The sequence below is a fragment of the Zosterops lateralis genome (assembly GCF_965231275.1).
Source record: "Zosterops lateralis genome assembly, chromosome: 5".
Lineage (NCBI taxonomy): Eukaryota > Metazoa > Chordata > Aves > Passeriformes > Zosteropidae > Zosterops > Zosterops lateralis.
Window position 1 is genome coordinate 47022626 of NC_139766.1, and position 122954 is coordinate 47145579.

General features: G+C 42.3%; 1 protein-coding gene across 2 annotated transcripts; it reads left to right on the top strand.

Moving 5' to 3' along the window:
- Positions 1-10889: 10889 nt before the first annotated feature.
- Positions 10890-86331, top strand: ELOVL6 (ELOVL fatty acid elongase 6). 2 transcript variants are annotated; one of them, XM_083860990.1, is made up of 4 exons: positions 10890-11164; positions 60683-60838; positions 81822-81973; positions 83921-86331. In XM_083860990.1, the coding sequence occupies exons 1-4, from the start codon at positions 11076-11078 to the stop codon at positions 84343-84345; spliced, it is 822 nt and encodes a 273-aa protein (XP_083717116.1). In that variant the 5' UTR covers positions 10890-11075; the 3' UTR covers positions 84346-86331. The 2 variants fall into 2 exon arrangements, with proteins under 2 accessions (XP_083717116.1, XP_083717117.1); XM_083860991.1 differs by having other exon boundaries at positions 60707-60838.
- Positions 86332-122954: the final 36623 nt, after the last annotated feature.

Consider the following 122954-nt stretch of genomic DNA (forward strand, 5'->3'; position numbering starts at 1 on the left):
TTTACTGTTTATTCATTTTGATCTCTCAGAGGTCTTTGCAAAACTATTTAATGAAAAGGTGATTTGGGATGTTTGCACTGGATGTGGAGGTGATATGGAGTCCTTCTCTACATTGCTGTTGGCTGAGGAAAAAGCTGTGATGGAATTCATAGTAGACTTGAACCAGCTTACGTCAACTGCCCCACCTCCACAGACTTCCACACAGCTAAAGTGATTGACCCTTGGTAAAAATCTGGCCCAAATTCTGGTCCTTCTCCAAATCTGTCTCTTATTAGCAAATGAGTTTCATGAAGTATCTTCATCCATCTTGTGCCCCTCTTCCTATCTAATATTCTCCTGAGTAAGACATTCTTCATTAGAATACATTTTACTAGATTAATTCCCCTAAGGTTTATAAATAATAAGTCGCATAAGCACAGCATTTTATTTGCTGTATCTGCTTCATTTATTTCAATACAATTCAGTTGTATTTCCCTGCATGGAAACAGCAGGAAATCACCTGCAAGTACCTAACAATACTCAGGACAGTACAAAAGATGGTACTGAGTAATGAACTCAGCACAGCTGAAACATCCAGTGAAGCTGTGACAAAAGCCTCTCACAAACCACAACTTACAGAGCCAGCCTCCAAATTACCTCTTGGTGCAAGAATCTTGATTCTCCCTACCAAAGAGAGGAGGAAGCAACATTAAAAGCTAGTTCAGCAGCTGGACCCACTTGTCAGGGTTTCTCAGTCCTAAGGCTGGTGCTTGCCATCCCTCTATTCAGTGGAGAGAAATGGAGTTGGCACTGGGGAAGAAAGCCTGCTAACAGGCTGGAAATTGCTGTATAGACTGCAGGAATTAAACTTCCACTGTAGCAGAGATGAACCAATAGTGAACCACCTAAAATTTACCTGGCAGCAGAGCACCAGAGCTCAGATGCCTGGCTCTAGGGTTTATTCAGTATCTATCTCAAACCCAACAGTGACACCATTGCAATCAACAGGACCTTAAACCAGAGGAGGAGAACTGCTACTGGCCCCATCCCTTGGATCAGCAGCCTGGGGAAGCCCTCAGGGGCACACGCTGCTGGGAGAGAGGTTGCAGAGAGCTTACTTGAATTTTAGCACTGTCTGGCCCTTTTACCCAAGCCTGGTTTTGGGTCTGGTTGCTACCCAGCAGTGTCCAAAACATAGGCTCCAGCAGAGGGCACAGGCACCCAGCAGAAGCAGAGAGCTGGGCCAGCAGCAGAGGCAGCAACAGCAGCAGGATGTTCCTGGGAGCAGAGATCACAGAATCTGCTGAGTTGGAAGGTACTCACAAGGATCATCGAGACCTACTCCCAGCCCTGCACAGGGCCATCCCCAAGAATCACACCATGTGCCTAAGAGCATTGTCCAAACATTTCTTGAGCTCTGTCAGCCTTGGTGCTGTGACCACTTCTCTGGGGAGTCTCTTTCAGTGCCCAAACACCCTCTGGGTGAAGAACATTTTCCTTGTATCCAACATATACCTCTCTTGGCACAAGTTCAGGCCATTCCCTCAGGTCCTGTCGCTAGTCACCACAGAGAAGAGATCAGTGCCTGGCCCTGCTCTTCCCCTCATGAGGAAGCTGGAAACTCAATGACTCACATTCAGCTTGCCATGGGCCAGCACCTCCAGCTCCCTTTCTGCAGCGCTGCTCTCCAGCCTCTCATTCCCCAGTCTGTATGTACATCACAGGTGCCACATCTGGCACTTTCCCTTGTTGAACTTCATATGGTTGATGAAGTCTCAACACTCAGCAGAACTAGCTCCTGCTGACCCCAGATGCATCCAAAGAGGAGCTGGGGTCTTTTTTAAAAAACACCCTGGTCCCTGCCACTTCCAAGAGAGGCACAGCATCTGCTTTTAGCACCAGAGCACATGACCACCTGGTCCAGGAACATGAAAGGAAGGTAGCACAGCCAGAACGTTGCCTTTTTTTTTTTTTTTTTTTTTTTTTATGTTATGTTTGATATTATTTTGGATGTGTGCATCAGGCAGGCTTCCTGACCTGCCAGCTGATGTTTACCATTTCTTCCCACTAAACTCAGGCACTAGATACAGGGGTATTTGAGTTACTTAGTTAGCAATGTGCTTGCCTTGCAAGAAACAGAAAACCCACCAGCTCTAACCTGTAACTAGTTTTTCTGCCTAGTTCAACAAGGAGCCATGCCTGAGGTGGTGTATGGAGGCCCTTCCTCTCCAAGGAAGCTCTGATTCCTTTCCCCTCTATTCAGCATTTCAAAGCATTTGCAGCATTTCAAAGGGACCAAAGGAGAGGGAGGGCATTCCTCCTTTTCAGCCAACATGTAAGGAGAAAGTGATAAAGGTCCTTCAGGGAGTTACAAATCAGGAGATGTGTCTTTCTTGTGCAAGGGAGAGCTCAGGGACTCCTTCTTCCTGTGATGCCTCCCAGTGCTCATTTTAGCTCTGTGTTCTCTCCAGTCAGGGCTCTCCCTCTGCGGCATGATTAAAAGCACACTTGAGCTTTCTTTTTGTCTCAGGAAAGCATCATGGCAAGTGCAGTTGTCATATCATACAACATGACAGCAATTAACACCTAGCTATAGCACTATGGCATCTAGGTCTTTCTTCACTGATGGCCACAAATCACAGACAAGCATTGACACTACAAACAGTATGAAGAGAGTACATTTTAATTATATGGACAATGTATGTAACAGATAAGCAACATAACAATTATACTTTGTATGTAAAATAATACTTTCCTTCTAAGGCTCTCCCTACATTTAAAACTCAGTAATGAATTTAGCCTTCTGTATCAGCTGTGATGGGAGAAATTTGCTCCTTAGAGAAAAAATTAAGCAGAGAGTTTTGCTCTTTAGAGAGAAAATGAAGCAGAGAAGTGACTTGTCAGAAGTATCTTGGAAACTCTGCCATTGACTCATTTAGTCTTAATGAATAAAACCCATAAAGTTCACAGGTTTAGGGTGTAACCATAAATTGTGTTCACACATGTCTTCTTCTGGGGCCTGACTGAAGCCCAACAAATATTCTGTTGATTCCTGTAATCAGCACTTTGACCTTCAGAGACCATGCCATGACACAAGTTATAAGAAGCAAGTGATGAAATTTCCTGTCTTCTGGGTTGATTTGAACAGATGAGGGACTCAGATAGGAAATACATTGAATTGCTGTCCTTCCTAAGGAAGCTAGTGAAGAGCTCCATATGGAAATGCAAAGAATCTTCCTCTGGTCAGGTCTTTGGGCTGATCAGTGCTCATATCTGACCTATGCATATTCAAACCTTCATCCAAGCATGCTGGAAAATTCATCTCTCTTCTTTGGACTGCCCTGGACAAAAGAGAGAGAAATGATGGGAAAAGGGATCTTCATATTAAAGACAGTGGTATATTTCTGTATCTTCCTATGGGAAGGGAAATCTTATCCCTGGAAGGATCTTTCCCAATATGTATACTTTTAAAAATGCTGAAGAAAAACCCCATAGTTTTATCATCCCAGATTTTATCACCCTTTTCTCATATTCAATATTACTTAAACTGATATAATAATGTCCTACTTTATGTCCATGTGTGAACTTATGAATGACCTTTGTAACTCTGTACCAGAACTCCCTCATTTCCAATTGAGAGCCAAACTTTTAACAGAGCCTTCTCCCACACTGAACACAAGTTAACTAAGCTGAGCAAACCTGAACCTGCTCCTTTCTGATCAGAACAGTTGTCCCAGGCCTAATCTATTTCAAACACTCTCCTTCTCTGAGTGAGAAGTTGTTTCTGCTGTAAACTTGCAATGCTGCAGGCTCATCCTTGGACAGCACCTGGCTGTAGCAATACACATTTCCAAGTTTACAGATTGGTAGATAGATGACCACTGAAGCAGTAAATAAAAGATAAAAACAAGCAGATAGCTGCAACTGAGGAACAGCTTGTCTGCTCAGTAATACATAAAACCCAAAGAGAACTGACCCTTCACACTCTAGCACCTTTGCCATAATTAGCAGGTACTCTTTCTTCCCTGCCCATCCCACAGTCCCTGGAGATGTTTCAAGAGTTGACCACTACAACTTTTTGGCTCACTTGACCCCTTTGAAAGAGTGCAAGGGAGCATCTCAATCCCAGCTGCACCACCAAGCACACTCCTCACCCTTTGTATGGGCCAGACCTGACCTTTCAAGGAGCCAACACAATTCATTGCATAAGCTATTTACCTTTCTTTTTTAGATAAATTACCCACCCACTGTAGTGAGATGCCTCAGCTGATGTAGGGGCCAAGGGAGTGCCAGGGTTGCAGTGGCAGGGGGAATGCAGGACCAACGGGAGAGCAAGAAGCAGAAACTCCCCTTCTGTGGCAAGCAGGTTGGCTCAGCCCTTCCACCCAGGCACTCTCATCCTGCCAGTGTGGCAATCGGTTGGAGTGCAAAGAGCAAGATGACTTGTTATTTTGGAACACTCCCCAAATAGCATTCATCTTCCAAACAACTGTCATTCCTGTGGCTCTGCTGTTGGAATGCAAACAGCTTGAGGCACACAGGCATGGGTATGTGCCCAACTGCAGGTGACTGCATTCATGGGTAAGTAGGCTAGGGCATCCAGCACATTTCTGAGGCTGGTACAGAGGACATGAGATTTAGGGGAACAGCTGCTGGAGGCCAAGAAGAAAACTGGAGGATATCTCACACAGCATTACCAGACACCCATCTCTCTGAAAATGAGTCGAGGCTGAAGCAACTTATGTTAAGGGTCCTTGGCCATGATGTAACATAGCTCCAGCTACACTGACGAAACTGCTGGGATATAGGATACTCCAAGGTTTGAGTAACAGGGCCAGAACCTGCCCACAGACTTCCCCAAACCTCTGAAATAGTGACAGCAGATTTAACTTTTGTACAGGTGGGTACAAAAGCTTACCCTTTACCTCACCGACTTCCTACAAAAATCCTTGTAGTTTTATTATCATAATTTGTTCTTCTTTCTTCATGTATAAGAAAGCATTTCTTCTAATGCTATCACAGACCACTTTTTTATGCCAACAAAAAGCACTTATGAAGCCAAAAAATACATGTGCAGAAGATGTTCAAAGATGTGTTTAAAAATTAAAAGCAGCCCTTTAAAAACAGCTTATCTGTGCAACTGTGCAACTGTTTCTATAAAGCATTTCTTTCTTGTACTTTAAAGTGCATGCATCTCTAAAATGCAAAGTATAGTTCTTTTCTATACTATTTTTGCACAGATTCCAGATGGCACAGAGCAAGTGACTTCGCTATTGAGAACTAAAGGTTTTAAAGGAGGTGACTATAAAGATTTTTTCATCTTTTGCACTCCCTTCCTCATTGACTGCAGGGTTTAGTCTGATTGATGAAGTGAAAGAACAAGAGAAAAGTTCAGCAATCATTTCCCATTTTCAGTCTTGAAGAATCAGCCTAAGCATTATTTGAGGCACCGTTACTTTTTTGGTAACTCCCTAAAAGTGAATACAATCAAATATTTGTATGGTTAAATGTCTCATTATTACATGGAAGAGCAAGACCTTCTTTTTCCTCTTTGTAATCAGGGAGCCTTTGTGCATACCTGTATGATCTCAGAAAGATTATGCTGCAGCAGGAAGATTATGCTGCATACCTATGACTTAGTCCTGTCCTATCCATTTTAATAATCTCTACGTGGCACTTGTGTAGCACATTCACATTTGATCTAATAACAGTAGTAAGTAATCATAACCTTAACAGTTAAGTAATAATTAACAGGAATTAATCCTCTTCCTGCTTTGAAGGAGCCCAAGTGATAATTTTCATCTTCAAGTAGGCAGCAAGTGGGCACCATTTCCAAATCCATTGCTGACTCCACTATCTCAGACAGCAAGTGTGCCACCACATCTAGTCCCTGCTGAGACCAGCAGTTCTTTCCAGAGCCACTGCAAGATACAGCACAAAACTCTGCAGCAGAATTGCAATCTGTTTGTACTGCAAGCTGAAACAGCTGGGATAGAGCCTGTAAGCCATTTGGCAATGCCACTGTTGCATTATCAGGGTTTTTTTGTGGAAGAGAGGGAACTGATTTGTTCAGGAGTGATAGCAGTATCAGTTGTGTTGGCTCTGGAAGCAGTTGAACCTGCACAGAGCAGAAGCAGGTGAAAAGTCCAGGCCTGTTTGATGATACTTTCCTAACCACAGCTGGCAGGCAATCTCACTGCTGGAGGGTGAAATCATGAAGAAAAAAACCCAGCCACAAGATTTTCAGGGTGCCCAGTATTTTGCTCTGTGGCCACTTTATCAAACCACCTGTCAGCTCACTTTCCAACATCATTAAATATGCAGAAACAGGCTTTCAAGAAACCCAAACTATAAAAATACTTTATCTAAAGTAAACGCTGAAGTACACACTTGTTGCTTTGTTTACATCTTTCCACTTTTCATCCAAAATACATGCATACCTATCCAGACACTGGCAATAACAACACTAGGCATCTGAAGACATGTTTTCTGTTTCTGTCTCTTTTGTACTGTAATGTAAAATTAAAATATTCTTTAGAATGTGATTGCACAGACCCCATTACTTCAACCATATTTTCCATTTTTAACTTAATTCAATTCAAAAGTAATACATAGGAATGTCAAGAAACTATATGGATTAACATCAAATACCATAAGTCAGTTCCTATTCCAATCTCTGCCATAGAACTTTATCATGATCTCAGCATGCAAAAATGTAGTTCAGCACAGGCATCTAGCTCCAAAATTATGTGCCCATATTTGAACTTTTTCACCTTTTGCTTCTGCATCTTTCCTCCTCCCCTTACAAAACAGATTCTTTTTGCTGAGCTCTGAACAAGGAAAGTCAATTTATTTTCTCTCCCATTTACTGCTATCATCCTACCCAAGGTTGTAGAGAAGGAAGGATGCTGTTGGTGTTGTGCTTTTCCCAGCTTGTACAGATGAAGCACTCCACAGGTCTGCAGATGTACTGGCAGATAATGCAGAAAAAGACTCGTGTTTTTTGCCTATGAATGAATACCATCTGGGATATGCTGAGAACTGCTACTAGTGTGTGCAAAGATAGCGAATACAAATTTGGTGATTTACATGGAAATGCCTGTAAGGAGGGAGATCTTGCTGTTGGATTGTGCTTTATATACAAGATGTCATGTGATCCAAACCCATAGATATTTTCCACTTCTTGCCACCAACCATGGCCTAGAGCTTCAGCTCAAACCAAAGAATGCTTCTGGTTCTCATGGCTGTGAAGGAAATACTGAGAGGGGCTGAGGAGGTGAACCATGCGAAGACAAAACATAAAATTACCCCACTTACAACAGTTAAGCTTTTATCGAGCCCTGACAATGAGGAGGGGCAGATTTCCATCCCAGCTACCCACAAGGGCTGCACCCTGGAGCTGCTGCTGGGGCCCAGCATGCACTCTGCAGCTTGCTCCTGCCCATCATCTTTTCTGTGGCAACTGGCATAAGCTGCACTAAAAATACTTGAGAAGAGCTCAAATATAGGTGGTTTCAGAACACACAGGTAGCTTCCAAGCATGTGATCAAGCTGAAGTCCCTGGGTACTGTAGTAGGACAAAAGGGAGTACATAGAGACATAGGCGATTTTTCAGACTTTAAAGATGACACAATAGCTCTGCTTTCAATTTCCTTGTAACATTGTAATTCAGATTAGTGTTTACTATTAATTTATTATGCGCTAACACTTCCTTGTACCACAGTTGGTTAACAGGGTTTGCTTATACTTAGCATGGAATCAACTCAGGCAGCTTCCCAGCTGCCCAATGGTTGAGACCAGGACCAATGCAGTGGCACAAACAATTTGCAGGCCTGAGTTGCCAGGTAGACTTGGGCTGGCCACAAACACCCTTCGGCCATTTTTTGTTCATTGCCTGGCATTTGATGAAATCTTTCTCTTTCATCTTCAAGAATCTTCATTCTTGATACTAACTCCCATTACCTTATCCAAGAGCATCACCAAGTTGTTTCTAAATTATGACATATACTGAATAATCCACGGCTTTCCATGGCTTCCATTATTGCATGTTGCTTTTGTTTCAACTATGGCAAAATCACAGACAGAGAGATTAAACCCTTTGATGCATTAATTGATACAGCTGTAAATAAGCTCTTGAGCACACAGGCCTCCTTTAAGTCTTTGCGTGTTTTAGTAATCGATGTTACATTTAAATCACAATGTCAACTGTCATTGCCACTTACTATATCTTATGTTGACTTGTCAGCAGCATAGCATCTCATTTCCCAGCAGCTGCAAAGAGTTTAGATGAGACCTAGCTATACATCAGCAAGACAAACTATTCAAAATTACTACTTACAGCAATAGAAGCCTAATGGTTTTTGCAATAAGTTAACTCTATGACACGGAGAGAAAAGTATTTGCTTAGTAGCAGAAATGAAAATGGTAAGGTGCTCAAACTGATTAGAAAGTTATCTGTAAATCCTGAATGAAGCTGCTTGCATTATTCAACCAAAGGGTCTTGGGTAAACAGAAACTGCATAAACATATATCTGGTGGAAAATGTATAATTTACCTCCTACACCTTCTACACAGCCTTAGGAGACATGCTAAATAAAGGAAATAAAAAGTAATGCTCAATAGCTATCCACTTACTGAATGAGATGAACACCCCATAAAAAACCACAACAATATAGAGGTATGCTCATGAACAAGAACAGAGGGACTAACGTTGTACTCCCATTCTCTCAAGACCACATCCTTCTCCCCACATCCTTTCTCCTGAGAGACACTTCCTACTTTCACTTCAAGTTCGTGCTTTTATGTAAGAACTAATTAAATTACTGAAAAAATGGCTACATAAAAGTTATTTTCCTTTAAAACAGACTATATGTTTTTGTTTACTGTTCTTGACTGCGATCAGTGTAATCAACTAGAAGCAGGCCTTACAAGCTCCTCAAGGCCATGTAGGTTTTATATGCTCTTCCATTGCTCATGCAGATTTTGCAAGTGACCCCAAGCTTCAGGATTAACTTGTAGATAGCAACCTGCAAGGGGAAATTTTCAGGTAGAGCCGGACAGGAAAGGAAGTAAGATTCACTGCAGACTCTTTAACCTATGCAGAAGTCCTGAGAGCTATAGAAAACTTGGAAAAGTCCCCAGTGAGTTTTTGAGACTCACACAAATCCCAGTAGGGTTTAGTATTTCCAGGCTGTTAGTTAATGTATTTCCTGAAACTGTTGGAGTAAATTTCCAAGTGTTGCTGTGACTTAACCTCTACCTGATGTCTTGTACTCTGCAATGAAGGCTGAATGCCACACGGGTGCTTTGAGAGTCTAGGTGGCAGCTGAGCTCCCAGGTAGACAGAAACCCTGCAGGGGCAATAGTCAACCTCATCTGAAGCCCCATGGCCATCCTAACCCTAAAAGAGCCCTCATTGTGAAATTTCATAACCTTCAGCTTCATCCTGTGCACTCCACCAGCTCCGACACCAACTTTGGGCAGCTGCCACTGTAAGGGAGCAGGTCTTTGGGCCTTGGGGCTGATGTGCTGAAAAACATGACTCTGGAGAGCACGGTAGTCCAAATGCAAGCAGGATCATCAGACTGGTTAGCTGTTGATGTCTCCATGCTTGAGAGCTCTCTTTTCTCACTTTCTCAGTGCTTGGGTTTAATGATACTAAAGACTTCCATGTCAATGAGAACTGAGGTCCAGGAGAGCCAAGAGTGTGCTGACCTTGCTGGACCTGCTCGCTTAGACTGCCTTCCTTGGCACTGTTTTGCTCCTGCCTTAAGACTTCAAGTTCAGTGGGGGCTGGGACCACTCTTTTAGCTCCAGGTTGGTACTGCAGCACACATCTAGGATGCTGCTGGAGTCGGAAGAGCTCAGCTGGAAACATCAGCAAGTGGCAGATGAGACGGGAAGGAAAATTAAGGCTACATAAACACAGTGTGACTCAACTGCAAGAGCAGCTCAGCAGGTGATGGTTAGTTACACTTAGAGTCTCTGCTCCCTGCTCCACCAGCCCCATGCGTACTATAACATCCAAAAGGGCGTCTGGGCACAGCAGGGAGCTGGGGGCAGCCTGGCTGCAGGACAGTGCCCCCCGCATGGGGACACACAGCTGCAACCCCTGTCCTCACAGCTGCAGCCCCTGTCCCCGCAGCTGCAGCCCCTGTCCCTGCAGCTGCAGCCCTGTCCCCTCAGCTGCAGCCCTGTCCCCGCAGCTGCAGCCCTGTCCCCTCAGCTGCAGCCCTGTCCCCGCAGCTGCAACCCCTGTCCCCGCAGCTGCAGCCCCTGTCCCTGCAGCTGCAGCCCTGTCCCCTCAGCTGCAGCCCTGTCCCCGCAGCTGCAACCCCTGTCCCCACAGCTGCAGCCCCTGTCCCTGCAGCTGCAGCCCTGTCCCCTCAGCTGCAGCCCTGTCCCCTCAGCTGCAGCCCTGTCCCCGCAGCAGGCTGGACCCGGCCGGGCAGGGGGCAGAGAGCCTGCTCCCGGGGCACAGAGGTGCATAGGTGCGCTGGGATCTAAATGCAGAAAAGGACGCGTCGGCGGGTGTGCAGGCTTCTTCTGGGGGAGTGTATGCGTCTGCCCTTCTGGCTAAATCTGAGCTAGTGCTTCTTTAGCTCCCGGCGAGCCGGCGAGGGCACGCGGGGCGCTGCGGCACGGATTCAACACAGGGGTGGGGGCTTCCTATTTTTGTAGCTATTTTTGACCACCTGGCGGGGGGAGGGTTGTTGGGTTTTGGGGGGCGGGAGGAGTATTCCTGCCTGCCAGGAGCTCAGCCCGACACGCTCCCCGAGGGGCGCAGGGGCCGTGCGGGGGGCGGCGGGGGGCGGGTGTCCCGGGTGGCGGCATTGGCGGCAGTGGCGGCGGGCGGGCACTAAGAGCGCGCCGCCCCCGGGCGCTGCGCGGCGGCCGCAGAAGAGGAGGAGACCGGCGGGCCCGGGAGGAGAGAGGCGCGGAGGGGAGCGGAGCTATGCTAAACCCGGGGTACCGCTGAGGCGGGGCGGGCCAGGCCAGAGGCGGGGGCTCTCCGGCGGCGGGCGGCAGGGGCCCGGCTCCCGAGGCGGCGGCGGCAGCATCTCGGCGCGGGGAGCGGCTCCGCGGCCACCGGGCCAATGAACATGTCAGTGTTGACTTTGCAGGAATACGAATTCGAGAAGCAGTTCAACGAGCATGCGGCCATCCAGTGGATGCAGGAAAACTGGTGAGTGCCGGGCCCCGCCGCCCGCCCGGATCGGGGAGGCGCTGAGCCCATCCGGGTGCGCGGGGAGGGTTCGGCTGGGCCCGGCTCGGCTCGGCTCGGCTCGGCTCGGCTGGGCTCGGCCCGGTTCTGCTCTGCGCCGCCGTGCGCGGGCACACGGGCGCTGCCTCCGGCGCTACCTGCGCGCCCCCGCCCCGCCGGGTTACACAAGGCCGGGGCATCCCTCTGCGGGGCCCGGGTCCCGCCGCCGCCCTTCTCCCGCCTCCCCCGGCCCTGCCCGGTGTGCTGAGCCGCACACGTGCCCCGGCTCTGCCCTCGGCCTCCCCTGCCTCCATCCCTGCCCGACCCCGCCGCTCCCCGCCTCGTTCAAACAAGTTGCGCCTTTGCCCGCGCTCCCCGCCAAGCCCCTTTCCTTCCCCCTCCCCTCCCCCAGCTCGCATTAAACTTCATTTACAGCCGTGCGATCATTAACTTTCCCGGCGTGTGCGTGCGGCCGGGGAGCCGGGGCGAGCCGTCGGGACTGCCCGGGGAGCGGCGAGCCGGGGCCGGCCCGCCCCGCCAAGGGACACACCGCGCTCACAGCCTGGCCCAACGGGAGTGGCTGTGCCGGGAGGCTGCTCTTTGCCAGGCACTGCTCCCGGGCATCCCTGGGCCTTGGCCGGCAGCGGGGAGACGGTGATGGAGAGAACGCCCCAGCTGCCCTTGCCCCCTGAGCTGTCCTCGGGGCTGAGATCCTCTCTCGATGACACCTGGCCACCTTGCCCCACTCCTTTTCCTGGCTTTGTCCACCTGCACGGGCCTTGTGTTTACAGTCTGCCCCCGCTCACCTGTGCCCTGCTGATGCAGTGTCCCTGACCACCCTCTCCTATGCCCAGCCTTGCCCTTCCTGCTGCTCCTGTGGTCTCTGTCCCCAGCCAGCCCCAGCTTCCACAGTGCCTGCGTGCTCTCCCGTGGCAGGGCTCTCTGCCCTTTGGAGCTCCTGACTGAGAACCTTCCCCATGCCACCCTCCTGTGACAGTGGTAGGATAGGACTGCCTTTGGGCCCAGGCTTTGGTGTCTCCATTTGAAGGGCAGAATCCTAGGTAAATCTCAGCTGAGGATTTACTAGAATCCTTTAGTGACTTGGTCATTTTAATTATACTGCCCTTAAAATTCCCCAGATGACCATTCGAGTGCATGTATGTCTCCCTCTGTTCTGCAGGTGAGTTCATCACCTCTTGAAGGGTGCCTGGTGTCACTCATTTCAGGAGAAGGGAGACCACGTAGATATTCTTGGGCTGGGAGTATTGGATGCTTCCCATTCTGTCCATGTTCCAGAAGAAAATTGGCATCAGAATAGGACATGCTGGTGAAAGAGGATGGAGGGGGTGATACATGAGTGTATATAGTAGTCAAATAACCCAGGAGAGATACAGTTTATTTTAAAGAACTAGCAACTAGCGCTCCTGCATCTTCTCCTTGACTCTCCTGTGCTTCATGATGTGACCTTGGGAACATTACATAACTTCTCCTAGGCCTCAGTTTCCCCAGCAAAGAAAGACCAAAGGGAATAATAATGCTGAAATGCCCCTATGAGGTGCTTTAATGACTTAGGTAATGTTTGCCAAGTGCCTTGAAGATGTCAGGTACTCCATAAATACTAAGCAGTGTTATTAAAATCTCCCTGGCAGTTTCATGTGCTACAGAGGTCTCCAGCTGGGATTCTGTAACACTGGGCTCCCACTTTCCAGATTCAGAGGAGGAGACCATCAGCGTTACCCTGCTGCTGTACAGCTAAAGAGACACGATTGTGCATGTCCACATGCTTTTCAGTCTAGTTTCACCTTCTCTAAGGGAACTGATGAATTAATATCTTTTGATTCTCGTGAAAGTGAAGGAGAATGATCTTCCTGTGTCTGTTTCATTTGGAAATGAAATAGAGCTGTGGCCTCTGAGGTCTCTGTTGTGGCAGGCTTTTCCTGAAAATGCTGCTGAAGACTCTTCCGAGTTTCAGATTAAGTTGTGCATTTTTATCTTGGAGAAATGCTCTTGCTTAACAAAACAGGTCCTGTTCAAGCGTTTGAGTTTTGCAGGGAGCTGAACTGGTAAAATAAAGCAGCTTTTTTTACTTCCTATCAGGATGACTCAATAGGTTTGTGTATGCAGACATCAATGGCAGTACACGGCTCCTGCACTTAATAGGTGTAGCCTTAATGTACACATCCTTAACATAAGAGCCATCCAAGGTGAGGTGGTCAAGTAGTAGTATGTAGGGATAAACACATTCCTTTGCTCTTTGACCAGGGAGATAGACTAGGGGGACTTGCTTAAGGAAAGACTGGCAGGATTTTTTACTGTAATTGTTATTTAAATTAGGGTGCAATACTATTACAATGTCTAACATGAAGGTAAACAAATTCTATAGGTGTGGCATTTGCTTTTTTACCTCATCTCAGAACTATGTCTTGTTACCTTACAACCTACACACAGGAAAAAAAAAAAAAAGGAGGGCTGTAGGGTGTTAGGGGGTATGAAGTGGCTCTCAGGAGTTGACTCTGACTTTTGGATTTTGAGATGTCTGACTAGGTTGAAGATGTAGCCTAGTTTGAGGATGGATGTGAATCCTTTTACATATCCTCTTGAGTTCTGAGCTGGTTAAAGCACCATCAAGCCCTTTTAATTAAAACTGTGTAAGGCTAAAGCTGGAAAAGCTTGAACACAAAGCCTAGGGGTAGTAGCATACACCCCTAGGTACTGGTATGGTTGGTCAGGAAGGATCTTGGTGCAAGGTCTGGTTCTGTTGAGCCAAGGCTTGCCCCTCTTTGCCTTGGTCCCTTGAGCCTGCTTCACACTCCATCACTCCCTGGGGCAAGTGCATGTCCTCTGTCCTCACCAGCAGCTGGCACACAGTCTTCCCCAACCTAGGGCTTGTTTCCTTACTGCCATTTACCCCTGAAAATCCTGTCTGAAGCCTTATTGGTCTACTGGCAGTGAATGAGGTCCTCCTTGCTTCATTCCAGATGTTCCTGCTTCACTAGGTGGAAGACCTAATGTTGCAACATGCATGGCACTGAGACCTCTTTAAAGCTTGGGCCTGGATTAGCAGTGCTGTTTCTGAGGAGAAATGAATAGTCTGTTGCCTGATACTTACGAGCTGGTGGGTTTCATGCCTCCCTGAATGCCTGCCTTTATATCTATGCACACCTTTATGGTATAGCCCCCAGACTGCCTGGTTCTCATGCAGGGAGGCAGGAGTGGTAGAGGGAGGTTGGAGGCTGCAAAGATGGATCTACAGCCTCCTGGTCTCTGATGGTAAGAGCTGCCAATTAGTTGCCTTCCCTAAACTAAGAATGGCAGGATTTTAGGAGGCTAAAGAAAGAACAGTAGGTCTATTTGCTGTTGTGAAACTCCTTACACTTTATTTTGTTGGGAAGCTGTTGTTGATGCGTGTTTAAGTATAGTGCCATCAAGTACCTTTGAATATAAAATACAGTATCACTTTAAGATACTGTCATGTTGTGCTCAAACCGTGAGAGATGTGATTTCAGTACCTTCAGGATTTAGTCAAATGTTTATTAAAATAATTGCTTAAGATGATTTCTCTAATCAAACTCTCTCAGCACCTCCTCCCAAACTTCTTCAAAGAGGGAAGTAGTATGAAGTAAATAGTCTGCAGAGGATTTTTTTCTTTGAACTGCTGCATGAGAATTAATGCAGCTCTAGTCCTTTATTTCTTATGGGTAAGTATATTAGTATTTTTGGAGGAAATTCACGGTTCTGTCAGACATGCAGCAAAAAGTGTTGTAGCACTGAGATCCCGATTCCCAGCTGCAGCCAGTGAGGCAGCAAAAACTGGCTGGTGCTCAGGAAAGGCAAAATGACAGAAAAGCCTGGATGGAGTGGTGACTGCTGGAGTCCTTCTCCATCGTGCTGCAGAGCACCAGGTTCAGGCATCAGCACGAAGTGACAGTCGTTCCTGTTATAATTGTCTGGCCAATAATAATTATCTTCAGATGTCTGCTGACGAGGGGCTCACCAATGGGGAGGCAGGAGGCCTGTGCTGACTGCGCTGAGATTATCTGGGAGAGCTGACGTCACACCCGGGCTTGCCTAAAATCACAGAAACTTTTCCTCTGCTGCTCCGCCGGCTGCTGCAGCGCTCTGGACATCCCTGCCCCAGCCTCATGTCCTCCTGCCAGCTGCTGCCCTGGGTAGCATCTCTTCAGTCCTCTCTCTGTCATTCCCCTCCTGTTTCGCTTCCCGAAAAGCCGAGCTTTAACCCTTGGCAGCTCACAGGTAGTACTGGGAGGAGGACAAGCAGGATGAAAGTGAAACTGGTTATTCCCTAACGATGCTGTTGGGCTCTGCTGCAGAAACTGTCTGGTTTTGTTGTCATTAACTGAAGTAATGATTCAGTAAAGAGAGAAGGACTGCATAAGGACTGCTGGGAATTTTTTGGTTTTAAGGGGATTTGACAACTCAAACTTGATTCTGAAATCAACTTAGTGGACCTTAGATGAAGATAAATGTTTATGTATTTGGAAGAAAACATCTGTGCAGGAAGTTATTTTTAGGTTTATTTTTAACCTTTGTTACCAAAACTTTCATGTGGCGGAGGCAGAAAATGGAGCCAGTGCCTAGAAAAATTTATCCTTTGGTGTGATTTTCCTTCAAGTCAAAACTAGAGATAAATGTGGAAGGGCAGAGGGTCAGCTAATTTGGATTTGTAAGTGCACTTGCCTTTTAATAATTCACATAAGCACCATCATCCTAGACAGGTTTGTTTCCTAAATGCAGAACAAGCTCTCCTCATCCACTTAAGCTGCTCTTACCTCATGCAGAAATCAAGAGTGAGAGGCTGTGAGCGTATCTCTCCAGGCATATGTGCGTAGCAGCCAAAAACTGATGTAAATTACTTCCCCCCCACCCCGAGCTCTTGCTAGATGCCAAGTGAAGGATGTACAGAGGGACGCTGCAGTCATCCTGTACTTTCCTCTGTGCTGCAGCAAGGACTCCAAGGGAAAAAGATGTGCATTGTTTTTTTTCAACAGAGAGACTGTTTTACTTGAGAAGAATGCAGTTGGGCCAAAAATTTAGCCTCCCTCCTCCGCATGTCATTCTCCAGAGGGGATTTTTCCTGCTCTCTTGTGCGAACTGGCCATAAAGCTGACAGGGCCACCAGTGCATGGCAGAGATTAGAAGATGTCACTTCTTTGCCTTTCTTTCATCCTGCAGGCCTTTCAGAGCCAAAGTTTTGGAGTATCACAGGGCTTTGGCTCTTTGAAAATAGAAGGATGGAGTCTGTGAGGAATAACAGCAGATGTCCTTTTAGAGTTCAGGTGTTTTCTGTCTGTGTGGGCTTAGGAAAAAAATATTCAAAAAATATGGTGGACATCAAAATGTCATCCTGAAGATAAATACATCAGTGTCTTCTTGATTCAACCTACCACTGAAACATAGGCATTGGCCTTTTGTTTACTCTGTCCCTAGAATATGAACACATTTGTCATCATGTTCCTTCCATAATTTTAAACCTCTTGAGAGTGAAAACTCCTCTTCTACTTTGTGAAACACCATGTACTTCAGGAGTGGAGCAAGGAGTAATTTAGGAACTTGCCATAATTTATATGGCAAGAAATTAATATGACATTCAGGAAGGTGAACATTCCAAAACACTCTTTGGAAAGCATCGTTAAGAAGTTAGGTGCTTTTTCTTTTAATGAAAAAGAGCAGTGGTTAAAACATTATTTTTAACTGTAAATTAGCATTTTCTGAAATATAAAATCAATTTTTCACTAGCTTAGGCTATATCAACATGTGAGATGTCTGTGTAACCACATTACCTGTGTAGTGCTACACAGTAAATTTTTTCTTGCCAACGGTTTTGTCAGCCCACTTGAATCTTGCCCTGGGTTGGAGTGGTTGGGTTTTGTCTTCTACTGTGCTGCCCCATCACTGATCAAAGTGTCCCAGACTGCTGCTGCTACAAGCCATGCTGTTCCCGTGTGCATCACAGCATCACATCTCCAGAGGCATCACATCTTCCTGGGTTGGCTGGGGAAGGCTGGTGCAGCCCTGTGGGGAGCTCTGCATGAACACCCAGGTTGATGCTGCACATGTTGCTGACAGAACAGGAGAACAGCGGGGCTGTGGCTGCACCCAGACTAAGAGAATGATAAACCTCTATCAGTTTGTGTGCAAGATTTGCAAATATTATGATTGCTTTCCGAGCCAAAGTAGCAATGGTACCTGATACTGCCCTTCACGGTGTGCCCTGTACTCTGTGCTCTGTTGCAAACTGTCAATTGCAAGTCTTGTTGACTTTTGTGAGGACACAAACTATTTTTGCTGTGAATTTTATTTACATACTAGGAGCAAGGCGGAAGGACTCCAAAAGCAACATGACCTCAGTTTGCCTAGAGAAGGGGCCCAGGTCCCACAGAGCAGGTGTGGCATGAAATAATGGGCAGAGCTTGCATCTGCTGAGCAGTCCTTGACCTCCTGTGAGAAGAGCTGGTATTCAGAGTGGGCAAGAAGAGGGGGAGATGCAGGGGAGTGGTTTACCTCGTGTCAGGGAAGTTGGGACCTTGCAGAGCACAGGCAATGGTTTATGCAGTGCATGGCGTGCAGGGGAATGAGATTTTTGAGGATGTAGGGAGCCTGACTTCAAACTGAAGGCAGCCATAACCACTTTTTAGAAGTTTGGCATCAGTCAGGTGACTGAGTCCCTTCACTTTAGTTGAAATCAAGGACCTGTGTCATCTCTGAAAATTTCTCTTTGTGCCTCAGTTCCTCTTCTGCAAAATGGGGAACAATTCCTTTCTGGGGATATTCAGAGTTGTTTTTCGGCCATGTCACAAAGGTGATCCTGAGGTGGTAAGACATATATAACTACAGTAATACAGTACAGAAAACATAATGGTCTTGCACTATTACTATGCAGCTTTACACTTGTACTAGCAGTGGAGAACACTTTATTCTTGCCAAGGATGTGGGGCAAAATTTGTCTCCTTGATTGTGGTAACTGAAGACTGAGAAGAGCTGCTGTAATATTAGAGACAAGACAGTTCAGTGTTAGTATCATGGGATTAAACTGCAAAAGTCCAGACTATTTTTAATTGCAAATTTATGAAAGGAACTGTCCTTCAAATAGTCCAATAAAACTTCAAACTATTCAACATCTGACGATAACTTTTAAATAGAGTTTTTAAAGTTTGTTGGTAATTAGTTTCAGTATGTGAAGTCTGCAAACTGAGCAAAAATGAATTGGGCATCATCCAGGTTGTGTGCTCGTCAGATTGAATGTGTTGATTTTGATATCTGATGGCCTCAGTTACCCCTGGACATAAAACTTAAAGGTCAGTCAAGAGTGTTATTATGGCCAAATGTCTGCTCTATGTGTCTTGAGCCATCAGTAGTATAAATACCCCTGGAAAGAGCAATCCAAGGGAGTACAAATTAATTTTTTAAGGGGAAGAAACAATGGGCCAAGTTAATTTTTGAAAAAAGAGGAGTCTTATCTTTTGACTAATAAAATTTCCTGGGTTTCTTTTTTCTTTACTCTTTACTCTTTTTTTCATTTATTTAGAGCCTTTAAGAGCTACTTAAGATAGCAGTAAAATCCCCTAAGTATAAACAAAAGTGGGATGCCAAGGTTGCTGCACTGTGCCATTCAGATAGTGGGTTTATTAACAAATGTTTACAAAGTCTGTCTTTTTACTTATGTAATTTTCCTTTTAGCTTTAATTGGGCATTTACCCTCTAGGTCCCCTGATGTGATTCTTCTGAGTGCAGGTCCTCTGTAAATATTAATGGAAATTTTGTTGTTGCCAACATACATCATCTCCAGGTAGCTGAAAGCCATGGCTTTTCTTCCTTTTTGTTCTCCCTGGAAGGAGCTGGCTGTCCAACTCCTTTTCCATCTTTTTGTGGGTCACAAGCAAAAGAAAGTTAGTTATTAGCAGGAAATTATATATACACCTTACATTTCAATTCCTTATCGTCTCCTCGCTTGCTTTGGCTTGACAGCCAAGCAGAAAACTCCAAGCTCTTTTGTCCACCACATGGATGTCTAAATGCTCTTGTCTACCTCGACTTCCAGAAAGACTTTTCCTCTGCTGGCACAGTAGCCCTGGGGCTGCTGGCTGCCCTGGACTCTGTGGCACCTCAGCCCCGGTCCTGGCTGTGGATGAGGATCCATCCTGTTCCATGTGTGCGTGGCATCTTCCATGGACATGGGCATCCAGCCCAAACCCAGCCAAACCTGTGGGTGATCTCACTGCCTTTCCTAGGTAAAAACAGAAGCTGTGAGGATATGCTAAGTGGAACTGCTGATGAGAGTGTGCAGCATTCATTTCAAACTCATGATGGAACAAGTTGTTTAGCAGGTAGAAGTATTTCAGGATGCATAAGGTTGCCTTTACATTATTTTGTGAGGGCATTTCCCCATTATAGTTTTTTCATAAAATATTGCTGTTGAAACTGTCTGAAACAAGATGCTGCCTAATTCAACCTTTGATCCGACCTGACTGCTCCTGTGTGCTTAAATACCCTTTTTTGATCACATACCTGATAAAGAAAATACTATTTTTGGTCACACAACAACTGTCTGGAAGTGACACTGCCTGTTGCAATGGCAGTGTACACAGATGATCAGATTATTTTGTTACGCCATTATTTGTTATTTTAGAACTCTGTAAATACTTTGGAGTTAAATACATTATTTTTAAATCTTGCTTGGGAGTCTCATGCTAGGCATGGTTCCATCTGGGCAAGGCACTGCCCATGGATGCAATGAAAAAACTCTTGTCTTACCCCTGACTTGGGGTACTAGTTTAAGACTAGTACCCCAGGCAGACAAAACTCACTACTTTTTAAAACTTTAGGTAAATTATTGCTTGGTCTATGAGAGCCAGATCTGTGCAGCTACATTGCCATCATCTTTGTGACCCAGTGGGGAGCTTTGCTTCTATTCCATTGGAGAGGGAATGGCTCCAAACAGCCGAAGACCATGAAGAAAAGTAATGCTATAGCACTGAAAGGAATCCTTAGTGTTCTTGTTCACTAACTTATAATACCATGACTAAAATGCATTTTTAATTTTTGAGAAATTCAGATAAGCTTTCCAGTTTTTTCCAAGAGCTCCTCTTCTATATCAGTGCTTAGATCATGGAAAATTTTCAAAATTTTGTTTGAAAGATAAGATCAACACCAGTTATTCCTATGGGAACACTTGGAGCCTGGCTGTGTCAAGGCTGTTTTACCCAGGATGCTCACACTTGTTAGGAAATAAAGGAAAGTGTTTTGCTGAAAGAAAGATTCTGAAAACCAGTCCCCTGATGTTTGTGAGAGGTGGTCCTTGTGTAATGGTGTCCCTGCATAAAGATGGTAGTTACAGTGGATGCACTTCCCAGATCCTTCCACATATGTCTTTTTGTCCTGCTCAGGATGTTTGCTCAGGATGATTTGTTTAACGTCTGAGAGTCTGTTATTTGGTGATCACAGACAGCTTATATTACTGTTCACTCAGTCAGGTCCTAGGAGCACCTTGCAGGCTCTGGTGATGGCATTTGTCTGACCACAGATGCCTGCTATGTAAGGTGTCTGAGTCATCAGGAAGTGGGCAGCTGAGAGAAGTTTTATTGTAAAACTGCTCCCTCTCTTACCAAATGTAGAGGAACAAACTCAGGGAGTAAACTAGACTACAGTTATTTCTCCTGATCCTTCTTCTCCCCCATAATGTATTTTCTTCTTTTTTCAGATGCTTGCTTGGTTTTTACTTTCTATCACCCTTTTACCATTCCTCTTTCATTTTGTGTATATCTTTTCCCCCTTTAGGAGCGGTCAAATCAGGAGCACAGTTGGCTGGGGAAGCCCTGGATGTTTTTGTAGAATATCCTGCATGGTGGGAAACAGCTGGTATACATATTTTGGTGTTGGGCTGGTGGAGCTGGGCATCAAAGACCTGGCCTTGAGCTGTCTCTGGGTGAACAGAAGAAGCAATGCATCAGGGTAGTCCCATCTTCTGATAAAAGTAGTAGATAAAAGCAGTCCCATCTTCTGATGGTAGTGCCATCTTCTGATAAAATCACTTGGTGCTGGGTTTCTGGAATACAGCAGTAATAATCGAAGAAGGTCCTTGCTTGTACCTTTTCACAGCCCCATCATATACTGGTATAAAAGGGCCCTCTCTTTAAAAAGCCACTTCCCAGTCACTGAATGGAAAAATACTAAATAAAATCCACAGTAAAACTGTGGTCGGCTTCAGTGTAGAATATTTAGTTCCTAAATTTATGTGTGTTGGCTGAATGTAATGCAGCATCTGGTATGTAAAACAATTATGACAATTCACATATTTTGAAATGGTCATTACTGTAAATGGAATAATTGGAAAAGATATTAGGAGAAAATGAAGAGAAAAGAAGTGGTGCCTACATTTAGAAAAAAATGCACCAGGCTGGTAATGCAGACAGTCCAGAGCTTAGAGAGGAATCATAACTGGAAGAGCTACCACAGCTTTTTATTGTGGAGTGAACAAGCAGAGCTCCTTCCTCTGCTTTCTATAGTGGCATGCCCTGGAGAAGAAAATTGAGCAAGGGTAACAAAAAAGCATCTGTCATGTATCGGCAATAAAGTTGGGAATACATATTTTGACCTCTTTCCAAATGTTCTTGGTTTAGCAGTCCTTGGGACTTCAGCTGTTGGGGTGCCATGGAGCATCTTCCCTGATGAATGCTAGTCACTCCAGGGTAGGCATGATAAGTACTGTATAAGATACTGAGGGTGGTCCTTTGCTGTATCTCAATGGACTGTTGCAAGTACTGTGAGCAGTCTTCATTGCTCACATACAGGATTGAGGGATATTTTTGACAGACCACAAGTATCTTGCCTATGCTTTTATGATTGTGGTCCAGCGTTTTGTCTTCATAGGCTGTGTTCTGCTGACCTTAGTTACATTTATTGCTGGTAGAGAGTTAAGACTCCTTTCCATTAAACTAGATAGTGTTATATCTGTTTACAGGGAATATGAATTTGACTTCAGACATCTTTAACCCACTTACCTTGTTTATATTTTCAAGAATGGGTCTTGACTTGATGGAGTTTCAGGCAGTTCTTGTGTTGTGAAATAGCTGTACATCTTGAAAGAGGGACACCTGTGTTCACTGTATTACCATGAAGAGTTATGGTATTTTAAGAATCCTTTTTCCCTTTGCTAAGATCAAGACAGAATCTCACAGTCACATTCTTGGTGAGTTATTGCTTTAATGGCAGAAAGCTCTATAATGTAGCATTTCTAAGAACAGGAAGGATACCTTGAAAGTAGTGGATCCGCACAGCCACAAGGGCTGCTCTGAGAGCTGACCAAAGCCATTGCAGCTGGAAATCTTCCCAGACAAAAATGACCATTTCCACTGACTTTCAGCTGAGGTATCTCTTCCTAGCTCCCAAGTCCCGTGTGGCATTAAAAGAAAACAAGACTTTGGTTCCCAAAACTTTGGAGTCCCCCCATTGCATGTACAGACATAAACTTGGTACCATCATGCGTTTTTCCTGGCTGCTGGATCAAATACTCCCTCCTGAATGTCAGCCAGTCTATGAGGCAACAGGGACGGCCTCCCTGTCAGCCAGGTTGCACAAGGGGATGATATCAGGGTGGGTTGCCTGGGGTTTCCTGGCACTGGAGTAGCTTCCCAGGGCTGAACTTTGGCCCCATGCTGTACACGTGGAAGCACTGCCACAGCTGGGTAAACTGAGCTGCCTTTCATGACTCCTCCTGAGACTGGTCTCCTGTGGCAGAGTGGAAGGGACCAGCAGAGGCAGTAAACTATCACACTGCTCCAGCTGCCTTGCCTGGAGGCTGCCTGTGTAGCTGTCCTGAAAGCAGTCCTGGAGAAAGCACAGCATGGAGGTGATGTGTCCTAAACAGTACCCACGATAGCATCTATACTCAGGTGCTCGTATGCCCAAAATGTTGCAGTCTGAGCTGTTTTGTTATGGCTGCAGGAGTGGGGGTAAACACTCTGTAAGTTATGAATTGGACAAACTTCCCTCTCTAACTGGATCCCACGGTCTGCTGTGGTAATGTCATGTGGTGTGGTCCCTAGACTATCCTGCTCGACCTGCTTCATTCAAAGAGTGGGTAAGGCACCCGTCTGGAGAACTAGAGACTGTCAAGGACCTTAATTATTAAAATTGGGGCCTGGGATTCATCCAAATCAGTTGGAGACATATCTGTGATGGGAATCGGAAGAGCATGTAAATTTTTGTGGATGAGTAATGAGATGGCTCTACTATTACCTGTAGTTTTGGTGCAGACAGAAATCTGAGTGCTGCTGAAGTTGGACTAAGCCAGCCAGGCTTCCTGCAGAAATACTGAGGAAGAGTTTTAAATGCAGGATCTAGCTGTGGAGTAAATGGCTACATATGAGAGATCACTAGGAAGCATGAAGACTAAACTAAAAAGGTCCTGTTTTCCAGAGATGGGCTTAGATGCAATCCTCTCTGTGCAAGTGCTCCTCTTCCAGAATAAAACTACCCAGCATCGAATGAGTTAATATGAGCAATGGCTTAGGCTGCCTTCTGCTGTGCTTTGGGATAGTGGCTGTACACTGCAGAAAGCCTTACAGAACAAAAAGGGGAAAGATGTCATTTCAAGTCAGGCTGTGTTGACTCATAGGAGACATTCTGAAGGTTATGGATATATGTTAAGCAGGTATTAAATAGCTCTTGCTTTATAAATATCATTTACAAAAGCAAGTATCCTTCAGGCGCCAGAGTATATAAGCATGTGAGTTAATTAGAGCCTGCATTTTCAAAGTGGCGGAACAACAGGATTTAGATCAGAAGAACTGCAAGTAAGTTTGCTGGTGACGTGAAATCCAGTGATTTCTGTAAAACTTCCTGGCTTTCTGCCTTGCTTCCCCCCCACCCCCTCTGCTTTCTGCAGCAGTGTCCCTTCGACTCGGTGACTCAGTGCAGTGGGTTGCGTGCTGTGTGTGGCCCCAGAGAGGAGAGGTGCAGCCTTGCTCCCCATGGCTGTTGCACAGGTTCAGTGCTCATGGGCCATGTCACAGCAGTCCTCTGAGGCACTCAGCCATTTCTTTTGCAGGAAAAGCAGACTGGCAGGAGACAGAGCCAAACCACAGGCTAAACAGGCTCAGTGAAGCATTTTGTGGCTTGCAAAGTGACCAGGCTAAGCTTGGAAACCTGCAGCCTTTATCGTGACACCTGACACAGCAGCACAGCCAGCCTCCTCTGCTTTACCAGATTTCCATGCTCATGTCTCTCTCTTTCTAAACATGGCACAGATTTTTTCCTTTCTCAGGCTTAAGGACAGTGGGAGGGTGGGGGCAATAGAAAAAATCTACATTAAAGCCTTTCCCTATGAAAATTTAGGGGTCCCCCTGCAAAAGGGTGGGGGCTCTCTCCCCAGGATGGTCTTCCAGGTTTTTGGGGCTGTGACTTTGTCTGCAGCGTGAGCAGCCTCATGGTGCATTCAGAAACACTTGCCTGACTAACATATTGCTTACATTTGCTGACTCACTCTTGCACTGCCTTTTCTTTCTTGTTCCCTGGATATGTTGATTTTTATCTCTGTTACTAGGGCTGTGCCCCAGACACTGTATAATCAGCGTGTTTGTGTTTGGCTCCTGTGTCAGTGGGAGGTATTTACATTTGGATACAAACGTTAATATCATCCACCTGCAGGTGAATAACAGCAACAAAATACAGGGGTCTGAAGACCCCTGGCATGGGAAGGAGGGCAGGGACACTGCTCTCCCTTCTGCAGGGCCATCCCCAGCATCACTGCCTGGCATTTCACACCACCACCTGCATTTGGTTTTGTTGTCTCTTCAAGCCCTGCTTCTCCAAACTGTTTTGGACAATGAATTAAAATTCAGAATCACAGAACATTCTGAACTGAAAGAGTCATCGGGTCCAACTCTTCAGTGAATGGCCTGTAGGCATCTTCATGTTTTCACTTGCAGAAGACTAACACATGCAGCGTATGTCTGAAAGCACTTTCTAGGTGGGAGCTGTACACAGGTATGGCTAAGAACCTTGCCAGAGCTTCTGGGTCCCCGCTCTCCTGCTTTTATAGGAGAAGTATGAGTGATCAGAGGCCCTGCTTACCACCCACCCTGGTTGTAGGTTGCTCCTGGAAGGGCTTCATCTGTCTGCTCTTCATCAGCTGTGCTGCAGCAGCCCTGCATCCTCACAGCCAGGCATGCTTTCCCACTTTTCTCTCTCACCAGGAGCCATTAAGCGTCCATGTCTCTTGCCACTTCAAAGAATGCCTGTTCTAGATATGCAATGTTTGTATACTTCTGGAGGTACAGCTCATTTCTGACATGTCTTTTCAAATACCAGTGATCCTAAGTGATGATGCTGAAATGTTTGAGAGTCTGGGTTAGTATGCAAGGACATTATGTCTTCAAGTTCTTTCCCTTTAAATCCCAGGCTCCTAAACTTTTTGTATGAGTAGCACAGATGATTGCAGCTATCTTGTCTTCTCAAGGGCTTCTAAATAAGCCACCATTTGTTTTTCTTGTCCAGCTTGTTTAGGTCTAGTTTGAAGCTCCTCTCATTATGTATATTAGTTACATGATGCTCCCTTCTCTTGTTTTAATCAGATGATGTCCAGTGTATTCACAGTAGTCCTCCTGCAAGGACACTGCATGGCCAATCACCGGGGAACTAATTAGCAGCTTCTTCCTCATGGTTCAAAGAGCATTATATATGCATTCCTATGAGATCATACCACACAGCATCACCTTGCAGCAGCATTGCTGTAAACAAAACATGCTGTTTGCCTCTCTGCCTTCTCCTTCCTGCTCACCACTTTTGTGTCAGTCTAGGTGCAGATAGACAGTGCTTCCCAACATCACCAAGAGGAATCCAGCTTCCATGGTGCCCTGTGTTGAAACTGCAGCCTCTCTGTGCTGTTTCTGCATGTCAGCAGCTGAACAGAGCCAGCCTTCTGAGTGCCTGAACACTTTGAGGAACTTTAGCCTGGAAAGGGCTGCCTTTTTGATTCTTCTTAGGCATGATTGTTTTTCTCAAGGTAAACAGTATTTATAGGATTTCTTATTGCAGGTTTCAGTATTCCAGATTCAGTGAGATAAGTGATATTTAGCATTTGCAAACAGAAACTTCAGAAAAATCTTGGCATTTTTGATTGTGACTTTCGTAAGTGCTAGAGAGAGTTAAACATGCAGCTTCTCTGGTGTCTTCTGTTAGCTGTTTCTTCATAGTGGAAATGACTGTCAGCTTCTTGAATCAAACTCTGAAAGCCCTCCAGGCATTTCAGTGGCAATGCTAGGGACTTGTGCCCAGCTTTACTCATTTTAGGATTTACATTTTTGTCATTGATTCTGAATACATAATGGACAAAGTATCTATTCAAACAATATCAGGACAATGTGTGCTTGTATACACATACTTTTGTGCACTTGTTAATGCATTTTTCTCAATCCCTTTGACAGCAGAATGCAGGCTATAGTCTGCTTTCACTTGGAGGGGCATGCAGTACACCTGAAATCCACTGCCCCAGTGATAGAAATGCAGTTCTACCATCTGCCATGGACTTACCCAGACTACACCGAAGTGGAAATAAGCTTTGGAACACCTGCAGTACATTGATGATATCATTGTGTGGGGCAATAAAGGAAGAGGCAGTAGAGGAAGTTTTTGAAAAAGAGAATAAAATTGTCCAAATCTTTCTGAAAGCCACTTGTTTTTACTGAGTCTCAAAAGCAGTGTTTGGCACCTTGAACCCATACAGTGAGAACTAAATTAGGAGCAGAGCTTTTATTTTACATTAAATTAGCCCATCTTCTCTATCCCAGCTTCTTCTGAATTTGTGTTATGCTTACTGACAACGAGCATTTGGCATTACCTATTTGTAAGTCATACATTTAGATTTATTTTGCCCAAGTGAACAGAAGCCAGTTCCAGAACAGACAAAAATACAAGAGCTTTAAGAAAGATGCCTTACCTTTATCCGTTAGTGGTAGTGTGTATTCTGGCAAGGTCTGCTCTGCTGAAATATTTCTTCTCTATTGCCTAAGGTGAGAAGTAAGCTTTTTTTTCAGCATGACACACTCACGGGACATGGTGAGCAGTGGCGCTGGAACAGATGAACTCTTCTCCATCTCCAAACTGCAGCACCTGCTCCCAGTAATGTTTTATGTTCCTTTGTGCAGCTGGATGATGAATTTCTGGGATGAAAAGCTGCTTCAGTGCAGTGTTTAAAATGGAAGCCAGGACTTGCCACCCAGCTTTCAAATCCCCTCTGTTAGAGAGTTGAGGAGAAGGCTTTGTTGCCTTACTAGAATTACCAGTAGGCTGTAAACTCTAAGCCTGCTTCCATCCTGGTTGGCCTTCAAACTGCTGACCCTTCAGCTTTGTGCCATATGCCTTCCCTAGCCCAAAACTGGCTGCTTGGCTTTTTCTGTAAGATAAAGAAAGAGGTTTGTACCTCTGGAAGGTACTTCAGGCTGCAGACAAAGTCAAGGAAATATCCATGTATTAGTTATATGGATAGTTAGATCAGATTTTCCAGCTGTTTATTTTACAAGCATGTTTAGACATCTTAATGCAGAGGTTATTAAGTCCAAGTTGTTAATTTTGATGATTTTAATAGACCTGTAGCATTCCTGTTTAATCCAGTACTACTTATTGGCCTAGGTTGTATGTTGATACTTTTTAAAGCTTCAGATTTGGCAGCTCTCTGAAAGAGTACCTGTATTTCCCAGATACTTGGCTGAATTTCTTTCTGCTGCTGTTAACCAACATAGACTTCGTATCTGCATTTGAACTAGAATTTAAAGCCATCTGCAGAAAGGAGCCTGATGCTGTCATTGTAAGCAGCAGCACTGGCTGATTTTGAAAATGGTGCCTGTATGTGTCTGCCAGGCAGAGCATTGGGTGGAAGGCAGATTGAGAGAGAAAGAAAAGGATTTGGTTTAGTTCAAATGAGGCATAAAATATTTTACCAGCCAAGGAGGTCTGAGAAGCTGCCCAACGGACCATGCGACCTTGTTCACTGAAGTGAAGCCTAGCAAAAGATGCTTTCAGCCCTCTTCAGCTTCCCTGGGAGAAACATCCTGCTGGCTACAGCACAACAGAATAAGTATCAACCACCACTTTTTTCTGTGTTAGTTGAGCATCTTTTCTTTAGGCTTAAAAGTGCTTCTCCACTAAATCAGTTTTGAGTTTCAAAGTTTCTAGACTACATTAGCATTTAATCTACCTTCTGTTACCTGGCAATTTCTATCTTGATTTGCAGTGATTAAAAAGTAATCTAGGTAGGATTTGGTGGTACTCCAGGATTCAGGTATTTTGACCTTTTAAGTCAGATTTTAAACTAAATGCACATTACATGTTCACTTTATTTTTAAAAAATAGAATAAGAGTTTCATAAGGACTGTTGATGTTTTTCTGATTTACTCAGGATTGTATAACTGTAGCCACACAATGAGAGTACTTTTCATTTCGCAGGGGACATCTTTTGTGGCTGATACCAGAAAAGTACAAAAGCAGTTTGTAAGTCTTTACCTTTGGCTGCTACGTTTTTGTTGTTGTGTTTCAGGAAGCAAACCCAGATAAAGCTTCCACTAATGCCATAGGACAAGTTTTTTTCTATACCATGAAGAACCATAAAAGAATGCTGACTCAAAAAGCGAAGAGCCTCGAGGCCATATAAATACTTGTTTCTCATACAGAGATTATTCCTATGTGACTTCCCTAAATATTTTGTCAAGCTTTTCTGTTTCCTGTTTTCTTTATTGTATGTTGGCACTACATGTCTGCTGACTTACTTTGGATCAACCTTCATTGTTTAATAACTTGAGGTAATGTGTGCACATCCTGGAATTTATTTGACTGGTTTATGAGTATCCATCTCAATGTTTATTTACATTGGATTGAGTCTTAAGCAGTGAGGATGTTGATACCCTACAGATGTATTGCAGGTGTATTGCAGGTTCTTGCACATGACAAATTCAGTTTAATTATGACAAATTACCAAGTGGGAGTGCTGATTGGGGTACATGATGTGGACCTGTTGAAGTGAATCCAGATGAGGCCATGAAGATTATCAGAGGACTGGAACACTTCTCCTGTGAAAGGAGGTTGAGAGAGTTTGGTCTGTTCATCCTGGAGAAGAGGAGGTTCTGAGGAGACCTTAGAGCAGCCTTCCAGTACCCAAAGGGGGCTGTTGGAGAGCTGGAGAGGGACAGTTTTACAGAGTCATATAGTGATTGGACAAGGTGTAATGGCTTTAAACTGAGTGTAGATTTAGATGGGATATAAAGAAGAAATTCTTTGCTGTGGGGGTGATGAGGCACTGGAACATGTTGGCCAGGGAAGCTGTGGATACTCCATCCCTTGAAGTGTTCAAGGCCGGGTTGGAGGGGGCCTTGAGTAATGCAGTCTCATGGAACATGTCCCTGCCTACAGCAAGGAGGTCGGAAATAGATGATCTTTAAGGTCTCTTCCAACATAAACCATGCTGTGATTCTACGCTTTTATGCTTTTCCATAAATGCATCATAATTAGTATTCATCTAAATTCTTCCTGGCTGCTTATTAGTTCATAAAGGGCTACACAGTACTTTCAGTGGTTAAATTCAGTGATTAAGCATGTATGAAGAAACCCATTTAACCAAAGCTGTAGTCTTTGGTTCCAAGTGTCAGTGCTTTGTCCATAAGACTTTCATGGCTTGCGTCTTGGTTTTTTATGTTATTATCTGTTTAAGATATCTTTTGATCTTTAGCTTGTAAGCAGAAGCAATAAACACTTCTGTAATGTGTCAAGAGCTTTGTAGAGAGAGGAGTCTTGTTGTGCCATTAGGTAACTGTTTAGTGAAATGGCTTATCCCAGTAGACACTGAAATGCATTTAAATGGTTATCCTGCTTCTAACCCAGGTTAGACAAATAACTATATTTGGACTCCTCACCAAAGGTTAGTGTGTTATCCAGTAGGCTGCAGTCACGCTAATGACAGACATTGTTTTATCACTCTTGAGTAGAAAATAGTGGCATCCTTGAGTAGCATCATTCAGTCTCAATTTTATGGCACTGCTCAAAAGCAAATGTAATGAGCATTGTTTTGTAAAGACTTATTGCACCTGCAGTCACTGACACATGGAGATAATCCCTGTTTCCATTTCACTGTGCATGGTGTGTACTCTTGTGTTTTACATCATTGCATTTTACTTGGTACCCACCTGAACTGTGGTCCTGCATGAGATGGTACCCTTTCTCTTACTCTGGGAGCTGCTTCCAGTTCACCTCATGGTGAAGATGCAGCAAATCTGCATGCAAGAAGTGAAAGATTCAAGTCCAGGTTTCCGGTATATTAGAGTTTTTGAATATTGAAAATCTTTTATTTAGATTCTTATTGATTTCCTATAGTGAATGTGAACTAGGTCTAAGATTCCAACATGCTGTACATTTTTAAGTTCATATAAGTTAGTTTCATTGAATTCTGGGTTAGGGTTTTTTTAGGGTTACTTTTTCCAAGTGAAATATAGAACAATGCTGTTACTGTTCTTTTGTATAGAGTTCTGTTCTGTGACTTCTTCAGTTATGTATAGTACATTTCTGGTATTACTTGGGTATCCTAAATTTGATAAGAGGTTAATTTAGAAGACCTAATTCTCAAACTTTTTCATTTTAGCAACGTGGTCTGAAATATATTAGTAGAGTTTTCAGCATTATAAATTTGTCATCTTCTGCAAATAGATTCATAAGTCAGAACCAAGTTCTAAGTCAAGTAGGAAATAAAGTATCAAGTACAGACTTCCAGAATCAAAAAGCACAAAGGTTTAAGTAAAAAAAAAAGCACATGTTTTACTGAGATATAATGTTCTTACCTTGCAGAAAAAGCTCTCCAGAGAAAGTCACTGTTTTCTTTAGGTTATTCTCTAGAGTCATATTTTTTTTCTACTAATAGTTAATCTCTAATGCAATTGCTGTTTAGTTACAAAACAATTTTGCTTGAGACACAAAGGCTCTCTTCTCTTATTTAGTGTTTCTTCTTTTTGCTCTCCATAGGTGGGACCTTAATAACTGTCCTACTATACAACAGATATAGCAGGCCAAATACAGGCACAGTAGTGTTTTGCCAATTTTCTGATAGACCAAATAAAGCAAAATCAGGTAGCCAAATTCCTGAGAGCACTGAAGCTTCAATGTGTGATGTGTGGGAATCTGGATGCTCTGCACGGGACTTCACATTGGAGTTAACTATGGAGACAGACAGACTCTATTTAAATGGTGAGCTTTCAGAGATTGATAAAATAGTATCTTAACATCTACATAAGCTATTCCTCAGTAACAAAAGGTGATGCAGGAACCTGCACAGGTTGATGTGACTAGGCTAGAGTGTCCGATACGGAATGACAATAATGCTGTTCCTTACTACCTATTAGAGGTATTATACTGTTCCTTACTACAGTAGAAAAATGATGGACAGCCCAAACTGCAAACTCATGTAGACACTGCATGCTCTTTCCTTATTCCCATGCTTGCAGAGCTGTGCAGAGATCCATCTGTTCTCTGCACTTCAGTGTCTATGTGGGGAGAGAAAAATCACAGGTTTGCAAAGTTTTTAGGCTCAGTCACAGTCTTCACAGAAGGCAGATTTTGAAGTCATTTTAGAAGATCGTAATGAATGAATCAGCTAGCCCTGTACTTTTCAGTTGTTAGAATGATTACATAATTCTATATTAGATTTAGTTCAATTCAGTGTAGTTTAGGCAGTTAAAATAGCAGGGAAATAAGCAGGAAGACTGGAGAATGAGTCCAGGGGAAAAAAAATATCCCCAAAGCCTGGTCAGCATCTCAGAGGCTTAAAAAATTAGCTTATTTGCAAAGAACATCAAGCTGTCTTTTCCTGTAAGGCCAAAAGGAATTTTCTGTATTCTGTCTAATCTTTTTGGATCATTCCTTATGGCTCCAAAGTGTAAAGGTGGCTAAACATAAATTTGCTTAATGCTTTTAGAAAAGGGCTATGTATTTTTAACCTCTTCCTTTCAGTCCAGGATGGAGTCAATTAGAAAGAGAAGAGGAGAACAGCCTATGAAGCATGATCTGGACCTTTCTTTGCAGTCCTGATTAACCTGGGGAGCCCAAATGCAGAGAAAGGTCATTCTCAGCAATTATGGGGTTTATCTTTATAGGGTCTATTCAGTGCTGGGCTGTGTAAACAGGAAACAATTGGAGAAGAAATACAGTGCTCTATTTTTCATTGCATTTCCTGTGCAATGCTGTGGGCTGAGCCATTTGGGAATTTCCCCTTAATTGCACCCTTGGTTTTGAGAGATGTGTTGATTGAGCCCAAGTTCTGGGTCCGAGGTTTCATCCACAACAACCCTGGGCAGTGCTACAGGCTGAGGGGAAGAGAGGTTGGAAAGTGGCTGTGTGGAAAATGACCTGGAGATCCTGGTCGACAGCAGCTGAGCACGAGGCCAGCATGTGCCCAGTGGCCAAGAAGGCCAAGGGCATCCTGGCCTGTATCAGCAATAATGTGGCCAGCAGGAGCAGGGCGGTGATGAGCTCCTCAAGTGCTGTGTACAGTTCTGGACCCCTCATTACAAGAAAGGTATTAGGGTGCTAGAGTGAGTCCAAAGAAAGACGATGGAGCTGGTGAAGGGGTCTGGAGAGTTAAATCCTATGAGGAGCAGCTGAGGGAGCTGGAGAAAAGGAGGCTCAGAGGGACCTTCTCACTCTCTCGTACAGTTACCTGAATGGAGGGTACAGCCTCATGGGGGTTGGCCTTTTCCCCCAGCCAACAAGTGACAGGACAAGAGTTCTTTCATGCCATCGTCTAATTGACATAGTGGTGTTCAAAGGTTGGACTTCATGATCCCAGAGGTTTTTTCCAACCTAACCGATTCTGTGGTTATAGCTGATTTTACCTAACACACCTGCCTACACACACACACCTGCTTGGAAGTGATATGGACAGATTGCCTTGTGTAATCAATGGTATTTCAGCTCAGTTTGCTGTCTGCAAAACTGAGGACTGAATTCAGTCCTCAGTTACGCAAGATGGGTTGCAGAGGGATTGTGATCCTCTTGCCAGCTGTGGGAGGAAAACAGCATGGTATGAGCTTGGCACCATCTTCCCTTCAGGCATTCCCGGTAAAGTATCATCATGATTATGGCTTCCACTGGTTGCAGGTAGCCACACTGTGTAGTTGGGGAACGTGCTGCTGCACTTTGGTCACACGTGAAGTTGTGTGTGTTGCACAAATAAACATTACCGTATATAATCCTCTGCACTCTATGGGTTGCCTGCACTGCTTGCCTTGGGGCTTCCTGTTTGTTGCCGTGTTGCTGTAGTAGTAGTCATGACATAACTTCAAATCAGAAGAGGAAGAGACCATCTGAGGCCGACAAATCCTTTGTAGGTTTAGTGAGTGCTAGCAAAATGAAACTGGGATCTCAGGGTATGCATAACCCCTTGAAAGTTCAAGGAATTTGTGCATAATTAATAGCAGTAAGCAAAGCAGAGCAGCAGTTGAACATTGGTCTTGGCTTTGTTTTGGCAACTGCTTGGTATGTCCATTTTCTTGACTGAGAAGGAGCAAGACCAGAGGCAGGTTTCATTGCTGTCAAACTCGACTCAAGGCCACTGGTAAGCTTTATCACTGTTGGAGATCTCAGAATCGTGTCATTCTTTCATTTGCCTTCAGAGATGCGTTAGTTCCGAGGTATCCAAAGGATGAATTTGGCTGCATATGCACTAAAAGTTTCTAGAATTGACTAAGATCTTTCCAGATTTCTGTAGTGCTGATTCAGAGGAAGGTGCAGGCAGTTGTTCTTAAAGTCCCCCTGTAAGTCTGCAATTAAAAACTATAGGGTTTTTTGATACTTGCTGGATTATTCATCTGGATTATCCAGAATACGTAGCTGTGCTGTAGGGATGGATGCACGCATAAATGTAAACTTTTGAAAGGCAATTTTAATGGAGAAACAATGAAATGACACAGGATAGGGATTACTGCCAAAAAATACCTTAAGCCACAGAAAGGTAAGTAAAAAATAAATGCATGTTCAAACTTAAAATCAATTCTTGTATGTTGGTTTGTTTGTTTGGCTGGCTGGTGATACATGCACTCTTTGGTAGGATGATTTTTCTTGGTGCGATTGAGATGTGTATGTAAAGATCAGTGGTTGGATTAGAAGTTTCTGTGTGAAATGCCATTTGGCTTCTGCCCCCTAAATTTTCATTAAAAAGCATTTTATGATCATCCAACATGAAATATGAGATGGGATTGATAAAATATCCATAGCTATAGAGAAGAATACCTTTTGAATCTATGTGCATGATGCAGAATTACTGTTTTTACACAGTTGTATTTGGAGGGATGGTATTTAAATTACAGCCTAAAATAATTACAGGGAAACAAACAATTACATTCATGTATCTGATGTTTTAGAAGTTCAGTTTCTTGAATTTATTTGCTGAATAAATATCACCTTTCTGGAACTTGCACAACCAGGTGATTTGTTCACTTGCACAATCCAGGGTGATTCAAACAAGGCAAGAGGACAAAGATAAACTTGATTTTGTAATGATAATGCCAAAGGCATTTATTTTTGTGCAATTAAAATTTCACCTCAGAATTGCGTAGTGAGTTGTTTGCATAGCATTTCCTTTGATTCTTCAGCCATCTTATGCCAAGAAAGATGTAAAAAGTGTTAAATGGGTGCTGAGCTGTACTTTGTTTGGAGCTCCTCTGGGCCATGGTACTTACTTCTGATGAGGCAGTAGTTAAGGTCTCAGGTGGTGCTCTTAGTTGTAGCAATCCTAAGTTTGTCTGCTTTCGTATTTCTTCCCAAGGGCTGAGAATGACCTCCAGTGAAACACTTGTAGGTAGCTTAACCATTTTGTGCTTCTCGGCCTCTGAGTGCTTTGGTATATTTTTTTTATAGCTAAAGAAGGAGGAAATCTCAGCTTTTCTTGATTGTTTTTGGTGAAGTGCCTTGTAGAGAAATCAAGCGCACACAGCCCATGTTTAATGGTACATCCAGTATGCTTGGAGTCCTCTGATTTTAAACATCTCCTTTGGAGGATGTGCCAGTGCATCTGCTGTTGTTGTTATAGACAGGTCAGATTTTTCCTTCTACAGAAGATGCTTAAGTCAATGACCAAAGAGACAAACATGCAATAAAGTAAAAAAAAATGTTTTGGGTATTGAAAAAAATATCATGTATTGGCAGTATTATTGCAACGATGGAAAAGTTGTGAAGCAGCGTTCAGATGATTCAAGGGCCATAGAAGATGCCCTCTGAGGTAAAATTTAAGTGTTTATCTGTTCATTTTATCCAAAATTGTCATGTTAGCACCAGAAAAGAAAGAAAATACTGAGCACTGAAGAGTCCTCCATCTTGTAAAGGGAGGATGAACAAGGGTCTGTGCCTGAGAGGTGAAGTCCTATGCACAGCATTTATGGCTGGTAATAAGCCTCACTGTGCATTGGAGCAGATTAGTAACCTACATAAGGAGACTAGTGTAAAATGGTTTGGCACCTAGGAAAATTTTGTCCTTTCCTTAAGTGTTTCCTGTCAGTTCTTGTTATGATAAGCACATCTTCAGAAAAAGCATATATTCTTATAAGTCCCTAGGAAGAAGCCTTTCATGTAGAATTTCTGGAATTTCAGTACTGAAACAAGGTTCAGAAATTGTACTACTTTAACTGCCATACACGGTTCTTCATTTGTACCACTTCATGTGTTACCAGTGTTGATGATGGGATTCTGGGACATATAGCTCATTGTCACATAAACAGCTGCTGGAGATGAGATGCATCCTTTTCTTTACTCTTGCTCACTGTTGTTTACAGGATGAACCTGAATGTATGTTCAGTCTGTTACCTGTATAGTTTTATTACATTAATTTTATTTATTTATTGCTGTGGATGTAACAAGATTTAGAGATACCATTGCCTTTCATTTTCCGCTGGATTATCACATCTGTTTGATGACCAAATTATTCAGCCAGAAGGTGAAGCTAAAATGAGGAAAATGAGAAAACTAAAAATACTGATGCCACTGAGCTTTGGTAGGTGTAGCAAACCTTTTTTTTTTTCTGAAAGGTAAGTGTTTGTGGTGAGTAAAGCCAGGGGATGGCAGAATTTTTGATCAAATACTGCTGCTCAGAGCTGTCACTTGGGTTTCAGAAACCAAATTTTCAGATAAAATAGAATGAACTACTTGGAAAAAATTATTAACCCCTTGTGAATTAAGTTTGTATCAACGTGTAATTTTCTGCCCATTGCTTGAACTGAATTGAATACTGCCTATTATTTTTTTTTTAATATATATAAGGCACTACTGAGAGTTTAATGATAACAATTTAAAAGCATTGTTTGCTGATTCCTTTGTGGGCAAACACAAAAGAAGTAGATTGGGGATATCACATCTGCATGCTGTCTGCCATCACAGGTGTGATGGGCTTGGTCTGAGAAAGCAGTTTTGGGGTTTGTTACAATTAAATTCCGTCCCCTCCCCGTACATCCCAATATCAGTATGCACACGGTGTGTATATAGGGTGTGTGTAGGTATTGCTTTTGTGCAGTGCAAGAGACATAGATGTTCCAGACAGCAAATTTTGCAAGTTCGTCTTTCCTAAATGCTTGTGTTAATAAAAAAGCCCATTATTGGTTGCTTCTAGGGCAGAGGCTGGTGGGCAGCAGAGAGGAGCCTGTCTCTTATGTAAAAGACATTTCCCCAGTCCAGCCGAGCTCTGGGCAGTCCCTGCGAGTGCTCTGCTCTAGCAGCAAGTGACCTCATGCTCTCTGCAGGGACACAGTGACTCAGGAGCAGACAGATCCCATACAGACACCAGAGCACTGATTGCAGAGTGTTCAAACACAGCAGCCAGCAGGGATTTGAACAGGGTCTGCGCTGGAGAAAATGAATCAGAGGCAATGAAAAAAAACACCCTAAAATGGCTGGAAATAAAAAAAAACCAACCAGCAACCAAAAACAAACTCCACACCACAACCGTAGTGCACTGATCTGCTTGTTGAGATATGTATGTGCCTCTGTCCTTCTCTCTCTTTCTAGTAATCTTCTCCACTGTTACTTGGTATGTCTGATTTTTGAAAGACTAGGATTGTTTTTTATTAAGAAGCTAACAAAGGCACTATGTCAATTAGTCAATTGTTGTGAAAGCAGGCTGCTTATTTTAGTTTATTGTAGGAGTAAAATATGCAGTTAGGTCAGCAGAGACTAGCTAAGCCTGGTAAAGCTGCTTATGTTGTATTAGAGAACCTGTAAAGTAAGGGGAGGCTCATTATTTCTTCTTCAAAGTTATTTCAGGAATGTCACTGTGAAATGCAGAAGATCCCACTTCAGAAGAATCCCAAATACTTGGGAAAAAAAAAGAAATTATCATTGCAAACAGTAAAAAGATCTGTCAGTAGTACAACAGTGTCATACCTTGCTGTTTGAGGAAAAATATAAATACAGAATAAAGTGCCCCATTTCTAGAGAATCAAAGGTTTGTGTTCAAGCAGTGCTGTTGAAAGTGCACATTCTTCCTGTCAAGTCTCTGAATTCAGACAGAATTGGTTTTGCTACATGGAGGTAATTCTTTTGTTGCCCTTGCCTTTTAATACCAGTATGTTTTGGCAGCTGCCATCCAATCTGTTTAGAATAACTACTAAAGTTAAAAAACAAATAATTTGAATGTGTCTGTAGTTAAGGTGACAGCACTGACTGATGGTATGGCTTCCTAGAGTAATGCACTAGCCACTCATCAAGACACCGTAGTGTGTCAAAGGATTTTTTGGGTTGGAGCCTTTTTTAGTGCTGAGGGTTTTACCTCAGAAGGTTGTCTGTGTACAAGCAGGTGTTTGTGCAAGGACCACAGGGGTGACTCCATATCCCAACTGAAGACAAGCAAGTGAAAGCACAGAGCAGCTGGGTTATTACTGAAGGGTGCATGTGTAATTTAGGTGAAAGCCATGTTTGTTTATGTGGTGTGAGATTTGGTGGGTTCTTAACTAATTAAAGAACTATTTGTTTGAATCTTAACACATGACATTCATTACTCTGCTGCAATATTTGTGTGAAATCTGGGAATGGTGGGAAAAGAGTGCCTGTGAATGGGCCAGTAGCTATGGAGTTAAGGCTGCACCATGTAATTGGAAGTTTCCCTTTCAAATGTGTATAAAGTGAGAAGCTTAGTCTTGGATATCTATTGTGTCTCAAGGTTTTCAAAGTGACTAATGGTTATAATATCTCCCCAGGAGTTTCCTTGTCAGAAACACCTTATGAGAGTCTGCAAAAGGTACTGAGCAGCTCTGCTTTGAAAACCAGACTGGCTACCAAGATCTTGGCCATAAGCATTTACAGTCACTATCCCCTGTGACATCTTAGACAGTATTGCTCAAAAAGTTCTTGGCTCTTTCATGTATTGCCAATTGCTGAGGCGCAGTCATATGTATGTAAATGTAAATATAGGAGAGCTTCCCAGTTAGATCAGTGACTGGTTTTTACCCAAGCTGCAATCCTTTTTCTTTAAAAAAAAAAAGTAAGCTAGAATTACTATCCTATATAAAATGACTAAATGTTAAGTATTGATCATTATTCTTTAAAAATTCATGAGATAACAGCACCCTGTAAGGATTTAGTTTATCCTGTGTCTGCACACATGGACATTGGAAGGCCATACCCTTTAACTACATTTGAAAGAGTGCTCTGATCATGGTGCCAAATCCAGAGTGTGGATACACCACATCCACAGGCAAGGGCAACCACAGGGTGCCATTCAGCAGTTTTAATTTCATTTTCCATGGCCAAAACAATGGTGAGGGTTTGTGAGATCTCACATCAGCAATCTCTTGCAGAAGATAATCCAGTCCAAATAAAACTGTTCTTGGGAGACTAAAGAAGGGGAAAGCTGAGGTAAGCTAGGGAATTGCATTTATTGCATAGATTGCCTTTTTTATCAAAATCAGTGTTTGAGGAGGGTGCTTGTTCAGGATTTGTTGTGTGTCTGTTGTGACTCCACACAAAAGCAAGAGTTAGATGGCAGGGTGCTGGAGGTATCATCCTGTCAGTGAGACACATAACCTCGGCTGAGCCCGTGTGCAGTCATGAGAAGGGTTGCCAGCTTGAGTGCTTAGAATTTCTGTTGGAGTAATTATGTTGTGCTTACCCGTCCTAAAGTTCCTCATGAAAATGAAATAAGTCCCAGTTCATTTAAGTCCTTGGGCAAATAATTTTGTTGCTTGTCCATGTCACATTTTACTGTCTGTGAAGAGATAGCAGTATTTTTTAAGGCTTGGACTGGAATGCTGTCAGGGTGGATTTATTGATTTTAGTATGTGCTTATGTATGGGCTGAATTGTATCAGTAGCAAACAGAAGAGTATAAATTTTTAAAGGAGTGGATACAGTATGTGTTGGCTACTGCTGAAAGTGGTGTGTATTTTGGTTTGCTGACTGACAAGAGGGCACACTATACCAGGATTAACATGGTTCACATCACTAAATGCACTTCTGAACCTAGTGAGTGACCAGCTAAACCTTAGACACAGTATGATCTTTTATGGGGTTAGTATTTATTTATTTTTCCTGTTCTCTTTACAAGTGTACTAAAAGCAAGCAATCTTTGACAGTGAGTCACAGAGCACCTAATGGTGTCTTGCACAAAAAATCCACAAGCTTTTTCAACTACAATTATTTCTCTTTCACCTTCGTTGAATGCATTACTGGTGAAGAATGCTGTGTGAACAAGATCGAAATTTACAGCTATGTAAAAGTAGCAGTGATCTTCCTCAGCTTTGTGTTTCTGCTGAGAGGAAATTATAAGGCTGTTTCTTGCTAAGCATGGGCTTAGTGCTACCAGTTCGTCTCATGTAGATTATCAAATAGTCTTCAGATAGTAATGACCTTTGGTCATGGTGACATGGGCCAGATCTAAACTAGCAAACTGTAAAAGGATCTATATCCCATTACCAAGCCACTATCTGGTCTTACTCATTAACATTTTAGTGGCAAAAGTTCAAATGAGTTATTTCATTAATAGTCATGTAACTAATTACATTGAAGTGCATCTGTCAGTGGTAAGGACAACTAACTTCTATGCATCTGAATAAATCTAGTCTCTGTTAGGAAATTATATTCTCCTTCTAAATGAGAGAAATACATTGCAAATCATAAATATATATTAAAAAGGAGAATGTAGATGTGTCCTACATGTGATGTGCTTGATGCTGCAGTTCCCTGATGCAGTCAGTTAAAGAAGTGAATAATCAGAAGTGCACTTGAGTAGAGGCAGGGTCTTGGGCAATATTTTGTGCCTTATTTCCTCCCACAGACACAAAAAAGTCTGCAAGATAAGAGAGATTATGGGGCGGGAGGGTTGTCACTGACTTGGGTAAAACCAAATGCATCCCAGTATCAAGATTAGTTTGGATATGTAGAGATCTGGGTATAATGAGAGTGAGTCAAGGAGGAGGGAGAAAAGGGAAGAAGTCTTAAATCTGTTCCTGCTGAGTTTTACCATTGACAGCATTCCACCACAGAAGAGACTCAAAAGCACAGGTAAGACTGTGGCCAAGCCTATTTTTGTAACACAATCTTCTGTCTGTGAAATGGCATTGGCCTGTTCTGGACTGAAGTAAAAAAGCATGTGAGAAGAATGTGAGCAGTAACGAGATTACACAGGCGTTTGAAGTAGATGAACCACTTTATATTGTAATTATGGTCTGAAGTCAGCTGCATTTACCAGTAGTCCACTGGTAGTAGTTAGGACAAGTACTGTGTATGGGTAGTTGTTACTGTGAATCTCTCCATATTAACATGTCTTTATGTGTCTCATAATGCTGTGGCATTTTACACAGGGATGAGAAGCTAGCAGAAGAGGATCGTTTTCCCTCTGGGCTTTATTATCTCTGATTTTTGTGTTGTAAGTAGGCTCCAGCAAACAGTTGTGTTCCAGGACATTGCAGGAGGTGGAGGTCTCCAAAGTTTTGAGAAAATGATGCAGACAGAAAATGTAATTACATATTTATTTTACCGCTGGATAACTAAACTAAACCTACAGTGGAATTCATGAGGTGGTACTTTGATATGTAACATACATGCTGCGTCCAGTGAGCCATTGTAAACCAAAGATGGAACTCCATTACTTTTTCTCCTGATAGGTTCTGATTTTATTTCTGTTCTTCAGACATACTCTGGAGAAACCTGCACTAGAATGAGTGTACAATGGAGTTGTACTATGCAGATTCACAATGCAGACCACCTGGCATCAGTGCAAATTACAGCCTTGTAGCACTGCCACAAATGCCAATGAAATGAATTCTCCTGGGCTCAGCTGGGTTGTACAGACCAAGAATTAATAGAAAGAGAGAAACTGGGTTGTTTCTTTAGTAGGGTGCAACTTGCTCCTACTTTGTATGGAATGTTCTTGGGCAGCCTGGGGACTTCCAGTTTTTCTTGGGAAGAAGCTAAGCTGTAGTGGGACCAGGGATGATGCCACCTGTATGCAGTGAGTAGGAGTCTCACAAGGAAGCAGGAAGGCAAGCATTGATGTCTATCCCTTTCTGACTCCCAGCTAATGCCTGTTGTAAGGATGCAGAGGCCGTAAATGGCTTGAATTGACTCCAGAGGTTGACCACAGCAGGAACATGGTCAGATGTGTAGTTCCGCCCTTGAGATACCTTTGTTTAACACACTCTTGAAAGCTGGGCCGCATGAATGTTTTAGATGAGGAATAGCTTTTTGAATTGTTTCCTTTTCACTTACTATGCAATATAGATATAACTAACACACCCATATAGGGAGTGGTAATCTTGCCAATCCAGTCACGAAAAGGCAGGATAAAACACTTCAGAGGCATTGCAAGGAATCCCAGAGAAGGGGAATAGATGTTCAACACACTTTTGCCTGTGAATAAGTCACACAGAAAGAGGGACAGATAACTGAAAGCTGATCAGTCCCTTAAGAAAGTTTGCCTAATCAAGAAAAAGCATTGGGTAGGGACTTGGGGGACAAATAAATAAGATTGTTAAAGCTCTTGAATTTTGCTGTCTGACTTAGGCATGTCAAGTGACAAAAAACAGGTTCCACCAATTAAAATGCATTTTTTTCAAAGTGCTCTGAAATTTTAAGGAATTTTCCATTAATGCCCCTAAGCTTGGACTAGACCTAAGTGTTTCTCTGGCAGTCAGAGAGAGGTGAAATCTTTTCTGGCTTCTGTGCAGTTTCACCACATACTTTGGCAGTGTTTGGCATCCTCTGTCTGTTACTTCCCATTGGGCCTGTGCAGATAAAACGGACAGGATACAAATATGTTTGTTCTTTGACAGGCAGTAGAGCAGCTTTGCCTGCAGCATTTATGTTTGGCTTGGAGTTGCTTGTGTTTCTCAGCTATAGAAATAGGTGCTTTCTGCCAGCTTATGCCCTAAGCAAGGGTAGTGCCCAGTAAGTTGCACTAACTTAGAAGTGTGTCCAAAGAAGGGCAATGAAGCTGGTGATGGGTGTAGAGGATAAGTCCCATAAGGAGAGGCTGAGGGAGCTGGGGTTGTGTAGCCTGGAGAAAAGGAGGCCCAGGAGTGATCTTATGACACTTTACAACTATGCAAAAGGAGGATGCAGTGAGTTGTGGGGTGGTCTTTTTTCACAGAATGATTTGTGTTGAAAGGGACCCCTGGACATCATCTTGCCCAGCCTCCCTGCTCAAGCAGAGTCTCTTAGCACATGTTCTGTGTCCAGATGATTTTCGAGTATCTCCAGAGAAGAGACTCTACAACCTCTCTGGGGAGCCTGTTCCAGTGCTAAATTACCCTCATAGTAAAGAAATTCTTTCTCAAATGGAACTTCCTGTGTTCCAGTTTCTGCTGATTGCCTCTCATCCTGCTGCTTGGCACCACCAAGAAGAGTCTGACCTCATCCTCTTTACATTCTTCCCAAGTAACAGGTGATGGAACAAGAGGAAATGGCCCCAAGTTGCACCAGGAGAGGTTTAGATTCGATATTAGGGAAAATTTCTTCACAGGAAGGGTTGATAGGCACTGGAGCAGGCTGCCCAGGGGGTAGTTGAGTCACTGTCCTTGGAGGTTTTATAAGTCATGTAGATGTCACACTTCGGGATATGGTTTAGAGGAGAACTTGGCAGTACTGGGTTAATAGTTGGACTTGATGATTTTAAAGGTCTTTCCTGACCTCAAAGGTTCTATGATTCTATTTTTTTCTTGATATGTGCATGGTTACAACTAGAGAATTATGTGGAAAAGCACATTTAGCACTGGGAGCAAACACCAGCTCAGCAGCCCTTTGCCAACCCTTACAGGTTGTTCAGTGCAGGTCTCTCTACATCACCTCAGCCATAACCTGGGCTGACCTGAGCTGAAGTGAGAGAGTGACTCAGTTAATTCCCTGTTAGCCCTTTTGGCGTTGGCTGCCACAATGGCTGAGCTGCCAAGTGATGTCAGTGCACTGCCAGGCTGTCCTTAAGGAGGTCTCTTGGGAAGGGGAATGAAACTACAAAAGACTTGTCAACATCAGTTGGTAGAAACTTCCAAGACTTACCAAGCCTTGAGCTCAGATAAATATTGTTATCACTAAGAGCCAGGCTCCCTTTCTCTCTCCTTTCTGCACACACAGTGTAGGGCCAAACCATGAAATCTTTATCCTCTTTCTATTCTGGCACTGATCCAAATGCCACTAATCCAAACCAAGACAGACAAAAACGTACTCTTACTGCAAGTGATATGTTTGCTAGGAGTGGGCTAGCAAATAGTTTACTGCTTAGTTCCCAGGAGTGCAGTGTTGTCAGCCTGATCAATGCACTGATGCAGCAAAGCATTTCAGCAAAACAAATAAAAAGAAGGAGGAATCTCTGCATGGGTAGTGCTCAGTGAGCTTTTTTGAGTAAGGGGTTTAAACATTTGGCTCTGAGTTGCCTTTTAAACTGGAGTTGCCTTTAAACTGATTGTGTAGCTGCAGGGATGTGGAGTGTTGAGCAAAGCTGGGCTTGGCTTGGGGAGGTGTGGGAGCCTGTTCATGGTAAATTGTAGCTCTTCACCATTCCACTGTGAGGGAGGCAAGCACGTGGGGGAAGGGAAGCACAGGCCAGTAAAAGACTACATTTCTGCTATGAGTCAGCCCCAAAGGAATCTTAATTTTAATTTATTAGTTTTGGGTTGAGCTGCCTGCTTTTATCAATGCAGCCAAAACCCCTGGATCTACAGAGCACTGTGCTGGAGGCAGACTTCATACCATGACAGGGACCACTTTGGGATACCCTTGCTGATCCCACTGCCACTGCAGCCACTCCAGCCCATCTCAAGGTCCAGAGAAATGAGATTTTCTCAAGCCTCATCCCAAGTCCTGGTCTCTGTGTCTGAGTGGTTTAGACAGCACTTGTCTTCAGGGGCCTTGGAGATAGAGACCATCTTTTGTCACTGAGCTGCAAGGATGCAGTAGCAGATGTGCTGGGCTGACAGTCACTATATGGCTGTGCAAGGGGAGATCTTTGTTTCTCTTAATGCTTGCAAACTTACTTTTCCTTTCCTTCTCTCCTCTAGATTTCCCTTCCTTGCTGATAGCTCTGCAGATCTCCTAGGTATGCAGTTTGGAGAAAGATTCCTGCCCAGCAGATGACTGTATATAATTTTTATGCTGTTGTGCTGTGCAGGAGTCTCAGAGTTTCACTGTGAACATCTTGCTCAACAAGTCCCAGCCTTGCAGGTTGAGGGATTTGCATTGGCACTGCAAGTGCTGGAAGGCAAGGGAGAAGCTTTTGCAAATTAAAGGTGTCAGGCTTGCATGCTTCTGTTTGCAGAAGGACTCTGTTGTAGGGTAGAGGTAAGACCTGTCTGCCACCTTTATGCATCACACCCAGCTGTACCCAGCACCACCGAGCTTTTCCTCTCCTGGGTCTGTGTCCCCAGTGATCGCTTTCAGCACAGTCATACAGGAAGTGATGGGCTGCAGGCAGGAGTGCCCAAGCCCAGTTTAATTTTGTAAGGAACCTGAAGGGTCGTGCGGCCCATCACCTAGTCTTCAATTATTTTTTTCCCCAAACATCCCAAGCCTCACCTTTGAGGCAGACAAACTCTTTCACACTCGGAAAGCAGAGTCTCCCAGAGTCTGGATGTCCTAATGACTGGGAGTCATTTTCCTTCCTACACTTAGTGGTGGCTGGCGTCTGTGGGTTTGTTCTGCTGCCAAGAAAACTGAAGTGATTATATACCTTCCTCACCTTCCCTCTTGCATGAGAGCAAACTCAACCTGCCCGAGCTTTTTAATAGACATGAAGCAGGAAGAATTGTCTGAGCCTATGTAAAGCATAAAAAGATGATAAAAAAAAATTAAAGCATGTGTGGTAAGTGCAGGCCGAGGAGCAAGATAATCCTTCAGACTTTGTGAGATCAGCCACCCGCTGTGTCTGTTGTGATAGATTTGCCCAGCCTGTGTGTTAGAAACTGTTTCTTACTGTTATTTTGTTAGTGTTTACTATTTAATATGAATGCAGAAATTCTCAATCATTTAAGATGCTTGCTGCTTCCCCCTCTCCCTCCTGAACTGTAGAAGGCTGAAAAGTACTTAAACAGAGGCAGAAAAACCTTTTCCTAGTATTAAAAATGAAAATGGATTACAAAAGGCAGCTGCATTTTTTGTTTGTTTTTTCTTTTAATGCAGGGAAGCATGTTTCCTTTTCATTTGTTAATTACAAAAGAAAATTCACCAAGGAGAGTCTTGTTAAACAAGTCTGGCATTGAGCAGGAAAAGAAAGCAAAGAAAAGGACTTGCCTTCACTCTGTAGCTGCTTGATCCAACACACAGCCATGACCTGAATTTAGTTTCTTTCAGCTTTTTGTTTCCACATTTTTCCTCCAGTTTTTTTGACCCAGTATTGACAGCTCCAGGAAGGATGACAGAGCCCTATATTTTGCCCGCAGGCACCGCATGGAAACGACAATTTAGAAATTGAATCGTCAGGTATGGACATATTTCATGCGACACACACTTGCAGCCCAGGGAGCCACAGCAGCAGTGATGTGTGCCCATTGCTGGCAGGCAGCTGCAGGGACTTTAATTTCCCAACCTTCTTGCTGCCTGTCTGGCTTCCTCTTCCTCAGACCCATCAGAGGCAAATATTTCCCCAGCCCACGCTACCTCTCTGTAAAATGTTTAATTTGGGGGAAGCAAAGGTATTTTTTCCAGACAGACTAAAAGGCAGTGGGTGTGGGAGCATTTGGGATGAGCTCCCTTGCAGGATGCTGACCTGAAATTACGGAAACATCTCATAAAGAGCTTTTGACTAGTGAAAGGAAACAACTGCAGCTTTAGGTCTAAAACTTTGTCCCCAGAGATACCATTCAGAAAGCTCACAAAGTTTGCTGGAAAACAAACTAAATAGTGAAGGAGCCCTAATCCTGGTGGGTTCGTGGAGCTTTGGATGCAGACAGTTTTCCAGGACTGCTCACTGTCTCCAGAGTGCATTAGCGTACAAGAATAAGCCATGAGGGGACATCATGACTGTCACTTTCCAACTAACTTATATTAGCTGCAAGATGCTTAGGTTTTGTACCAGGATTTTCTCATTTTCATCTTGGCTACAGGACGTATACCAGAAGGGTGCTTAATGTGCCACCCCTATAGTTTAAACAACTCTATGGTTTAAAATAATTCAGTGTACAGTGGTGAGGAAGAGAAGCAGCTGCTTGAGAATTTTTTTGCACTGTCACTCTTTTGGATCAGTGCAGCCACTAAATTCACATAACACATCCTGTCATCAGTAGGTTTTAGGTCTAATGGAATCAATTCATGAGCCTTCTCAGAAAGGCATCAGCCTTGCACAGCCTGTGAGCACCAAATTTAGCCAAGTCATTTGAATATAGTTTTACTCAAAGTTTATGGTCTTTCTGTGAGTACAAATATAGCACTGGGGTTAAGTTTCAATTACATGGTGCCACATTACCTCTTTCGTGAGTAAATCTGTTTTCTTTAATTATTATTTAAGAGGCTCATTTATCATGTTACCAGTAGTAGTATTATCAGTAGTACTTAATTTTTATCCATCATGCTGGTGTTATTTAACTGGAGTGAGTGAGGAGTAGAAGTGGGATTTATTCTTCCCACAATCCAAGCAAACAAACACGTGTAAGACATGAATAAAGTGTTAGCGTGCTATAGGAAATTTGGTGTATGTCAGCACAGTGTTTAAATACAGAGGTAGAAGAGCAAGGAAGCACAGTCTGACTTAAGTAATAACAACTGGTACAGTTGCGACTAGAGTCTAGTTATGTCCATTATCTGGTTTGTACCCATGCTAATATCCTTGTTTTATTTAGACCAAAAGCTACCAGGGGTGGGGCAGGATGGGTGGTGTGGAAACTGTAACACAGATCCAGCATTTTCCAGAAATGTGGATGAGAAGCTCAAAGCTGTATTTATGAGAACTCAGTCCCCAAAAGAACAAACTTCTGCAACTACAGGCTTGATACATCTTTGAACAAGTCACCAGGGTCCTATGAGATTGCTAAATGTCTAAGGCGGGGAGTTGCTGACTCTTTTTGCTGATAGATTAGACGGTAGAGGAACTAAAAGACAAACTTGTAGGCTGAAATAAAAAAATTCACTGTGAATCACAAACTGACTGTGTTTTTGCTTGGCCCGACCTGTTCTACCAACAGGACTGAAACTGCTGAACCAAAACTTTGAGCATGAATGTTGTTCCTTCTTGGCAAAAGACAGAGGACTTGAATATTTTTCTTCAGAGGTTTCTCTCTGTCACTTGTCCCTCTGTACTTGCTGTCACCTCAGTGATTCAGACTAGCGGGAAGGACCAGAATGAAGGGCTGCACTGGACATGTCCACATGAGCTGGTGCACTCCTGCACTGTGCTGACCATGTGGACATAGCAGCTTGGAGCCTCAAAGAAGCAAAGCAGAGCTTGTGCCCGAGACAATTGCTGCTGGCTCTCAGTGCAGGTACAGGCTGATTGCAACACTGCAGAACCGTGGCCAGCATGCAGGCAAACACAGGGGCACCTGTCTGTGTTGGTGGTCACTTGGTGGTGGTGCAGGTCAAGGTCTCTAAAATGTTTTTGTTTTTAGTGAGCTGGAGTCCCAGTGATCTGGAGAAATTGGATAAAGTAGAAAAACCCCTTGCAATGGTGCAGAAGGGGAATCACTGGCGTAGCTCCCTAAAATGTGAATAAGCTCTTTCCTCTTGGTGCTTTCAATTCCAAGACTACTTGCCTTTTGGAAAGCAAGCTGGAGTGAAGTGTCAGTCCAGATGCAGAGTAATTATGGGAGTCTCTAATACACATTTATAGCATGCTTACACTCGTAAGTCTCAAAGTAAGCTACAGCAACAGAAGCAGCAAAACCAAAAGCAGTAAACATTAGCAAACTGCCATTTGCTGTAGGGTATCATGGAAGTGGAAAAGCTTGTTGAATACACAGCTGTGCAACTTTTTCTCCAGGCACTTAGGTTAGCGCTTAGGGTGGCAAATGTGCAGTTGTGTTGATCATTACCAACCTCAAAGAGATAGCATTTACCTTCCCGAGGAGAGGCTCATAAAAGCAGGGTACTCTTAATGTGTACTTAATGCCCAGAAACTGGAGTGCCCCACCCTGGAGAGTGTGGTAGGTGCTAGAATTGTGCAGGTTTAGCAAGGTAGCATCAGATATTTTCCAGTTGCATATGTGGGTTTTGTGATGGGGCCACCAGGTGCAGGGGAGTGAGGGTCACCAGTGCCTGGGTGTTGCTTTTGTTCAGCTGGTGGGCTCTGGTGGAAGAGTTGTAAAGCACTGGAGCACCTCAGGGCATCCTCTGAGAAAATAATGTCTTTGGAAAGATCACTTTCTTTCCCCTCTCTTGCTTACCAAATCCTGCATACAGGGGCCATGGGACTCTAGTATTCTGTTTGCAAAGGGAATAGAGCATCCTTGAATGAGGTACTGATGGAAATGGGTTCATGTATCATCTGATCATAACATGTGAGAAACAGTGGGCAGATACAGGAGGGGGATTCACTGTTGACTTCACAACAGCCCTATAAAAGAAAAGTGGTGAGCATAGGTGATGAGTGGAGAGTATTTTACTGTAGTAGCTGTGTGATACAGAAATTAATGTAGGACTAGTCTGGCTTTTTTTTTTTAACCTCTTTATAAGCCACCCATATGGCAACCCAGTGGAGAGAAATTTCAGAAAAATGCACAAGTTACTGTGGTGCACAATCCAATGAAGAGAACAGCAAACGAAATATATTAGGAGATATAAAACAAATTTTGGTTATGTGACTTTTGAGATCAAACCAAGGTCAGGTAACTTATTTAAGTTCCCTGCCTTCACACAGGAGGCTGCTTCCTGTTTGAAAAGAATCTGCAGCAGGATCACTGACTTGCTAACAGGCTCTCCTATTCATTGGCAATGATCCGGTTCTGCTTTTTGTCCCTTAGTGACCAAAGCCATTAAATTGTAACTGTTGATGTATGTGAATTTTTAAAAAATGTATTCATATTTATGCCCGTGCTTGCTCCATTTGTGTGCCTGTCCAGAAGAGATGGATGTCAATCACTGCTCTCTCCTCATAATGCTCCTTTTTCTTCTCTTGGGTCACATATGCAGCCACTTCCACCTTAGTCCAGATTCATTACCTTTTGTCTGTGACTTCTTTCCTTTTGGCATCTCCTGTCTTTTTACAGGTCCCCTCTAAGCAAGATTTAGCAGAGACTATGACAGGCAACTCTCTTTGTATATATAACACTTTAATGTTATACTTCCTAATCCTTTAGTAACCTGGTCTTCTTATGCTGTGATGGAAAGTGAAATACGGCTAAGCAGTTTAGAATCCCATCTAATTAGGTGAGGGGATGGCCAAGGGCAGAAGGCAGTCAGTCAAACCCTCATGGCTGGAAGCAAAAAGAGACTCAGACTCTTTAGTTTGGGAGACCCAGTGGGTCTTGCCACCTGTTGAGAGAGACAGAGGGGCGTGTGCCAAGCATGATGCTGTAGGCAGAGGTGGAAAGCCAGAACAAGCTGTCACAACCATATTGCTGACAGAATGGAGATAAGCTACATTAATACCGTGTACTTTGTACTGCTTTGTGCCACTCCTGCTAGTTTATGCCAATTGTTTTGTACTTGTTCAGGAGCACAAGTGGGATTTCTGCAGGAAATGGCCATTAAACAGCCAGGCTGTGATATTTAATTGAGGAACAGGTGTTGGTGATTGTATAGCTTTTGCTACATTCCTTTGTCACATTTTTTCCACTACAATGGAAATGTAGTAGAATGTCATCCTGCTTCTTAAATTTTGTCCACCTCAGATCCTGAAAGTTCTGACAGTAATTAGAAAATTACCTCCACTAGTTTATTGCTTGCACTATTTCTCATGGTGTTTAATATACTCCTCAAAGACTTTTAGTTGGATTCAGGCCAGTTTGCCTCAACCTTTGCATATGAAAGGATCTGCTTTAAAGATACTGCCTTGACAGATTTCAGGTAAAACAATTCTGGATTTAATGGAGAAGCTATAGGTCACGGTCAGTCACAAGGGAATTGTGACAGGTTGAAAGTACATGGAAATTTATTAGCAGATTATTCTGGGTATTGAAGTCTCCATTGGGAATGAAAAGCAAGAAACTCTTAAGTAAGTAGTAGTGAGGTTTAGTTCACAAAAAGGCCATTTGGTAATGATAGTGCAATCAGATAATGCTACCTTCCCTGCCAGTGGGCACATTGGACAAGTGGCAAAGCACTGTGCTGGAAGGAGGTAGCAGCATGTAAACCTGCCTCCTGGCTACTCCAAACTGCTTCGTGTTGCAAGTCTTGAGCTCTGCTGAAACACCTTTCTGTTTGTTCTGACCCAATTCCCAGTTGATTAAGAAGGAAAATGGTTGTTGGGCAGAGCTCTTTGTTTTAGAGAGGTAATTGAAAAGGTAATGAAAAGATTGCCCCATTTTTTTGTCTGGATTTTGCCAGTTTCCTGTTGGTCTGGGTAGGGTAGGGTCTGGATCTGGGTTCACTGCAGCATGTCCATTAGCATCCTTTGTCACTGGCTCCCTTATCCATAGACAAAGGTCACATGTCCTTGAAGATTCTATTAGATACATCAAGCAGTCCTTGACATCATGGATCAAAAAGTACTATGGGACCAGTCAGAGCAGGCAGTTGTTCTCAAGATGACCTGATTTTTCTTCAGTAGGGGATGCTGGAAGATATTCTTTCATTTGCTTCTCCAGCAAAATGTCCTTTTCTATGAGTTCCCATTTGCTCCCTTCTCTTCCACAGGTTGCCTGGACATTCAGAAAGTTTGAAAGCAAGACATTTTATTCCACAGTTCTATTACTGCAATATCATTGGTACCAGTATCCCCTTTTAATCAAAGCTAGGCCACCAAATGATATTGCTGGCTTGCTCTCATCCATGTATATGGTTTTAGGTCTTGAGGTGGGGAAGAAAAGGAGAGTAAGTGTATATGTAATGTGGTTTAGGAATGGTATGTTCAATTTAGAATCCCCACTAAAACCCATATTCTCCCCTCCTGTCCACTCCTCTGCTGCAGAGGAGAATTGGAGTCACCATAGGTTGAGATAACAATTTACTGGAAAGAGCAATGGATGAGAAAACAAATGGTAGCAGCAACAATACTCATGACAGGGTGCAGGACAGGAAGGATTCACACAGAAAACCCCCAGCAGCAGACAGGATTGGACAGCTCCCCCTGCCAAGCTCACTCGACCAAAAGGATCCCCTTCTCCCCAGAAGAGAATCCCTTACCTCCAGCCTCAGCAATGACACTAAGTGTGGTGGTGCAGTGCAACCTCTGGGTCTGAGCCATGCCCCCTCTTGGCCACTGCAAAATTAACCTTGTCCTGGCCAGACCCAGGACAGTATTCTAAATTATGCTTTTTAGGCATCCCCTTAGTTTGGCTTCCTCCAGGATAATTTAATGTTTTCCAGCACTGAAAAAGTTTCCCGGTGATGCTTTCTATAAGGTGATCAACAAGCCCTGGCTGTAATGTCTTATCTGTGCATTACTTTTTGCTGTCTTTGTTTCTAACATTGCGCTCTGCTCTATGGGAAAATTGTGCATGCCTGTTTTGGCTGAGAACGCTCTCAGGGAAATCAGAACAGTTTTTATTTGTTTATGTTTTGCAATCCACTGACAGTTGTAGCAACATCATTTTCTGAGGTGGTATTGCAGAAGGCTGGGAGGGAGCAATATCTGCTGGAATGTCTTTTAGGGCGGATAGATAGAAAAATAACACACTGCTTGCAACCCCTCCATTTTCCATGTTCCATCTTGAATGACTGCTTTTATTTTTATTTAATTTTTTTTTGAGATCAAACAGACACTTTCCCAGAATATTTACAAATTGCTTTTGCAGTGATGGAGGGACCTGACTTGCCACTGTAGTACTGCAGCTTTCTGCAGGTGCACGGGCAAAGGCAGCTTCAGTGAAGTATTCTTATTGATCTGTTACTTGAGTCGGGTTTTGTCCTGTTTAATAAACAAATATCTATCTCCTAAGCAGTTTAAAAAAGCAGCACTTGTCTATATAAATAACATTTTGAGTTTCTTCAGAGATCTTCCTGGATCTGAAGGACTTATGTTGAGGTACTCCTAAAGTGTAAAATTATGAAATGTCATAACCACTGATTAATTTGATCAGATCAAATTTGAAGCAGATCAAAGGAGTAAGACAGTTTGGAGATCTAGTTATTTTCATGGTATGTCTGTATGACATACCTCTATTAGCATCTTCATTGACTACTTTCAGGTGAGAGCTGAGAACAAACAGAATGACTTCAGCTGGGAAGGATGTAGGTCAGTAGTCCCCAAGTTCACTTGCACTTGTGTTTACTAGCTCCAGGTTTTTACTGTGGAGGCCAGAGGTTTACATTTACATTGATGAAATTAAAAGTGAAAGTACTGTAGCTTTTCATCAGAACTGCAGTGCCTATGACCTACATTAGCTTCTCTGCTTTCTGCCATCTGTCCACCAACTGCCTGAAAGTCTCAGCAAAGCCTGGAAAAACCTGTGGTGGGTCCAAGGGCAATTGGGACGCCCTGATTTGTCACCTGTTATAAGCCCAAATCTTAGTCTTAAGAATTATAGATCTGTTTTGATAGAGTGGTATCAATGGATTTAACAGAGGCTCCCAGTCAAGGAGTTTCTCAGACTACACTGAGCTTCTGTAAAGGCTCTTAACAGGGACAGGGTGGTCGTAGTTTTTCCTGGGGGGCTAGATTCAGTTCTTAGCACTAGCACTGTAAATCTTCGACGGGGTTATGCAAAAATGGTTGCTACACATGATCAGTGTCAGAAACAGTGGCGTCAGATGCCATCCCTGGGATGTGGCCCATCCTTAGGATGTGTGGTGGCAACTAAGGATCAAGTGGTGCCAACTAAGGATCAGGTGGTGCAGGCTTTGACTTAAGCTGAACCATGTCACTTGGGATGCCAACTGGGTAGGAGGTTATGGTGTGGCTCACCCCAGTCACCCAACCCACTGGGCTGCAACTTCCACTGCTGTCTGTGCCAGGTGAAAACTTCAAGGGTGCCTGTTGTCATGGCAGGAACACTCACCTGCCATCTCCATTGGGTGGGTCCCCCTTCAAAGCATAAGTGGAGGAAGTCTGGGGGCAGAGCCAGAAATGAAGCTGATTTTCCTTCACTGATATCTTTGACAACTTGGTTTCAAAACGCAAAGTTTTGGAACTTGTTTTGGGGTCTTTTTCTGAAGTGCTTTCAATTTGAGAGGTTCTTTTCTCTTGTGACATGGCTTATATTTGGGATTCTAACTTACAGGTTTTTTACAGGTTTATGGTTTGTTCCATCAAGTCTATATGAGGCTTATAAAGAACAGGGGACAGTGCTTCCAAGCTGACTTTGCCCCTTCTATATGAAAAAGGAAAACAACCGAAATTGTTCCTGAATTTTAACTTCTGTTTTTTCACCTTTATGCTTGTCTTATATTTTCCCACTCACAGAGAAAACAAGAAAAGTTTGCTGTTTTTTGTCCCTAGCTGCCCACGTTTTAAGTGTGTGGCTATTACTCTGTAACACGTATGTTTTACAAACATGAGTGTTACAAATTACTGGCAAACATTTCAACAAAACAGATGCAACCATCAGGGAGGTGCAGGACATGAGCCACCTTATTCCATGCCCCCACACTTCCGTGCCCTTGTTTCTCCTCTCTGTAATTTTAGGTCTGTTGGCTGCCCTGCCAATGCAGGAGTGGTTTCCTGCCTCTGGGTCTGACTGAATGCAGTGTGGGCAGAGGCTCAGGTGGGCACAGCCTCTTGCTCCCTTGGGACAATGCTCATACAAATTTGTTGGTGGTGAACTGGGGCTATCTCCACTGGAGCAGAGCAGTCTATGAGCTGGTGATACACCACAAAAAAATAGTTGCTGTGCTCTTCAGAGGTTGCTGCCCCTGCAGTCTCACCTTTGGCACTCTGACCTGGGCAGTGGGGGACCTGGGCTTCAGGCTGCCCTTCAGCTCAGCCATTAGCACTCACAAAGCAAGAGTGCTCACTCAAGTCTTCCTCATCTTCCATCCTTTTCAGCAACATTGTGCTTGGGACAGTTCCCACAGCATTCCTCCTGGTAGCCTCCTGGCCCCATGTTTCTTTCCTTTGTGTGGGTTAAGAGGTCGGGGCAGTGACACAAGTATTGTCTGACAGTAATAATATGAATTGGGTGATGGGAACAGCACTCCAGAGAAAAGGCACATGTGGGAGAATAACAGTTCCTGTCTCATATGTGTTCCAAGGGCCCTGACTCCTCTTCCCTTGCTCTCAGACAGAAGAGAGGTGCCTGGAGAGTTGCTCCAGCCTTTTGGGAAGCACAGACTTGTGCATCCAACAGTATCTGTCACGAGGAGCCTGAATGGCCTTTTGAGATGCAGGCTTTAGAAATCAAGGGATCAGATGATTGGTATGGGATATGTCTGCATTTACTCTCTGATAGCTTTTTACGTCAAAGGCCATCATCAGTGAATCACCTACGTGTGTGTGACTGTCATCATTGCTGTGCTAAATATAAATGTCAAAGGATACTGAGCTGTAGGAATAAATCAGATTCTTGTGGCATGCGTGTATCAGACAGGTCTTCCTTTTCTGTGTGTCCTTCTCTCTCTATGATGAAAGCTGCTACGGTCAATGGGAAGCAGCTGCAGGAACTCAAATCTAAGCCAGGAGTACAGATTATATTTTCATACACAGATCTGGCATATCCACACATTAGATCTATTCTTGCAGGTTCTGTCAAAATTATATCAGTGAAGAGAGAGAAAGGTTTGCTTTGACAGTATTTCTGAGGTAGAAACACTGAGAGACTGAGAAGCGTTTTCACACCCTTTTTTATACAGAATGTGTGATTTTTAAATAAGCACCAGAGAGAAAGTAACTTTGCCAAGGCTACCACCCCTGCTGGCTGATGTGTGGACATGGGTATGGTGTGTGATTAATATGGGTTCAGATTAAAGCACTTGAGCTAGACTCTAAAGTTAGCAGTTTCGATTATAAACACAAGTGATTGTTGTTATTTTCTGTTGAAAGCTGGGAGAAAGCAGTAGGAAAATTCCCTTAAAATTTCATACAGCCAAACATTCTTTTATTTCATTTCTCTTTCAGTAAATCTATTTTATTTTTTTTTATATCAATAAAATGGTGATGAAGAAGGCCAAGAGAAAAACATCAGGAACCTGAAACTGCCTGTTTACTTTCAAGCAACACTCTGCTCTGGCAGCTGCAGTGAGATTTTTTTTAACCTGTTGTGTTCCCTTTACAACAGATGAAGAAGTAGTAGTGAGTTTAAAAATGAGCTTTGAATGTGCAAAGTAAACACGTCTTCATTAAAAAAAGCTTTAAAAATCCTATAGAATTTAGAAAGGGGGTAATGCCACTTTACTACTCCCCTACTGAATGCTGTTATGCAGATAATCTTGTATTACATGATAAAAAATAGTTAAACAATCTGTGAAAAGGTTGTCCTTTGGGCATTTCTATAAGGATTTTCCTTAATCAGTGAGGAAAATCCTGTGGAAATAATCAATTTTATAACACACACACACACATATATGTATATCTGTTTCGATTTACTCATTAACATTAGAGAACTCTATAATAATGACTCAGTCTGCTATTTTCAGGGGAAAAAATGGCAACAGTGCATCTGGGCTCGAAAGCACCTCCTTCAGCAGTACTGCAATATTCAGGGCTATTTCACTTTGCATCAGAGACAGGGGGATGTCTCACGCTGCTGCACATGAGGCTTACCCTCAGGCTTTGACCCCTAATTTTAGAACACTATGGTAATTCTTACATTTTCAGCATTTTATAAATAAGTGCTTCTGAGTTAGTCAGGATTTCTTAATCCTTAGCCATTTGTTTACCACTGCTTTCCTCTCTGGATTATTTGCTGCCCCTTCCCAGTGTTGTGTTTTCCTGCCTGAGGCTTGGGTGACTGATTTCTTCTTGTCACTCCATGGTGCCTGAGTGGGCTTTCCTGCGTGGGACTCCCTGGCTGGAAGTGAGGAGAAGCTTTTTTCCTGTCTTCTTTATCATTCTCTTCTCATACTTTTCCTCTTTCCTGTCTCTGTTCCTCTGCCATAGGTGTGTCCATGGATGCAGGAAGCATCCTTCCGGGGATTCCAGCACGGAAAGGACTTCAAGCCTCCTTGTCTTCCATGCTGTCCCAGCTCTATGTCCATCTCATGGCTGCCAGCTCCCATCATTTGCTGCCATGCTTACTATTCATCCTTTCTCTTCTCTTTCTCCCATCATGTCTCCCATCTTCTTCCTCTCCCTTTGCCTCATAACACAGGCATCTCTGCTACTATCCTGGAAGATATCTCACATCTTCGGCCCATAGCCCCTCTTGCCTCCCTCTCTTGCAGTAAGCCCAAATGTAGTTTTAATAGGTTCTGCAGAAACCTATAAAGGGGGGAAGAGCTGGCAGCTTTTGTCATAGGAACATGGAGTTGTATTCGGTAGAGATAGTACTTAGTCCCTGAAGTCTGAAAATGTAGGAAGGTGGGAGACAACTGTGAGAAACAGAAATGCCAGAAAAATGTGGAGGATTTGGCAGCCCTGTCTTTACTGCATTACCCTGCAGAACAGAATTGAAGACAAACATATGAATGTGCTAGCATTTAAGTTATTGGATGCAAGTCTGTTAGTGAAATACTTTGAGGGATTTTATTTTTTTAGTTTCAAGGTTAATTTTTTTGTCATCATTCTGCTCTATTTTGTTTCTCTTCGTGTAATAGTATTGAAAGGTTACATTGATCCAGAACAACTTCAAACCTCTGTCTTTGAAAATGCTTGTTCAATATTACTCTCCTTTAGTTAAAATCATACCAGACCTAATTGAATGCTGTCAGATTGCCATTGCTTTGTGTCACTAGCCCAGGACCTGACTGTAGTATGAACCTTTAGGAAAATCCATCATAAAAACACTGGTAGGAAACTGGTTAACACCAGTCTAATGGAGTTTATCAGATTATCTTAAGAGTACATACCTCTGCAGCCCCTTTGTAACTCTCTCACCTGACCTGACCAGTTCTTTTAACCATTGTTAGGCTGAAAAAATGGGGAAAATTCAAAGTTCTTTGAGTGCAAAAAGTAGCAAGCATCAAAACAGTTGATGATTTCAAGATCAGCCTAATCATTATTCAGTATTGTGCTTACCTCTGACGGGAGATAATACTACTGTCTCCCCTCCTGTCTGAAACTGCTTACAGCTGCTCTCTGCAGTTCACATTGTGTGTGCAGTCAAATCTTGCCATGTCTGCCACTGCTGATACAAAGCTGCCTACTCTGGGAGTACCATTTACCATCATTGTAAATAATGCTATATTCATTGCAAAGCTCTAAAGTGACCTAAAGTTTATCTGTTCTAATTACTGTAACATAACTATTGACCTCAATAAATTTATAGAATGCACAAAAGATAGTTTTAGTAATAAGAAGCAAAATGAAATATTACTTGATGTAAATATATAGATTATCTGGCTCAGGAAGAAGTGGAGACAGACAGAACATATACCTGAACTGCTAACTCATTCAAACTTGCCTTTTTTGTCTTGAACTGGAACTGAAGTTGAACGATTACTTTGAAATCTCGGCTGTATTTGATCTAGAACTGAACTGTTTTTAGCTTGCCTTCCTGCAAAGTGTCTCTAGGTACTGCTCTTGAATCCTGACATCCTCCTGTGCCAGCCTGCATAGCTTGTGCTGTGTTGGCAGCTGCATGGCAGCACTGCGTTGCAGTCTTTTCCCCTGCACTACTACTTGGGATGTCATCCTGCACTGCTCTCAGTTGCTTTGGAGATCCATGCATGGATCAGTGCAGGACACACCTCACCCATGCCCTGGGTGGCAGTGGGCTGTGCTTCACACTGCTGCTGAAAACGCTGCAGAGGGAAGGAGATGGGAATCTGGCAGTCCAGACTCACACTAAGAGCCTGCTTCTATCTTTTCACCCATAAGTCTTGTGTAAACAAAACTTGTGTTAGGTGGTTCAGTATGAGCAAGATCTTGAGGTGGTTCATCATTACCCAAACTGGTTAACAAATATTTACTGATCTTCAGCCAAGTTAAAGTGCAGTCATGCTTTCAAATTGGAGATCCTGTCCCTTCACTGACCAGTGAAGTAAAAATAAATGCTTTTTTCTGTATTATATGAATAAGGGCCAAGGCTTTGTGATTTTCAAAACCTGGTCATGATAACCAGGCACGGTTATCATTGCCATGGCAATTAGACCATCTCAATGCAGAAGGTGAGAGGGTGCTGGCTCTGTAGTCATCCTGGTCTTACTGGGGCTTTTGCCAGCACGGATTTAAAGCTCACCCAGTGGATTACAGGGACAGAGTCCTCCCTTCTCAGAGCATCAGGTGTATTTTCATGCAGTTACCTGCATTTTACAGCACAGAGCTATAAATACATGAGTAGAAACAGAGTTTCTCAGTGGGCAGAAAATGGCATGCTGCAGAATGAATATGGATATGCGTCTGTCTCTCTGGAGATAGTTTTTACTTAGCTTGCAAACTTATATAAAATTCAATTTCTTTACCTTAGTTGAAGGTTGCTTTTTGTATTTCCAGTGTGATGTGCTACAGCTTTTCTTAGTTTTTCTGAACCTTCCAGGAGGACCCTTGGCCATCGAGGGTCTCATGTTCCATTACCAGCTGCCTTGAGGAGATGCAGGCACATGGTGTGCCACATTGCTTGGCCCTCAGGACCATGCTGTGCTGTGCTGGACAGATTCCTTGCCACAGGGTACCCTCAGCTGGCCAGTCACAATGGAAGAGCCCAGAGGTGGTACCAGTAGCGACACCACGACACATATTTGTCTTTATCTTGAGTTGAAGCAACATACTGTCATTTAAACATCCAGCTGAAAATCCTATGAAAAGTCTGAGCACCTCAATATGGGTGAGCCTCTGTCCCAATGGGATGCCTGGGCAGTGTGCCAAGGCCTGATCTGCCGCTGCTGCCCTTTGGGATTCCAGTGTCTGAAGGAACTAAAGGTCTTGTAGCTGTCTTGAGAGTATTTGTCATTCTTTCTTGGCATACAGTAGGAACCAGAACCTCCTGGCTCAAAACCATAGTGCACCCTATATTTGTGAATGTAATGATAAATTATGTAGAGAAAATTCTATTCCTGAATAGATGCCTTTCCAGTTAGGCCTCCATTAATGGTGTACATCATTAAGCCTTAGTCAGTGTAATAGTGTGCTGTGTGCGAAGGAATCCCAGGACGAGTCTATTTTTGACCTCTAATGGTTGATTTACAATCAGTTATAGTAGCAGAGTTCAAATACTTGGTGATTATTGCTGAGCTGGACTACGATCAGGCAGTTTTAAAAATAAAATTTGCAATTTGGAGAGTATATTTGAAGTTCCTTAAGAGAGTCCTGCTTGATTTTTCAGCAAATGCACTGGATTTCCTGAACCAGCACTCACGGATAGGGTGATGCCGCAGGGTAATGCCAACCAACATGGTCCTGCTGCTTAATGGGGCCATTGACCTTTCCTTGCTGATTCTCTGCTTTTTGTGAGGCTCATCATGGTGTGTTGCAGTGCTCATGATCTTTAAGTGTCTTTTTAGGGAAAACTGGGAAACTAAATTGCCACATAGGGAGGATCCTGCAGGAAACAAAAATTTGGATGAAAAAGAAAAATGAGGCACAAAATGTGATCAGCTGGTTCAAGTACCCACTGTGTTTTGCTTGCAGAAGTGTGACTGGGCTCTGCCATATCTTCTATTCCTCACAGAAGTTCAGTCTTCTGAAACTGGCAAAGAATGGGAGCCAAATTTGTCTGTCCTTTTCCAGAACTTCTCCCGGGGTCAGTTTTGCCTGCATCCAGCCCTGAGTGTGTGCAGGCATGTAGTTTCATACAGAAACAATAAGCTCAGATGGGATGCAGGAACGTCTCCAGAAGTTTCCTTTCAAGGAAACACACAAGCCCTTAGCAGTGATGTCCATATGTGACTGCTCTGTATATAATACTAATTAAACATTTGACAGGTGTTTCTTGTTTTTGTTTTGCAGGAAGAAATCATTCCTGTTTTCAGCTCTATATGCTGCCTTTATATTTGGTGGTCGGCACCTAATGAACAAACGAGCAAAGTTTGAACTGAGGAAGCCGCTAGTGCTCTGGTCTTTGAGCCTCGCCGTCTTCAGGTAGGCACTTCTTCACACCACCTGCCCTTGACATCAGGCCCTGAAGAGGTTTGGGGTTCTTAATGTACAGCAGCACCACTCGTGGAACAACAGACACACAGAAGTGGCATTTCTTTCCTTCTGCTATTCAGGGTTGTGTCCTGATCCACTCCTTAACATTGAAATGATCCCCTTTGCCTTACCAGATCCCCTTTACCTTTACCTTACCTTACTCATAGGCTGTTTGAAGAGGGGAGAAATCAATAAACCTCTTGAATAACAAAAGTGAAAATAAAGGAGGACATGAGAAAAAGCGCATATCGTTGCAATGCATTTACCATGCAAGCTACAAATGGAAATAAACACATTAAGATGTTAGCCTTGTTCTCACGTACTAGTAGTATTATGTTTATGTGGTGTGTATATATGGAATATTTAGTCAGGACTCTGATTTCCATTACAGTGAGGTAAAACAAAAGTCACTGCTTTGATGACAGGTCAATTAGACTACTGTAACTGATATCAGGAGCTGACTTCTGGTTATTCCATCACAAATTGCTTGTGACTGTAGCAAAAAGGTGGCTCCACAGGGAAACGCTGTTTTTTAGTGATGCACATCTCTTGGCTGTTTGTTGACTCCATATTTAGTATGAGGAATGTCATGTTCAAATTGTTGGTAGTTGTTGAAGTCAGAGGTAAAATTGACCAACCTGAACTTCACTTTATATGCTTAATATGCAAATTTTTAATGAGGCTGAAGATAAATGAATGAATAAATAAATGCTTATAAAAATAGCCCTTACTAAAACATGACTTTTGAAAGAAATTACTAGTCGTAGTACACAGAAGACCTGAGGACTGTCCTTCATATCAGGAGCGATTGGGACTGTAAGTTAGAGCTCACTGAACGACATACAGACAATCCACAGACTGTTATCAAACACTGCTACTTGTATCTTTCTAATATCCGTATAATAATTATTGATTATATTACTTCACAACTACATAAAACACTTTTGCTTTACTGAGCAGGTGTGAATGGTGCATTACTTTTCACAGGATGGGAATAGTTTCTGCCAAGAGATTCTACAGAATGAAATAAAGCAGGAATGGAGAAGTTTGGCTTCTTTCATGGCTTTTCCTTTTGTTCTCCAAAACTGTATCACATTGAAACTTTCCAAAACTCTGGCAGGGGAAAAGAAATTGTATTTCTGATAGCTAGGACATGCTAACAAAAGAACATAAATTTCACTTGGTTATAATAGTTCATCAACACATCAAAGAATATCTCAGAGCAGACAAAACTTTTAGTGGTCTGGATAACTTTGAGAGCAAGTTCTAACATTGTGGAAATTTGTAATTTTCATTTGATTGCACTTGGTGCTGTATTTCTGGCTGTGTGTCTAACATAATTTTGCTTTAAGGTCTTGTAAGCAGTTGTCATTGTTTGTTCCAGAAATGGCTGAATCTCAGCAGCTGTCAAATTGGTTCCTAGATGGCATTTTGTTTTTGGATCAGTTTTTAAAGTTGTTTGTGGCCAGCAGGATCCCAGTTCTGATTGTACTTTCTTATTGAATGTGGACACTAGGAACTAGCTGGCTTACACAAAGCATTTGTAGTTTAATTCTCAATATGAGGTGGGGAAGCATGATTTTGGAACTTTCCTTTACATAAGATGTCTAGGGCAAATTTAAAAATCAAATTATTTTGAGATATGGCTGACATTCACAGTGTGGAGTTTTAAAGCAATTTCACTAGCTAATTTCCTCCCAAAATCACAAGTGATCAATGAATAGCATGAAATTACACTACACTGCCTAGACGGACTTTGAAATCAACAGATTCATTACTTGCTGAAAGAAAGTTTCCAAGGAAACTTGGAGTTTCCCATCATAATCATATGAAATAGCTAACTAATGGCCAGCATGAGCTGCTTAGTGATGGTGGGTGATATAAAAATGTGGACTTTATGTTTTGAAGCTACAAGCTGCCAGGATGAATCTGCCACAGAAACCACCTCAGGGCAGGCACTCGAGGAGAGCTTGGCTTGTGCAGATGAGCAGCATTGGCCAGAAGGGTACAGTTAAGAGAGGGATTCACAACTCCTCCATCTGCTTGCTCCATCAACTCAAGTAACACCATTCAGGGGCAAGGGTTCCCCAAGCACTGCAGAACTCACCCTTTCCTCTGTATGTTAGGAAAAGAGACAGCAGAGAGGAGAGGGTGTGTGAGATGTTTGGCCTGCACAGAAGCACTTAACCTGCTGGATTTGCCATGGGCGTCAGTTGATTATGAAAATTATATGACTATGCTTTGCTCTTCTTAGGTGCTGAGTAGTGTGCAGAGGAGTGAGATAGGGAAGGGCGAAAACCAACTCCAAATGTTTGCAGTAGGACAGCATGAAACCTTGGTAGCTTCCATAATAACATGCAATCCCATACAAAACCCCTTGACTTCTGGCCTGGAAAACCAGAAAAGTGGTTCGTTTCTAATTTGTTATAATGTCAGACAAACACTTACAGAAGTGTTCATTGGAACATCCATTACTTGGTGCTTCAGTGTCCTTTCTCAGGCCATCAGTCACAGCCTTACTGACTGTCAGCAGGCAATACTTGAAATGCTGTAAACTTTTCAAGTAGCTTGGATTTGGTTTTTTTCCTGGCTCCTGTCATAACTAGGTGTTGCATTTATATGTGCTTGGTCTGAAAGGTGTTCCGGCTTCCTCCAGGTACATTTAGAGGACAGTAGACTTACTATGGATGCAGGAAAATGCTCCTTAAATTTCAAAAGACTTCCTCTTTGGCTTTCTGGGATGCTAAAATGCTCTGACTTTTACGATACCTTACAGAAATTCTAAGTAATATATTTGTATGCCATGAGTGGTTGTACTGAGGAAGAAAAATCTGCCTGGAGAGTCCTCAGTATTCTGCCTCAGGTCAGTGTTTGGCTTTTTTCTGGGCTCCTTGTTTATCTCCTTTTTAGCCCTCCTACCATTTTACCTGTTTCAAACATCCTCAGAAATAGTAACACTTAGCAGAGGCTGAAAAGATGTGTTTTGGGCTTTAAAAGAAAAGGAAATTGCCTGTCAGGCAATCACATTGTCCGTCTTCAGAATGTATCCTGTATGCCCTTGCGCTTGCCAAGATCATTTAAATGTGGTAGCTGCCACAGTAGGAAACTTGCCATGCTCGTAAGTAAACAAAACAATTACACCACCCTGCTAAGCTTGCTGAGCATTCAGGAGCCAGGTCAAGAGCAGTCTTGTGTCAACAGTGGCAGCCAGCAGGATTTCTGAGAAAAAAAAGCAGCTTTATTTCCCTTTGAAAGCATTGACTAGTTTTGAACACTTTGTCACTGAAAACTTCAGTAGGAGTAATGACAGTAAATCTTGCTTTTCACTTGGAAACCACTATGAAAACATCATCTCCTGAAATCTTTTGCTGAGTTTGAGATACTGACTTGCTGGGCTGGTTTGGTTTTTTGGTCCCTAGCAGGTTTGTTAGTTTCACTCAGTGAAGATTTATTTTGTTTTGTTTTGTTTTGTTTTGTTTTCTACACTTGAATTAAGTGTGTTTACCCAGCCTAGTTTTGTACTGAGGTCGTGGGAGAACAGTCCCACATTGCTCTGTGGTAACAGGAACCTGCTGTTAGGAAGCTACACAAAAGGTCTTTCTTCAGTCCCATAAGACCCCCAGGAAACCATTGCTGTTTCACCTACACAATCAAAGTGACAGTCAGTCCTGTATTTCTGAATACTTCTTGGGGTTAAAAATCTGCAAAACCCATCAAACCTGAATTGCCAGTTTTATATTTGTGACACTTCCAGCATAAAGTTGGGGCCATTCATTGAATGTTTTACATGGAGTCTCAATTATTGAAAGTGTTGTGCTGACATCCAAAGAAATCAGCAAAGCTGAGGCCAGGACCCACAGAAGGATACAAAGTCATTAATTCACGTTTTCATTACATCTCGGATGGATTTTTAATTCCTTTTATAGGCCACAGAGTCTGTGTATGGGTAACTTTTTTTTTAAGGAGCTTGAACGTGTTTGGTTGCTTCGTCTTCACAGAGGACAGCAGCATGGCACCGTTTTCCTGTGCATCCTTAAGGGGCTGACAACAGAAGTTTCAGGGGCAAGGCTCTAACTAATAATAGTAAAAGATTGTCCTTCCTAGGGAGTACTATCGCATTAATGCAGGAGGCAGAGAGGCACAAACATCTAACATGATGCAATCATTTCTAGGCAGAGGCTAAGTTTGACCATGGCTGGTGGGTGCAGTGAGAGGAGAAATCTCTTCATCTAGCCAAGCCACACCACTATCATGCTCTTGCCATCTCCTGAGATCACTTAGATTCTAATCCAAACCCAGCTATGCTTTGTAGCAGTGGTGGAACTTAGTAGATGTCAGTACAGGGTTTCCTAATGTCGTTCTTCCTGGTAAGCATTTTCTCAAAGCAGTAGAAATAATATCAAATGTAGCTAAAAGGTTGCTAGCTGCTTGCCACAAAGCTAACCAGAGCCTCAAAAGCAAAGTAATTCCCACAACAGCAGGTCTTATATTTGAAAGACAAACCCAAAAAGGCTCACTAAAGGAACGTGACTCACGTTGCCTTTGTGGAGTTGGTGTTGACTGATTTTCTAGTAGAAGCACAGCAGCACGTGTAGAGGGGTTTGCACCCACAGAGGGCTCCTGACAAGGTAGTCTGAGACATGCCTTCATGTGAGGAGCTCAATTCTGAGCTGAATTAAACAGAAAAGACAAAACATATGTTTAAAGAAAATATTTCAGTTGCTTGGATTTGTGACTCTGAAATACATTCTAGTTATCATGCATGTAAGTAGGAAAATCAATGAAAGATGATTGAGATTTATGTCCCATCGTAAGAACTGCTATTCATAGACACTTGCCATGGAGATTTAAACACAACTTAATTTCATATGTTGCTGAGCAACACATAAAAATCTTAAAATACACTGAAATTTTAGAAGGCCTGACAGTACATTCAAAGAGGAAAATAATTACTGAAAAGAGGAATGTTTGCCAAATAACATTAAAATTAATAAGCAGCATTTAAGGTGAATTAATAATCTTCTCACTTGTAAACTTAAAAGGAAATTAATTCAAAGTGAAACATTCCCTGTATTTGTAAAGCATTAATGCATATTCTCAGGACATTTCTTAGAACTCAAACCAGTAAAAGGCTTAATATACACCTGCTTAACAATTTATTTCTCTAGGATCATGTTCATCTTTGCATACTTACCTGATTTTCTTACATAACAGATAAAGAAACATCTTTTAAATTACCATTTTGGAGATGAAGTTGAATGTTGGGTGAACAGTAGAAATTCAGAATAATTGGAGAGAAGACAAAAATCTTTTGGATGAGATTTAACAGTTTAAGAAGAAAAGTTTCTTTTCCGTAAGTTATTGTAATTCCAATAGGAAAATACAAACAGTGTTGTGTGGAGTGAATTCATACAGTGCAAAACGAAATCTAGCTGGCATTAAAAATTGTCTAGAGGTGATAAAAATATACAGACTAAGAAGATGTATCTCCAATATCTACCTTATTTATTCTAACTATCCTTATTCTCAGATTTGTAACTGATGCCATGTGACAAAATGCTGTGCCCATCTTTTAAAATCTCACACCTTTGTTAGTGGTGTCACACACTCTGCTGTTAGTCGTGTTGACTCCTGTGTCCATCAAAGTAATTTTGAATGTAAACTGATTTCACTGTTTTTACCTACTCTGGCCTAATTAAAAGTAAATCAAGGAGTCACTGCGAGACCTGGCTGATTCTACTTTACAGGAGATATGGATAGGACTGTCTAAAAACTATTATGAAAATCTCTTTTCTCAGTGCTAAGCTAGTCCTCCTTTCTTTAAAACCTTTTTTATTTCTCTGACTTAGCTTGCTTGTCTTTATTGCTGGAAAATGAGCATCTTAGCAAAGTGAATTCAGTGCATCATTTGAAAAGCTGTCGTTGTGCTCATTTTGCCCTTGTTCCTTCCCCTCTCTCACAGTCAATAATAAGTGTGTTGACGCTCCTTGTGTCACCTTGAATCACACCTTTCTCACCCTGTCCCAGCCCACAGGAGCCCTCACAGGTCACCCACCACCCAGCATGAATAATACCCAAAGCAAAGCCCCTGAGAGTGAAACTTTGCCTCTCAGTTTTATACAGGGATCAGACTGAAGTGTGCATTTGAGGAATAAAGAACATCTGTCTGGTGGCTTAAGCAGGGAACTGTACTAGAGAGAACATATATAATTAATTTAAAAGGAATCAATCAAACCTCCCTTCTCTGCCCATGTGGCACTTCTGTATTTTACTCAGCCTCAATACCTGGTCCATGAGCGTGGTAAAAGGGCCTCCTCCATGCAGAAATCCCTGGGGAACTGATATCTCCATGTATTTTCTTCTAACTAAGTCCCCGACAGCTTGTGCTTGTTGGAGACAGCAGGAACACCACCCTGACAGGTGTTAACTTGCATGACCTATCAAATCCAACGCTCCGTCTGCGGACGAGCTGTTAATAAACACTGCCAGACCCGGCTGTGCTCGCACGCAGAGCTGGGCTGCCTGCAGGTGTCGGCCCCTGCTTTAGCAGAGTCACTCTTCTGTCACAAGTTCAGCTTCCTCCAAACAAACGTGTCTTCTTGTGCCCATATCCTTCAGCATCCTCCCCCTAGGTTGTTGAATTAAAAAGAAAAATAAATTATTTGCCAACTGTAGGCAGATCCCTGAGATGTGACCTTCTCTAGGTGCTTGCAGGAGTATCACCCCACTGAGGACAGAATGAAAAAAGAAGATCAGTGGCTCCAGGCCAGCAACTGGTATTAAATTTATGGATCTCAGCAGCTCATTACAGTTGTATTATAACTTCCAGCTTCTTTAAGCCTCCTTTATTCTGTCAAATGCTAGTGTTTCCCTGTAACTTAGATTTTTCTTACTTTGTTATCTCCCAGTTTTACAGCTTTACTGATTGCTGGCTTCATTTGTTGGCTTGATTCTTTGCTAAATCTTTTACTTTATTACTGTTTGGCTTTATTTGCATAGGATAATTTCAAACCCCTGAATACATACATTTCAGTGCTATGCATGACAGTTACTCTGCCAACTTGATACTTTTGATCCTATAAGTATCTTTAATTTATCCTGTAGAACTAGATAATGCCACTTTTTTGGATTATCATTTAAATCATTACAATTCTATACTTACTTGAAGATTGCCTTGAGATGATGTTGGATGCTGAGAATAATTTCAGTAACAACATAGGAACAAGTGCAAATGCCCCTGATGCATTCATTAAGGGTTGCTTAAGAGGCACACTGTGCTTATGAATCCTCATGGGCTACTTTAGAAATCCTCAGATGGATTCCTTAATTCCTATGAGATTTTGCACCAAACACAAGGCTTAAGTTGAAAATTGATTTTTATTTCCTTTTTAGTAGTTGAGCCACAGTCCTAACTTGTTGAAATAAATATCCAAGAACTAGGAAATACTTCTTGAAAGAAAAATATCTCATTGAGTATGCAGCCTTCACAGGTTGCCAAGGAATTTCAGCTGCAAGGAAGTCCAGTTACTATTTAGTGATGGTATTTCTGGAGAAGTAACAGCTTTCATCAAGAACTACTGTTCCTGCAAGTTCTTACCCTCCATGTGCCATATTACCAGGAAGCAATAGCAGCACACTGAAGAGGGTAGAACCAGTGATAGGTGATTACTATTGATTTGCTTGTAACTGGCTGTTTGGAAATCAGAGGCGATACAAGGATGCATGGGCAGAGCTGGAAAATTATTTTTCATTTCTCTGTAAGAAACAGTTACATGATTTCCAGCACTGTGTGGGTACAAGAGTGTCCCTCTGGTGTTCCTTGGGTGATGATTGAGTGCAGCTGCCCTTCAGCCTGACCACTGCTCCCTGCTTATCTCTGCCAAAACCCAGCGGGCCTTGCGTAGCTGCCGAGTGCTCTGGGTAAGGCTCTCCATGCAAGCATAACTCTTTGCACTTTCACCAGTCATCTTCCCCCCTGTTGCACATACTACTGGTAGGGATTTAAACCCTAAGCATTTAAAGCATTATTTTTTTTCTGCTGTGTTTTTTAAGCAGCACAAGTTCTTCCACCAGCTCGCAAGGCTTCACTTATTAATTATTTCTTTTTGTGCTCTGCTCTAGCTTTTCCCAATCATAAGGAAGGCAAATCTGGAGAATCAAGTTACATTTATTCAGGCTCCATGAGGAGAGACTGGAAGGCAGTACCTGTGGTAGATTGACTTTTATCCACACGTACAAATAAGCTTTACGAGTAGTAGTTGCAGCAACTAGCAGAATTGTTGAGTTTGCCACTTTAGCAAGGGAGAGTCAGATGAATTTTCCTCTGCTGTAGTGTTAATGTGATTAAAATCTCCAGATGACAGTGTCCATTGATCGGGAGCCCTGCAGAGGTGTCACTGTTTGGGTATGCTTAATGAGGTCCCTAGGGAGGGAAAGAAATAAGTTAGGTCTGGCTTTCCTTACAGTTCTGTCAATAAAAAGGACAAAGAAATGGTTTGGGGAGGCAGGTGAGTTGTAACTAAGAAATCTGCCGACAAGAGGGAAGGGCTGAAGGGAGTGGCCTCACACTGAGGGATTTATTGCCAAGAAGAAAAAAAAAGGCTGATGCAAAATGCACAGTATCTGCCCTCACTTGGAAACCACAGAGTTGAGACATCATTTTAATAGACCTCATTACTTTCCCCAAAATTTATCACATGGGATCCTAACATCACCCAGGCATGCATGCATGCATATGCTTATGGGTCTGTAAAGCTGTACAAACGATGCATTATTTCTTGGAGCCATGTAAAATATTTGCACAATTTCTGAATCAGTCTGAGCTGGCCTGACTTCAGGTTTTGGTCCCAACTGAAAACTCAAATGATTTGCATTGAAAAGCTTTCTAGGAAAGCATCTGAATCAGTGCAGTGAAGAAGTCTGAAAAGCAAGGCTTGTGTGCTTGGTACAGTGGTAGGGGTCTTTTTTAGAAGTGGAAGGGGAATTCTCTCAAATTTGCTTTGGGATTTTGATAGGACTGAACCCAAACCTCAAAGTATGCATGAGTTTATGCAACAACAAGTTTTCTGCCAAAAGGATTGATAATAACTCCAAAGATCAGCACAGGTTGTGCTCACACACGTGGTCCTGAGAGCCAGAGAATCTCATTATAAAACACTTCCAGTACTGCTAACCAGCAGGTTTTGGGATAAGCAAGCACCATACTGAAAAAAAGTGTTACTCCACATCTTCCCCTATTCCTACCTTTTTTCTTTAAACATTGCTGTGGGTTGGACTTCACCCTGAATGATTCTCCTTCACCTTCAAGTCCAGTAAAAAGAACTGTGTGGGCAAACTGCAAGATCAATTTGTTCTCCTTCCCAGTTAGGAAACAGTCAGGGGGAGAGGCTGAGGAGCAGCTAGCCAGCAAAACATCAGAAGGAAGGTTTTACTGTTAGGGCTTTTTAAATTCTTGGTGTTCTCATGCCCTTGCATTTGTGTACATTTTGGAAGGACCCAATTCTGTTATTCAGAGCAGTGGATTATAGAGTTTTTAATAAACGTACCTAATACAGCATTGGTACAGTTCCTGCTGCATTCTCAACTGTGACCTGTGTATTTCCAAGCTTTTGAGTCAGTCCTGGGATTTTCTGTCACCCTGTAAAGGAGCATATTTGAAACAAGATCCAGCAGAGATGCCAACCACTGTCTTAAATTCCTTTTCAGTGGATTCCTAGAGCCAAGCAGCTGCTCAGAGCATGGTGCCACATTTTGAACTCTAGTGCCAAGACTGGCTGGAAAGGCTCTTGCCTTTCCCGGTCTTCATTTTCCCCACTATGAATGAGAGCAATGAAATCATGTCATTAAGAAGTAGAGGAGAGACTATTTTAGCTGCATCATTAACAAGTCCAGGCAAATGGCACGGCCATGGAGCCAGCCAGAGCAGCACAGAGAGGTGGGCAGCAAGGCAATGGAGGCAGCACCTGCTTGTGGGATGGATGGAGGGATGAAGAAGCAGGAGAGAGCTGGAGCTCACTGTGAGATGCATGGATACAGGAGTAGAGAAGAGCCACAGAGAATGCCCATGCTAGTAACCGCATTCACCTCCCCAAAGAAAGTGAACATTTTCAAATACTGCATTTCCTCTCTCAGCTGGAGAGGTAAAATTGGAAGTGAGAACAAAGGCATTAGTCATTACAAGCTTTCAGGCAATTTAGGAAGTTAAAGACATTTTCTAGTCTGAAACATTTGTGAAAATTGTGCTCTTAATTACAATGCTTTAGTCACTTTATAGATACCTTGCAGCTTTTCAGACATATGGGCTGAAGAGGATGACTTCTGTCTTCTTTTTAAAGAATGAGATTAACATAAAGTGCTCTTAAATGACTGTTATGTTAATTTTTGAAAAGTGCTTTTAAAGGTGTTCAGTTACCATAATAAAAAAGTTTATCATGGAACCGAGATGCTTATTCCATATTTTTTTCTGTTTCTGGCATGTTGTAGGAGAATAAATAATGGAGAATAAATAATCCCAAATAAAGGAGAATAAATAAATAAATAATCCCAAATAATTTTATCTGTAGGCTAGGACTTGGAGGACACAGGCATGAGGGATTTGTTCCTGTGCTTTCAATTCTGCTGCAACTGAATTGTAGTAACTGAACACATGGTTGTCTAAACACAGTTAACAAGGGGCAAAATATGGTGATAAAAGTCTCCTTCTTTGTTTTTACAGTTTTACACTAAACTTGCTAGATATAGAATGAGCATGTAAATAGTTACCATAGTTCATTAGCACCAGAGAAAACTTAGTAACAATTTTTCACATCTGTGCCCAAAATTACTTTTCTTAAAGGAATATGTGAGAAAATTAAAGCCACTGTGGTTTGTTTTTGGTTTTGTTTTTGTTTTTTCCCCAAGAAATGCAAACGGTATTGAGCAGAAGGAAGTTCATGCTAGTTCATTTTAGGTGCTTGGTAATGTTATGATAGTACTAAATCCCAAGCATACAAAGAAGCATTGCATCCTCTGAAAGACTGACTTCAAAAAAATCAGATTTTTTCACTTTACTGTGAGAGTTTAGGGTTCTGTTTTTGTTCATAGTTAGTCAATTATGGACAAGTGCTGGTTGTGTCTTCAGGCTTTTCCTTCATAGACTTGGCTGGATAGAGGCCTTTTAAAAATGGAGTTGCCATGTACTCTGTTGCTGCTGAATGGGATTAAAACTACATTTTTGTAGTTTTATTAATTGAAGGCATAAGTAAAGGAGGAGTTGTTAAGAATATTGGCATTAAATTTTCCACCTCACTTTTGTATCTGCTTATGTCACAAGGAGTTAAGCACCCCATCATGGATTTTGATCCATACAGGATTTTATTCTGGGGAGTTCACTGGTGCAAAACAACTACAATAGTTAAAACAACTACAAAACTTCCATGAGGGAGAAAATCAAAGTATTTTCTCCTACAGTTAAGGTCAGTTTCTGCAGTCTGCTCCTGTGCAAACTCAGCAGGTGTGACAGTGGGGAGGAGGTAGAGGCATGGATATTCTTGAAATTCACTTCCTAGGTTCACATTCTCTGTCACATCTGTCCAGCTGTGTCAGGACAAATCTACCCTGGTGTTTGCCTAACATATTTTCCTAAGGGAAAACAGAGGGAAAGCAAGGGTCTGACTGCATCTTTGAAGGCACATCCAGTGTTCAGGATAGGTCAGAACATTTTCAGCTGTTGGTGTTTCTAGGACAGCAGAGCTTTGTAAATTTGCACTGTATGTCTCTGCACATCACTCTGTATTTTTAGATCTTGAAAGTGTGCTGCCAAAATATCAAATGTACAAGCAATGAAGTGTTGTTAAGAGGTGTACCAATAGCTTTTATGTCTACAAACTATTTATCTTGAAAGATATAGGTCTGCCATAGGTTATTAAGATGAAGGACTTTGGACTTGAAGGTTTAGAAAGCAACTTTAAAAAGTGAAAAGAAAATCTGAAGTAGGTCAAAAGGACTCTTAAGAAAATTCCTTGTACTGGAGTGTGTTTACTGTTTTTTCAACTATACTGTTTTCACTGATACAGAGTGAGGTCAGACCTCTCTCTGTTTACATCAAACAGACCTCATGGGTAGGCACTGAACCAGAACTCACAGATTCACAGAATAACCTGAGTTGGGAGGGACCCACAAGGATCATAAAGTGTAACCCTTAAGTAAATGGCCCGTATGGGAATTGAACCCACAACCTTGCACTCATGAAGTTGCACATCATTTCTTATCCCAATTCAGACACAGATTTTTGACAGGACAATTAAATTTCAGTTTGCCACACCTCTCTGTCTTTGAAATGGGTTTTATGCTTAACCACCTTACAAGACTAACACATAAGTAAAAGCCATAAAGTTGTGTGAGGAATTCATACATACAATGTTAAGGGCCTCGGAGATGCCAGCAGAGGCAGAAGTCTGAAGGAAGTTACCTGAATAGACTCCAGCTTATGAACAGCTTTGTACCTGGCAGTTCTTCACACAGGAATGTCTGATCTAAAGCAGTTGCTGGCCAGAATATTATTTAGGTTGGTAAATCTGGGACAGCCCAGGCTGGAAGTGGTAGGTCTTGGCTGTTGGAAAGCAGAGAAGACCAAGGTTTTGGAATGGCAGAGGAAGGTCTGCTCTGTGGAGAGAATGGAGATGTTCATTGAAAGTGGATTCAGTGAGGAGGCAGAGCCTTCTGGGGAGGTACCTGGATCAGTTCTCGGAGGAAAACAGAGAAGTGCTTTACAAATGTCTTAAGACAATAGTCTTTCTGCAAGAGCAGGTCTGCCTTTTCATCACTAACCTTGGCATTGCTTGAAAGCACTTTGGAAATGTTGAAAGATGATGAAACAATAGCCTAATTACATTAATTTTCTTTGCTATTTCTTACAAAATAACAGTTGGCCTGAGTTCATCAGCTGTTTTGAACAAGTATCTCTCTAGGATTTCAAGGTAATTCATTGTTAAGCAGTCCTGTCCTTTACATGCTTATAAAACACCTCAAAAATACTACATTTAGGGTTAAGAGTGGCTAAATCCATACTCAGTACCATTTTTTTCAGACTTTTTTTGTGAGTACCATGTCACTGTGTATCCTTCACTGACCAAGAAACTGATTAATTTAATTTGGAAAGTTAAATGCTTTCTCACAAACATAGCAAAATATTTTTAATAACTGGGCACAGACTTAAAAAGCTAGTTCTTCCGGTCAGTTATTAATACAAATCAATATTTCATACAGGTTGCCCTTGTGTAACACTGACCATTTAGGCTGTTGGTTGCCAGATCCTTTTCCAGGCAGCTTTTCTGTGAGTTTTATGGACTCATTATTTTGCAATGACTTCACAACAGATCTCATTAACCCCATGAAATGAAAATAAGAGCCATTAATTCCACATAGGTCACTATGTGGAACAACAGTCAAATGATAGCTTTCAGTCATTGGTCCCATTTCATCTGTGCTTAATGGTTGGCTTTTTGCCATACAGTATAAATATTATGATTTTGCAATCAAATATAAGTCTAAAGAAACCATATAGTTTCTACACCAGTCTAAATACAGGAAGATCTAGGACTTTTGGTAATTCATGGAATTTATGTAACTTAAATTTTATTGATTACCATCAAGAGAAACTAGGACAGGAGTCGCATCTGAGATAACATTTAGGTGGCCTGACAACTTTTTTGTGACACTATATATCAAGATTTTCGTAGGCATAATTGGTTCCTTCTCTCTTTTAGAAGATTTGTTTCAGCTGGAAAATCCAACTTTTTTTTTTTTTTAAATACTGCACCATCACATATTACACATTGCCCAGTGAATTTGGTGCTGCTCTTACCTTCCCCCTGCAGTGCTGGCCAGATGTGGACAAATATGTCCATCAGTGGAAAAAAAATCACAGCAAGACTTAAGAGGTGATGCATATTTTAAAAAAAAAAAAAAAAAAAAAAAAAAAAGTGGAGGAACAGCTGCAATGAAATCTAACCAGTGCTCAAACACCCAAGAGCAACTTGGGTGTCAGAAATCAGATTGAAACAATTGCAAATTCTGGTGGTTTGTGCTGCTCCTTTGCCATGTTCCTGCACATATCAACCCCCAGAAAGTGGGCCCACAGGACCCACTTTCTCTCTCAGTGATACCCTGTAAACATGTGCCCATGGACACAAAAGTTTAAGGAAACTTCATTAGCCAGGAAACGTATTTCTCACTTGTCCTTTGCTTCAGTACACTGGAAGGTTGGTGTGTGACCAGGTTTTTCACCCTCCCCATGGAGGAAGGAATGCTGTATCTGTTGGACAGGCTCTTAAGGGGGCTACTCTTGTGGTCATAATTCTTTTTCCAGCCTTGAAACAGTCTGGCGCGTCTGTCCACAAAAGCTTTTGGAACAATAGGCTTTGAATAAGCACCCAGGCACCAGTAAAAGTCCATGGGAGATGGTCCATAGTTCTGGTCAATACAAACCAGACCATGGTGCATCCTTTCCTCATTTGTCATTACCCAGAAAATGCTTTAACACGGACATTCCCTTTTGGTATTGCTCAACTTTAAAAAGAAACTACCGTTTCTATAGCCACATCCTGGGAGAACTGAAAAAATGCAGGTTTGTTTTTTTTCCTACTGATGATGAGAGCAACCTCCCATAGGCATTCTGATTTAACTGCTAAAATTTTGTTTGACTGTCTTCTCTTTTTGCCATTAAGGTTAGCAGTTTCGCAGAGTACTCTGCTCCTAGGGAGCTGAAACCACAAAATATAAAGACTGATTTTAGATTAGGAGCAAGCCAATTGTTCATTAAATCTTCCCTCTTTGCCATTGGGCTGATAGTATAATCACCAAAGCAAGAGCAATGCAGCAAGCATACTGTGATCTGACTACCTCACCTGTCTACACAGATAATAGTTAAGGTTTCTTTTTCTACAATACAGCTGTAAATATATATTTAGTATGTAGTCACCATACAAATGCATGTTGCCAGAACCACTACCCTGTTAACTAGGTAGGACTTGTCATCATGTCCTTCCTCCCTGGAATAGGCCATTTCCCAACACTGATCTGCCAACTTTTTCTGTACTCACTTAGGAAAAAATAATACAAACTTGGAAAAATCCTTTTCTTCTGCTGGTTGGCAAGTGCCCCCTTCAATGCCTGCATGCTCTGGAGGTGCCCCAGTGTCTATTGAGTCAGGCAAAACTACCATTCTTTCTAACCTGGCCAAAGCAGGGTCTTAGAGGAGACAGATAGAAATCTCCTACAAACAGTTTAATTTCCAGCAACAAAATCTGTCAGTTTCTTAAGAAATCACCTAGCCCTGTCCCTGCTGTGTTGTCTTTGTGGTGCACATCTTTGATGGGCTGGTACTCTTGGACCACAGAAGAAAAGAGTGATTGGAATTAAGCTCACTATTACTAGGCGGAGAAGAAAAACTGTAAATAATTCCAGAGAACTGTAAAACAAACCTACCACTCATGGAAAAATTGCTTTATTACAAACTTATTTTTAGGAATGAGTTAAAAAGCACAGCAAGGGAATAACTGAATAGTGTGAGATATCATTTGACATGGAGATGCACCCACCTTGGTAGATGGTGCTTGGTAATACCAGGAGTTCCTGCGTTTCTTTACTCTTTTGATGACTGTCCTGTTGGGGAGTTCATCAGTGCTTGATGAAGCTGCTTCCTTTTTCAAGAAAATCAGTTCTGAGAGTTGTTTCTTATACATGCTTCCTCCCTGCATTTTCCCAGTATCAGTTCACAATTTGTATGTGTTCTGTTGCTTGGCTAAGCACAGAAATACTCTGCTGCCCCTTTTTACAGATATTGCTGTCTCTAGGTGTGCTCTCAGGGCTGCCTTGCTGCTTTGGAACTGACAGACTGAGGGGTCACTGTACTTCCCACGCTCCTGTGCTGACCCAGCATTAGCAGTGCAACTCTTTCCTCTTTCCTGAGGACTGTGGGATTTAAATCAGGAGGGCACAGAAAGGCCGTTTTATTATGTTATGAGATAACTCTTCAGCAGCAGAAGGGAAGCTTGGAATGACTGCCAAAGTACTGCTGCTGACCAGAACAGGATGGTGAACATGGTTTGATTTGTCATGAAGGAAGGTGTAAGAAGCTCCACGTCTTCACCTGCTGCCCTTTAGACATTTCAGAGTGCTCTCTGTAAATATTTCACATTAAAAAAAAGTTTATAAACAACTAAAGAACCCGCTTCCCCCCCTCTTTTCTTGCTGTTATGGTACGAGCAGGCTGTGTCAATGTGGTCATCTCAGTTGCTTTTCCAGGACCACTGTCTGCTCGATGTGGCTTTCACAAAGGAGGACGTTGTGCTTTTTGCCATAGCCTTGTGCTTCCAGGGCACAGACTTACCTGCCAGAACTCCTGTGAGTCAACATGTAAGCAAGTTGGGGCAGAATTAATATTTTTTCTCTTTTCCAGCTGGGCCTCAGGCTGGGAACTGGAGCTGGACCTGTGAGAGCTCTTGTCTGGGTGGCCAGCTGGCTCACTGCTGGACTAGCCCAGCACACCCATAGCACACTGTAGTCCAACACCTCAGAAACTGGTTGAACCAGCTGGACATTGCATATAGAGATTGCATGGTTTGTTTGATTAAGTTATTTTAAAACCAGAGTAGAGACTTTCCACTCGGTGGCTATCCTTTAGGACATGGGGCTGTATTCCGTGCTGCACTCCTAAATTTGTTCTTATTTGGAAGTCACATTCCCTGCTCAGTTCTGCAGTGTTGGTCCTGGGCTGGGGTGTCCAGAGGTGTCAGGAGCCAGGTGTGGGAATGGGTCTCCATAGAAAGCAGCCCTAGCAAAAATGGGCAATGACCTCCACTGTGAGGAGGAGCTGAGCCTGCTACAATACCAGCTGGGGTTGGACTGAAGGCTTGAGGTACCTGCTACTCACTTGGGCCTTTGAGAAACAAATACTTCACTCCCTACTGGCAGGTGGGATGGAGACAGCAGAAAGTTGCAATAGGCTTCAGACAGTAACACCTGCATTGTCTTCCCATAAGCCAGCTCTCCAGCCCTTCTTAATTCTGCATCTAACCCATGCATGGGATGTGTTTTGAGGCCCTCTGAGTACTGGATTTCTGTGGCCAGGTTTTGGTAGCAGGAGGACCATTCCTCATCCTCCTCCTCCCCTCACCACTGGGGAAGAGGAGGTAGAGAATTCAGGAGTAAAGTTAAACCCAGGAAGAAGAGAATATGGGGGGCACTTTTAAGATTTAGCTTTTATTTCTCATTATACTACCCTAATTTGATTGGTAATAAAGTCATTTCCACAAGTTGACTCTGTTTTGCCCTTGGTGGTAACTGGTGAGTGGTCTCTCTGTGCCTCTATCCCAGCCCAGGAGCCTTTTGTTATATTTTCTCTCCCCTGTCCAGTTGTGGGGGAGACTGATAGAGCAGCTTTGGTGAGCACCTGGCATGCAGCCAGGGTCAACCCACCAACCCCTGTTTGAAAACAAGTTTGAGAGAGAAAAATACTAGTTTGTATTTTACTTGTGGATATATTTTGATTGTACAATGGACAGTAAAATATCAATTGGGCATTTTTTAACTTACCAGAGAAGTCACTGCTCGAAGGGAGGAGAATGTAGGACATTTTGAGCCTGAATGGATAAGAAAGCTGCATTAGATGTTGCAGTTTGTTTCTGATCAGTCTCTCTAGCTGTAAAAGACTGTAATTGTACAGTAATTCACTGCTACCTTATTTTGAAAATCCCTGCAGATGATTCCCACCAGTCAGACTGCTTTGGTAAGCAGTTCATTTCAATACCTCACAAAAGCTACAGCAGAGAGCAGGGTGAGGACAGAATGAAGCAGAAGTGATTTACTGAGTAAGCAATGTCATCACTCTGCTGCACATCATGTCTTTGCAAGACAGAAATTTCTTGGTTGATTTTCCCTTATAGAACAAACAAGACTAAGCGGCAGAGGCACAAAAAGCAGTCTTAGTTCTCTGGCTCCAAGACATTTGCAGGCATGCATTAGATCTTTTTCAGTCTCAGGTGGTGCATACTTGTTGGCAAGGTAGTGGTTTGGCATGCAGCACTTCTCATAAGCAGCTACCTGCTCATGTTGTCTATTTAGGTAATTGGAGTTTACTATCTTTCTTTTGCATAAAGCCTTCCACAGTGAATTATGTGAAAATGTACCTTGGTTTGTACTGATAAAAAAAAATACAGATTAGTCTGAGTCACACCATGTACAGCTGTAACTGGGGTCACTTCAAGAGTCATGGCACTAGAATTCTGCCATCCTGTGGAATTGTAGAAGAGTATGTGTCAGTGTATATGTTCTCCAAGGAGCGCTCTGTAGTAGTTGCTAAATGGAAAGACAGGCAGAATTACATCAATATAATCTCAAAAACTGCAAAGAGACACTGTAATCCCCACCAGGCACACACTGTGGCTCTGTTACCAGTCTAGGTTAGATCCCTGTGTGTCCATACCCAATCACAATTGGATCATTATTTGACTGTTGCTTGAACAAGTGTTCTTCTCACTGGTGTTTGCATTCATGGCACAGAATTCTCTTTGGTTTTAAAACTTAAGTAGCAAACAATTTGTTAGAAAAACAATACTACTTCTTTATAGAGAAAGACATATTGCTTGCAGCTATTCAATTTCATTATTTTAAATTTCATTTTCTCCCCCCATTTTAATGTCAGCACTGAGATACTTGCTAATGGGGGAACTAGTGTATCATTAGGTATTCTGCCTGATCCTCCACCCAGTTCTGCAACCACCCAAAACATAGGAGCAGGCAGCAGCATGCCCTGGCTAGCCTGAGTTTACTGCCTCAGGATGTCATCAGATCACATCTCTGTCAGGATCTTCTGTCTTCTTGGGAGAAATGCAGCTCCTGAGAGAAAAGAAAAAAGAAAAAAAAAAAAGATTGGGGGGGGGGGGGGCACGATTTAAACTCCAAAGAGAAGACACTGAATGAGTTGCACCTCATTTCAAAACTCCTCCTGCAGGTTTTGGCACACTCTGCTGAGTTAAAATGACTGATGCCTGAAAGATGTGAGAAAAGTGTGCTGAGAGGGCATTTCTGGGAGGAAACAACCCTACATGGAGAGGATGCACTATGGGCTGTGTAGATACTGAGAGCACTGCACTGTCTCCTCTGCATGCCAGGGGTGGGTGAACGTGAGAGACTGCAGTGGCTCTCTTGCCTAAGCCTGGGAATATGTGTGTTGCTTTGGGCAATGCTAATGGGCAACACAGACTCAGCTAAACTTCTTCAGCACACCTGAAAACCACAGCAGGGTGTTTTTTTACTTGCACATAGCACAAGAGGACTCATCTGGCAGTAGAGCCAATGAGCAAATACCATTGTGCAAATAGCAGATAATAATAGTAGCTTTGTAAGTGCTCACAGTCTGAGTTTCCTGATGGCGCAGTGAAACCTCAGGCATCAGAAGGTAATGGTGCAGGAGCCAGGGTGCTGCAGATTCCATGCAGTGGACAAGGAAGAGCAAGCTGCATTTGTTCCTTAGCAGCAGGCAGATTTAACTGGGTCTATCAGTGCTGCAGATTTGGAAATCTACATATCCTGTGCATATTAAGTATGTTAGGTAGCAGGCTTTATATGCAGTAGGCTTACTAGAACCATCTAGTCTGACCAACTACCATAAAAACTGCCATTGAACTCATCTTTTGAGGCTGCCTCGATGATTTTAAAGTAAGTTTTTTTACAGAATACTGACTTCACAAGACAAGGACAAGTAACAGGGAATCTATAACTTCAGAGGAACTGTTCGTTCTTTCACACACTTTGCATAAATGGTAGCTTGCATTAACCACATACGTTTATACACAAGTTTTAGCTGGCTTGTTTTCCCTCCTGCCGTGAAATAATCACGAAGGACAATGAGGCAGAGAGGAAACCAGGTTAGGTCAAGGTCACAAAGTTAGAGGGGAGATAAGATGGAGCTGGGTAGAGGGATGAGGACGCATGATGTAGGCATAAAATAAGATATATTCAACACCAAAATAGATTGTGTCTGTCTTTGCTTGATTTCTTTTTGAAAGCTACTTCCTTACCCAGTATTCATCACAGCTTATATGGGGGACACCTAGCTACAGTGGTAGACAACAGGCAGGCATGTTCTTGCCATAAAACAATGAGACAAAACTCCTTCTGCAGAGTTCCTTACTGGTGAGACAGAAGCCTTTGTTCCTGATAAGAGCTGGATGTCAACCTATCCCCTCTGTAATTGCACTAATTAATACTGTTACAAATCTCTTGAAGTTTCTCATTTACAGAACGCTGTTACCTTGTCTCACTTTGATGAGGCGAGGTGAAGGTGAATCAGCTGTTTACAGCTTGATTTAACTACCTGTTCCCTCTGTTAACAATGTTAAGGGATGAAGTCAAGCATATGCATCAAAACACTGGCCCTGACTGAGATTCCTCATCAAAACCTGTGTGTCCTACCTGGGCATGGCTGTGCTCAGAGCTCCAGTGGATGTAACAAATCCAGGGAGAGTTGAGAGAAAACTCTGAGGAAACCAGAACAGTGAATTGGTCCTGATTATGTTGCTAATTCAGTATTTTATCAACTCATTCCTTATAGTTTCCCAGTCATCAGTATCAAAACTCTGCTTGTAGTTTTGAGCTGAAATAGATATTTCCCTGCTCCTGAAAACTGAAGGATCATTCCTGTGGTAAGGAAGTAATAACACTGATGTTATCATTCCAGACTTTCACCCGGGGGATGTGGCTACAGTCCAGTTTACAAATCTGAGTTCAGAATAACTTCCTAGAAGCCAGCAGAGTTTCTCCAACTTTCAAGCTCTCTCAAACGTACTATTTCAGCACAGTTATGGACTTTTCCTCATAATGATTTGAAGTGATTGCATGTAGATTTCACATGTCCACTGACCTTTCCTAATTTTCTCTTTTTGTTTTAAAGTATATTCGGTGCTGTTCGAACTGGTGCTTATATGCTGTACATTTTGATGACCAAAGGCCTGAAGCAGTCAGTGTGTGACCAGAGTTTTTACATTGGACCTGTCAGCAAATTCTGGGCATATGCATTTGTGCTAAGCAAAGCACCTGAACTAGGTGAGTACCCTCTCTCTCTTTCTCTCATATGCATTTGTGTATTTTTAGAGAAGAAATGTCCATGCAGGACACACAAGAAGGGTCTCATCACTGTGAAAATCCCATTTAAGTCTCAGAAAAACTGAGTAAGCATAACCAACCCCAAACTACATGTTTTAGTCTCTAGAGGTCAATTCCAGCTTGGCTGAAGTTAAATCAAAGTGCAGCTGAATAAGACCTTTCCCAGCCCAGGAATAAACTGCAGTGATTATGCACAGCAGGGCAGTCAAGAAGTAAAAGCAATCTGGTCCATGCCTCCTCCTGAACTACTTGTAGGCAAATAGGAGTGGTATAATTGGCACATCCTGTGGCTACAGAAATGGAGGGTGGGCGATTGCAGCTATTGCCAGCAAGAAGCTTTGAGTCAGGCTCTGCCTCCATTCTGCAGCTTTCATTCTTCAATACACATCTGAGTGTACAATTATGAACAGTAAGGTGCTTCCTCCCTAGACTATGAAAGCTGTGGCTGTCTGCTTCCTCCAAGTAGAAACCAATTTCCCATAATATCCCTAGCTTTTTCAGTCCTGATTTTTATAAACTTATATCTCTCCAGCAGTTTCTTGATGAGGATATTTAAGATATACACATGAAAGAAAACTTGAAACTCAGTCTGTGTTCTCATCTGTGGCTTATTAGTGTAAGAAAGGGTTGTTTTAATGGAAAGGAGCAGCCTTCCAGCTTTCATTTTAGAGGATGCCCTTTTTAAACCCCAAAGGACTGCAGCACTCCCTGTGTACAGGTATACAGCAAAAATAAGACTTTACTCTCAGCAGGTAATTTGGTTCAGCAAATTAGAGGACAGCAATTCATCAGCATTAAAACTAGAATGAGACGGACACCAGTTGCCTTGCTGTGTCAGAATCCTTTGGTTTCCTGCTGCTTAAATTGCTGCAAACCCACAAAAATGTAGTTGTTAAAAATGAGGAACATCAGCTGGAACTGCAGAGCAACAAAAAATTGAACATATTATTACTTATTAAAACATGAGTCAACATCTTGCAGTTAATGAAGTGAACAGCAGCATTATGGTTTATTATAGACCTTGTGAAAACACTGCAGTTTTGCTTCCATCCATGACTTACATTCATGACTTAGATTTCCTGGGATACTTATACATCAAACTAAGTTCCCAGGTTCAAATCTCAGGGATTCTTTTGGAAACACCGTGTGGATAACAGTGGAAAACAAGTAGCATACATATATATCCATACATCTAATTGAGATGCTCATTGCAATCATGTGAAGCAGACGGAAGAAAAAAGCAAGGCAAAGGAAATATATTTACTTTTCTGCAATAGTAAGACGGACTTGCAGAAAAGGGATGCGTGTTTCATCATAACCCAAATTTCTTTCTGGAAGCATCTCTTTTGGTATGGTAGGTTGCGTATATAGCAGGTTTTTTGGTGTTAAAACCTCAAAAGGTTTTAACTGATTAAAGCTAGGTTCAGTTTGCATATAGACATTTGAATCAGAGGACACTTTACTTCTTCCTCTAGGTTTTCTACTCTGTCAAGCTGCATTTTTTTTCCAGTCACAGTATATGATGGGCAGTTTCACAGTTAGAGACGATACATGCACATTCACCTACCTCACCCCAGACTTTTGTGGATAATGTTTGCAGCTAAGGGCTACCAAGTAAACAAACCTATGAAGTTTTCAGACAGGGTTATCCATACAGGAAAATGTGGATGCATTGGTTTGCTAAAGACTGCATAGAGATTAGGAGCCAAACTGGCTCCCAGCGGGGCTGTCAAATCTAGAGGTGAGGTGGATTTCATGCGCTAAAATAGAGTATACTCCAGGAACAGCAAAGGGAAGAGAGCACTGTGTTATTTATGGAGTTGTTTGATATGTTTCTCATTTCCTCCCCTCTTCTTTTTTTTTTTTTGTCTTCTGTTTTTATTACAGGTGATACAATATTCATTATTCTTAGGAAGCAGAAGCTCATCTTCTTACACTGGTACCACCACATTACTGTGTTACTTTACTCTTGGTACTCCTACAAGGACATGGTGGCTGGCGGTGGCTGGTTCATGACCATGAACTACGGAGTACACGCCGTCATGTACTCGTACTATGCCTTGCGGGCCGCTGGCTTCAGGGTCTCACGCAAGTTTGCCATGTTCATCACCCTGTCGCAGATCACTCAGATGTTGATCGGTTGCGTGATCAATTACCTGGTCTTCTCCTGGATGCAGCATGGCCAGTGCCATTCCCACGTGCAGAACATCATCTGGTCCTCTCTCATGTACCTCAGCTACTTTGTGCTCTTCTGCCATTTTTTCTTTGAGGCCTATATCGGCAAAAGCAGAAAAGAAAGGAAGGTTGACTAGTGGTAGAAGTGAGAAGCCATAGCTCAGGGTCATCAAGAAAAACAAAATTATAAGAAAAAAAAAAAAAGGCACAAGGAAACATATATATGTATGGTGCAGCTAAAACTTGGCAGCTTAGGGAAAGTTAGCTTGGTTTAACCCAGTAAGTTTATGATCCTATCATGGTGAGGACTCACTGAATTCTACTCTATCTCAAAGGACTGCTGATGAAAGACAACTTCCTTCTTGTACCTCTCTGCTCTAGAAAAGAAGGAGAAAAGAAGAGAAAAATCAAGAAAAAAGGAAAGAAAAAAGAGAAGAAAGGAGAAATGGAATAATGTTAAGGGGGGAGAAAAAAGTACGTTAAATAAGCAGTGTGTTTCCCCAAGGTGAAGAAGAGACTTTAATTTAAAAAAAGAAAAAAGGTTTCTAAATCCTTTCTAATAATTTCTCTGCATTAAAAAAAAAAAAAAAAAAAGCAGAGGTGACAAAAAAATCTGTCTATAATAACAACAAGATTGCAGAATTAAAATCTTTTCCATAGAAGGTTGATACCTTTAGCCAAAATGAAGCCCAAAAATATGTTTCCTGCATGGAAACTGGCTGAACTACTCACTGTGGTTATGTATGGAAAAGAGAAGAGATTGATTTCTCTGCTATGTGCTCTGCCAGGAGAGCAGATCTGGGACACAGAGTGACCTCCCTCAGAAGGTGGAAAGGAGCAGTACTTTTACAAGAGTTTAATGTGAAAAGATGCACTGTTGCAATACATATCTCAGTGAGTGCATTTTCCAAGTGCATTTTTCAGTTAGAGGCAAGGAATTTCTGCAGCAGGATAAGTCATAGAGGGTTAAATCAATCAATATTTGCTAAATTACCAGGGGCTAATAGCGGAGGGATGTTCAGGAAGGAGAGGGAGGCAACTCCCCTCATGAGATTTTTAGGAATTATCCATTACTCTTAATTTAGCCTGCAGCAACACTGAATTAAATGGGGGAAATCGGGAGAAATCGCAGTTAGCGAGAAGAGAGTGATTTATCTGCCCACTGTTTTCAGAACAGAGCCCTGTGGTACAATCTGGATTCTGTGTTTTCGCAGACACGAGGATGCCTGCCTGACTTGGGAGAGGTGGCAGGACTGTGTGACATTGGGTATCACTGTGCTTCTGCATCTGCCTCCTGGGCAGTGCAAAGATGTTCAAAGTGCCCTCCTCTGGTCATGTGGAGATACTACTACAAAACATACTTGGGATAGGTTTTCTTGAGATTTGTGTAGAAAAAAATTAGTCTAAATGAAGTAATTTTGCTGCAACAGCTTGACTCTAAAGTCCAGAGAGAGTTATCTTTCATTAAATAAATATATCTCTGCAGAATCTGTACTGTAACATCAGACTGACCGCTTAAGAAGACGCTCTTTCTTCTCTGAAGTCAGCTACAGATATAAGGAGAAATGTATTTCACTCTGAACCTTAGAGAGTTAGTTGAGAACAGCCATATTCTTTCAAAGACAAGTAGATTGCATTATCTGTGATATTCCAGTCCTTACAAAGCCAAATAAAATGTGTAAAAGTTCCTAGTATTTCAAAGATGCAAGTATGTACACTTGATGTTAAATGTGTTAACGTAGTATTCTAAATTGTAACAGCTAGGTAGTTTAACTAAACAATTAGAAGAACTAGATCAACAAAATAGGGACTGCTGTTCTGCATAGAATATACACACACCTATAACTACACCCATATACACATTCTGTGAATTGTCAACAAGAAAAAACAGCCCAGTGGCAGAGAATCACATTTCCTGGCTAATGCAAAAGATTGTCATTATCTTTCTTGCTTTAATTTGAGATTGTACAGTACAAAGGGGTTTTTTTAATTATGATTTTTAGCTTTAATTGTGCTGTCATTCATGAAACAGAGCTGCTTTAGTATCCTGTTAAGAGATGACAAGGGCTTTCGGTGTCTCATTATATACAAAAGAAAAACAAATAAAGTTACATTCCATATTATGTGAATGGTCTTACAAATCAAAGGCCTTTTCAGGCTCAAATCGTAATTATAACAAGCAGAAATTGAGTTTACATTTGTGTTATTTAAGTTATTGATGTGCTGACATTATTTTATGGTACAAAACATAGCAAAATGTGATATGCAGTAATGAAGCTATGATACTCATTAATAGGACTACTGTATACGTGGAAATATTAGACAAAACCAATTAAATGTGTAAACCATTTTGTTATACAGCTTGGGAGTAGATAATTATAATGCTGAATAAGCCTTTTTCCTCATGTTTAATTTTGCCCTGGCTAAAAAGCAGGTTAAGACCAGTAAAGAGTGGAAAAGGCAAAATTAAAGTTAACTGCAATTAGCTGATAAAGTGTTAGTAGAAGCCCACCATTGTGCCATTTAGAGCCTCAGTCCTGTGTGTCTTAAGTCTCTCAGACAGAGCAAGAGGGGCTGGAAGTGGTCCAGTGTCTGGAGCTGAAGCCGGAGCAAAAATCTTGGACTCTGAAGTCAGTGGAGGCTTTGCTGTGCTTTGAACAGAGCCGGTGTGCCTGACTGCCTTTATCTGAGCAGAGGGGAACAAGCCGTGCGCATCTCCTGCAAATTTGAGGCTTATGGCCCATGACTCAAAACCTTTGTCGATGGCAAGTGGCATCACACATGTGGCCCAACTTTAACACGGGCACGAGACAGGGTGGGTTGCAAACAGCAGTCTACCCTGTTTCATACTCGGTTTTCCTTAATTGCACAGGATCAAACCCCCACATTTCTAGGTCCTGGATGGCAACATTGACAATGCCAACACTGATTTCAGCAGAGCAAGAAATTTATGTGCTCTTTCCCCATCTCCCAAAGCCCTCATGGGTACCTCTGCACCGTTCCCAGCACCTGCTCCTACCCATGCCCACTGCCCTCCCAGACAAGGCTGGATGTGGGAGAGGCAGCTCCTCTGCTACCTGGGAAGCAGTTCCAGTGCAGTCACCAGCCTGAGTGACCTCCTCAGCAGGCAGTGCAGATGCACCCTTGGCATGCAGGGGAAGCACCAAATGCAGGGGGCATCCTGGCAGGTGACTGGGCTGCAGACAAGCATGCTTATAAGGATGTGGCAGCAGGATCAGACATGTAAGGTACAGTGACAAATTGGGGAACAGTTGTCACGCTGGGAACTGGCTGTGACACTGCCATTTGCTTCAGGAAATTATAACATCACACATGCATTTACACAGGTCCTATGGCCCTACTGTACCATTGGGCTTTTCCTCTGAGGCTTTCTATTGCAGCTAAATGGGGTGACTGGCATTAAGGAATTTGACAAAAAGACAAAAAACAGCTGACACTGTTCTTCTTACTTTTCTTCCCCTGAAACATACATGCATCATATTTAGATATCAAAATTAATCCACTTGCATATACTTAAACACTGAGCTTGTCAATCCTAATGTACTCCTGCTGTTCCACCCTTTGAGCCACAAGATACAAACAGAGCTAATTGGGTCCTACTTATTTCCCCTGGCTTGAGTCTTGGAGTCATATTTCCAGATTTTTCTGTCCAGTACCAGAAGTCCTTTTTCCCTTATTATTTTAAAGAAATCTGTAATTCTGTTGCATTCACACATGCCATGGGGAACTCAAACTTTATATAAATTTACAAAGAATTACAGGACCTATGACAGCCATGAGAGATGCTAGAAATGCTGTTATGGGATCCACTGTTAAACGTCAGGAAAATTCCACTGGTGATGAGGTCACTCTGCCAGGGTCAAAGTCTATGTTTTATGTTTTGATGCATTAATCCAATGTACTGAAATAAAACCAGAAAGGTCAGTATGGATGCTTGGGCAGCTGCCAGCAGAATCTGGCTCTTCCTTAACACTACTTCTATGTAGTGAACACTTTAGGGAAAATATTTTAAACTAGTTAGTAAAAGAAGAAATTCTTGGATAATTCTGCAGCCTCTTTAAACTGTGCCTATGATGAGAAGGAAACCCCTCTTTCTTACAGACTTTCTGTAGCTCAGAATCACAAATTATTTATGTCTGGGCTCACCGATAGCACCCAACTAGGAGCAGCTGGCTCCAAAAGAGACCTCTCACCAGCATCTCACAGTAAAATGATACAAGTTTTACTTGTAAGATAAGGGCTGAAGTATGCAAAGGGAATCACTCAAAAGAGTCGGGCAAGATAGCAGGAATAAAATATTGGGCACAAGTTGCAAGAGAGACACAGAGGGAGATCTGTTCTGTATCCCAGCACAAAGTATTTCCAGGCTGAACACTCACTCCTTCCTAAGATGAGGAAAGGCAGCATGGAAGGAGGGTGGGCTGCACAGTGCCAGGTGCTCAGGTTGGGGTGGCTAGAGGAATAAATCTTCCATGTAGGGGTCCCTCCTGCAGAAGTTAATTAGGCAGTCACTCCCTGAGTGCTAAGGTGGGTCTGTGGATTTGTTTGGAGGAACATCCATGGTCTGATAATTTGTTCAAGTCCTGGGTGTATTTTATTTTTTTCTCCTAAAAGTTAAAACTTGGGACATTTTTGGTGAAAACAATAGTACTTCATGGTTCAGGCAACATTCAGGTGGTTTCAGGCAACAAATGAACCAATTATTGTGACTGTGAAACGGAAGTGTTTGTGAGCAGTGCTAGATATAATTTAGTAGTGCTGTAATATCTAGCAGTCGTAGCCTATCCTGTACTTCAGAACTAGGAGCAGAAGTATGACTCTTTGTGTAGAAACCATAAACACAGACATAAAGTAATGAAGATGGCTTTGGTCAAGGAAGAAATCAAAACCAATTTCAGACCATACTGCATAAGTTGAGGAATTGATCCAATGCTTGCTGAAAGTGAGATTGTTGGTGAGATGTCTAATGACTTCAGGTAGCTTTGGTTCAGCCCACTGGAGCCCAGTTACAGAGGGTGATGTAAGACCTAAATTCCCTTTTTGCTTAGTGGTGACATGAACCATCTGGGGCATTACTCAGCCCTGACGTGGGTCTTCAGTCATATTTTCCATCCTAGCATCAAGTGAGCCCTCTACAAGGGAGGAATTGTAACTCAGAATTGTTGGTAGGTTTCCACTGTTTTATTTCAATACATTTTCCATTCCATTTATTTTATTAAAAGCAAGCTAAAGGACAAGTCCCTGATCCTGCTATCACAAATGCTCCGTTGCAACCACACACTGGCTTTTGCTTCCAGGGGTAAAGGCAGGACCAGGGTCTTGTTACTGACTTAATTTCTAGCAGAGCAAACACCACAGGGTAGTATTTGATTTCTTAAATTAAATCAACTGTACCAACACAAGTAAAATTGGATCTGCACATTAACTTGACAACTAAGGGGAACCAGGGCCCTCCCCAGGACATCAAAATGTAAAGCGCTGCAAGAAGAGGGGTTAGAGTGTATTTCCCAATGGGTATAAAATAATATTTCCCTGAAACAGTGACCTTCCTGAGAAATCTCCCTTCTGTCCAGTCCTGGACAGCCTCAGACAGGCCTGTCTGCTGAAAAAACGCAGCTCTGATTGACTTATCTGCTTTCTCAAAAGGGCCACTACATGCTTTAGGCTTTTTGGAGCCTTAAAGCTCAAGCTAGATTTATATTCAGAAAAACAACCTTAATATGTGTACAATAACTAGAAGAGAATAGTATGAGAAATATCTTTATTTTACCATTTTCAAATGGCTATTTCATTACATAAAAGGAAGTTTTTATTTTTATTTTTTGGGGTATATTGATATTCCAAATAAATTTTAACTTTTGGTTCAAAATAAAATATGTCTCTGTGTCTTTTTAATCTGTTATATCCATTTTTTCTCTCTACTGCCACCAAGTCCATCTACTGAAAAAGAGAAGTGGTTCTCCAGATATGAGAGTACAGCATGACTACTGTTTCACTTCCCATCAGCTCTCTGTGAAGTTCATATTTTTGTGCACCACACAGGAGTGTCATGGTGTTTTTTTTTTTTCTTTTTGTGGATGTCACATGCATCTCTGTGATGAGAGTGCATATCATGCAGGTGCTTAAATGTCATCATTGTACGTGGTTACATTTTGGAAACCTTAATCTTTGCATCTGTGTAGAAACAGGATCCTTGTGTATCATGGTACCGTCTGTGCAGGGAGACCATGAGAGCAGCACTTGCCAGTGAGCTCTGCCAGTGCTGTGCTGTCACTGCCATACTGATGGCACTGACTGCTCTGCAGCGTCTCTGCACCAGCCATTTTCTGGATAATCCTGTGTCCATTGTTCCCTGAACATCCCAGTTATCCCTCTGCTGGCAGCACAACATGTGCAGACAAGCACCCCTGTTGGATGATGGACACATCCATCCCCGCTCTGCTCAGCAAGAGTAGTTCATGGCTTGTTCTGCTCTTACTCTTTTGGAGTTAAGCTAAAGCAGGCTACAAAGAAAAAGCTTTGTTGCCCTATATACACAAAGCAATGAAGTTACTTACATCTATCTCAGGACTAACCAAATTCCGAGGCAAGATCCAAAGTGAAAAATATTTGGGCTGCATCATCACCCTGCTGAAACCTCACCACTCCCCCGCTGGCTTCCGGCCCCACAACAGCTTTCTGAGCAAAGACAGAAGAAGCTGGAGGTAGAGGGAGGAGGGTAAAGCAGAGTGGGAAGCCCACAGTGAGGACACATGGGGATGTGAGAGAGAGCCTCATGACCCTCCTGAGGACTGGCTTGGGAATCAGCCCAAGGAGCAGTCTGAAAATGAAACAGCAAGAAAAGGGAATTATACGTATGGACTGGGAAGTGCTGCCTACAATCTTCAATATTATCACAGGGAGAGTGAAAGAGCAAATAACGCAGCAAAGCAGATGAGTATTTCCAAGGTAAGTGCAGCTCAATAACTGGTTCAATAACCAGGCAGAAAAAAAAACAGGACATGGGCAGTATAGGATTGTTTCAGGCTTATGGCAGAAACTACATTTTCTTTCCTCCAGCTCTCCATGCTTCTGACAGGTAACTGTGACACTGCCTATGCCCCCAAGTACAAAAATCGGCTCTTCTTTCTAGTTTCCTCTGTCAAGCTGCTGTGGCTTGCACTGAGCTTGTGCTTAGAAGTCCCCAGCTGAATCAGTCATCCTGGAGACATCCACTAAACATGAGATGCTGCTTACTCAGAAAGATAATATCGGGATTAAAGAAATTGTGTTGTGCTTGTCCTTCAGCACTGAGTGGGCAGGCAGTGGTTCATCACCACATGGCTCAAGCAATACTCTGTTTATTGCCATCCCAGCAAGAAGAAACATTTTCCTAAGCAGAGCATGTGCAGGAGCCCAGCCACAGTGGAGGGGAGCTGTGGAGCCATACCTGATGTTCTCCTGTCAGCTTGTGCAGGGAGTAGGGCACAGCCACATCTCAGCCACGCTCTGTCCCTCATGCACAGCAGCTGCCTCAAAGACAAAGCTGAAACACTTCACAAAGTTCACATCAAGTCCATGCAAGCAAACACAGATTGTACAGTGATGCTGGACTTGGCCAAGAAGTTTCTTGAGTCTTTGCCACATTGCTAATGTCAAAATGCTGCACAACCATTCATTATCCATTCTCCTCCAAGTAGCTTGGTGACCTCTGTGCTCCCTCAGAGTGATGTGCCACAAAATCCCTGCCAGAAACCCCCACATAAACGCCTTCAGCTGTGCCTGCTCTGCCACCTTCCAGCCCTTTGGAGGCCTGAGAACTTGTCAGAACTCTTGCTGCTGCTCTGTCAGAAGCTCACCAGAGAAGGCTTAAAAGGGGTTATTTATAATGACTTTCACAGCAGACTGATGATGGAGCAGACTCTGTTGCCTAAATTACTGATCTGGGGAAAACACATGAAACCAGATGAATTCTGCTGGGACACAGTGCTCTGCCTTGCCACTCATCTACACTGCTCTTCACATTTCCTCTCTGCTTTACATAGCCCCAGGTCCTGCTTCAAGGATTTTGACCATTCGTCTGTTCAGCCCAGGAGGACTTTTCTGTCCACCTGCTCCAGTCCCCATCCCGCTGTTATCAGCTGCAGTTTGCAATTCAATGCTCAAATCCTTTCTGCTGCTGTGGTCACTGTAATTCTTCATATTCTTCATGCATCACCAATGCGTCTCAGCTGCTGCCCCCAGCACTGCTGGCCCCTCCATAGTATAGTTACAATTCAGGACAGCTCATGTAGCAACACATAGAACTCTGATTTCTTCAGAGAGCTTATATCAAAGTTTATTGAAAGACAGATTCTTTTTATTCAGTGTTTTGGTATAATGAACAAGATTGGATCTTTAGTGCACCACCTTTTTGTAAACATCTCTACCAGTAAGCAAGTTGGAAAAACACCAGGTGTCAGGAGGACAGTATCTACAAGGTTGTTTGGGGTTCCTCCTTATGATTTCCCAGGCCAGACTGAGAGAGTTCTGTCCTTGGTTTCCTCCAGGCTTCAAGGCACTGCCTGGAGCCTAAGAATCCATGTTCTGACCACTGTCAGTTCCCACGCCACAGGGTGAGTGATGAAGAAGATCTAACCACAGAAATGGCAGGAGGTAAACATACAATAACGGAAATGGTAATAGAAAATACCAGGTTTTGAATATTAGAATGATTTACCTTAAAGATCAGTATTTTTTCCTTTAAAATTTTACTAGAAATGCCAGGGATCTGAGGATTGTTCAGTGCAATGCTGGCACTTGCATACAAATGGTGACACTCAAACTGCTAAGAGCATTCAAAACCTTTTTCCTAAGTACTTATTAGACAAAAAAAATACAGTTAACAAAGGGTTTTCTGTTCACCTCTTCTGCTTTCTCACTACAGCTTTTCTTTCAGCATGGCTTTATCCATATAAGATAAACTGAGCCCACAGAGGCTGATGAGCATCTGTCTGTAAGACAGGTAAGATCACAGCTATTTGGGGGTGTGCTTTCTGCTTGGGAATGTTTTTTTCTGTTGTGTAACAGAGTCTTGTCTAGGGAGATAAAAGGCGTTCAGGCCTCTTATCACATAAGAGGGTTATGCATTTCATGATGGCAAATCTGTACCATTTCAGTATTTAATTCACAGCTGTTGATGTCCACAGAGTTTAGGCTGGATGTTAAATCACTTCAAGCGTATCTCATAATACTGTTGCTTCAGATGGAGCTTTTGCAAGCCCCAAGCAGCTTGAACTCCTTTGATGGCAATCGGCAAGATGCAGGCATGGGGCTTGAACCAACACACGAGGCTGGAGAGTGCATCTGCAGGTGTGCTGGGCCTGGAATCCTGCAGTTGTGAGAAATACCCATCCTAGGGGGTCCCTGCCCTGTCTGTGGGTAGCAAGTCTCCCACAGAGGGGTATCAGTGCTCCCAGGGAGCTTGAACAAGGTCTAGACAGCCTTGGATCATTGGTGACCACAAGACATGATCTGCGGGCTACTCTTGGTGGGATTTCTGCCCCTCAGCTTGCCCCAGGCAGTTGTTGTTTTAGGCTGGCAGAAGAGAACCTTGGGTAGAGTGCCTGGAGCTAGAAGATGCAGTCTGAGTGTGTGTGGCTGTTAATTCTCGTAGACTGTTGAGCATAGTGCAGAAAGTCATACAAGGATGGTGCTAATAACTTCGCAGGGCTACTTTAAAACAGAGAAGCATAAAACATACAGGAAACTTGGCCTCTGAAAAACATCTGCTGCTTTTAGCAGATGGAACATTCAAGAGAAAACTGGGAAAATCTTAAGGACTCCAGCTTAAGGACTTGGTCCTATCTGAGGTCCTCTGTGAACTTCCACCCTGCTTTTGCAGCCAGACTTGTCAGTATGAAACCATCCAGTGCAATATACCATGTGGGCCAGGAGAAAAATTTGCATGAGTTTTAGAGTTTCAAGTATGAACTACATCCAGGGAATGAAACTCCAGAATATCTGCTCCTATGCAATATATGTCTCTTTGAGAGAACACCTTTGAGCTGCTATTTTCCCTGCTTTATCCTAGACTTGTTTGAATTAAATCAGGACACCTGTTCCTTCAAGCAAAAGAAGAACAAAAGAAATGAGATATGGCAGCTGGCCAAGACCATTGCATGCATGTATAATGTTGGTGGCTTGCACAGATTTGCATCCAGAGGCTGGGAACACCTGGCTTGCTCAGTGTGAGGAAACCACACAGAAACTCCAAATAAACAACTACCGTGGACTTACACAGCCTTGTCACTGGGTTTTCTCTTCCATGTAGCTGTAAGCATGTTTGACCTTCCTTCACTGAATTGCCCATCCTTGGTGCCGTAGGAGGTGGCAGTGCACTCTGGCACTCAGAGGCTGCTCACTTCTTGCACTGCCTTGACAAAATACCTCTTCCTGCTCTGCCACCTCATGGTGTGGCCTTAATCAGTGCATCAGTGAGTGAGGAAAAGAGCTTTTCCCTGAGCAAAGGACATGATCCGTTTGTAGCATGGGAGGACATAGCTGCTGTGTTAAGGCTGTGTGCTGTCCTGGAGGGCAGCAGAAATGCCACTGGCAGGTCCTGCATGCTGCCCATGGAACTGGTATGGGCTCCAGGCCACCACATAAAATGGCATAGCTCAGAGAGAGCAAGCTTGGCAAGGCAACACTGCATGGGAGCCCCAGGAACAAAGACATCTCTGTCTTCTAAAATAATACAACACCACAGGGAGGATTGAGTGAAGGAGACAGCAAAAACTGGGCAGCAGAAAGACTCCTTTCCATTCCACCTCTCTCAATAGGGCAGGGCTAATGAGCTTAAGGCAAATAAAAGCAATTAACTTCTAAAAAATTAACTTCAGACGTAAAACAGAAAAAAAAAAAAAAGTTGCTGGTATTTGAAAGAGGACAAACTGGCTGTCATCATTACCCAGCCAGACTTTCCCAGGCCTGCCTTTTTTATAACTGCAGATACTACACATCTGACCAAAAGCCTCTGCACAGCTTGGCAATCAGGACATGCTGTGATGTCTCTGGTCACCTGTGAGTCCCAGAGAGGCTGAGCAGCCCTCTGGGCTCTCTGCCTGCCCAGGGCTGGTGGACGTGCATCACTCCTTGGCAGGGAGAGCTTTCCACTCTTGTAAAAGGAAAGGAGTGAACTTCAATCATGTACAGCTTCAGTAAGTCCAAACTGTACAAATGTCTCTAGAAAATTCAATTGCTCTCAACTGTGTGGGATTTTTTTATTTTCTTTCTTTTCTTTTTCACTTTCTCAAACTCCTTTGTGTGTATGTAAGTGGCAGTAAGACGAACCAGGAGCTAACTTTGCTGCTCAAATTCTGTAGAAATCTAGAAAACTTACCAAAAGTATGTGGACATTTATATATATAAAATACCAATATTTAAACTGAAAAGGTCTCATAGGTGAATATTTGATGTATAGAACTTCCTGGAGTTATTTTCTTAAAAGGCAGCAACTGAGTTTGTTCTTAAAATTGGGAGATTTTTTAAAGAACATATAACTTTCATTATGAATAACAGCTCACTGCTTGAAAGTATTCCATGCAAACTTTGAACTTGCAGTGTTACAGGCAGTGCTGTGAAATGGTAACCGACTGTAAAGTAAGTTTAGAGAATAGAGTTTTGCTCCTGATGCTGCCTTCAAAAAGGACTTTTATAACTCCGTATGCAGCATGCACTTGTGAGTCCTTTATGAATTCATTCTTCAGTGGGAAATTTCTCAGCAGTCAAAACCCCACAGTGCTGGTCAGCTGCCTGCAGAGTGAAGTGTGTATATCAGACACCAACAAGTTGGTAATTCTGCAGCTGTCACTTTTTAATTTTGAAATTAAGCAATAATGCTTGAAGCAAACTGTTCATTACTCGTACTGATAAGCTTAATCCTTCAGTATGGCAGACACTCTGGGTTTAAGATCTGTAATGTATTTTTGTAGATATTTTTTATTTTTTTGTAGATGTTTACCTGCTGTAAATTTACACACATCCCCTTCTGAGTTGGAGTGAAGCACACAGGTTACCTCTGGCTTTGAGCAAATCTTTCTCCTTGTGTAGTTCCTCTCTAATACACTGGCAAGCCCAAAAGAAGAGAAAAGATTGTTTTTCCAGAATGATGCCTGGTGAAATAGTGAAAGAGTCACTTTAACTCACCACATGTCTGAGGAGATACTCACAGTCACTTGGTTGCTACCAGTGCCAGGACTGCCAAAGGCTCTGGCTGGCTGGGCACTTGTGTCCTCCCTGCTGCAAGAGTTGGAAAATGTGAGTCTTAGGCATGTCCCCAAACAAACCACAGAAATGGAAGCACTAAGAATAACAACAAGGAAAGGCTTTGCACATGCAGTAGCCTACAGAGATATATGACTGTGGCATTGTGATGTACTGAACCAGTTCATTTACCAAACTCTCCATTTAGGATTGTTTATATCCATTGCTTAATGACTGACTGCTTGGTGAGATGGCTGTAAATGTTTGTGGCTGGTCAGTTGTGAGCCTGCTGTTAGCCACAATATGTTTGTTGATTTGATTTGTGTGTTATTTTCTTTCTATTTCTCCCCCTGACAACACTTGGCTTCAGTGCAGATGCTGATGAGCTCTCAACATTGATGGTCCTGTTTGTGTACTGAACCAAACCTGTACCCTCACAATCAATGTTAATTAGCCAGGCAAAACTTCTGTTTTTACTGAGATTTCCTATATAAGACAAACATCATCTTGGTAAAGCAGTGGTAGTCATTCTACATGTATCCAGAGCTTAAGCTACTTATTTAACTTTTCCTCAAAGTTCTGCTCAGGTATCTACAAGATACCTCTTGGTTTCATCATTTGTTACTCTTTTTACTGGCATGCTCCAATTAGATGCCTTTCACTGGTTCCAAAAGGTAAGATAATATTATCCATCACCTTTCACAATGCTTTACAAGAGCTGCAAGCATGGAACTTCCAGTCCTGCTTGCTATTTGATTGAGCCATTCCACAGCAATAGTCATAAATTGTGCAAGAGGAATACAAATAGTTCTTCTTGAATTCACAAAGACTATTTATGCTGTTAAGCAATAATATACCTTACAGGGATTCCAGCTCTGTAGAGGGTGGAATAGTTAGAATTAAAAAAAATCAAGTTAAACTATAGATCTTTAACTTTAGAAAGTAGCATTCAGTAAGGAATGACTCATCAGTTCTTTAAGTCTATATTTACAGTGTGAGCTGAATACTTCTATAATTAACTGGGAAAGCTTCCAAAGAAAATATAAAGAAAGACCCAGACAAACATATTTTTGTATTTTAGCTAAAGCTAATCTCTCCATTGGTCATGTCAATGGTAGAATGGGAGCCAGTGTTTTTCTTAAAAAATAGATATTTCACCAGCAGGACTGTTATGAATTCTATGCTTTTGAGTAATTTTTGCATTAGGAACCTTGAAAACATTTTCAAAGACACAAAATGAAAATCTTCATGTCATAATTAGAGGGTAGTACATAATTGTGGGTTTTGTGTGACCTACTCTCTAGGCATGAACCACCTTTTAACAAAGTTCTTGGCACTCATTACTTTACTCGTGTTTCACGTGGATATGAATGCCCTCACTTAGCCTGACAGCTCTCCTTTTGGAGAGGAGTGAGAAGATGTGCACAAGAAATGCCTTGAAGAACCTCTGCTGCTGATGCAACCAGTCTCTGCTCTGCAGTACAAAATTACTACAGGTGCACTGTCCATCAGTGCCCATCTTTCTCTGTTTCTTCCAGTCCTCCCAAAGATGAGATTTGAAGGTCAAAGGCAATCTGTCTGCTGCAATCTGCCTGTTCACATGCTCAGCCAAGAGGACAGTGAGTGTGCCATGGTCTGTGACCCTGCATTTGGATTGCACCTGGCTGACCAGTGACTATTGCTCTTCACAAGTTCCTTCTCTCCAGAGATGGTATTTTGAGGGATGAGGGGTTGTTTACCTGCCTTCTACCAGCTGGACCTGGAAAACATAAAAGAATTTTCACCTTAAAAATCTTTTCACCTTAAAAATTTATGGAATGTGCCATTTTGGGAAAAATACTTCCCAGCTTTCATCACAAGCTTGGATCCTAAGCTAGTAGGTTTTTAACTTTCTCAGCCTGAACTTTATGAGAAGCTTAGTTTTGTTCTTGTAGTAACTCCTCTTCCCTTCCTCTGGTAACAGGATTTAAAGGAGACTTTGAAAAAACTATCTTTGTTTAAAATTGAAGGAAAAACAGTCTCTACTTCTGCTTGGAACAAATTTTATTCCCATGAAGGAAATCATCAAGTAGCTCCTGGGATTTCCTGCTAAAAGTGAGCATGACTGGGTGATCAGCTAACCAGAGGAGTGACAGATCTGTAGACAAAGGACTCACTTCAAACACAAAGTATGTGAAAGAAGTTGGCCTCCGAGATATTTTTTTGTTCTGAGTTGCTTTCCAACTGAGAAATACCATGCCTTTCCTAGCTTCAGCTTCCTTTTTGCCACACAGCATGAAGGTGAAATTTCTGTGCCAGCCTTCCATCATTCTTTGGCAGATTGTGTCGACCTGGATGAGCAGATCGACACAAATACATGCCTTGGTGCTTGGAAAGCTTTGCTTCTTGGCCCATTGCCTGTGAGCAGAGCCTCTGTCACCAAGTCCCTGAGCAGGGAGGGACAGGAGCAGCAGCAAGTGGGCACCTGGCAGCTGTGAGGATCGCTGTGGGCTGGAATAGCCCTCGGTTTTATCAGCCACTACCTTTTCCCCCTAGAAATACATTTTGCTACTAAACTCCAGGCTAAAAGCAGAGAGCACCAATCCTAAAATCACAGTTGCTGTGACTCTTGCTATTGCAGCTCAGGAGAAGGGGAAGCAAATGCTCCAGCCAGACTCTGGAGGTAGTTACTGTGGAGGAGTCAGGAGGCCACGATTTGCAGAGAGAGAGGGAAGTTGAGTAGCTTGGGCAGGCCAGCTTGCAAGGGGAGACCAAGCAAGCCTATGCAGAGGCCTCTGGAGGGTCTTGGTTTGGCTGCCCTGGTGTCATTTCTTATGCTGTCTCATGATACTGAGTTACAGGATGGAGGAAATAAAACTTCCTCGGGATCTGGAAAAGGATTGTCGTTTGTGTGCATTTGGACAAGCTTTCAGGTAGGTAAAGGGATATTCATGTGAAAAGTCAGCCTTGATGGACGAAAATATGGATACTCCCTGGGAACACAGCAGGGAAGAAGGAGTGTTTTCTCTCATATGTTCCTTTTCTTCCTTCCCATGTAAGCCTGTCTGAGGTTTTCTTTCTGAAGGAAAGAAAAAGAAATGAGTTCCCACCAGGACTGTTTTGATGAGGCTGTCCTGTGAGAGTGTGGGTGAGACTTAATTCTGAGCAAGTGTCCACTGTGTAGTCATGGCTGTCTGTTACCATGAGCCAAGCTTACTGCAAGGTATGTGCAAAAACTGAGAGAGAAAATGACTGGCAGGGTATCTGACTGTTGAATGCTGCACATCTTCCAGGGGAAAAAATACGTTTGATAACCCTCTCAGTTGGTCTAATAAGGGGAAAAACCTCCCATTCCCAAAAATTCCTGCTTTCTAAAGAAGAGAGCTGAGATCAGGAGGGAACTAGGAAGTGACTGCAAATGAGTGAATAACAAATATCTCTGCCAAGACATATATCATGGGAAGAAAGTGAATGTCTCTGGGGCTTTCTTTAATCATCCACATAGGTAGCCCTCAAGAGGAGCACAGGGGACATTTCAAGAGAGAAAAAATCTTTATGTTACTTTGCTATGAAAACTAAAAATGAAAACCAGTGGATGATGTACACTGCAATTCCGGACTCTTGCCTTACACAGCCTGGTGGCCACCTGAAGGCTCTCCCCAAGAAAGGTGGAAAGCACAATCTGAGCTGCAGTGCAGCCACAGCCCTGCTCTGTTATAGCAGCACTGTCAGCAATGCCATGTCCAACCTGTCTGAAGTGCAAAAGAAAGCACAAATGTAATTTGGATGCTCCATGGGACACCAGCCTACATGTAGAGACCCTGCTAGAAGTAATGTGGGTCTGAAAAGTGACAGCTGCTCTGGTTTTGTTTTCCACAAGTGCAAGACTCCTGAATTTGCTAATCAGGCTGCTTCACTACCTAGTAAAATATCAGTTCCTTGAATAAAAATTTACAGCCTTCGAATTAAAAAAGAGTCATATTACTCCTCCTGTCTGCAGACTTCTCTTAATTGAGTTTTCAGATGTTCTGCTGGAAAAAAATGGTTAAGGAAACTGACTTCCCTCTCTAAATCCTCATGTAACAGTACAAAGTGACAAGCACCAGAGACAAACATGACAAATCCAGAGAACAGAACCAGGTAAAGGCTGGCTCAGTGCCACTTGTCCCACAATTTCCCTAAGCATTTTTGATTTCTGTTCTTATACACATATTAACTAGCTGCTTCCTGTTGGATAGTTTAATTTGCTTCTAGGAAAACCAGAGAGAATTTGCTATGGAGAGGCTCACTGAGTAACCTGGTGGATCTGGTTTTCCTGTGTAAATGGCCGTAGTTCACATTCCTGCTCCCATAAAAATATTCTGTATATAAAAGGGAATGTAGGAGCTGTAAAGAAAACCTGCTCTGTTCACTGTCTCTTCAATTAGCAGACCTTGTCTTGTTGATGAACAGATGATTAGAGACGCCTTCCCTTATCAATCCTGATATAAATCAAGCAGAGCAGGGTGTAGAAGCAGCATTTCCCACACCTTTGGGAAAGCCCTGCCCACCAGCCATGCTCTCACCCTGCACAGTTGCACCAACAGTCCAGTATTGCCTTTCTTTGGCAGATGGACCAGACAGGTGGGAGTACCAGAAATTCCTCTCTGCTGGTGCCTCTGAGGAGCTGGATCACCCAGCAGAACTCTGGCAGTGGGAAACATCCCTGGTGCCCCCCAACCAGCATCCTTGGCCCATTAAGGAAGAGAGTAGTAGGAAAAAAGTGTGGCCTGCTTGCCCGTAAGGGGATGGATAAAACCATTCATTCTCCAGAGACAATCATAGCTCTTTGTTTTCTTTGGCAGCATTCAGAGCACCAGAGGGACAGCTGCAAGCCAAGGTAACCTGTATCAGCTTAGAGCTGGCAGCATGGTGAAACACTTCCAGGTGTGTCAGAGTCAGCTCCATCCATGACTCCTACTAAATCCACATTTCAGAGTCACATCCTCACTCCCACCTGTTGTCCCTTTCCTCCTAGCTCACCTCTCACTCCTCCTATACAGGCAAGCAGACAGGGGATGATTGCACATAGATGGTAGCTGGGTCAATCCTGTGGTTCTCCTCTTTCATCAGATGCACAAAACAACATTTCAGACATCAGTCATGCTTTTGAGTTAATCTTCCAAACCTACAAATTATGAACTAGCCCCAGAGTTTTCTCTACATTAAATGTGGTGCTTATGTGATTTGAGGGAACATTTGACAGAGTAGGAGGTGTTCACATAAATAACACAGGCCAGTCAGAAAGTAATGAGGAATTACTTACTCAATGCAAATTGGCAAAGATGGCAGCAGCCCCTTGAGAAGACTCAGAAAATTAAATTGAGGCAAAAACCTAATCTTCTTTCCATTCACTAGGACTAAATGCTCCAGTATCACTTTCTCTCTTAAATTTTTTTAAAGACTTCTTGATATTTTATCAATTAATATTATACACTGCTCTTAATAAGGCCTTGTGAAACCTTGTCCTTGAAGGAGCCCCTCAGAAAGTCAGTAGCCCAAAGGGACAGACTAGCCCTTAGGAAATGGTGAAGACAGAAGTGGTCTAACCCTCTAGGACTGTAATCCTGCACACCTAGTGGGAAGACAGATACACTGAGACTGGAATAAATGTGGGGATGGGCAGTGTGAGGAACAGAGACTCTGACTAGAACTTGGCCTCCAAATGAGCCTGAGTTCATCTCACAGCAGGGAACCAACTAGCACAAATTGCTATCCCCTGTTTCCATTGCTTTCCATAGAAGAGGCGAGCAGTTAGGCAATGATGTAAGGAATTTTAGCAGGATTAAGTAATTTTTTTTCAGAATTGAGAGAGTGATCTTTGATCTTTCCCTCTGCACAAAGGATCAGTACAAGCATGGTGAGCACATGGGCACATGGTGAATGGCTTGCATTGCTCTTAGGCAATACATCAGCCAGGAGACCAACCTCCTGAGAAGATAAACACTTAATTTCTGCGGGTCTATGCTTTGCCACAAGAAGAACTGTCAGAATCAATTTTTCTTGCTTTGACTCACAAAGCCAGGAGACCTTTCAGCATTTTCTCTCCTTCTCATTTTCCTTCTTCTCCTTTCTGAGGAGTCTTTGTTTGTCTCTCTCACAGATCTTGCAAATTTGTTAAGGCCAGACAAAGTAGAGCAAATCAATCATTTCTCCATCTTTAATGAGGTGATCAAAGAAAGAATGAACATGCACAATCAAAGCAAAGTGGATGCTCAGAGGTTTCAACAAGACAGACTCTTGTTTGGGAATAGAATCCACCCTTTTACTTTCTTATGATGCAGTTACTTATTTTCCAGGAATCTGACATAAAGTATATTGAAGCAAATGTATTTTTCCTAACAGCCTGACTACAACAGGGATTTTCAGCAGCTACACTAAAAAAAAAAAAAAAAAAAAAAAAAAAAAAAAAAAAAAAAAAAAAAAAAAAAAGGCACTATATTATTGATCCAAAAAATTGCTTTAAATGGCAATGCTAAAAGCTGACAAAAGAATCCTTATTTTATGACAATTCACTCAATTGCAGTTTAGGCTGTAAAAATCTTGCCAATGGAGAAAGATCAAAGAGTATTACTAGAACTGAATTCACAGCATTAACTGCAGTATCAATGTGTAAAACACAGCAAATTAGATGTGGTTTGTTATCCTTTTATTTTTAATCCAGAGAGAGAGAGTGAGAAAGAGGAAGAGATTTGACTCCTAGGCCTATCCACTCCCCTGCTATCACTCCTAGCATTTGGGTGTTGCAGCACACTGGTGTGGGAGTTTGGTGGGCAGTTTGGGGCAGTGGTAAGAAGGGGTTTCAATTTTAATCCAGCCAGGCAGTACACAGTAACACCACACTGCAGGGCTGCACCAGCTCAGCCAGACTCTGGGCATTATTTCTCAGTTCTTTGCCAGTGTCTTTGCTCTCAGTGCCAGGCTGAGGGGGGGGTTATTCAGAAGGGACTTTCTGGCCCTAGGCACACTCTGCCCAGAAAACCTCGAGGTGTTGAAGATGCCTCATGCCTGCATTAAAGTAGCATTTGCATGGCTCATCTAAGATGTAGGGTGCAGTGGTTCAGCTTCTCCAATGGGTGCAGCTCCGGCCAGCCCTGCCGCCACTACATCCAGGGGGCCACTTTGCCAGAGGCGTGGGCAAACCCGACCACGGTGCGGATAGTGCGCAGAATAGAAAGGCGGGACTCTCAGGGTGTGCAACCAAGGGGATGCGTGTTCCCAAGGCAGCGCTCCGAGGAGAGACGCTGGCCTCGGAATGGCACGGCTCTTTATTGAGTGGGTTACAGGGGTGGGATTGCGTGGGACCAATCACAACCTTTTGCCAACGTATAATGAGGGAATGCACAACTTTTGAACCAATAATAAGTAACTTGGGGAGGAGGAATACATGATGAGGGGGTGGGGAAGTTATATAACTTAAAGATTGACACTTAACAGAAAAGTGGTAAACAACTATTATGGGATAGGGTTACCAAGACAACCAAGGTTTTGGCGGGAAAGTCTGGGGGAAGGAGAGAAGGAGAGAAGGGGAGAAGGAGAGGGAAGGAGAGGCCATCTTAAACAATAGTAATAATTACAAAATTATAAAACACAAATTATAAAACCAAACTGGAGCAGTGAAAACCCAATTGGAATTGAATTTAAGCACCACCACAGTAGGGCTGGTTGGGCTTTGCTACGAGGTGGTCAGGTCTTTAGTTGCCCAAATGTAGGCTGTTTGGCTTTACATAAAACTTTGGGGATAGGTCATTCTCACAGTTGCATCCTTTCAACACATTTTATTTTTACCCCTTGTCAGCACACCAAGACACAACACAGCCTGAGCTCTTCTCTTAATTCACTGCAGTACAATTTTTCCTTTAGAGTATCAAACCACAAAAACAGCTTATAGGAAATCTTGGCAAAGTTATTCCCATTTGTCCAAACACAGTCACTACTCAGTGTGGTAAAGAGCAAACGGGATCAGTGGTTTGCTGCTGGTTAAAATTTGCTTCCTAGGTTAAAAATTAACTCTGTATGATTAACTATTTATGTATCAGCTGAGATTTGATTTTTTTTTTTCATAGTGATCTGCTTCCTTTAATTATCTACAAACTTGTTCTGGGGATAGGCAGAAATTTTCAGGAGCAGAAATAACTTTTAATATTTCAGTGTCTTCAGTCAAAATGATTGGGCACAGTAGAACATCTTGTTCTATGCTGACAAGTAATTTCAAAACTTTGTGGAATATCACCCACAGAGCTTTTTCTGAAGCATGCAAACCACAGAGCATCTCCTTCTCTGGAGGAAATGAATCCTGTTTTCAGACATAAACATGCACATTGCCATTTTGCTATTCATTTTGTGGCATGTACAAAGGCTTTTGGGGGGAAACTTTTCTCTACTCATACTCATAAGCTAAAACGAAATCTTGTTTCTCGATCAGACTCCTGGTTCTTCACAATTCAGAAAGCCCCACAGTTTCAGTGATGCTGGTTTGCAAACCCACCATTTTGAGGAAGGTCAGCCAGAAAGTTTTGTTCTAAAACAGATGTGTGACTTGACCTTCCAGGGCTCATCTATAATATTTCAAAGCTTCCATAGACTGAGTGAAGGATTTACAGCTCACACTGTCTCAAGGTGAGACATAGGGCAGTGGGAAGAGGAGACAAGTACTGCAGTGTGTGCTGCAGGTGAGGCTGTGGTGTGGTGCTTCCATCACTGGAAATATTGAAGAATGTATTAGGAAGATACAATGTGATAATAGAATACAATATTTTTATAAAGGTAGTTGTTCTTATCCTGCAGCAGAAAGAATCAGGCAAGCTACTGGACTGCCTTTCAACCCTGTTCTGCTATGACTTTTATTGCAACCCTCAACAGGTTTTCCTCAATTATTTTTTCCAAGTTAGAGCTGCACAAAGTATTTGCTAAGAAACATAAAACTCACAATTACCAAGTTGTGTGGTCAATAATAAAGTTGTAAAATTCACCTTTCTAAATAGGAACAGATGGGTTTTATTCCAGAGGATTATATATGACCAAGAAAGTATACTTAACTTGCAGAAAAAGGCCAAAAGAAATCTTCCAGAAGCTATGAGGCAAAATGGTATTAAAACCATAATCAATCATTCTGTCACATATAGCAAATTATAGAAAAACTGTAACTCTCTAAAAATCAACTGGTATTTTTCTAGTGGTCACCCTCCGCCAGTGATGGTGGCAGAATTTATATGGATTTCCAATAACAAGTGTTAAAGTTTAAGATTAGATAGTTGTTTTTGGTTTTTTGTTGTTTTTTTGTTGTTGGGGTTTTTTTGGGTTTTTTTTGGTTTTTTTTTTAAGATAATCATGTATCTTGTGTCTTCCCACTGAGATTTATTGTGGAGACACAGGAATAAACCACTACCACAATTTTGATAGCATGGGACTGCACCTGAATAATTGGTTACAATATTAAATTACCATGCATGGTCTTTTTTCATCACTGAAAACTTGCTATATTAAAGAAACACACTAAATGAATAAAGCTCAGTTACTTATTTACTCACAGGAAGTTTTTGAGTTTTGTTCCTGATATTGGACATGCCTGAGTAGGAGGGGGAAATCTGAGTCATTAAAAAGAAGCTAAGAGAAACACTATCAGATTTGGATTACTTGAACAAACTATGCTGTGCTAACTTGTGATTCTTTGTGGCTGGGCTATAATTCATACAAATACAGATTTGACTTTGTCACAGGGAGTCAAATGCCTAAAAGTGTGCCAAAAAATTCAAATTGCTCAAGTATTTTTTCCCAAGGAAGGATATTCCCTCTCAGTTTAGACATCATATCCTTTCTCTGCTATGTAAGCAGCTCAAAGACCTAACCTATTTCACCTGCATTCCCTTGTATAAATTCCTCTGCTTTGCAGAATCCTGGGTCCAAAATCTCAGGTAGTTTCCTGGATTTTTCAATCAGTATATAAATCTTGTGATTAAAGCGTTTGCCAAAGTGATAAATCAAATTCACAGAAATATTCAGGAAAAAAATGGCCACTCTGAAAGAGAGTTGCAGGGGGAAGTTCTCATGAAATGCAGATTTCACCTCCCAGTCAACACTTAGACATTGTGGGAGCCATGGCCTTCCCACAATTCTCTTGGTACAGCTTTAAGGATATCCCACACTTTTTTCCTTCTTTTCCTCCTACTTGGTCCCCAAAATATATTTTTCTAAACACTCGTCTCTTAAATAATACTTTTTCCTTCTGGAATGTTATTTGACAATATTCTGTTTGAGGAATCAGTGCAGGTTGCAAAACAGTTCAAATCAAAAGTCTGCATTTACAGCAAGGAAAAAAGCCCCACAAATCTAAACTGTCAAGTACAAAAAAAAAAAAAAAAAAAATTAAGATGTTGAGATGAGTCTACCCACAATGCTTACTGCTGTTTATGCATCCATATATTAAAATCTTAGAAAGTTAATCACTTACAAGCATCAGATAAAAATACACATTGAAGAGGGACAGACAAAGCCAGTGGAAATCACATCTGGATATCAATAGCCAGGGTGGAATATTTGAAAATACATTATATTCTTTGGTCACTAGTCAGATATGCCTCTGCATTAAAGAAAATTAACCAAGTTTTTTTAAAAAAATGTTAATGAGTGAATGTCTAATAGAGGCAAGTCATAAGCAAGAAAGAGCTCTACACGGAGACTATCTGGCTAAAGAGGGAGCTAGGAGTTTTTGTAAAGCATTACATAGATTTCATTAAATCTGCTGTAAAGCAGTTTTGTATAAATGAAATCTGAGGACAGTAATGCACCCATAGCGTGGATGGCTGCAAGGAGTGGGAGTTTAGCAGTCAAAAATGAGGTCATAAGCTTCTCTTATTCACCAAAGCCTTGCTTGCACAAATGAATAATTTTAATTCCAGGGGTTTTAATTTTCCATGTGCAGGAATCTAAACAATCAAACAAGACGTCAGAGCAACAAATAGAGGTTTTGCTTCGTTATAAAGGGTCAATTCTAGGTGCTGCATAAATGTAATTCTAAAACACTTTGAGATTTTGTATAATTGTTTCTTCCAAGATCATCTTACTGCATTTCGTCAGTGTGAGCACGTTTTATAGCAGTTGTTGAAACATCCTGTGACTGGGAAGGTGCAGTGACAAGAGAGGAACATTTTGTTAACAGACATAACAATTCTGCATCAGATGGCCAGCCCAGCCACAAATAAAAATGGGAAATGTCTCCTGCATGGCAAATTTAATGAAATAAACCCATGGCTGTGTTTACATAGTGGATACTGTAAGTGGATTCTGGTCAGACTGTTTCCTGCTGCAGGAGCCCTCGCTCCTGCATGCTGAGAGCTGCACACCCAGGCTGCCTCTCCTCTGTGTCAAAGCCCCCTCTGCTGGACCCGCCTGACATGGAAATGGTGTAACATCCAACCAGCGGCTCAAATTGCTTCCTCCCCAAAAATGGACAAGTCAGCAAAGCAATTCTCCATCAGCTGGCCCATCTCTAGGGAGCCCTTTCCCTGACTGAAGCAATGTGAGTCACAGGAGGGGTTTTCTAAAACACAGCATGGATGAACACACACCTTACCTGTCCCTTTTCTCCAGAGTACAGAGGATTGCCAGTTTACAAGCTGTTTCCTAATGTCCTGCCAAGGAAGGTTGTACCTCCTGGAGGATAATGCCATTCCCCAAGAGATGGTTTGTACTGCCAATTCTTTCATCTTTATGGAGAGGATCCTCTTAATACTGAGGAACATCTAAACTGGGTGAGATGTCAGAAGCTTGAGGAGTGAAACCAAAGTGTCCCAGTGATTGGGCAGGCGACATTGACGCCTTGAAATGACTCACCATCAGAGAAGTCCTGGAGCTAAGTCCTGGAGTAAAGATTATTCTTTCCCTAAACATGATGTTAAAGAGTTATTTACTCTGTTCAGAGAGAGCTACAAAGAAATGAATGTGTTGCACCCCAGGTTCCTTGCTCTAATTTAGCTGAGTGTTGTGTATGTCCCCTTCAGTCATGAGTCACTGAAGACAAAGCAGCTCCACAGCTACCTTTGATATATTCTCATGATTGTCTGATCCTTTAGACAAGCACTATCATTAGAAGCACCATCATATCCATTTTCAGCTGGATCTGGACTCCAATGAAAACTTCCCAACTGCAGCTTTTCCTTACTATTGCCACATCCAATACCTAAGCTGCACCCAGGGATGACCCTGTCCAGCTGCTCAATAATACATTAGAACATCAGTCAATATGGCTTTTGTCCATGACCTGATGTCTACAGCAGGAATATCTTTTAACATGCAGGAGGGGGAAGAGCTGTGGGTGCTTGCTGTACAAAACTGGATGCTGTTACCACCTGACTTCATAATAAACCAAGTTATGCTGTGCTGTCAGTGAATTTTCCTGCCAGGCACTTCTGCTTAAGCAGTTAACAATGGCACAGATCTGTGGGTTCAGCATCTAGGCTGGGTATAACAGTCATTTATACAACCTATGTGGGGTTCTTTCTGGTGTCTGGTGACAGGGGTTTCAAGTTTCAGAACTAACCAAATGGCTTATCTTCACCATGTGGTGTTTTATGACACATGCTGAAAATGACATTTAACACAAGCTCGTAAGTGAGAGGCAGTGATGCAGCCACTCACTCTGCCTTGATGGAGACTAAACATGACAGCAACTCAAATAAACACGGGGACTATGATTAGTTTGCAATGAATCTCTCTCACACATGGCTTGTTGGAGCTGTGTGACAGCATCTCACAAAGACAAAAGAGAAAGCATTTCCTGTGAACAGAGGGAAGAACTAAAGGGGAAAGGTCTGCAAACCACTGAGAAGTGAGAGCAAAAAGCAGCTGAAATGTGTGACTGAGGAGAAAAGAGCCCTGTAATTTCATGAGGACTCAAATTGAAAGCATGCGAGCCAAGATACTCAAGGAAAAGCTCACAAATTTTTGCAAGTGGAGTAATTAGTAGAGCAATTAAATGTAAGCAACATTTTCAGTGCAGGTAAAAATGGCACATTTTAAATCAGTATATCAATCTGAGTCCCCAGATGTCTTATTTCCTGGAACATGTGTTCCATGTGGGCAAACTGTGAGATAATGAGACTCACCTTTCTACCTCAAACATGCTTCTGTCATAGTACATTCTCTTCCTGGTTCCACCACCTGTAAAATGAGAATAAGAGCACTATCCTGCTCTATCAGACCTTCTCAAAGATAAATACTCTAATATTGCAAGGGCTCAGGTACAGTGGTGTCTCCTGAAAGAGATGAACACAGAGTAGCCTTAGGGGGCCTGCTCATGAACATCCTACCCTTTTAGACTAAGTAAGAGATAGTGTTTGCTGCTTTGCTGTTGCAGTCATGGTCTGGCCCTGATGGCCAATCTTTGAACTCATGTGGAAATCAAACAGATCTATAAAACCCCCTTCAAAGTTTACTTTTAAAGTTCACCATATTTTTGACAAAAAAAAAAAACACTCCCCCACAAATCTTGGTCAGCTGTGCTAGCTAACATAAAATTTCCAAAGTTTCCTCTTTAAATCTCTTGAAACAGGAGATAATAGAAATATCTGGTAGGAGAGGGTGCAACCAAAGCTTTCACAATGCATCTCCTTGACATCAAGAGGGTGTGCTGAGGTCTGAAACAGTGCAGTTAACTTTGGCCTTTTGTCTTCACCTTCTCCCTGTGCACTCCATAAATTTGGCTCTTTCAACCCCTCCAAGCAGTTACTTGCTCAGACCAAGGTTGTGCCAAAGGGATTTCAATCCTCGTCATTATCTCAATTCAGCCATGTGGAAATGGGTCTTCTTTATTTCCGAGCTTCCACCTACTTGAAGTATAAACCTCACAGTTACAGCTCTGTGTAGTTTTTAATCAGATTAAATTTTCTCTTTCATCCACTACTGGAGCTGGAAAAACTGATTCTCAACAAATAACACATCCCATGATGTAAGAGTCTCTTTCCATCTGCAGAATATCTGAGACCGATTGTAGTTTTCTTGGATGTATTTTGTTTTCCACCACTGCCAAAATAATGATTTTGTTCTGCAAAACTCTAGCTGCAAACACCATTCTGCAAACATCTATGCAACTGCCTAATTTATCAATTACTTCAATAAGTAAATTTAGAATTATCTACTAAGTCAGAGTGCAAAGAAATACTTAATGTTCCAGACTGAGGTTTGCTCAGCTATTTTTGACCATGATTGGGACTGCTTCCAGCCCTTGGCTGAGAGAGTAAGAATAACTGTGTAGCTTGTATGTATTTCTGTTTTACTGAATACTTTTGCATTTAGAGTATGAATGTAACTTCTCTCAGATATTCCAGATAAAGTTTTGTATGACTACATAAAGTAGTTGCCAAATTTCACTCAAATGTTAATTCATAGCAAACATATTTTTGCAATATTCATAGCAATTTTTGCAATGACTTTCAAGCGTACTGCTATACACCCTCAGGGAGCAACAAGGAGTCCCATAGATAGTGCCAAGGTCAAAAGTTTTATGATTAAATTACAGTGTTTATGGCCCCCTCCTTCAGAGAGAATAGGAAGGCTTGTTAAAAGGTTCATAAATCCAAATGTAAAGATAAACCCAGTCATCCAGGCCTATGCATCATTACTGAATGTATATGTTTTTGGAAGATGGTAAATAACAACATTAGTGTTTACCGTTACATGCTGAATGCAGATTGGAGTAATCTTTTCTCTTTATATTACCGGATATAAAATAAATCCTGAAAAGCTATCAGCATTCTTATACAGCATGCTTCAAAAGAGCTTTTATTCTTCTGAGTCAGGTTGAACAGTTCCTGGATTCCTGATTATACCGGGCTGTGAGCAAAACTAACACGTGAAGAAACCAGCGCTCAGTGTTAAGTTGCTACAGAACTTGCCTTCACACTTATCTGAAGTGACAGCCCCTCTGGGTATAGACTCCTTCCTGCCCTTCATTTAAATGCTACAGCTTCTTTTCTTTAAATGCACTTATTTTGAACAAAAGACTAAACCACTGTTATAACCTAATTTAATCCATGTAAAACCTCACATCTAAAAGAGTTGGACAATAAAATGAAAGGAGAATCTAACACTGAGTACAAATGCCCAAAACCAGACTCCAGCACATGATTATCTTACAAATAAAAGCTACATGACAAGCCTCCAATGGAGTTTAGAGCCTTGTTCCTGATCTTTCTGCAAGATACTCTGAAAACCAGGGTCACTGAACTCCTTGGCAATTTAAAGCCTGTTTTATAAGAGTTACAGTTAACTTCTGGTTTTTCATGGACAGATTATCCAGGTTGCTCAGGGGGGTCCTGCTTTCCCCAAAAAATTCTTTGGCTACCACACAGAGCCCAGCACAAATCTTCAATTTTTCCTGCAGGAAAAAGAACAACTTTCTAAACCAAACTCTCCAAATCCCCCTTTTTTTTTTCTTTCTCTAGTTACACATTCTGTACAGAAATTAAATGAGTTCTTTATCTCTTTACCTTCATGCCTGTCATATTAAAGCAATAGTTCTCATTTCTATTCCTTAAATGCCTATTTTGTGAAACTTCTTCTTTTTAAATGATAGTTTGGGGAGAATATAAAGCAAAACAATGAACTGTAGGTATTTCCTTTCCCAAAAAGGAGATCCCCATACATATTCAATGCTGTTTCTATGCATTTTCTCTAATATATAGTCATTATTGTCAAATTCTCCCAACATGTCCCCAAAAAGGGTTTGATACGAGCTTTAGGAGAAACACTGAGCAGGTTTTTAAGTGCATACAAATTAGTTCATATCTTTGTTTAGTGGCACTGTCAGACAGCAGTACAGGTTGGGCTTTTAATAATATCTTACTTTTCAGCTCCAAAGGAAAAGCAATCCCTCTGCGATGGCAGCTTGCACTTGTGCATTTTGGCATGATTGTTGCCAACACCAAGAACTGGGAAAAGTGAAAGTGAAAATAAGGGACAAAACAGTGTGTAGTGTAAAGCTAATGGGGAACTCACCTGACATGCCACAACTTTTATCATGATCCATCCATCTGCTGCCTTGGCACAAGGTTTCTCATGCTTGAGCTGTCTACCAAAAGCTAGAAAACAGACATCATCTCAATAACAGTAGTTTACAAATTATTTTCCTTCTGATTCCTCACAGTCATGAAAAACCACCTGCTAGAAGAGAGCCTGTACCATTCCCTTGCCAAACCATTCCCCACAGGCTGTGATGCTGCCATCACACCCCAGTCAGTTCCTTTGTATGCTTTGAGAAGTCGAAAAAAGTCAGAGACCGGGAGGACTCCACTGGGATTCAGGGAGCTGCTGCTGAACTCCCTGACTCTGCTCTTGGTCTCTGGCACATGTGCCCCTGGTATGGTCTAGGATCATGTTGTCCTGGTGATTCATGCAGGGACCTGGTGGAGGCCATCACAGCTCCTTTCTCTCCTGTCATTGAGGTTTCCATCACTTGGAAATGAGGTGCCAACAGTAGCAATACATGCAGGTGTCACTGAGTGATGGTGATACTTTCAACAAGGCAAGCAGGTGACCTGGGACCTGGAAATGGATCCCAGTTTAGACACAAATCCTGGTATCATGAGTTATTTTTTTTCTACTGTGTCAATTTGTGAGAGCTCCCACACAATACTGAAAGCAATGAAAAAGTGCACCAGTAAATCTCCAGAAGCAGACAGACTTTTGAAAATGTTTGGCATTTTAGCTTTAGGTGGAGGACACTGAGGACAAGGAGAGAAGGACAGAGGAGGGCTAATGCTGGCACCATCCACGAGGGTGCTACCCAGCCCCAAGTGTCAGAATCCACCCAGCTTTAGTAAATGCAGCCACAGAGAAGAACATGTTGCACAAGTGGATGTAAGTGCCTTTCTGCACTCACAAAAATTACTCACTCTCCAAAGGTGCTCTATTCAAAAATACAAATAATGTTTTTCTCCAGTCAGGATTCATTAAGATCAGTGAAACACTTAAGGGTTTGGGTGGAAGTGTTTTCTCTATAATATGGCCAATAATATTACACACTGAGCTATCATTCCTTTAAGAAACACAAGTAAAATACATTTAGTGTGTAGTGAGCTTTCTGGATGATCTGTATACTTCCATGAACTTCAGAATGGCTCAAAGAACAAAGGCTATGAGATGGCTCTGCTACATAAGGTAAGTCCTACTCCATTAATTTTGTTCTCACTTTTGTTGGGCAATTCTATAATTTTTCCAAGACAGCACTGGAAACCCCAAAATTTTACTTTCTGAATTTTAACAATAACAATCCCTTTTGCCAGAAGCACCTTTATAAATCCACAGTATAGAAAACAGCAACCAGTAAATTAAAAAGGGCTCTTGGAAACCTCATAGTAATAATTAGCATTTTACATCTCTTCTTATGCTCAAAGCAACTTGCACAAGTTAACCGATTAATTTAATCCAGCTCCTTGGGATTCTCTTGCCCCACTGCACTGGCCAGCTCCGTGCCTGCCTGCATGGCTTAGCAGCCCCTGCCAGGAAGAGGAAGGATGGTACAACCCTGAGTATGCTGCCCAGCTGCCTCGAGCCCACCTGGCCACCCATGGGGTTCCACCATGCCACAGACCACCTTTCCTAGCAGGTTTCTCCAAGTGTGGCCACTTATCAGGAGCTGCCCTTCTCTGGCCTGCAAAGCAGCTCTGTAGCAAAACTCAACAGCAGCTTGCAGGACCCAGAGAGAGGGCAAATCCTTGTCCAAGCATCAAATTCAGCAAAGAGGGAAGGATGGGGTCATGTGTCCCCTGGTGCCCTAACTGCAGATTATAGGTGAGGATGCCCCTGAGAGCCAACACTGAAGGTGCCTCCATGTGCTCAAAACATGGGAAGAACTCTTGGTTCCCTCCAAGCTGCCCAGGATCTCACTGAGGGATGAATCTGCAGTAAGGCATGATAAAAAATTCAGACCCTCTTAGACCACCCACAGTCTCCCCAAAGCTTTTGCTGCTCTCACCTACCACTAAACACAAAGTTTCTTTTCCTAATGCAAACTACCCTGATAAAGAGGTTAAGCCAAACAAAGCTCAAGTGTCCCCCCTGTCCTCTGTGGAGAGGGTACAAGTTTCTCCCTTCTCTCAACAGACACCTTTGGACAGCTGAGTGGCTTAATGCACATGGCTGAACCACAGGGACCATCCACCTCAGAAAAGTGAAAGCAAAAGCTTTTAGTGCAAAGCTTGGTAAAGGAGAATTTTTTCTGCCAGTGAAAACTTTAAATATGTCCTACTGTCTTTCCTCAGTCCTTCTTTTCATTGCCAAATTGGCATCAGGTTGAAGCACTGCATAAAATACTGGTGCAAATCACTGATCTCTGAATTAAATACACACAAAGAGTTACAGATTTTTTTTAATACAAATTATTTCAATAACTGAATTGATAGCCCATCAAGGGCCAAATTACGTTTGATATTAACAGGATCGTGGCTTCATGATATATGTTTTTAATGTATTTAATGTATTTAATGTATAATGTATTTAATCCATGATAAAGATGCATGTTTTAATGAAAGAGATCAGCTAAAGAAGTAACAGCTTATCTCTGCTCTCTAAAGATTCCTTAAATATGGGTCCCCAGATCCCTATTTTCATGTGTTCTCACATTAGAGCACTGTGCTATTTCACCTCTCTCTACTTTAATCTTCTGACAGTGTAGTGAAGTACCCTGAGGTTTTGGGGTGAAGGGGTTTTCAGTGTTTGGGCTTTTTAATTAAATCTAAATAAACTTTAAATGTATTACAATCTAAGAATGTCTAGAAAAGTTATTTAAATATCCTTGCTCATAAACAACTCAAGCTGCACTAAAGATTCCAGGGAGAGTTTCAGTTCTGACTGGCTCTGTGACCTGTTCTGCAGAGGAGATCCCAAACTCAGAGGTACAGGTTCTGCATTCCCCAGTACACCAGCTGGTACCAGCACCCCAAATTCCCTGCACACACTATTTCAGAAGTGAACCAAATCCTCGTGTAGGTTTGATGACATGGTGCCCCAATCACAGAAAGATTAAATTGTGTCCCTTGGTCCATCTCCAGAAGAAACAACCTTGGGTGCATTACATGAACTGCTCTTGGACAGATAGACTGAAGATAAATGTGCACAATACTGAAGTATTTTTACTAGTTTTCACTTTTTTCAACTCACTAAAATTTTTTTTATACATTAGTGCTTATGCAAACAGTTTTACATTCCCTGCTCTTTTTTTTTCCCCAAAACCAGCAGGAAAGGACTTGATTTAAAATACAAGAAAAAGGTTTCATTTCCTCTTGCTTATGGCAGAGTTACATTGTTTTATGCTTCTTCCAATTTACTCTTCACGTTTTCATTTCTTGAGAGCTACTTTTCCTGAAGGTACAAATATGTCTGTTTTGAGAAACAAAATCATAGAATCATAGAATACCCTGAGCTAGAATGAGTTTTTATCTTTCTCTCTCTTTTTCCCATTCTTTCTTCTCAGTAGGCCAACCAAAACCCCTCAGCTTAAGACTCTGAACTCGCCTGCAGCACCACTGAAGAAGCTGCTGGAAGCACACAGAGTTGAGTACCCACCTCTGTGAGGCTGGGGGCTGAGCCCACTCCAGCTCCAAGTCTTCCTCAGTCCAGCCAGGCATTGGACATAGCAGGGACAGAGAGTGATGAATGGAAGCTGACAGGAGCACAGCCCCCTCACTCTCCTGGGGGTTGAGCACTGGTTCCACCAGGATGCTCAGCCACTGCTGTGCACAAGGCCCTTGGAGAGCTGTTTCTGCCAGCCAGGAGTCTCCCAGCTGAACCATGCTGGGTTCTTAGCAGGGCCTCACATGTAACACTAGAAAGTGCTTATCAGTCCTCTCCTTGCTCACAGCATTTCATGCCTCACACTTCCCTTCAGGATGTTTCTTACTCCTTTGTCACTGGTGGGAGGTGCAGCTGCATCACTTCTAGAGACTGTTTACCAGAAGCCATGGGGCAGTCTAGAGGAAAATCATAAATATTTGATTTTTGTAGCTCAAGAGCAGGTCTGTCCAACCAAAGCCTGATGGTAGATTGGCCCTACTAGAGAGGGCAAGAGTCCTTCATTGCAAATGTATGTGTGATGTGACATTGGGGGTTCACCTATGGTTTTTCTCCAATATTCCTTTTAGTTGCCACAGATCTTTGTGAAGCAGAAAGCACAGGGATCAGACCTGTAGGTACCATCCTGCTGTAACAGATCCAAGTCTGGTTAACAGGATTTATCCACTTACAGCAGGTCTACATCAGCACAAGGATATTCAGCCTGCCTCAGGCTGTATTTTATATGATCTATAGATACACGTTATATGCAGTTAATAGTGCTTACAAGAGCTTCATATTCATTACTCAGTGATATAAAAAAATATATATTTTTATCTATTAAATCTTCACTATCTGTAATTATTCCCCAGGGTACAATAGATAGTGAGTCAGCAGGCACAGATTTAATTATCAGTTTTTACTGTAAGATGATGATGTTTATTGATATCACTATCAGACAGACACTGAAATGAAGCAGATGTTAATCTGAGGTTAAGCTCCAGGAGGCGCCTAGCAGTCTGACCAAAGGGACTGATGTTCATCAGATAATAAAAAAGGAAACCTCCCTCCCTCCAGAGGCCTGCACAGAGCTTACAGATGTACAGTCTTGTTCTGCAAATTCCTCCTCGCACCATTTCCAACCCCCTCCAACAAGCTGCTTGCCCCCTTATTGCAAAGCTTTCAGTCAGCTCTAGCAGACAGTTTAACCCAGCATCTTATTTTGCTTATACAAGAACTTCATGGTTGGATTTGTTTTATTTTTCCCCAGTATATCCTAAAGGGTGATGCCAGAGAAGTTGAAAACAGAAGTGAAGTGGTGAGCAAGTTGCTGTGACATCACAGCTGTGAGCAGAGTCTGTCACTGATCCCCATCACACCAATGTCTGCCTTAAATAAATCCATAGCAAGGTAAAACACTACTCCCAAGTTCAAATGATGCAATGAATGGAAAAGGACCTTCTGTGGGGAAGGACAGAATGACAAAGTAACAGCAGCTTTCCATGAGTCTCAGAATGCCATCACTTTCTAGTGTTGAGTGCAATCATGTGACAGACTATAAACTAATGAAAAATATACTGGCAGCTGAGACTCACCAAAATATATTAATGTTTAACATTAGAACTTGCAAAATGACTGGTGAGCTGGTGCAAATGGTCATTTTATAGGTAGTTCAGTGGTACACTTCTTTCCTAGCAAGAAATACCTGTCAGTTTCAGAGGTAAGTGGATAACAAACCCCACACAGTCTCTTTACTACATAGACACTCATGCTGCATCCTACAGCAATCCCATCCTTTTTATTATTACCATTCGTGGATCAGCAAGGGAATTATTAGGCCATACCCTGTTGCATTCAGACCCTTCTGTTCTGCTTTCAGCCCAGAAAAGGCATGGTCCAGCCTCACGCCCTGCCTGCCACAGAAGATGGGTGATCTCCCTCTGGCCCTGGCTTGGGTTGACATGGACAAATCTCTGGGCACAGGACTGCAAGGCATGGCATAGGCAGGCTTTGCACAAGAGCTGATTATCTTGGGAGGTACAAACAAGAGACACAGAAATAAAATAACTCATTGACCAACATCAAAGAGCAGTTAAGTGGTGAACATGGAACCAGAATAGAGAGTTGCTAGATCACACTGATTTGTGCAGTCCCTCAGGTCATTTTTGCTCTGTTAAGGTCAAAGGCAAAAAGAGTCTAACAGAACATGAAGATCTTCTCCTTGAGGTCGATTCTTAACACCACTCCTGCTTGACACCTGGATGCAGGGCCCTCAAAAAGTTGACAGTGGTATATGTTTAGGTTAATGTAAAAAGGTTGCTTTAAATTACTAGGAAGAGAGACTTAATACCCTTAGAGACTAGCAGAGTTAATGAGATGGGGGAGCAATGATCCTTTTTTTCAATTAAAAAGATAAAAAAGAAGGAGAAAGACCAACCTCTGGAATTTCAATACACAAGAAAAGATTATTTCTAAAAGAGTCACACTCAATCTCTGTGCCTAGCTGAAAATAATTTTTGATTACATTTCAGGCCCTTTTGGACTGTTTTTCATGTCAAAATTACATGTTTGTTATACTTTGTCATTCTTCCAAGATTTACTGAAACAAAGAGAACATTTGAATGAGATTTGAGACAACTTCTTTCTCACCTGTCAGGAAGGTAATCCCCAACCTTCAGATAAATGTGGGCATGTGGTTTCCAGTATTCTCACTCCATATGTCTTCACAAACACCAAATAGATCTAAAGTAAAAGGACAGGTTTTCCCTTCACAGATCAAAAGGTTAAAGTGATGGACCTCGCCCAGGATGAACCAGACTTTCTTCCAAGTAATGCCTTCATTTTCACTCCCCATAGAAGTACAGACTACCTGGCACAGAAATTAGAAGAAAGATTGAAGACGCCAACCCATTCCAGAACTACTGATCTCAGCCATATTAGCAATAACTGGAACAAAAGCATTATGCCCAATTTAGGAATTGACCCATACTGGTGAACCACTGCAACACTTTGACCACTGTAACTGTGAAATGTGGTAGATACTTAATTGTTGTTATTTTGTCCTGACTATCATTGCTAAAGAAAAGTGGTGCTGAATGTTTTGTGTCAGCTCTCTTCCTCCAATATTTGGAGTAAGCAGTATACAGTAAACACTATTCTAACATCTCCTGCTCACAGGAAACCTTGTGGGTTTGAAATCTGCCTTCATATGCTTGTGTTCACACTGGATTGGGGAAATATCCATGAAAGCGGAGGGAGTGGCTTCAGCAAAACAGCAAAAAGAAAAGGTGGCCAGAGAAAGCCATGTTTGCAGCACACCACACATCCATCCCCAATTAAAGGAAAGTTTAGTCTGTGTATATGCATTCACATGGCAAATTTTTGCAGGTAGAGCTATTTCAGTCACAAACCACACCTCTTGGCACTCCAGCCCCTGGTCCAGCCCCTTGCCTTACCCCAGAGGCAAAAGTTTCCTGTGCTATAAAATATAACACAGGGTTAAAACTTGAAGCACCAAGCTCAGGCAGACCAGAGGCAACCAAAGCCTCCTTGTTTCCATTATGAGCTGTGGGGTCTGGCACTGGCATGAAGAGGTCAGGGAGGGAAAAGAGCAGCTGGATTGACAGCTGCCCAGCTGGCTCCACCACTCACTGGCTGGGAGTGCATCACTCAGTACCATTGCTTTTATTGCTACATGGCTGGACAGGTTTCCAGAACAAGGAAACAGTGGAGGAAAAAAATAAAGGGGGAAAAAAAAAGTGCTTTACCTGGGATTTTTCCGCTGGATAAGGATTTGGGTGTGCAACTAATTCTTCTTTCCAAGAAGGAGAATACTGAACTAGACAAGACTTTATTTGAAACCCCATTAAAACACCAATACAACATTTAGCATGCAATATAGGAAAATCTGTATGACACGCTGTGGTGTTTCTTTCTGACATGAATGGACAGAAGTTGTACATAATGCAAATCCCTAAATGCTGACAGACACTTGCAAGAATGTTTACATTTATTTTTCATAGCCCCAAGAAATCGATCTCTAAGGACATCCCATGAGAGACTTCATTTGGCCCTGAAATATTGTCATGGGAGAGGTGTGTTTCTGTCTTCCATCTGACACATTTTACAGAGGGTATCAGCCTAGGGATTTGCACCTCAGCTGTGTCATGAGCAAAGAACTGCAATTGTTTCAATATGCTATGCTGGGACATTTAAACATTGATATTGTGAGGTACTACTTTATAATTCCCATTAGATTTGTTGTAAAGCACACATTTATGAAACAAAATATTTCTGTACTCACCCATAAAACTCTATGTTATAACAGTATTGAGCATCTGGTTTTAATCAGAAGTCAGGAAATTCACTGGTCTAGCTGGAACTCTGTCCTTTCTTAAACTCATTTTGTTTAACTTCTGTAACTCAGATGTGAACAGGTTCTTTAAAAATCTCACTGCCTCTACTGAAAAATAAGCACAACAGGCATAATGGTTGGGAATTAAATGACATTATCAGGGACATTTCTGTGTTCTGCATCTTTCTGATGGAGCAGCTTGAACAGTGGTAGTAAAGCAGGACAAAAAGACCACACAGAACATCATTGCTAATAGTCTACACAATATGTTAATGTTACAAAGCAGGCACATTTAAAGTCAACTTTCAAATCTAAGTTCTATCTGAAAATGGTTTATTACTTTTTAAGATTCTTTTTAAATTAATTTAATGCTTCCTTTCTCTGAAACCTCATTAGGGATTTTGCCAATAAAATACAATCACAATTGAGAACAAAAATAATCTTTTTTTAATGCAAATCTATTCTAAATTATTTTGGTCATGAGTGAATCAAAAATCCATAGAAGGAAAGAAAATAAATTAGTCCAATGCACAGAAATGACGTGGTGGAAATAATGTTGGACAAAGAGTTTTGACTGCACCATTTAATAATTTTCAATAGATCAGCTTTTTTAGTGAATAAATGAACTTTCATTTATGAGGCTTTTGTAAGTGTTCTACAATATATCTGTTATTCTCTGGTTCATTTCAGTCCCTGTTCTTGAGGTTTTCTCTTCTCCTACAGCTAAGTCATGCTGTCAGCTACAAGTTTGATTAAAAATTGGACCCCAAACACTTCCCAAGAAAATAAATGGTGTATTTAAGTATAGTCGAACCTTCAAAGGTTCCTTTCAGTGGTGATGCTACACATTCATATAATTCTCCTCTGAAGCTTAGCCAAACTCTTGCAATCTGCAAAGTTTTGCAAGAAATAACTCTTCAGAAAAGCCTGAAGGGGCCAAAAATACCCCTGCAAAACCCCCCTGAACATCTCACATGCTGCAGGACTCAAGCTGTGACTGGAAATCTTGCAGATAATCAGCCAACCTCTCCATTTTTGCAACATTGATTATAGGTGTTTATCAAGAGGGAGATGTTACCTTGAGCTTGCTGTCACTTCTCAATCCAGCAGCCAAGAAGGCAAATCATACATTCACAATTATATTTATCTCTTAGAGTTTTAAAGAAATATGTATCATACTGCTCAGGGCACTGGTAGTTGGATGCCACTTTCATTTAACATCTGAAACACTGAAGCAATTCACTACTGTGCCCCTTTCACCTGATAGGACAGAAAATATTGAGCTACACATTTAAACTAACTCACAGTGTGGTAAAGATAGAAACACACAAACGTACAGAAGAGCCTCAAAACATTGTACTAGAAATGGTAGTTTCACAAATGGAGATAACAGGACAGACCAGCAAAGAAGAGTTTACATTAATTTATGTCATATGAGATATGATCTATGTTTGTCTCAGGAAAGGCAGTTCTGATTAACCACTGCCTTTAACTACTGTTTCTCCATCCCCTTTGGCTCTTCAAAAGCATTTACAGAATAAATAAACTCCTATTTAATTTTTATGAAGAGGAGATTCAAAACCTGCCAGCCATTGCCATTTGTTTCCAGTCCTCATGGGCATTTGTTTGGCTTTTATGTTTTTGAAGAAACAACTGTGGACAGCTATTATCTATGCACAGCATGCAGGATAAATGCAAATACTCAGATGACCAAATGTGACCAAATGTGACCAAATATGAGTCCTTGATTTTGCAGATGGGAAGAAGAGGAATACTACCCGAGTTACTAAGCCATCTAAATTCAAGGCTGAATGACCTGTAACAGAACAATAGGTGGTGAAAAAAAGTAACAAAAACCAAACCAGAAGAAAAAATACACACTAAACTGGAAAAAGGTGAAATGTGAAATCTATCCCTTTTCTATAAACACATGTGGAAAGAATAACACCTAGCCTTTTTTATTCTTGGCTTCCCCCCGCCGCCTCCTTTACATTCCAAGGGAAGATCTGCCAACTTTTGGCCATATCCATTTCTCTTCCCTTGTTTGCCAGTATTAGTGCACTCTAGCACACATTCTTTCCTAAGACTTCAAAACGAGTCTGTTGTCATTAGTCCAACAATTTAAAGGGCCCAGGCACCCTTCCCTCCTTTGCTTGGAGCAAGCTGGGTGGCTCACAGGCATGCACACAGCCCGGCTGACACACGTGGGCTTGGCTGAACCAGACTTCATAGTGCCTTGTGTTACTGGGGATCCGATACATCCAAACGCTTCTAGTGCTCCCTTTGTCCTAAAGTACACTCTGAGGCATACATACCTGTGCTTTGCTAATTGAAGCTGCTCGTGCAGGGCTTCAGGACTTCTGTAAAGCATTTCTAAAATCTTAGATCTGGATCTGCTTACATATACAAACGGAGGGTGAATTCACCTCTACACTACAGTTTAGTACAGTTTTAAGGTTTTTAAGATTTATTTTCTAAGGCTCTAAACAAAGGTCTGAGTTTTTACCAAGAGAGATTAATTAACATAACTAAAAAAAAAAAATATTGAGTAGGTTTGTAGAGTACAGTACACTCTGTTTGCACATA

Bases quoted from the DNA above. Each gene is read 5' to 3' on its own strand.
- ELOVL6 (XM_083860990.1), top strand. From the start codon at position 11,076: ATGAACATGTCAGTGTTGACTTTGCAGGAATACGAATTCGAGAAGCAG. The intron at 11,165-60,682 runs GTGAGTGCCGGG...AACATTTGACAG, and splicing joins CAGTGGATGCAGGAAAACTG to GTGTTTCTTGTTTTTGTTTT. The intron at 60,839-81,821 runs GTAGGCACTTCT...TTTGTTTTAAAG, and splicing joins TTGAGCCTCGCCGTCTTCAG to TATATTCGGTGCTGTTCGAA.